The sequence below is a fragment of the Dendropsophus ebraccatus genome, chromosome 5 (genome assembly GCF_027789765.1).
Source record: "Dendropsophus ebraccatus isolate aDenEbr1 chromosome 5, aDenEbr1.pat, whole genome shotgun sequence".
Taxonomy (NCBI): Eukaryota; Metazoa; Chordata; class Amphibia; order Anura; family Hylidae; genus Dendropsophus; species Dendropsophus ebraccatus.
Window position 1 is genome coordinate 135,546,725 of NC_091458.1, and position 121,530 is coordinate 135,668,254.

The 121,530-nt window shown below is 43.6% G+C and overlaps 5 protein-coding genes across 8 annotated transcripts; 3 read left to right on the forward strand and 2 right to left on the reverse strand.

Moving 5' to 3' along the window:
* Nucleotides 1–8,713: 8,713 nt before the first annotated feature.
* TMEM234 (transmembrane protein 234) lies at nucleotides 8,714–18,610 on the reverse strand. Its single transcript, XM_069971348.1, has 4 exons — nucleotides 18,365–18,610; nucleotides 14,732–14,798; nucleotides 14,559–14,651; nucleotides 8,714–10,158 (listed from the first exon to the last, which is right to left on the reverse strand). The coding sequence occupies exons 1-4, from the start codon at nucleotides 18,530–18,532 to the stop codon at nucleotides 10,088–10,090; spliced, it is 399 nt and encodes a 132-aa protein (XP_069827449.1). The 5' UTR covers nucleotides 18,533–18,610; the 3' UTR covers nucleotides 8,714–10,087.
* EIF3I (eukaryotic translation initiation factor 3 subunit I) lies at nucleotides 18,590–32,530 on the forward strand. The gene is made up of 11 exons (XM_069971345.1): nucleotides 18,590–18,688; nucleotides 23,121–23,213; nucleotides 23,325–23,412; nucleotides 25,074–25,139; nucleotides 25,707–25,856; nucleotides 28,391–28,518; nucleotides 29,719–29,829; nucleotides 30,616–30,705; nucleotides 31,367–31,440; nucleotides 31,520–31,612; nucleotides 31,798–32,530. Exons 1-11 carry the CDS (start codon nucleotides 18,686–18,688, stop codon nucleotides 31,877–31,879), a joined length of 978 nt encoding a protein of 325 aa, XP_069827446.1. The 5' UTR covers nucleotides 18,590–18,685; the 3' UTR covers nucleotides 31,880–32,530.
* Nucleotides 30,406–74,551, reverse strand: LOC138793061 (myotubularin-related protein 9-like). 4 transcript variants are annotated; one of them, XM_069971342.1, is made up of 11 exons: nucleotides 74,506–74,551; nucleotides 56,024–56,223; nucleotides 51,148–51,307; nucleotides 49,436–49,561; nucleotides 49,183–49,356; nucleotides 41,393–41,610; nucleotides 41,156–41,317; nucleotides 40,856–40,997; nucleotides 40,543–40,763; nucleotides 33,352–33,506; nucleotides 30,406–33,262 (listed from the first exon to the last, which is right to left on the reverse strand). In XM_069971342.1, the coding sequence occupies exons 2-11, from the start codon at nucleotides 56,218–56,220 to the stop codon at nucleotides 33,174–33,176; spliced, it is 1,644 nt and encodes a 547-aa protein (XP_069827443.1). In that variant the 5' UTR covers nucleotides 56,221–56,223; nucleotides 74,506–74,551; the 3' UTR covers nucleotides 30,406–33,173. The 4 variants fall into 4 exon arrangements, with proteins under 4 accessions (XP_069827443.1, XP_069827444.1, XP_069827441.1 ...); XM_069971343.1 differs by lacking the exon at nucleotides 74,506–74,551 and adding an exon at nucleotides 54,060–54,213 and having other exon boundaries at nucleotides 56,024–56,096; XM_069971340.1 differs by lacking the exon at nucleotides 74,506–74,551 and having other exon boundaries at nucleotides 56,024–56,355.
* Nucleotides 61,840–64,878, forward strand: FAM167B (family with sequence similarity 167 member B). Its single transcript, XM_069971346.1, has 2 exons — nucleotides 61,840–62,157; nucleotides 64,534–64,878. The coding sequence occupies exons 1-2, from the start codon at nucleotides 61,873–61,875 to the stop codon at nucleotides 64,795–64,797; spliced, it is 549 nt and encodes a 182-aa protein (XP_069827447.1). The 5' UTR covers nucleotides 61,840–61,872; the 3' UTR covers nucleotides 64,798–64,878.
* Nucleotides 72,784–103,143, forward strand: LCK (LCK proto-oncogene, Src family tyrosine kinase). Its single transcript, XM_069971344.1, has 13 exons — nucleotides 72,784–72,996; nucleotides 82,572–82,669; nucleotides 85,479–85,554; nucleotides 88,221–88,311; nucleotides 90,081–90,179; nucleotides 93,364–93,467; nucleotides 93,980–94,129; nucleotides 94,649–94,801; nucleotides 97,865–98,044; nucleotides 99,786–99,862; nucleotides 100,573–100,726; nucleotides 101,064–101,195; nucleotides 101,761–103,143. Exons 2-13 carry the CDS (start codon nucleotides 82,577–82,579, stop codon nucleotides 101,961–101,963), a joined length of 1,512 nt encoding a protein of 503 aa, XP_069827445.1. The 5' UTR covers nucleotides 72,784–72,996; nucleotides 82,572–82,576; the 3' UTR covers nucleotides 101,964–103,143.
* Nucleotides 103,144–121,530: the final 18,387 nt, after the last annotated feature.

Here is a 121,530-nt window from a genome sequence, read left to right on the forward strand (position 1 = left end):
TGGAATGGCAGGTAGGTTTTGGTAGTGGGACTTGCCATTCCCTTCCCCCCGATCCAGTGTGGGTTTTGGGATCAGGTGAGCTCTGATCCCAATCAGCCTGAGAAGGCAAAAGGTGTGCTCAGTGTACAGGTCCTTGCTCTCAGACAGGAGTGAACAGCCTGCATGCTGTTTGGTGAGAGCTGGGAAGACAGCCGCTGATGGGGCCTGTTCACACCCCGCAATACTGCCGACTGAAGTGTCAGAGAGGTAACCTGCTGTGTTAGTTAGCGCCCAGACGGGCAAGACCTTTTTGTTTTGTTCTTAAAGCGCAGTGTTGCTATATTTCTGTTATGGACTGTTTATGCTGCAAATAAACGCCAAGCTGTTATTTTACAAGTCCAAGTCTGCTGTGAACTGTGTCCAAACACACCATCCCCCGGGAAGATCCCTACAATTGGTGCTGCGGAGCGGGCAAAACGGTTGCTAGGGGCAACGGTGTGCATCAACTTGGCTACAGCTGCTTATGTCCTGGGTGAAGGCTGCTGCTTCACTCCAAAAACAGTCAAGCAACATGGAGGAGATGATGAAGCAGTTAATGCAAGTGAGTGTGCAACAGCAGCAGGCTAATATGCAGCAACAACAGGCTCTGACAGACGCTAACCTGCGCCATGAACAGGCTCTGACAGACGCTAACCTGCGCCATGAACAGGCTAATAGGCAGCAACAACAGGCTCTGACAGACGCTAACCTGCGCCATGAACAGGCGATGGCTGCACATCAGCAAGTGATGGCTCAACAACAACAGGCAATGGCTCAACAACAGAGACTTATTGAGCACCTGATAGCAAAGCAAGAGGCGTCTGCAGGTGCTAATCCCCAGCTGGTGGCAGCAGCCGCGCCAGAGACTTTGTCTGTAAGAAGAGCTGTGCAGCGTGCGCTGCAAAAGATGACTGCTGATGACGATGTTGAGGCCTACTTAACTGTCTTTGAGCGTGTGGCTGAGCGAGAAAAGTTACCCTCCACTGAGTGGGCAGAGGTCATTGCTCCCTATTTAACAGGCGAACCTCAAAAGGCCTACTATGACCTCAGTGAGCAAGAGGTCAAGGACTACCCTCGGCTAAGAGCAGAGATACTTGCCCGACTAGGAGTTACTGCTGCTGTTCGTGCCCGGAGGGTCCGCAACTGGAGCTACAGTCTGGACAAGTCAGCGAGGTCCCAGATGTATGACCTGATTCATCTGGCAAGAAAGTGGTTGGAGCCAGACACCTCTACTCCTGCACAGATCCTAGAGAGGGTCGTGATGGATCGCTACCTCCGCGCACTTCCTGCTGATCTGCAACGCTTGGTGGGACAAGGCGACCCTAAGAGTGCCGACGAACTTGTCAACCTTGTGGAGAGGTTCCAGGCGACTGAGGACTACCTCCGTGATGTTCCTGCAGCACCGTCACCTCCCCGGAGTGCCAGACCTGTGCCGTCAGCTGGTAAGAGACTTCCATCTATTGGGGGAGTGTGGAGGGGTGCTGATAGAGGGAAGAGCGCTCAGGAGGCGTCTCAGGGGCAAAAGACTGGTGGTGGTCCCCGGTGGCTAAGTGGCCCTAAAAAGGACTCCCTGCCAAGGAGACCAGGCCCTATCCAGTGCTGGAGATGCCATGAGACGGGACATATGTCTGCCCATTGCCCTCTTACCACTGAGCCCATGGAGTGTGACGCTAGCCGGCGTCAGTCGCTATTTGCGGAGCCGTCTTTTGTTGCAGTCACTGGACTAGAGACTGAACCACAAGTCTGCAACATTACTGTCAATGACTTCCCTGTTAAGGCGTTGCTGGACTCAGGAAGCCTTGTCACCCTGGTGCATGCCAGCCTGGTGACTGGGGACTTTGTGCCAAAAAGACATATGAGTGTGGTATGCATACATGGTGATACAAAGGTGTACCCTATAGTACTGGCTAATGTCGGGACTGAACTAGGCACGGTACAATATGAAGTGGGTGTGGTTAAAAACCTTATGCATAATGTGATATTGGGGCGTGATTTTCCTTTGTTCTGGGCTCTATGGGGAAAACAACAATCCCCTGAAAGGAGTGAGGAGACCCCTAAGTCTATTGCATTACCCACGGCCAATGATAAAAATGTACAGGATGAAAATGATGCTTTTCCTTTGCAGGTCCTGGCAGGTGAGGAAGAGGCTCCTCCCACTGCGCAGAATGTTCCAGACTTAGAGGTGTCTAGGGATAATTTTGGTACTGCACAATTACAGGACCCCACTCTCAAAAATGCGAGAGAGCAGGTCACTGTTATGAATGGGGTACCTCAGGAACCAGAAGCTGAGAAAAAATTTCCACATTTTTCTATGACTAATGATCTCTTATATAGAGTCACTAAGATTAGTGACGAGGTGGTGGAACAGCTTCTGGTGCCTAAGTCGTACCGGCGTCAGGTACTCGACATGGCCCATAATCATGTCCTTGGGGGCCACTTGGGGACAGATAAAACGCAGGAGAGAGTCCTCCAGAGGTTTTATTGGCCTGCGATTTATGCTGACATAAAAAAATACTGTGAGTCGTGCCCCACCTGTCAGCTTAGCGCTCCAGTGTCGCATTTTCGCAGTCCTTTGGTCCCACTCCCCATCATAGAGGTACCTTTTGACCGGATCGCAATGGACTTGGTGGGTCCCATTGTAAAGTCAGCTAGGGGTCACCAGTACATTCTAGTTGTATTAGACTACGCGACCCGCTATCCTGAGGCTGTACCCCTAAGAAACACTGCATCTAAAACAATTGCACGGGAATTGTTTTATATGTTTTCCAGAGTGGGGATCCCCAAAGAAATCTTGACCGACCAAGGTACACCATTTGTGTCAAAGGTAATGAAAGAGCTATGCAAACTGTTTAAAATCTCACACCTACGTACCTCTGTATATCACCCACAGACAGACGGGTTAGTGGAGAGGTTTAATAAAACCCTGAAACATATGTTAAAGAAAGTAGTGGAAAAAGATGGTCGGGATTGGGATCACTTACTACCTTACCTGATGTTTTCTATTAGGGAAGTGCCCCAATCATCCACAGGGTTCTCTCCCTTCGAATTGGTCTATGGTCGTCACCCTAGGGGTTTATTGGATATAGCGAAAGAGACATGGGAAAGTGAGTCCACCCCATACAAGAGTGTTATAGAGCATGTAGCACAAATGCAGGACCGTATAGCCACTGTAATGCCCCTAGTAAGGGAACACCTCCAGAGGGCGCAAGAGGGCAAAAGCAGAATTTACAATCGTTCTGCAAGAATCAGGACATTTAGCCCAGGTGACCGGGTACTCATTCTTGTTCCCACGGTAGAAAGCAAATTCTTAGCAAAGTGGCAGGGTCCCTATGAAATTGTAGAGAAGATCAGTGAGGTCAACTACAAGGTACACCAACCAGGTAGAAGGAAGCCTTTCCAAGTTTATCACATAAACTTGATCAAGCCCTGGAAAGACAGGGAATCCTTGGTGGCGACAAAGCCTGTTGGTCATCTGTCACCACCAATCCCTCCGGTCAGGATTGGTGACACTCTATCAGTGTCCCAGAAGCAGGAAGCTAAGGAGTTCCTGCAGAGAAATAAAGACAAGTTTTCTGACCTACCAGGGCGTACGCATCTAATTAGTCATCATATTGAAACTGAGCCTAGAAGCAGAGTAAACCTGAAGCCCTACAGGATACCAGAAGCACGGAGGGAGGCGGTATCATCCGAGGTAAAACGTATGCTTGACCTAGGAGTCATTGAGGTATCCCAGAGCGAGTGGTCCAGCCCGATTGTGTTAATCCCAAAGCCCAATGGAACTTGGAGGTTCTGTAATGACTTTAGAAAGTTAAATGAGATCTCCAAGTTCGATGCCTACCCCATGCCCAGGGTAGATGAATTGATAGAAAGGATGGGTAATGCCAGGTACATAACTACCCTCGATCTCACTAAGGGCTACTGGCAGATCCCACTCACTCCTAAGGCTAGAGAGAAGACTGCATTCTCCACCCCTGATGGGCTCTTCCAATATGTAGTGATGCCATTCGGGTTACATGGAGCCCCTGCCACTTTTCAGAGGTTGATGGACTTGATTCTGCGACCACATCGTGATTACTCCGCTGCCTACCTCGATGATGTGGTCATTTTTAGCCCGGATTGGGAAAGTCACCTCTGTAAGGTCCAGGCGGTGTTAGATGCCATAAGTGATGCGGGGTTAACCATCAATGCAGAGAAGTGTGCACTAGCCTTAGAGGAGGCCAAATACTTGGGCTACATTATTGGGAGGGGGTTAGTGAAACCACAACTAAATAAAATTGAGGCAATACAGAATTGGCCTAAATCCCTCACAAAGAAACAGGTCAGAGCTTTCCTGGGTATTACGGGCTATTACCGAAGGTTTGTGCCGAATTTTGCTTCAGTTGCAGCCCCACTAACTGACCTGACGGTGCGAAGTCCTCAATGGTGACATGGACTCCAGAGGCCGAGAAGGCTTTTCAAAGCCTTAAGTCTGCCTTGTGCCAACAGCCTGTGCTAGTTACCCCTGACTTTAGGCGAGAGTTTCTAGTACAGACAGATGCCTCTAACACAGGGTTAGGTGCCGTCCTCTCACAGGTCGTGAATGGCGAGGAGCACCCGGTGATGTACTTAAGCAGGAAGCTATCCCCGGCCGAGAAAAACTACGCCATAGTTGAGCGAGAATGTCTGGCAGTGAAGTGGGCCCTAGAATCCCTGAAGTGCTACTTACTAGGCAGGAGATTTAAGTTAGTGACAGACCATGCCCCCCTAACATGGATGAAGCTAAACAAGGAGAAAAATGCAAGGGTGACTAGGTGGTTTCTTTCCCTCCAAAACTTTAATTTCATGGTGGAACACCGGCCAGGGAAATTACAGGCAAATGCTGACGCCCTATCTAGGGTACACTGTCTGTGGGGACAAAATGCTCAGCCCTCCGGTCTGAAGAAGAGGGGGGGGGGATATGTGGACATGTCACTGGTAAAGTGCTCGAGGGGATGTACATCTCACCCAGGTTGATACATAGTGTGAGATGGTGAGTCCAGGAGGCATCTGTGCTCAGCAGTGTTATGCTGCTGAGCTATTATTTATTATTGCCGGGCCTGGACTTACATGGAATGGCAGGTAGGTTTTGGTAGTGGGACTTGCCATTCCCTTCCCCCCGATCCAGTGTGGGTTTTGGGATCAGGTGAGCTCTGATCCCAATCAGCCTGAGAAGGCAAAAGGTGTGCTCAGTGTACAGGTCTCTCTCTCTCAGCCAGGAGTGAACAGCCTGTTATTTTACAAGTCCAAGTCTGCTGTGAACTGTGTCCAAACACACCATCCCCCGGGAAGATCCCTACAATAGATAGTAAAATAGAAAATGAGAAATAAAGTATGTTTAAAGCAGAAGTCCCGTGAAAATAAAAAATTTGCTGCTGGCAGGGGGTTGCGGGAACAAAATAAAGTATACTAACCTGTCTGTGTTCGCTCCCCTAGCGCTGCCTCTGTTATCTGCTAGCCTCCTGCTGCTGGAACGTCATGTACCTGGCTGATGAATTGCCTGGTCGGGTGCTGAAATCTCTGTCACCAGATCGGATCGAGAAGCGGGACCCGGTGCCATCAGCAGGGCTGTGGAGGCGGTATGCCGCAGCTCCGACTCCTGAATTTTATCAGGACCAACTCCGACTCCTGCTCCTTCATAAATGGTCAGTCAGATACCAGGGGAGTTATTTATCACAATGGCTCAGCAGCTTCTCCCTAATGTCCTACATGATCCTGGTGCAACTTCTGAGGGAATAAAGGAATACTGTATATAAAGCAGCTTCTCCTGTTTGTGCAGAGGATTCAGCTAGTCTCCAGCCTCCATGTCCTGAACAACTCAGAACTAGACTAGATGGAGCAGGTGGTTTTTCCTGCTGACAATCTTCGATGTTTCTAACTAATATTCACCATACACAAAGAAACACTGCTAACACTGCCAAATCCCTGTGATATAGAGGGGTCAGCCACACTGATAGAGTCACACATAGTGATGTTGAGGGTCACTGTGGGGGCAAGCAATAGCACGCACGCACACACACACACGCACACACACAGCCTGCTGCAGCCATAGCACACACACACACACAGCCTGCTGCAGCCATAGCACACACACACACACACAGCCTGCTGCAGCCATAGCGCACACACACAGCATGCTGCAGCCCTAGCACACATACATATATTCACACACACACAGCCTGCTGCAGCTGTAGCACACATATATACACACAAAGCCTGCTGCAGCCATAGCACACATACACACACACAAACAAACACAGCCTGCTGCAGCCATAGCGCACGCACACGCACACAACCTGCTGCAGCCATAGCACACACACACACAGCTGCTGCCATAGAACACTGAAGAAAAACACAATCTTCTTCCAGAGAGAAAACACCACAGGACAGAGGTTACTGCTACACTAATTATGTCTTCTCCTCCTCCTCTTATATTACACAGGATATCTTCATATTACACTACTGCTGAAATACAATCATCCAGCATCCAGGAAGAGAATAGCACAGATCTCCCCCCACACAATGGACTCTTCCAGCTCAGAAACAAACTGCCAAATAGTGGCCAACAACTTTTCCCTGACCACCCTTATGTAATAGAGCCAGTGATCTATTAGAATGTTGCTCATAAAATATATTGATGAGCAAAACTTATAAAATTCATATCAAAACTCAATTCTAAATTGTTTAAAGATTTTTTTTAAAGCTGGAGTCGGAACATTTTTTTCCCGACTCCAGCCAAAACTAGCTCCGACTCAGACTCCACAGCCCTGGCGATCAGGTAAGTATAGGGGGTTCTAGAGGGGGGTCGGGAGCCTGTCACCCCGGCACCAAACCTTCTCCTATGTCACTAACCTTACCTGCCAAATCTTCTCCTAGGTCACTTACAAGCATATTTAAAAGAACAGGAGCCAGAATAGACCCTTGTGGCCACCACTTGTAAGGGCCGTAATACATAGCCCAATATTCCTATTAAGCCTAGCCTGACAGAATCTATAACATGGCTCAATTATCTTGCAGCAAGGGCTGTATATATGTGTGTGTGTGTGTGTGTGTGTGTGTGTGCAATGTCTGTGCAACCCTTGCTTTGATGTAAAATAATAGAGATATATATCAACCTGATCACCTCCTCCGGTCTTGTCTGTGGGATTCCCCGATTTCCACAGCTGTTACTTCTGGTCCAGTCTCTGAAATGACAGGCCACTCACGCAGTGCTGTCCCATCCTGGCCAGTGACTGACTGAGTGACCTGTCATTTCAGAGACTTGACCAGAATAGCTGCAGTGACTAGGGAATCCCACAGACCAGATTGGAGGACACTGAGGGAGCCTGGACAGGTAAGTAATATTATTTTACACACATAATCGTCGGCCGCGCTACCCATTACACATAGCCATGCGCGGTTGGTGGCCAATGATTTTTAAACTTGCTAAAAGATAATAGGGCCCTAACCTGTCAACTCCCCCCATATCTTCTGACAAAAGATCACTTTGGGATACATTTACTTGTGGTTAAGAAAAAAAACCATATCATTCACAAAGTAAAAAGAAGATTAAAAAGGTCTCCTTTCACATCCATTTCAGTAAATACTTGTTATCTATAAAATAACAATACTGGATTCTATAATTTGCCACTTTTCAGTTATTTCATTTGGAAATGCACTTGCAGCATCTACCAGCTACAACTGTAGCAGTAGCTTTAGTAAGGAGAAAATTTACTTTTATTCTGCCGCACAAGACGGAAAGAGGGGCCGCAACTAGTCATCTGGGCAGCGAGATTAGACACCGCTCTCTGCCTGGCAGCGCGGCGGTGATGATTGACAGGTAGAGAGGCATGTTAGAGGCCCTGATACTGGACAGTATCGGGGTGCTTTTACACACAACAAAGGGCACTTTTAGGCTGCGTTCACACTACGAATATTTCAGTCAGTATTGTGGTCCTCATATTGCAACCAAAACCAGGAGTGGATTAAAAACACAGAAAGGCTCTGTCCACACAATGTTGAAATTGAGTGGATGGCCGCCATATAACGGTAAATAACGGCCATTATTTCAATATAACAGCCGTTGTTTTAAAATAACAGCAAATATTTGCCATTATATGGCGGCCATCCACTCAATTTCACCATTGTGTGAACAGATCCTTTCTGTGTTTTCAATCCACTCCTGGTTTTGGTTGCAATATGAGGACCACAATACTGACTGAAATATACGTAGTGTGAACGCAGCCCTGATCTGCAAGTTGCAGTGGTTTTGCAAAACTGGCCTTGACTGCACATCTTCTACAGGTAGAATAAGTGATTTGACTAGTGCAACCAAAGAACGCATTGCAAAACAATGGCAACTCGTGTTAAAACTAGGTGGTTAGATACTGGGTGCTTTACCTGTGCAGTCTTTGATGGGCCACCCTGAGAGAAAGAAAAATCACTGTCATTTTGAATTCTGCACCGGAACAAGTGCATGTTGTTCCTGACACAGAAGGAGACAAAGCTTTCTATTCTTTCTCTATAGCTCCTATCTCACGCGAGATCCAGTGTAATGTAATTCTATGACGCATAGTGCTGCACATTTTATTTTCACGAAAGTGTCCTACAGCCATAGATATTGTTAAAATGGAAAGTTTAAACAAAAAGGTTGAATAAAGTTTCATTTAAAAAACATTTTTTTATTCTTTCTCAATATACCATCTTTTTATTTTATTTTATTTTAATTTATGTATCAGAACACAAAACCAATATAGACAACCCATCCCACAAACAGCTTCATCAATAGAAAATAAAGTTTTTGGAATGGATCAAGACAAAAATTACTTTCATAAAACATGTTTTACTGTACTTATTTGGTATCACTATATTTATAATGACCCAGAGAATAAAGATGTCAGGGGCTCCAATGCATCTCTATGAGAGTGCTCTCATAGAGATGCATTATAGAGCCTGACTTATGGCCTCTACTTGCTTCTACTTAGGATCCTATTTCACGGGCCGATGGGGGCCCAATCAACGATGTAAACGAGCGGTGATCTGCCAGATCGGCGCTCATTTACTGGGCCTATTCCACGGTCCGATGATCGTTGAGCGAGGGCTGCAGGGACATCGTTACCGATGTCCTTGCAGCCCTTGTACCATAAATTACCTGGTAGGACTTCTCCTCCGCTCCGTCTTCCTCCCCGGCTCTCGCAGCACAGCATCAACAGCTCCGCAGCCGCCTGACTGAGCGGTCAGACAGCTCAGCCAATCACTGGCTGCAGCGGTCCTGGCCTGTGATTGGCTGAGCGGTCTGACTGCTCAGTCAGGCCACTCCGGAGCTGCTGGTAATGAGCCGCGGGACCCGGGGAGGAAGACGGAGCGGAGGAGAAGTCCTGCCAGGTAATGTATTGCGCTGCTTCTCAAATCGTAGGTCGCCCGCCGTGCACCGCTATTCCACCGTAGCGATGCACGGTGGGGGACTAATGATTTTAAGTCTGGCCCTTAATAAACGATCAGCCGATGACACGATCAACAGCTGATCGTTTTCTCTATTCCACCAAGCGATAATCAGCCGAATGGGGCCAATTTGGCCGATTATCGCTCCCGTGAAATAGGCCGCTTAGACCAAATCTTGGTATGTCTAGATTTCTTCTCAACAAAGTATTTCCAGTCTTCAAGAGAGGGATATTTCACCCTAAACCATCTTTTAGCCATTAAGACCTTGGCCAATGAGAGAGGTTTATCTGAAAGGGAGGCATCTGATGTATCTCAACGATATATAAAACGTCCCCACCTATTGCTACAGCCCGGTGAAGTGCATTACGTTTATAGAGTCTCTCTCCAGTAATACGGGACGTGATGGGCACAGCCGCATGCCTCTCTCAGCTCTAACAATCGGTGGGGCTCTGAATGCCCAGACCTTGACCAATCTTGTTTTAAACATATTTCTTTGTTTTCCTTGGTTATTATTGTAGCCCTATCTTCTTCACATACAATAGCTATAAAATTGATGACTTCTTGATGTGCTTTCCATCCAGGCATCGATCCAATGTTCTCATTTCCTCTCAATACCTTCAGTAGGTAATTTGCCTTAGTCACTGACAGAACTTCCCACACAGATTGAAATGCCCAATATTGTAAGAAGCAACCCAGCAACCGCTCCTATAGATCATAACAAAAGGGACAGGAAAAGTAGAGAATGTAGACAGTATAATGAACACATCAAGAATCTAAATAAATATATACATTTCATACTTTTGGAGTTTATTATTAGTTATTTATTTATAAAGCGCCTTTAATTACACAGCGCTATACAAGCGATAGGGGTAACAAGCAGGAACAATACAAGATCAGAACACATTACATTAACCCCTTAAGGACCGGGACAATTTTGATTTTCGCTCTTCCGTTTTTTTCCTCCTTGTGCTTAAAAGGCCATAGCACTTGCACTTTTTAAACTAGAAACCCACATGAGCCCTTATTTTTTGCGCCACTAATTGTACTTTGCAATGACAGGCTGATTTTTTTCATAAAGTACAACGCATAACAAGAAAATAAATGTGTGGTGAAATTGAAAAAAAAAAAAAAAAAACGCATTTGGGGGGTATTTGTTTTTACGCCATTCGCCCTGGGGTAAAACTGTCTTGTTATATATGTTATATATCAAGTTGTTACGATTACAACGATATGTAACATGTAGAACTTTTCTTTTATCTGATGACCTGTAAATAATTCAAACCATTGTTAACAAATATATGTTCCTTAACCCCTTCCCCCAATATAACGTCCAGGGACGTCATGAAAAGCAGTGCCAGAACGCATCATGACGTCCCTGGACGTCATCCTTTCCCTGCCTCCCTTCACTGTCCCTATCCGAGATCGGGAAGCAGGAGGAGGCTGTGTCACACAGCCTCCCCCTGCTGCCACTGCCCGGAGGGGAGCCGTGCTCCCCCCTGGACAGTTAACCTCATAAACGCTGCGGTCATTGCGACCGCAGCGTCTATGGGGAGATTCTGTGCAGCAGGGATCAGGTGGCGGGAGGAGGCTGCAGCATGTTGCCTCCTCCCGCTATCACCGCTGTAATGCTCCCCCAGGCACCCCCTTCCTTCTCCCTGTGTCCGGCCGTGCTCCCCCCGCCCAGATTCAGTCCCTTCCATGCTCTCCCCACTCCGATCCAGCTTCCCCCCGTCCTCCGATCTGTGCTCTCACTTCTTTGTCCCCCGATCTGTGCTCTCACTCCCCTTGTCCCCCGATCTGTGCTCTCACTCCCCTTGTCCCCCGATTTGTGCTCTCACTCCCCTTTGTCCCCCGATCTGTGCTCTCCCTCCCCTTGTCCCCCGTCCTCCGATCCGTTCCCCCCCCCCCCCCCGGATTCAGCACACTCATCCTGTGCTGCTGATCGATCAGGTCCCTGCACTGATCGTTTGAATCAGCTGCAGGGACCTGATCGTTTGAATGAGTCAGTGTGTGACACTGACACTCATTCACTCTATAATGCATTACAGCACTGATTATGTGCTGTAATGCATTATAGATGTACCTGCACAAGTAAAAAAAAAAACAACACACACACACACACAAATAAATAAATAATAATAACAATAATAACAATAAGAAGGAATAACAAATAAATTGAATCATTCAATCAATCAATAAATAAATAAATTAAAATAAATATACACATTCCCCATCCCCCTTTATAAATGATCCCTTAGAAATAAGATGCACATATTTGGTATCGCCACGTCCGTAATGACCCCGTCTATTAATCCGTTACATTAATTATACCGCCCGATTAACGCCATTAAAAAAATAAATAAAAAAACAAAATGAGAATTTTTTTTAATCCCGTCCCCTAAAAAATATAGAAAAAAGCTATCAATACAACACATGTACCCAAAAGGTGTACCACTAAAAACGTCAGCTAATGCCGCAAAAAAAAAAGCCCTCACATAACTCCATTGGCGAAAAAATTAAAATATTACAGCTGTTACAATTTGCAAGACACAGTGTTTATAGTATAAACGCCATAAACTATAACAAAAGTTATATAAAATGGATACCACTGTAATCGTACCGACCTGACGGATAACGATAACATGTCATACATAATGTATGGTAAACGGTGTACAATAAAATGGTGAAAAACAGCTGCTAAATTGTGTTTTTTATTCGTACCACCTCATAAAAAATTAAATAAATATTGATCAGGGTGTCACATGTCCCTCAGAATGGTACCGATGGAAACGTCAACTTGTCTTACACAAATATTTTGGCACCACAAGGCCTCTGTGACATGGTATTATGGCTATAAAAAAGCTGAAATAAAAAAAGACCCCAAAATTTCTCAGGTCTCTGTCATGTCTGCGGCCTGTGGTTGAGTCAGGTGACGCACTGCGGCCACATATGGGGGATTTCTAGAAACATTGAAACATGGGGAATAAATAGTGAGTTCCATTTCTCAGTTAGTATTTGCTGTGTTAGAGGAAAAAAATGGATTAAAATGGAATATCTGCCAAAAAAATGTAAATTTAAAATTTCCCCTCCAACTTGCTTACATTTCTGCAAAACACCTAAAGGGTTAATACACTTATGAAATGTTACTTTGAATACTTTGAGGGGTTCAGTTTTTACAATAGAGAGATTTATGGGGGTAACTAACATACAGGCCCCACAAATCCACTTCAGAACTGAACTGGTCCCTAAATAAATCTGAATTTGAAATTTTCCAGAAAATTTTAAAAATCGCTGCAAAATTTTGAAGCCCTCTAACATCCTAACAAGTAAAAGGACGTTCACCAAATGACGTCACCATAAAGTAGACATGTTGTAGATGTTGCATTAATGATTAGTTCATGTGGCATGACTATTTTTCTCAGTAAATGAGAATTTTGAATATAAAGGATTGTAAATTTTTCTAATTTTTGCGCAAATGTTGTGTTTTTTACAAAAAACCATTGAGTGTATCAACCAAAGTATACCACTAACAAAGAGGAATATGTCACGAAAAAACAATCTCAGAATAACCACGATAGTTAAAAGCATCGCAGAGTTATTACTACATAAAGAGAGACAGGTCAGATTTGCAAAATAGGCCCTGGGCATTAAGGCCAAAACAGGCTGCGGAGGCAAGGGGTTAAACATAATATATGTTCCTTTTTGATCGATTTTTATTACAATTTTTGGGGATTTGATGCGACCAAAAATGCGCAATTTTCCACTTTGGTATTTTTTTGTGCTTGCGCCGTTTACCGTGCGAAATCAGGAATGTGATAAATTAATTGTTCGAGCGATTACGCACGCGGCGATAGCAAACATGTTTATTTATTTATTTTTATTTATTTATAACATGGGAAAAGGGGGGTGATTCAAACTTTTATTAGGGGAGGGGGCTTTTTATTAACAATAACACTTTTTTTCTTCTTTTACACTTATACTAGAAGACCCCCTGGGGGACTTCTAGCATAAGTACACTGATCTCTCATTGAGATCTATGCTATATAGTTATACAGCGTAGATCAATGAAATCTGCTGCAGCCGGAAGCAATCGAGGGCCAAGCCTGGATCAACGCTATTACGGCGCTGAACCCGGCCGGTAAAGCATGTGTGGATCGCTCCTCCGGGACAACGTCCCGGGGGGGTGGGGCTGGGGGGCCATCCACCCCACAAGACACCAGGGAATCGGCTGCATAAAGGATTCAGATGCAGCTGTCAACTGAATCGTTAATTAGCGGGCATGGCGATCGGACCGTGCTCGCTAATTGCCGCGGTCACTAACTACATGCCGCACCCGGGACCGCGACGGTTCAGAGCAAGGTCGCCGTGCGGACCCGCTCTGAACCCCCCGAGGCGGGCGCAGGGCGTAAATATACGCCTGCGGTCGTTAAGGGGTTAAGGCAAATGGCAGACTGGTACATGAGGGAAGAGGACCCTGCCCGCGAGGTTTTACAATCTATAAGGTAAGGGGAGAGAAACAGGGGGTAAAGTGCAGCCAGTCAAGTGAGATGCAGAATTATAGGTTGTAGCCTAGTTTGAAGAGATGAGTTTTCAGGTTACTTTTGAAGGTCTTGATGGTGGATGAAAGCCGGATGTGTCGGTATAGCAAGTTCCTGAATATGGGGGAGGCTCGGGCAAAGTCTTGGAGGCGGTTGTGCGAGGTGCGAGTTACGAACAAGGGGGGAGTGCAGACGGAGGTCACTGGAGGATCGAAGGTTGCGTGAGGGACGGTAGCGGGATATCAGGTCACAGATGTACGGAGGGGACAGGTTGTGGATGGCCTTATGCTTCATGCTCAACAGTTTAAAGTGACTACGTTGGGCAATGGGGAGCCAGTGAAGGGATTTGCAGAGGGGAGAGGCAGAGGCAAAGTGAGGGGAAAGGTGGATTAGTTGGGCCAAGAAGACTACTGTTTAGGTTTGTATGCACTCAAAAATCTATGTTTCTTTTATATATAACATAAATGCAAAAAAATAAATAGGACATAAGGGTGTGATGGAATGGCTTTGCCTTTCTGAAAAGGTGAACAAGCCAGGCCTGCAACAGAGAGGACTCCAGTTACTTACCTTTTCCTCCTATGTCCTCCCCAAGCATTTTTCCAGTTCCCATTGTAAAAACCAGTGCAAGAGAATTACAGACAGGTACAGCCAGAGACAAATCTACAAAGCAGAAAGCAGATAGGAGTAAGCCTGTGGTAATACAGTGCTGACCATGGTGCAGAACATGTTCTATAACCTACCTGTTGAAGCCAATGTAAGGTAGAAAACCACAGACCCACTCTGGTTCAGCAAAAATGGAACCACATACTAAAATAAAAGAAAACATGCTTACATAACTATCTAATAGGTCAACTGCTACCATTTCCATATATATGGATGTCAAATTAACACACTGCATAGGTTTTTTTGTTGTTGTTGAAAACAGATGCCTGGTTTTGCGATTGCAACCACAATTCAGTCATGTGAAGGAGTCCTAATGCTGCCTGAAGTCCCGGGCAGCTTCTTCCCATCTCACCAGCCTGTTTGGATATAGGGAGAGGTCTATCAAGCACACCCGGCAGGACAGTGAATCCAGCAGGGACTGCCCTTTTTTGGAACCGCAGCCCAGTTCCAGTTTACCGTTAGATTCCCGGGCACCAGCCGGGGGTGAAGCACTGGAGGCGGGCCGGCCCACCCCCAGTGGGAGAAAAACCCCGCCCCTCTATAATGTTGCTCCATTGATTGTAATGGAGCCACGTCATAGAGGGGCAGGGGTTTCCTCCCACTGGGGGAAGGCCAGCATAACAAGTGTGCAGAGAAGGTTTCCTACTGTGTCTCTGTAGCGGTAGTTGAAATGATTAAAGGGGTTATCCAGCGAAAATCTTTTTTTTTTTTTCTTTTTTTTCATATCAACAGGTGTCAGAAAGTTATATAGATTTGTAATTTACTTCTATTTAAAAATCTCAAGTCTTCCCATACTTATAAGCTGCTGTAAGTCCTGCAGGAAGTGTTATTTTTTTTTCAGTCTGACACAGTGATCTCTGCTGACATCTTTGGCCGAGACAGGAACTGTCCAGAACAATAGAGGTGGTCTATGGGGATCATAGAAAATGGAGACAGAGTTCCTGTCTCGGCCAGAGATGTCAGCAGAGAGCAGTGTGTCAGAGTGAAAATAAATCACCACTTCCTGCAGGACATACAGCAGCTAATAATTATGCCATAGCCATAGTCTTTAACCATGTTTTCCAGGACTCCCTAGTTCTACTTTCAGCTTCAGCAGCCACCGCTTATCAAATGCCGCAAATGCTGGTTCAGACAAGCCCGAGTGTGCTGGATGTTTGCTCAGCTACACGTTCTGCATGAAAATGATCTAGACATGAGAGCAGAGACTCTGTGTAAACTACTAATGGCCCTTTGGTACTAATCACACCTGTCACGGTGTAACTGGCAGCCATAGTGTCTGCAATGTCACTATTAGTTTTGAGCGAATTTCAGGTTGGGCCAAGTGGTCAAACCCAAACACTCGGCTTTCAGCTCCCAGCATCTGGAGAAATTACATGCCACCCTATGGCTGCCACTTGAAGATGGATACAGTCTATGGCTGACACGTTTCTGAAGTTTGCCCAACACTAGTCACAATCCATAGCCGTAGCTCACCCCGGCCCACACATGTGCATTATATTGTCGTCTCTTCTCTGCGCACTCATAGATACACAGGAGCTCTTTGACTGTCAATCACAACTAGGAAGATGTGATTGATACTTACTTATGGTGTGTTTACACAGACAGATTTATCGGACAGATTTTGGAAGCCAAAGCCAGGAACAGACTATAAACAGGGAACATATAAAGAAAGACCTGAGATTTTTCCTTTTTTTCAAATCCATTCCTGGCTTTGGCTTCCAAAATCTGCCAGCTAAATCTGTCTGTGTAAACGCACCATTAGTCTGGGTTCACATTTGCGTTTGACTCTTCTCCTCAACTCCATTTGGGTAACAGACAAAAAATAAAATAAACTGATCAGTCCCTATTTACTTCAATGGGTTTTTTATTCAGATCAGTTGTGCCCAGTCCATTTACAGTGTCATTTTGAATGGACAAAAACACTTTCAGTCCGTTCAAACTCACAAACCACAAATGGAGAGTACACATCTGTTTTTTTCCCCACTGAAGTCAATGAAGATGTCATAATAGACACAGAGAGGCAAAGGCAGATGTGAGCCAAGTCTTAGTTTTAAATACAGATGAGCGAACCAGGTTCGGGTTCGAGTCCATCCGAACCCGAACGTTCGGCATTTGATTAGCGGTGGCTGCTGAACTTGGATAAAGCTCTAAGGTTGTCTGGAAAACATGGATATAGCCAATGACTATATCCATGATTTCCACATAGCCTTAGGGCTTTATCCAACTTCAGCAGCCACCACTAATCCAATGCTGAAAGTTCGGGTTCGGATCGACTCGAGCATGCTGGAGGTTCGCTCATCTCTAGTTTTAAACCTTTATTTTTGAGCATTTTATAGTTTCAAGGGTAGGAGGCCTTGGCTTAAATTTTAGACAAATGCCAAAAACAAAACACCATGGGGGAAATTTATCAGACATGGTGTAAAGTGAAACTGGCTCAGTTGCCCCTAGCAACCAATCAGATTCCACCTTTCATTTTCCAAAGAGTCTGTGAGGAATGAAAAGTGGAATCTGATTGGTTGCTAGGGGCAACTGAGCCAGTTTCACTTTACACCATGTTTGCTAAATCTCCCTCCATGTTTATTTGTGCAAAAACTCCAACGGCCAGATGTTAGCTGGAAGTAAATGGCATTTTATGACACGCCATATTTACTCAGCTTTTTTGGGGGCATTTTACTCTCCTTTCTGGTGTTTTTTTGGTCTCCGTTTCTAAAATGCAGCAAGCTGAGGGTGTAGCGTTACTCTCCCATAGGGTTCTATGGAATTCCTTCTGCCACAAAAAAAAAAAAAAGAAAAAAAAAAAGACAATTACACCTAAAGTCAAAAACGGCAAAAAAAAAAAATGCATCTTTGGGAATTTTTTCAGGCATTTTTTTTTTAAGGCCACAAAAAAAGCCACCCTTATTCACTGAAAGTGTTAATAGTGGCGTCTGGTTCCTTTTAATGGGGTACTCCAGCAACAACAACAAAAATCTTTCCAATCAACTTTCCAGAGATTTGTAATTTACTTCCCTTAAAAAGTCTCTCTGCTGCCTCCTCTGTCCATGTCAGAACTGCCCCGGGCAGAAAAAGACTGGAGATTTTTTAATAGAAATTACAAATCTCTGCCACATTCTGACATCAGTTGATTCTGGGGGGGTGGGGGAACTTTCGGTGGAGTACCCCTTTAATAAAGGTGACTGGTTACAAGACCACTTAAAGGGGTTTTCCAGCAAAAAATCTTTTTCTTTCAAACCAACTGGTTTCAGGAAGTTATATAGATTTGTAATTCATTTCTATTTAAAAAGTCTTCCCATACTTATCAGCTGCTGTATGTCCTGCAGGAAATGTAGTTTTCTTCCCAGTCTGACACAGTGATCTCTGCTGCCACCTCCGTCCATGTCAGGAACTGACCAGAGCAGTGGCAAATCCCCACTTGCTTTGGACAGTTCCTGTCTGGGACAGTGGTGGCAGCAGAGAGCAATGTGTCAAACTGGAAATAAAACTCCACTTCCTGCAGGACATACAGCAGCTGATAAGTATGGGAAGACTTGAGATTTTTAAATAGAAGCAAATTACAAATCTATATCACTTTCTGAAACCAGTTGATTTCAAAGAAAAATATTTTGGCTGAATAAACCCTTTAAGTGGTCTCGCTTCTGTGGTCAGTCCCTGGAGACGCCTGATCCTTCCTCCCGGCTATAAGGACTCTTCCAGCAGCCCCAGTGTCTCACCCTGTAGTTAGAGATGAGGAATTTGGCCTCACACAGCAGCCTCCGTACTCTCCCTTCCACTCTCACACGTTCTACCCCCTCTGCTCCTCTTCTCAGGAAGGGGTTAGTGACTCCCCAGAGTATGGCCACCAGCAGGAGGGACAGCACGTCGCCTGCACACACTGACATTGGGGCCTAGGCAAGGCGGGCAGTCTCTATTCATATTTCGGAGACAGCACTTCCGGCGCAAGTACCATAGAGAGCCGGAAGTAGATTCTCTATCGTTCCCACTTCCGGGTCCTTTCTACACGCGCATCAGGGCAGCCGGCAGCCGCATCCAGAATGGTGAGTGAGCGGGACCTATATATTCGCCTTATAGACGGCTGGAGATTGTTCCCTCATGTATCCCGTATACTCGGGATGGAGGGAGCGGTATAATAATCCGCTACATTTCTTATCCCGCTGACGCTTCGTGTAGATCAGGGATGGGGAAGCTTCGGCCCTCCAGCTGTTGCAAAACTACAATTCCCATCATGCCTGGACAGCCGAAGCTTTAGCTTCGGCTGTCCAGGCATGATGGGAATTGTAGTTTTGCAACAGCTGGAGGGCTGAAGGTTCCCCATCCCTGCTGTAGATAAAGGGCAGCGCACAGGCCTCTGGGCCCCTGTGTAGTGTGGGCCCCTGTGCTGGCTCCATGTATCTGCGCATAAACCAGTTCTGTACAGTTTTGGAGCTCCCCATCTCCTAATGATACATAAAGCCAAGAGGTCCATGAGCCCGCTCTATAGCACACAGGAGGTATGAATGCTCTGAGGGTATGTCCTCACCTCCCCCCTGCTTGCGGACCCATAGGCTTCATTGTATGGCTTGCCAGATTGCGCTTCCCGTCTGAAGAATGAGCAGGTTCATTCTTCGAGCGGACAGCGGAATCTGGCAAACCGTAGAATGAAACCTATGGGACCAGCGGAGATACGCGCTGGATGATCTGCAGGGATTCTGTAGTGGACATACCCTTATAATACTTCTGCAGTAGTTGGGCATAACGTGATTTAGGTTGCATTCACACGTTCTGTGATCCGCACGGACGTGGAATGCATGTAACGGACTCACGCCCATCCCCCGCCATCATCTGTGATAAGCTGCTGGGAGCGGGGGAATTGTATGCATATGCGCCATACTAATGAAGCAGCCGTGCGGCGCATATGCATACGGTTCCTCTGCTCCCAGTATCTTATCACAGATGCTGCCCGGAGAGGGGGGAGTCTGTCACAGGCATTCTATGTCCATGTTAAATGCAGCCTATGGGTCCTATTAGACTTAGGGCCCTATTCCACCGGACGATTATCGTTTGCATAATCATTAACGATTAACGATCTCAAACGACCGCTATTGCGAAAGACCTGAAAAAGTTCACTCATTTCCATGGAACGATAATCGTTACTTATGATCGTAATTGCGATCGTTTTTCTTTTCTATTTATTCGCTATTGCGTTTGTATCTATTGCGAACGACCGAACGATGTCTTATTCAATGCGAACGTTTTGTGAACGAGCAACGATAAAAATAGGTCCAGGTTTTAGGGCCCTTTTCCACAGTAACGATAATCGTCCGGATCGGCCCCATTTGGCCCGATTCGGCCGATTATCGTTTGGTGAAATAGAGAGAATGATCAGCCGACGATCGTGTCATCAGCTGATCGTTCATTTAGGGCCAGACCTAAAATCATCGTTCCCCCACCACGCATCGCTACGGTTGAATAGCGGTGTGCGGCGGGCGACCAACAATTTGACAGGCTGTAGCATCATACATTACCTGTCAGGTCTTCTCGGCGCTGTCTTCCTCCCCGAGTCTCGCGCGCTCTATCTTCAGAATGGCCGGTCAGCTGACAGAGCGCTCAGCCAATCACAGGCCGGGACCACCGCGGCCTGTGATTGGCTGAGTTTGGCCGGTCAGCTGACCGGCCATTCTGAAGATAAAGCACGCGAGACCCGGGGAGGAAGACAGCGCCGAGAAGACCTGACAGGTAATGTATGATGCTGCAAGGACATCGGTAATGATGTCCTTGCAGCCCTCGCTCAACGATCATCGGGCCGTGGATGAGCGAACCGGGTTCGAGTCGATCCGAACCCGAACGTTCGGTATTTGATTAGCTGGGGCTGCTGAACTTGGATAAAGCTCTAAGGTTGTCTGGAAAACATGGATACAGCCAATGACTATATCCATGTTTTCCACATAGCCTTAGGGCTTTATCCAAGTTCAGCAGCCACCGCTAATCGAATGCCGAAAGTTCGGGTTCGTATGGACTCGAGCATGCTCCAGGTTCGCTCATCTCTAAAGGGAACCATTCACCCCGTGGCCCCCGTTATAAACAGACAAACAGTCACATAAAGGTCAATATACTTACCATATCGCTCCCGGTCCCGTCCCGGATCTCGTTGTTGACACGGAGAAATCGCCGAATCTTCTTCTCCCGCCCATTATGGTAATGAGCTGAGATGAGTCCAACGTCCATAGGAAACGACGGACGAGTCCAACTTATTCATGAGGTCCTCTTCTCGTCGCCGCCCATCCACGCCTCCTGGAACTTGATTGACGTCTTCAGTCTTCAGTTTCCTCACGAATTCCCGCGCAGGCGCCGTTGCGAAGGTCTCGTCATCTCTTCTGCGCCTGCGCGGTAAACAGGATACGTGCTCTTGACGTTCCTGTGTACCGCGCATGCGCGAAGTCCAACACGTCACCAGCTCTGACAATCGGCGCACGCGCAGTAAACATTGAAGCTGTGGAGCGGCTTCAATTGTGAACTGCGCATGCGCCGAAAACGACCGTCACGGCGCCTGCGCGGGATCCGGCGAGAAGAGAGAAGACGAAGACGAAGAAGACCCGGCGTCAATCAAGTGTCGGAGGCGGGGAGAAGGCTGGACTTCGGGCCGGCGGCGCTCATTACCATAATGGGCGCGAGAAGAAGATTCGGCGATTTCTCCGTGTCAACAACGAGATCCGGGACGGGACCGGGAGCGATATGGTAAGTATATTGACCTTTATGTGACTGTTTGTCTGTTTATAACGGGGGCCACGGGGTGAATGGTTCCCTCTAATTATTAACGATAAACAATCGCAAACTATATTGTTTATCGTTAGCCTGAAATTGTTCACTGTATAACACAGAAAGATAGTTGTTAGTTATCATTGCTACAACAATCATTTTTACGATCAGTTACTCCATCTGATCCCAATAAAAGGAACGATTTGGAATTATGCTGCGTTTACACGTAGCGATAATTGGCCCGATCGTACGATTAACGATGTCGGAGTAACGTTTTTTTTCATAACGAGCAGCGTTTAGACGGTATGATATATCGTACGGAAAATTCATTGTGCGATCGTTTTGCCAACGCTTAAGCCTATCTCACACATTGGTTAAATCGGCGAACGACTGTTCACAGGGAACGATTTGCGAATTTCTTGCGAACGACGATTTGATAACATGTTGAAAGATCAAAATGCGCGATGTATCGTTCGTCGTATGATCGTTCGCTGCCTTTACACGTACGATTATCGTTCGAATTCGATCGTTATCGCGCAAATTTGTACGATAATCGTTTCGTGTAAACGCACCATTACACTGAATGATTAGTGAACCAATTCGGAATTGCAGCGAACGATTAGTAATGATTTTAGGGTCAGATCTAAATCAACAATAAACGGCACACAAACGATTTTTCGATGGTCGCTTTCAATTACACAGAATGATTATCGTTTAGATTCAAACGATATAACAATTTTCCGCCTGATAATCGTCCCGTGTAATAGGGTCCTACCACACATCAGTTTAAAGGAGACCTGTCACCCCCCGTGCCGGGGTGACAGGCTCCCGAACCCCCGTTACAGCCCCCTATACTCACCTGATCCCGCCGGGTCCCGCTTCCTGATCCGGTCGGGTCACAGAGATATGAGCTCCCGAAGCCCGGCGCGCGCGCTCACAGGAGAGTCCGACGCTCATAGAGAATGAATGGGGAGTCCGATGCTCCGTCATTCTCTATGGGCATCGGACTCTCCTGTGAGCGCGTGTGCCGGGCTTCTGGGGCTCATATGTCCGTGACCCGGCGGGATCAGGTGAGTATAGGGGGGTCGGGAGCCTGTCAACCCGACACGGGGGGTGACAGGTCCTCTTTAATGTGGATCTGTAAACATACCTTGATTTGAGGGACATGTTTGCAGCACGGATCTACCCATTTTAATGGGTCAGTGCAAATGCGGGCGGTTACCGTACACGTCTGCAATATTGTCTGTAGTATGGATGGAGAGGTAAAGTGATATATGAATAGGGCCTCAGTGTAGTTATAACATTGTAGGTATGATGGCTTTCTCATAAAGGCGAGTGCTAAAAGGATTTGTCAAAATGTTCAGGTTCGGCAACATTATCTGAACCTGACCACTCGGCATCTGATAACCGGTGGCTACGGAAGCTGGATGCAGCACTAGGGAGTCCTGGGAAACATGGATACATTGCTTATAGCCTATGGCTTTACCTATGTTTTTTATGTAGTCTTAGGGCTGCATCAAACTTTCAGCCAGTCATCATGTGCCACAAGCTCAGGTTCTGACGGACCCCAGCAACAGTAATCTGAGGAGAGCTGCCCCTGTGCTATAGAGCTGACTACTGCATACAGATAATAGAGGCGTCCTGACCGGGAAGCTGGTGTTTGTTATCTCCTCTTTGCTGTAAATGAAGCTTGTCTCTAAACTAATAAAATAAAACTGTGATTTCTGTTTGCAGAGACCTATCCTGCTCCAGGGCCATGAGCGGTCCATTACCCAGATCAAGTACAACAGAGATGGGGACCTGCTATTCACAGTGGCTAAAGATCCAGTAAGTCAATTTCCCTTCACTAAAAGTCCTATTCTGTTGGATAAGTTAAATATTCATGGTATACTTTAATCTTCCTAAAAAAAGTAATCTTCCATGTGCCTTTGCTCCTAGGTGGTTAACGTTTGGTACTCTGTGAATGGAGAACGCCTGGGAACCTACAATGGTCACACAGGAGCAGTGTGGTGTGTGGACGTGGACTGTATCCTTTCCATTACAACGTTCAGGGATTTGCAGGTTAAATATCTAATGGTTAAAGGGGCTATGGGGGCTGGGCAGTGCTCCTAACGGTCTCACTGGACTCTGGAGCACGCAACTAACTGCACCGCAACAGCGCTGAGGAGAAAGGTAAGAGACATACCTCCTGCACAATAGGGACATATTAGATCCGTCTAACCTGCTGATAGTTCCCCCTTAAAGGGGTTATCCAGCACTACAAAAACATGGCCACTTTTCCCCCTCTCTTGTCTCCAGTTCAGGTGTGGTTTGCAATTAAGCTCTATTTACTTCAATGGAACTGAGTTTGAAACCCCACCCAATCTGGAGACAAGAGAGGAGGAAAAGTGGTCATGTTTTTGTAGCAATGGATAACCCCTTTAATGAAAGATTCTAGTTTTGATTTTTGAATGTCTTTTACTGTGTGACTTGGACCTTCATGTTTCAGCTGGTAAAACCTCACTTATCACGGTTTTATCTGCCGAATGAGCGCAGTATGATGATGGAGGATTAAGTGCATGGCAGTTACACTTTAAACTTATTTTTAAAGAATTTTTGATTGTCCCCCCCCTCCCCAAATTGTTACATTTTACAATTATCCTGAAATCTTGTAGTTTTCATTCTCACCATTTAACCTAAAACTAAGTGGAGGCTTCCTGTTCTGTAGAAAACACTTACCAGCAATGTCGTCCTTATCACAGATAGGAGTGGTGACAGCAGTGTATAGTCAACAGAGGTCCATACAATGGCTGACACTCACAACTCATCCACCCCGCTCCCTGTAGAATGTCCTCAGTACTTGTCACAGAGCATGCCTAGAAACCTCTCCCATATAATTAATAGGGTCTGGCACAGGCTATCATCTATGTCCATCAGACGTGCTGTTGAAAGTAGCTTAGGTAAGATGGTCTCCCTCCTAATAAATCTACATGGGTGTACCCATCTGGGTCCCTTTATGGTATATCTTCAAAATTTGCCAAAAATGTTGCCTCTATGTGGGTCCCATCTCTGGGACCCGCACCTAGCTTTAGATTTAGTTCTGGCAGCTTACACAATTTACATTAGTCTCATTAACTTCAGTGGGAGTAAACTGCATAGCCTGCGATTTATGCTGCTGTTCTGTGTGGAACAAAAGCCCCAATTCGATTGTCTGAAAGGAGCTGCTCTGTCTGCCAGTATGACTGTGAGGTGGTTTGACTAGTTAAATAGGCACTGTTGTCTTAAAACTTTGCATAGATCAGTAGTCTGAGCAAAATAAATAAATATTGTACTATATCTTATCAAACAAAAATGCTTCCTTCGCTCCCCTTCCTGCTAAACTGTCAGCCACTTCAAGCTTGGCAACGACTTACTGGTGAAGTCTTGTAGCTAGCTCAGGGATCATATTACAAGTCTATGTATGGGGGAGGGAAAGCCTGAGAACACACACATTGCAGACAGATTAACGACAATTTACAGAGCAGAAATCTGCTGAAAAATGCCATATACAAGATTAATAATGGCCAGATATGGTAATACTCCTCATGTACACACACAGGATGGTGTATCCTAAAAAGTCACTTGAAAAGACAGGTCCGCTTTTTAGGGTTTTGCATTAGTAGCAGTTAAGCATCTTTGAAAGAGAACATCCTTAACACAAGTGTGAAGGGGACACGCGTCATGTGCTTTCTGGATCCGCAGATAACTCCTGCAGGTTATGGGACTGTGAAACAGGTAATTCCATCTTCTGATTTTTTATTTTTTTTTCTGAATCATTTACAATCATATGAAACTGGTTTCTAGTTGAGTTCCCTGACACTAGTGCAAAGACTAAATGAACCAGCGGCCCGTGTTTTGCCCTCCTCACTGTTAGCATTGTATCAAGGGTGATCAAATATTAGGAGCCAAGATACCAACGCTGTGGGACATTTCTGTTGGTCTATGAAAGTTCCTATTGTACATTTTGAGGCAAATAACATTGACTATCACAAAAATACACATTTGGGTATATGTTACAGATTCCTTTAAGTTGAGTCTATTACAGGCTTTAGTTTTTAGTCAGAATTCTTAAAGGGGACCTGTCACCCCAGGACCTGGGGTAAAGCCCCCGATACTTACCCACCCCTGCCGATCCTGCTCTCCAAGCCGGTCCCGATGGTCTACACGCTCAATATGTAAATGAGAAAAGTCTGACGTCCATAGGAAATCACATCATGGCGGGGATTCCACTTGAAGTTCCTCGCCTATTCCGTAGTGTGAACATACCCTTACCATCTATTTGTTTTCTTTTATGATCTGTAGGAAAACAGCTAGCTCTGCTGGAGACAAACTCAGCTGTCAGAACCTGCGGGTTTGACTTTGGGGGAAATATCATCATGTTTTCAACAGACAAGCAGATGGGTTACCAGTGCTTTGTCAACTTCTTTGACCTAAGAGACCCATCTCAGATTGGTGAGTATAAAAATTTTTTATATTTTTGCAGTTTCATTTTTTCCTCCTCATCTTATAAAGGCAATAATGCTATTATTTTCCAGATACAGGGCCATATGAGGGCTTGTTTTTTGAAGGACCAATAGTACTTTATTTTGTCAATTTACATTTTACCATAAAATGAATGGGGGGGGGGGAATATTTGTGGGGTAAAATTGAGGGAAAAAAAGTATTTTTTTTTTTTTTTTTTTTTGTGGCGGGGGGTTTACACCATGCAATTACATTAAGGGAGCATTCACATGTACAGTATCCACAGCAGATCTGATGCTGTGTTAAAGGGGTTGTCCGGCGCTAAAAAATTATTCACAGAATAACACACATTACAAAGTTATACAACTTTGTAATGTATGTTATGTCTGTGAATGGCCCCCTTCCCCGTGTCCCACCACCCCCACCCGTGTACCCTTAAGTGTGGTGCGCTATACTCACCTGTCACGTGCCGACCACGGTCTCCGATCATCAGCAGTGACGTCTTCTTCGGGCGGCCGGCGGATCTTCCCGAGTGCCGGCCGCCTTCTGCAGCGTCATCCGAAGCTCAGCCGCGATTGGCTGAGCATAACTGTGCTCAGCCAATCGCAGCTGATGACCAGGCCGCGTCATCAGCCGCGATTGGCTGAGCACAGTTATGCTCAGCCAATCGCGGCTGAGCTTCGGATGACGCTGCAGAGGGCGGCCGGCACTCGGGAAGATCCGCCGGCCTCCCGAAGAAGACGTCACTGCTGATGATCGGAGACCGTGGTCGGCACGTGACAGGTATGTATAGCGCACCACACTTCCGGGTACACGGGTGGGGGTGGTGGGACACGGGGAAGGGGGCCATTCACAGACATAACATACATTACAAAGTTGTATAACTTTGTAATGTGTGTTATTCTGTGAATAATTTTTTAGCGCCGGACAACCCCTTTAAGTCATTTAGCTAAAACCCACTGCGATACGGTACATATGAAGCTACCCTTAAGGTGACATTATCTTTACTCTGTGGGTCAGAACAATTACAACAATATCCAATTTATATGGCTTTATATTTATATAAGCAATTTTTAATTCCCTCAGGAGACTATTATAAGCAAGCATTCGACTACTTATTCAAATACAGTGTGTTGCTATTTTAGTGCATTGATTTGATATGTGTTCTGCCTATGACAGACTGTAGAAGCCGATCTAGCATAGAAGCCACAGAGGTTTTCAGAAAGATCTCATCGTGGGGAGCCGATCCAACTCCTATACCATCATATAATAGTTATGAGACATACATCGCTGTGATCGCTTGTGTTGGTCATTAGCAGCGGGAGTCGGCAGGGATGAACAGCTGTAGTGCCCCATATAGCCACCCATATCTGCGCTATAGGCCCCTCCCCTCCGTGACATCATCCCCATCTAGGCCCTGCCCCTCCACAGCCATTGGAATGGGCTGACCTAGAGACCTAGGGTCTGCCCCCTTTTATCCGGCTGTCACAGAGTGGGCCTATGCCTCTAGATTGGCCTACTCTGATGATGGTGTGGAGGGAGCGGGGCATTGACTGAAATTACGGCACAGAGGTGGCGGGGCCTGCGGCGCCGATGTGGGCAGAGGTATAGGCCACTATAGCTGTTAAGCTTCAGATAAGCTTAAGAATGGTGCTAAGAACTCCTTATGTGGAAAGGGGGTTACAATATCACTTTAAGGCTGGGTTCACACTACGTATATTTCAGTCAGTATTGTGGTCCTCATATTGCAACCAAAACCAGAAGTGGATTAAAAACACAGAAAGGATCTGTTCACACAATGTTCAAATTGAGTGGATGGCCGCCATTTAATGGCAAATATTTGCTGGTATTTTACAACAACGGCTGTTATATTAAAATAATGGCCGTTATTTACTGTCATATGGCGGCCATCCACTCAATTTCAACATTGTGTGAACAGAGCCTTTCTGTGTTTTTAATCCACTCCTGGTTTTGGTTGCTATGAGGACCACAATACTGACTGAAATATACGTAGTGTGAACCCAGCCTAAAAGACTATGCAGCGATGTGAAAGGGTAACCTCTTAAAAACAGTTTTGTTTTTCTTCCTTACCATAACTTAGTTATTCCAGTAGTTTCTATCTCTGTCAAATAGCTGCCTAGACGCTGTGGCTGCTACTAAACACGGTATCTAGGGGTTAAATGACCAGCAACAGAATGATCATTGATGCTGGTCACTGATGGTGGGAATCGGCTGTAAATGGCAACTGGCACCTGCCATGTATTGAGTGGTCTTGGCTCCTGAGCACGCTTCATACTCTCTGTGTGCACACCTGCAATACATTTATGGGAGATGTCACCAAAGGAGTTAAAGGGATTATTCAGGATTAGAAAGAAGGGCATGGAGCCAAGTTATATCACAACACAACCAGATGTACAGATGAGTACCTGAGTACAGGTGTTAAATATTCATACACCTAACTTATTATATGATATATGAACGTTTAATTCTCACTAAGTAAATTATTTTCTGTAAAAAAATTTTAGAGGACAACGAACCTTACATGAAGATTAACTGCAGCGAGTCAAAGATAACCAGTGCTGTTTGGGGACCTCTAGGAGAGAATATCATTGCTGGACATGAAAATGGAGAGCTGAACCAATATAGTGCCAAGGTGAGTGACTGGTCATTGTCACTAGATAACTTAAAGAGGTACTCCAGCAAAAAAAATTTTCTTTAAAATCAGCTGGTGTAAGAAAGTTATATAGATTTGTAATTTACTTCTATTAAAAAATCTCAAGTCTTCCCATACTTATTAGCTGCTGTATGTCCTGCAGGAAATGTTTTATTTTCAGTCTGACACAGTGCTCTCTGCTGACATCTCTGGTCGAGACAGGAACTGTGCAGAGCAGGGGAGGTTTTCTATGGGGATTCATATAAAACTGAGACTCGTCCAGAGATGTCAGTATAGAACACTGTGTCAGACTGAAAATAAAACATTTCCTGCAGAACATACAGCAGCTAATAAGTAAGGGAAGACTAGATTTTTTTTTATAAAAGTATGAGTTTATCTGAAAGAAAAATATTTTCGCTGGACAACCCCTTTAAACTTTTATCTTTTTGTTGTTCTGCCTAAGAGCGTGCACACTTTTAAAATTTTTTGACTAGACATTGTACAGATACGCCTGATGTATTAATCAGTCTACCACTATGATAAATCGGAGGCATTTAAAGGCTGTCTGTTTAGGTTTGCACTTAAAAAAAAAATAATTAGGTTCCCTATACACTTAAGACGATTGTCGTCCGAACCCGATGCTCGCAGCAGATTCGGCAGTCAGTCTAGTGTGCTTAGGGCCACCCTGAACCACCAACAGATGATGTTGGTGGTGATAAGGGTCTACCATGGTAAAAAATCATGGCCGACCCCTTTGTTCGGAAAGAGTAAGCCACAGCGAGAGCGCTCTCACTGCGACTTACCCCTCCCCATAGAGAACACAGGAGTGCTCGGCCATGCAGTTATTGAAGGTGCATGAAGATTTTTAGTCTGTTTTAGTAAATCTGGACGATTGTGTATTTTTCCATTATATTGTGTGGTCTGGCTATAACATAAGGGGGCATATTACTACACAACTAGGCAAATCTGGATTTTTACAGTCTGGACATGCTGGATAGCAACCTCTGCCAGTGATGTCATGCAGGTACACCCTCCTAGTACCAGTTTGTCTGAATTGGTTATTTTTATATATGTGTTATGTTTTGTGAGATTTAGCATTCATTTAATAATATAAAAGAAAACTTTGTCAGATGAGGATTCTTGGTAAGCTTTTTTATTCTTACTGTACTAATAATATTTTATTTTTATTTTTTTATATAGTCTGGAGAAGTTGTCAACAATATCAAGGAGCATACCAAGCAGATCAATGATATTCAGACCTCCAGAGATATGTCTATGTTTATCACAGCCTCCAAAGACTGCAGCGCCAAGGTACCAGGTTCCAAGTCTTTTATTAAACAGTATATAAGGAATGTATAGGTAAAGCTGCGGTCACACACAGTGTACTTGTTGCTTTTCTTAACTGATGGAAACCTCCTTAACCAACATAAATCTGTGCCTGTGTGTATTGCTGCGACTGTAGCAAACAAAAAACAGTTACTGAATCAGCTGTAGTTTTTAGTCCTTGCCCACTAAGTGACATACATGTACATTGTAAAATTCCTTTACTTCAGGCAAAGTGGCACAGTGATTGTGTGGAAACCAGTTCCAAGAGCCTCCTACAACACCATCTAGGTCAGGGATGGGGAACCTTCAGCTGTCCAGCCATGATGGGAATTGTAGTTTTGCAACAGCTGGAGGGCTGAAGGTTCCCCATCCCTGATTTAGATGGCACCTTTAATAGAGAACATGGCATCTACCGGTATATGCTTAATATGTAATGCTTTGGTATACACTGTATACCTGATGCCTGAGTGATCAAAAGATTCCATTGTAAATTTCCCTAGAACAGTATTATTATTATTATTAATATATATATATATATATATATATTTTTTTTTTTCCCCCAGCACATTCACAGATATTTGTGCAGTCAGAAGAATAGTACAATAGAGCATTAAACTTATGTTTTTTTTTTCTTTGTGGTGTGTGGCTGCATAATACCTACAATAGAGCGTATATTTGAAAAGGGTTTTAGAGATTTTGTTTCTCCTTGATACACATGTCTAGGTGTGGAATTATTTAGTGTATATAATATAATCAGTGTTTTCTCTGCAGCTGTTTGACACCACAACGCTAGAACATCAAAAATCCTTCCGTACCGAGAGACCAGTAAACTCTGCAGCGCTGTCTCCAATCTATGATCATGTGAGTAAAAAAAAAAAAAGTGAGGAAAAGATAAAACAGAATTAAACTATGGGGGAATTAATGTATTTTCTAAAGAAAACCCCGACAGGACCACGAACAGGGGCTTTAAATAAAAAATAAAAAAATAGTTATGGTTAGATAACCCCTTTTAATTATTGGGACTCTGAAATGACAAATTAGAATTGGGCACAAGAAAGGAAATACGTTGGCAAATGACACATATATTTTTCTCACTTGGCACATTTAGTCTCTTGGCAGTTTTGATTGAACAATAAAACCTAGTTCACAGGTGTCTAGCTGTTGCGAAACAATCCCCATCATTCCTCGATAGTCAAAAACATGGCCACTTTCTTCCAGAAACAGCACCTCTCCTCTCCTCAGTTTGGGTATATGTTTTGCATTGAAGTAATTAGAGCTGGATTGTAATACCACACACAACCTGGGGACAGGTGTGGCGCTGTTTTTGCAAGCAAGTAGTTGTGTTTTTTCTAATTTTAGAGAACCCCTTTAAGGAGCTTCACCTGTCCTGTAATTTATGGTATATATTGTGCGTTTTTCCTGTGCGGTTTCCTGCCCCATGACTGGAGCAAGAGAATAATTGCTATATGTGATTTGCTGCAAAAAAAACTAAGTTGGTCTTTTTACATTGACTGTTGTGCAGGTTGTTTTGGGAGGAGGACAGGAAGCCATGGATGTAACAACCACCTCCACTAGGATTGGTAAATTTGAGGCAAGGTAAGCAACAAAGTTAACAGTGTCACTCAGAAAATAGTTATTTCATGGAGCCGTCCGGTAATAACTCTGTTACTTCCAGATTTTTCCATGTTGCTGTTGAGGAGGAATTTGGCAGAGTGAAGGGCCATTTTGGACCCATCAACAGTTTAGCTTTCCACCCAGATGGCAAAAGGTAAGTGCAGTCTCCATCAAATCTTCCAGTAAATCAATTTGTATCAATCTTTTGTGTGTTTGCAATTTCAGCCATAGCAACGCGCTCCTGCCTAGTGTGAATGATGTTTTATGACCAAATTTGTCTTTTTGCCTGTAAATCCATTTGTACATGATAATGACAGGTACTCTTCCATCTCTCTACAGTTACAGCAGTGGCGGAGAAGACGGATACGTCAGAATACATTACTTTGACCAGCAATATTTTGACTTTGAATTTGAATCTTGAGCTTATGACTCCTTGTTGACCAGAATGCGCTAAGAATCCTATTACAACAAAATGTCATTTAAAGACAGTACATTCTTTCAATTTGAATGTATAAATGGGCTTTACACTTCTGTAAAATGGGGTTACGTAGTGTCAGGACATTCATTGGTCACACTATGTAACATCATTTCCACCCTGGAGAGTGAAAGCAAACTTAAGCAATGTGCATACTGCCTTTTATCTATTAGTTGGTGGTATACATCCAACATATAACCCTGATATTTGTCATTGAAAAAAAAAAGAGTATACCATGTGGTGTATTTTTTTTTTTTTTTTGCAGTGGTCACCTGTATAGGAAAACACAAATCTGTGCTTTCCTATACAGTAAAAAAAAAAAAAATTATTGAAATTTACCAGCTCATTCCTATTCCCTAGTTATAAGATGGACTGAAATGACTTTCAAACTCCCATGCAGTTGTGTTGCTGGCAATGGCCTGAATGAGACCACCTACAGAGAATGGCTTTTTAGGAGCATTTTATGTGTAACCCATATTTACATTAATGTTGAATTGTGTAGAAAATTAATAAAATATATTTGCCCGGTGACCTTAAACAGTAGCCATTGTTTCTACAAAGTCGTAATAAAAATAAAAAAAAATCAACTGCTGTATAGTCTGTGTGACATGTTGTCAAAAGTTTATTTTTAGTTTATGATGGGGATGCTTTAAAAGATTCCTATTTAACTGCTAACGCTAAGGGCCCTATTCCACAGAGTGATAATCTGCCGAATGAAGACAACGGCTGATCGTATCCTTTGGTCCTGACTTGGGGTGGGGTAGCTGAATTTTGTGTCTACAGCACAGAAAGGGCCCGGTTATTTTTACCATGTATTGTCTACATATACTGCGCCCCCTGCTGGACACTTAAGGTATATAGACCCAGGTGTTGACATCACGTTTTTTTTTAAGTTTAGAGTAATTATTACCTGCCTGATCTACTGAATTGAGGGAAATAGCACTATATATGTATTTTCCATAACTAGTGCACATTAGGAATTTGTCTAACTTTGCTTATGAAAAAACCTAGATACTTATTCGCAGTATCTGAGGTGTCTGTCAGGGTAAGAATGCTTTTGAAATGGAAAATAAAAGTAGAATATAAAGTGTGTGTTTTGTCCGTAGGAATGTTCGTAAATGTATATAGAATGGAACTTTTATGCCAATGATGCCCGACATTCAGACATGTTCAGGTTAATTTTCAATGTAGGAACAGCTGCCATTTGCTTCCAGGTTTTGGATGGGACCAACAAAGCAGTTTAGTAGGGATCGTCACCTGAAAGTTCCCATGTTCGCTGCCATGACATCTCTTTATGTTCTGCGGGTAGTAAATATCTGAGAAAATAACCTGTCAAATCAAGCAGAATGTGAACAAAGATATATTTTTTGGCACACTGGTATGCCCACACGTATATACTACATTGTGTTTGTGCTCACCTTCCCATAGTTGTATACTTTGTGGTGCCACTGATGGCCAAATGGCTAATGGGTTTCTCTCATACATCGGATTTACATAGTGCTTTCTCTGCCTGAAGTTGTTCAGAGTACCCCAAAGAGAGTGAGTTTTTTCTTGTACCTTGTAGATATACCTGCTGGAAAATGTTTAATTTAATATTTGGGAATATCACAGTTCAGCAGAAGTAGCACAGCTTTATACTAAGTGCTGGGTGTGATGCTTTTGAGGTTTGGGTCCTTTCATTTGATTATGGGTAACCTGCCATTTATACATACAGCTCAGAAAAAAATTAAAGTGTTTTTTCTTTCCAAAGGGAGAATGCAGGTGGGTAGCTAAGCAGTCATCTTTTCTCTTGCAGAAACGTTTGACTCTTCAAACACTATGTTGGTAAAATTACATTGTAGACACAGAAGTGATTCCTAATAGGAAAATAGCTGGATCTGATGTGCTTTCAGGGATAAGTTAGGAACCACAAATGTCAGTTTTGGATGAATGGGTTTAAGGCCTCATAAACACATTATTTTTTTATTTTTTATTAAACAACAGCTGTTGTTTAATCACATTAACTGCTATGGAATCCCGGCTGGAATTTATACACTGTATACACTTCGGCTGGGATTTCATGTGGCCACACAGAAAACCGCCATGTCTATTATGTGCGGACGCTATTCATTGAACAATGAAATGTACTGTGCAGACAATGTAAAGTGTTAACCGGGACGGTACTGCAGTATCCGCCGGGTTGAACGTGTCAGACAGTGGCCATTCTGTGTCTCAGAACAGCCACTGTCTTGCCATGTATAAAGATGGCCTTAATGTACGGTATGTTTGTTTTGTTGGAGAACTCCCTTAACCCCTTAAGGACAGAGCCTGAAATGGCCTTAATGACAGACAAATTTTATGAATATGACCAGTGTCACTTTATTCATTAATAACTTCGGGATGCTTTTACCTATCCGTCTGATTCTGAGATTGTTTTCTCGTGACATATTGTACTTTACATTTCTGGTAAATTGGAGTCGATACTCATAACAAATCTTTATGAAAAAAACCCAAATAATGTGAAAAAATGCATTTTTCCAACTTTGAAACTTTTTTGCGTATACAGAAAGTGGTTATACCACATAAATTATATATTAAATAGCATTAGCAACATGTCTACTTTATGTTGGCGGCATTTATTAAACTATCTTTCATTTTTTTTAGACGATAGGAAGCTTAAAACATTAGCAGCAAATTTCCAAATTTTCAGTAAAATTTCAAAATCAGATATTTTTAGGGACCTGTTCAGGTTTAAAGTGTATTTGAGGGGCCTGTATGTTAGAAAGCCCCACAAAGCACCCCATTTCAGAAACTGCACCCCCCAAACTCTGCAAAAGCATATCCAGAAAGTGTTTTAACCCTTTAGGGGAGTTACAGAAAGAAAAGCTAAGTGTGTAAGGAATTAGAAAATTTTAATTTTCTGTGCAGAGATTTTATTGTAATCCAATATTTTTCATAATGATAAACCTATTACCAGAGAAATGCACCCCAATATTTATTGCCCCGTTTCTGCAGTTTATAGAAATACCCCATATGTGACCCTATTGCGCTATTTGACGCAACCACAAGCCTCAGATATAAAGGAGCGCCTAGTGAATTTCAACGCCTCCTTTATATTTGGTCATTTTTGACTGTACCACTTCAGGTTGGCAGAGGCTCTGGGTGCCAAAACCTAAAAAACACCCCTAAAGGGACACCATATAGAAAACTACACCCCTCAAGGAATGTAACAAGGGGTGCGGTGAGCATCTGGACCCCATAGGTGCTTCACAGATTTTCCGAACAATATGGCGTGAAAAAAGAAAAATTAATTTTTTACACTAAAACGTTCTAGCCTTCAATTTTTCATTTTCTTAAAGGGATAAGAGGCAAAAAAAGACACAAAATGTGTAGCGCAGTTTCTCCCGAGTACGGAAATACCCCACATGTGGCGATAAAGTGCCAAGAGGGCGCAGGACGAGCCTCCAAAGGGAAGGAGCGCCAATTGGCTTTAGGAAGCTGAATTTCACTGAAAAGGATTTCAAGGGCCATGTCGCATTTACAGAGCCCTCGTGCTGCCAAGACACTGGAAACCCCCCCACAAGTGACCCCATTCTGGAAACTACACCCCTCAAGGAATCTAACAAGGGGGGCAGTGAGCATATGGACCCCACTGGTGACGGGCACAAATGTGGAACAATGTAACGTAAAAGTAAAAAATTTCATTTTTTCACTTTCATGGCATAAATGTGCCCGTCATCAAGGGGTCCATATCCTCACTGCATCCCTTGTTAGATTCCCTGAGGGGTGCAGTTTCCAGAATGGGGTCACTTGTGGGGGGTTTCCAGTGTTTTGGCAGCACGAGGGCTCTGTAAATGCGACATGGCGTTCATCATCCATTCTAGCCAAATCCAACCTCCAAAATCCAAATGGCGCTCCTTCCCTTGGGAGGCTTGCCCTGCACCCACATGGCGCTTTATGTCCACATGTGGGGTATTTACGGACTTGGGGGAAATTGCTCTACACATTTTGTTTTTTTTTCCTCTTTTAACCCCTTGTGAAAATGATAAATTCAAGGCTAAACCAACATTATAGTGTAAAAAATGTAATATTTCATTTTCACGCCACATTGTTCCACATTTGTGCCCGTCACCAGTGGGGTCCATATGCTCACTACACCCCTTGTTACATTCCCTGAGGGGTGCAGTTTCCATAATGGGGGTCACTTGTGGGAGGTTTCAACTGTCTTGGCAACACAGGGGCCTTTTGAATGCAACATGGCCCCTCGAAATCCATTCCATCCAAATCCAGCCTTCAAAAACCAAATGGCGCTCCTTCCCTTCGGAGGCTTACCCTGCACCCGAATGGCGCTTTATGTACACATGTGGGGTATTTCCGTACTCAGGGGAAATTGCGCTACACATTAAATTTTTTTTTTTTATCTTTTAACCCCTTGTGAAAATGAAAAAATCATGACAAAATTAATGATTTAGAGTAAAAATTTTACAAAAACTACACTAAATGTTGGTCTAGCCTTGATTTTTTTTCCATTTCCACAAGGGGTTAAAAAAGAAAATGAACACAAAACGTTTAGGGTAGTTTCCCCTGAGTACGAAAATACCCCACATGTGGGCATAATGTGCCATATGGGCACAGGGCAAGTCACCAAAGGGACAGAGTGCCATTTAGAGGCTGGAATGGAGGATGGAGGCCATGTCGCAATTACAAAGCTCCTGTGCTGCCAGGACAGTAGAAACCCCCGACAAGTGACCCCATTCTGGAAACTGCACCCCATAAGGAATCTAACAAGGGGTGCAGTGAGGATGTGGACCCCACTGGTGACGGGCACTTACGTAGAACATGTGCCGAGAAAATAAAAAATACTATTTTTTTCATTTTCACGTCCCAAATGTGGCCGTCACCAGGGGGCCATATCCCCGCTGCCCCCCTTGTTAGATTCCTTTATCGGGTGTAGTTTCCAGAATGGGGTCACTTGTGGGGGTTTTCTACTGTCCTGGCCGCACAGAGGCTTTGTAATTGCATCATGGTATCCTCTAATGGGAATAGCGGCCATACCTACTTAGCTGGGGAAAAGGGACAATTCTAATTTATTTGGGGGTATTAGGTCAATTATTAGTTTATAAAGTTGAAAATGACAGGTGTCCATCAAACTCAACCTGTGTTGATCCAGAGGAAGGCAAAAACCCCTCGTGAGGCAGACGACAGTAGCCTCATCACAGGGGAAAAATTCCTTCCCGACTCCATAATGACGATCAGAATAATCCCTGGATCAACGTGACCCCTGAAATAGGAATAAGGGACAGAATTTAGATAATGTGGAACCCCAATGACGTGTAGTACGCCTTGGAGCGATCCAGTATGCAGAGGCCGGGGTGATCAGGACAGGTGTCACACGGGAAAATGGTGTCCTTCCTGATCCCCCTGTTACGCCACACTCTGCACTTCTTCTGGGGTCTCCCGTTCTCCAGTGTGGGGGACGTCACCTGGAAAATGTTGCCCTAGTGCGATACGGGGTCCTTCATATCCAGAAGCACTGGGTCCGCTCCATGGCTGCTAAATATTAGGGCTCTATTACTGCTTCTGATATGTTCGGATCGTGCCGCAAGCTACAGGGCAGCGAGGGACCGGAAGAGGGGGTGCTGGTATAAAAGTTATCCCCGTACAGGTGGTGACCTTTATCCAGCAGTGGGAAGATCAGTTCCCGGACGATCTTCCCACTTGTTCCGAGGATGGGGGGGGAGGGGGCATCTGGGGGCTGGATTCGGGTGTCCCTTACTACATACACTCTAAGGGTACGTGCACACTGCGGAATCGCGACAGATAACCCTTTGTGCATCCCGCAGCTGGAACCCACAGGTGGACTGATGCGGGCGTGCGTCTCCGCCCGTGTCATAGACTCCATTCTATGCACGGGCGGATTCAGCTCTCCGTCCAACGTGTTCATTCTTTGGACGGACGATGGAATCCGCCCATGCATAACATGGAGTCTATGACACGGGCGGAGACGCACGCCTGCATCAGTCCGCCGGTGGGTGCCAGCTGCGGAATGCACAAAGGGTTATCCTTCGCCATTCCGCAGTGTGCATGTACCCTAAATCTGTAAGTGTACCCTGAGGTACTCTCACAGAGTTCGTAGAATTTCACTCCATACCGTCATCTCTTATTGGGACGGTACTGGCAGAAAAGACGTGTCTGGGGGGCAGCGTACGCTATGCTACCCCCAGACACGTCACTGGATGATGAGGATGATGAGGATGAATGGAGGAAAGAAGGATCCCCCCCATTCATCCTCACTGGCTGTTTCGGTGTCGGAGGCAATAATAACGTATCCCTCTGACGCCGAAAACACCCTGGGGGCCATCTTTATATGGGGACTAGTATATGGTAGTGGTGTAGTGTCAAACTTTATTCAATGTAGTGTGGTGTAATGTAGTGTTTTTTACGTGTTTTTTTACAGTAAGTATAAAAAAAAAACCTACGCCAACAAAGGAGTTGCTGATAAATGCCGCACTTATGTGCGGCACTTATAAGCAGACCGTGGCAGTAGGATATAGAAAAAAAACACCCTACGCCAAAAAGGAGGACTTGCTGATTAGCAGCACACTTTCGTGCGATGCTGATCAACACTCAGCGGCGATAGGGTGCGGAAAATAGAAAAAAAAAATTTGAAAAAAAAAAAAAAAACTTTTTCTACATTCTGAACATCCATGTAGCTGCTGATAAGTGTATTACACATATCAGCCGCTAGAGGGCAGCAGAGCGCAAAATACGGAAAAAGCCGACGCTGGAGCCGAAAATAGCCGAGAGAAGCCGAACGTGACGTCACGGAGGAAGCCGAAGACCCGAACGAACACGAGGACGCCGCGAACCCGGAAGACGCCGATCAGGAGCCCGGGACAGGTGAGTAATGTACAAATACCTGCTCTGGACCCCTCGGCTACCTAGCTGAGGGGTCCAGGGCAGGTATTTACTATTTTGTGGGACTCTGATAGCCGTGCCACCGGCCCGATCGCCGTTAACGGCCGGCCGGTACCGGACAGCCGTTCACGGCGATCGGGCCGGTGGCACGGTGACCACCATTACTTTTTACAGTAATAGCGGTCGGTTCCGATCGCCGCTATTGGCTGATCTGAATTGATCAGCCTAAAGCGGCGATCGTAAGCACGGGGGGTGTTAACCACCCCCCGTGCCGTGAAGCTAAGATGGCCTGCTATGATTTATAGCAGGCCATCTTCCCCGATCGCTGTGTGCGAACACGCAGCGATCGGGGAAACATCGGGCGTACGTATACGCCCGTTTGCGTTAAAGCCCACCCTGCGGGGGCGTATACGTACGCCCGATGTCGTTAAGGGGTTAAACCAAGATTAGTGTTAAATAAGAACTACGTTTTAATAGCATTTTGTAGCCCTTTTGCAGTCACCCAGTAAAACCCATATATTCCAGAAATATAAGTGTTTTATTGGGTGACTGCACTTTTCCCTGTTTAATCAAATGTGAAGAAACTTTATTTAAAAAAAGGGCAATGAATGAGGCTCAGGGAGAATTGAATACGAGGCTGAAGGGGAATGATTCAGACTTGCACTTCCGGAGCCTAGCAACCCTCTGACTTGTACCGCTCCCCGATATCTTTCTGGCTTCTGTCCGATCCCCAGTACCTTTCTGGCTCCCGTCTGCTCCCCGATATCATTCTGGCTCCTACCCACTCCCCGGTATCTTTCTGGCTTCTGCCCGCTCCCCGGTATCTTTCTGGCTTCTGCCCGGTCTCCGGTATCTTTCTGGCTTCTGCCCGCTCCCCAGTATCTTTCTGGCTTCTGCCCGCTCCCCGGTATCTTCCTGGCTTCTGCCCGCTCCACGGTATCTTCCTGGCTTCTGCCCGCTCCCCGGTATCTTTCTGGCTTCTGCCCGCTCTCCGGTATCTTTTTGGTTTGTGCCCGCTACCCGGTATCTTTCTGGCTTCTGCCCGCTCCCCGATATCTTTCTGGCTTCTGCCCGTTCCCCGGTATCTTTCTGGCTTCTGCCCGCTCCCCGGTATCTTCCTGGCTTCTGCCCGCTCCCCGGTATCTTTCTGGCTTCTGCCCGCTCTCCGGTATCTTTTTAGTTTGTGCCCGCTCCCCGGTATCTTTCTGGCTTCTGCCTGCTCCCCGGTATCTTCCTGGCTTCTGCCCGCTCCCCGGTATCTCTCTGGCTTCTGCCCTCTCCCCGGTATCTTTCTGGCTTCTGCCCGCTCCCTGGTATCTTCCTGGCTTCTGTCCGCTCCCCGGTATCTTCCTGGCTTCTGCCCGCTCCCCGGTATCTTCCTGGCTTCTGCCCGCTCCCCGGTATCTTTCCGGCTTCTGTCCGCTCCCCGGTATCTTTCCGGCTTCTGCCCGCTCCCTGGTATCTTTCTGGCTTCTGCCCGCTCCCTGGTATCTTTCTGGCTTCTGCCCTCAGCTGCCTGTGGAACTTCAGCAGAAGCGAGGAAGACAACGGAGAGCGCAGACATTGTCATATTCTACTTGTTGATTTCTTACAAGGTTTTTCTGTTTTCCTCTTGGTGACAGGTAGTGGCATGGATGCAACATTTTACTTTTTTTTTTTAAATGCATAGTGAATACCTGAATATAGTTTTCTTTATTGTGTATCGTACTTGCCTTTCTTTTTCATTGTTGCATACGAAGGTGCCATACTCTGAGCTGTAGGCGTGGGTTGCAAGTGTGCATAAAAGTTTCTCATTGAACTCCATTGCCATAGGAAACTGTCGGGCAAGTTGCCAACAACAGTCCAAGAAAAGGAGAAAGTTAGGTGATTCCTGTTGAAAACGGCCCTGTGCCCACCCAGATCGTGCACAGCATAGCTGAAAGGGATGACCTGCCTGTGAAAACAATAACATTTCATATACCAAAATGCCATACTCCATAAGCACTACCTGTCTAGAATGCGTATAAACAAGTCTATGAGTTCTACCTGTAGCCATTCACGTTCAATAAGGTCCTGGAAGCCAAGCACTGTACGACAATCAGGAGACAAGATAAGTTGTGCCAACGAAGTCACCAGCAATGTATTGTTAGCCCCCTCCTGCCCGTGTACAAGAACGCAAGTACCTTCCCTGTGCATAAAGATAATATACATATTGTAAATGTCATTTCTTACTTCTCCTATGAAATAGTGAATTTTGGCCACCGTCTAGTTATACAGCCTGCCATATTTATTTATTTTTATCAAGACCAACATTCCCAATTTATCTTTTCCATCTTTTCCCTTTACCTCTCAATGCATTCAGCAGCTAGACCTGAGGTGCTCAGAGCTTCCTTGATATGGGATAGCCAATGCGAAGCTTGTAATTTACTGAGCCAATGGTTTCTTCCCAGGTAGGTCTCATAGCAGGCACCAACCAAGCGTGCCAAGCTGCTTTGTAGGGCCTGTCCCCTAAAAAAAGAAGCCATAATATTAGACTCCCTAAAAAAAAAACAAAAAAGAAAAAAACACTTTTGTTCTACACACCTCTCTAATGGACGATGGAGCACACACCACTTGGTATATCTGTTCTTACTTTCGGTGCCTCCCCCTGCACTTCTTGCTTGCTTAGCTTCCTGTTCGGCACGAGTATCGATAATAAATCCACGCCATTGGCCCATGAGGGCAGCATTGAGCAACATCTCATCTTCTTCACAACAGTGGTGGTTAGGACCAACCAAAGGCTGTGAGGATCGCAACAAGACCTGGGACACAGCGAGAGTACACATGCTAAGAAAAGGTCTAACAAACATTTATAATGAACCTTGTGATTACTACCTTTTTTTTTTTTGCTTGGGAAATCAATATTTTTAACTAGGTTAAAGGGAACCCTTCACCATAAAAATGCTACCTAAGCTATTGGCATTATGTTATAGAGCAAAAGGAGATGAGCGCATTGATATATAGCTTTATGGGAAAATATGTATAACTTGTAATTTATTGTTTGAAATCTAATTTTTCCATGCTAAAGAGTCCAGACCATTGAGTGACTCCGCCCACTGGACTCATTAACACAGAATGATCAGGGATTTCAATCAAAAAGTTACAAGTTCTATTAAATCTTTTCCCACAAAAATACATATCTGCTCAGCTCTTCCTGCTCTATAACATGATGCAGATAGATTAGATAGCATTGTCTTGGTGACCAGACGATTGTCATTTAGACCAGGTCTAAGAAAGACTAGATCTAATAAAAGGACATCATCTCACCACACAAGAAGGTGCAATAAAATGCTTATATGGTTTTATAAAGCAGCATTAAGTTCAGATAGCTAAAACTGCTTGTATAGTGCCTGGTGTAGGCACAGAATGCTGGAAGATTTCCGCTCTGAAGCCTGCAGAATTGCAACACAGCTCTGAATTACAAAGAAGGTCATACACTAAAATTGATGAAAATTGACAGTTTTAATCAAAGTTGTAATTTACCGACACGATTGTTTTAGCCATCATTGTCTAGAAAAGTAGTTGACTATGGTTAAAAATTTTTATCCAACAGTCGAGTGTACATGCTGAAGTCAGCTGCTGCACAGGCTGAATGACTGCTTTTCCCTTGCCTAGGCTGAACGAATGCAACGAACAATGTGGACTAACCTGTATTGTCTTTTCTGTGAAACAATAGGTGACTAGACAGTTATTCATGCAGCCATCAAGCTAGTGCGGGGCCATCTTCTTTTGTTAAAGGAGAAGTCCGGCCAATTTTAATAAATTTTAGGCTATGACAGGTTATACATGAATTTCAGCCATAAAAATTTAATTGATAAGGTTACATTCATTTTACTTCGCTACTCAGAATACCTTTCACTATACTGTCCACCAAGTGCCAGACATTCTTCATGACTAACATAATTACTAAAAACCATAACACGACTGGTTATTCATAGCGTTAGTATTACTACAATTAAAAAAAAAAAGTAAGTTACTGGTGGTGCCACCTTATTTCTCTACATAGTATAATCACTAGCTATGTATATGCTTATTGTATGGGTAGATATTAGAGATGAGCAAACCTGGAGCATGCTCGAGTCAATTCGAACCCGAACTTTCGGCATTTGATTAGCGGTGGCTGCTGAACTTGGATAAAGCCCTAAAGCCCGTATTCCACGGGTCGTTAAGAGGAGCAAACGAGCACTGTCAGCGCTCGTTTGCTCCTCGTTCCCCGCTCGCTGCCGCCGCTATTCAACACGGCTGCAGCGAGCGGGTGAGTGCGGGAGGGGCTGCGGGGGGGGGGGGCTGCTCGGAAGATCGCTGATCGTCCGGGCAGCCCATAGGATATAGCAGCGTCTGCTGCCGATGCTCCTATTCAACGGAGCGACGGCAGCAGATCGTTGCTATATCAGTCGCTTGTTTTTCAACATGTTGAAAAACATCACGACTGAACGATGTCGGCTGATCGTTGCACTCTATTCCACGGAACGATTATCGTCCGTAGCGGTCGATATCGTCCGAAAACGAAAGATAATCGTTCCGTGGAATAGGGCCTTAAGGCTATGTGGAAATCATGGATATAGTCATTGGCTGTATCCATGTTTTCCAGACAACCTTAGAGCTTTATCCAAGTTCAGCAGCCCCAGCTAATCAAATACCGAACGTTCAGGTTCGGATCGACTCGAACCTAAACCCGGTTCGCTCATCTCTAGTAGGTATCCATGCACCCTTGATGCTCCCTGGAGCCGAGATCAGGAGATTTAGGAGGGGGCTGTAGGAGGGCAACAACTCAGCATATGATACTGTCAGTTCTGGAATAGTTAAAGGAGAAGTTCCACAAAATGCAAAAATTACAGGCAGACTTGGGTGTAGGAAAATAATAAAGTAAAAACTTACCTATCCTTGTACACTGTAGTGCCACTCCTGGGTCCAGCTAACAGCTATCAGTGTCCTGCAGCTTCACCAGCTGCAACATCACATGCCCAGCTGAGTGATTGCCCGCTCAACCTATCAGTGACTGGCCAGGTGGGAATTGCTCAGCCAGGCTGTGACGTTCCAGCAGAAAATGACATTCGGCGTCCGTCAGTGGGACCTCGGAGTGGTGCAACTGAGGCATGAGGACAAGTTCGTTTACATTGTTTATTGTTTTCCTGCATTTTCCTGCCTTCCTCCAGTGTTTGAATTTGATGGGACTTCTCCTTTAAATAGTATGCTAATAAACTGACACAGCTGTAATGAATTATGATGCAGAGAGTTCCATAAGAGGTGAAGCACACAGACTGTCTAATGACCAAGCCAATTCTTTAGAAATTGACATGTCTCTTTTGGGCTGTATTAACCCCTTAAGGACTGGAGCAAATTTTATGAATATGACCTGTGTCACTTTATTCATTAATAACTTCGGGATGCTTTTACCTATCCGGCTGATTCTGAGATTGTTTTCTCGTGACATATTGTACTTCACATTTCTTGTAAATTGGAGTCGATACTTATAACGAATCTTTATGAAAAAAACCCAAAATAATGTGAAAAATTGTAAAAAAAATGCATTTTTTCAACTTTAAACCTTTTCTGCTTGTACAGAAAATGGTTATGCCACATAAATTATATATTAAATAGCATTAGCAACATGTCTACTTTATGTTGGCACCATTTATTAAACTATATTTCATTTTTTTAGACAATAGAAAGCGTAAAACATTAGCAGCAAATTTCCAAATTTTCAGTAAAATTTCAAAATCAGATATTTTTAGGGACCTGTTCAGGTTTAAAGTGTATTTGAGGGGCCTGTATGTTAGAAAGCCACACAAAGCGGGGCTGCACCCCCCAAACTCTGCAAAAGCACATCCAGAAAGTTTTTTAACCCTTTAGGGGAGTCACAGAAATAAAAGCTAAGTGAGTAAGAAATTTTAAAATTTTAATTTTCTGTGCAGAGATTTTATTGTAATCCAATATTTTTCATAATTATAAACTTATTACCAGAGAAATGCACCCCAATATTTATTGCCCCGTTTCTGCAGTTTATAGAAATACCCCATATGTGGCCCTATTGCGCTATTTGACGCAACCACAAGCCTCAGATATAAGGGAGCGCCTAGTGCATTTCAATGGCTCCGTTATATTTGGTCATTTCTGACTGTACCACTTCAGCTTGGCAGAGGCTCTGGGGTGCCAAAACCTAAAAATCACCACTAAAGGGACACCATTTAGAAAACTACACCCCTCAAGGAATGTAACAAGGGGTGCGGTGAGCATCTGAACCCCACAGGTGCTTCACAGATTTTCCCAACAATGTGGCATGAAAAAAGACAAAAGTATTTTTTACACTAAAACGTTGTTCTAGACTTCAATTTTTCATTTGTGGTGTCCACAGCAGGTATTTAACCCTTTCATGGGGTACTTATATCGCCGTGATCGGCCAGCCGGTCACGGCGATCGGGACATGGCACCGTGGCCACCATTACTTTTAACAGTAATGGCGGTCGGTGCCGTCCTCGGACAGCACCGACCGCCATTGCTTTCCGAGCCATCGGGTCAAAAAGCTGCAGATCGCCGCCATATGCTGATCTGAATTGATCAGCCAATAGCGGCGATCGTCAGCACGGGAGGGGTTAATCACCCCCCGTGCCGACAAGCAGGGATGGCCTGCTATACATTATAGCAGGCCATCTTCCCCGATCACTGCGTGTGTACACGCAGCGATCGTGGAAACCGCGAGCGTAAATGTACGCCCGTTTGCGTTAAGGCACGGGTTTTGGGGGCGTACACTTACGCCCGCGGTCGTTAAGGGGTTAAAGGGGTTATCCAGCGCTACAAAAACATGGCGTTTTGAAACTCAGTTCCATTGAAGTAAATGGAGCTTAATTGCAAACCGCACCTGAACTGGAGACAACAGTAGGGGGAAGAGTGGCCATGTTTTTGTAGCGCTGGATAACCCCTTTAACCTTGGTGTGTTTTTTCCTAGATGTAGCCCTAAGGCTGCTGGAAAAAACATAGATACAGTTATAGGCCATAGGCTGTATCCATATTTTCTAGGACTTCCTAGAGAAACAAGCAGCAAGTCTCTTCTCAGTGACACTGTCATCCCAGTGGCACCAGCGTTTAAAACCATTTTAAACAAAAGGAAGAACCAGACCTTCCTAACACAGGTATCTATGCAATGTACAGCAGCTGTTGTTGCTGTGAACATCACTCATGTAATCAGGGGTGACAGTATCACTTTAAGGGTAAATTCACACGGGCGAATCTGCCAGGAGTCTCACGCACAAAATCCGCGGCTAATCCGCAATACACGTATTATTCTTATTATTATTAATACGTGTATTGCGGATTAGCTGCAGATTAGCTGCGGATTTCGTGCGTGAGACTCCCGGCGGATCCGCCCGTGTGAATTTACCCTGAAGACACATAAAAGTGTAATCAATAGTAACTAGAGATGAGCCAACCGGGTTTGGGTTCGAGTCAATCCGAACCCGAGCGCTCGGCATTTGATTAGCTGGGGCTGCTGAACTTGGATAAAGCCCTAAGGTTGTCTGGAAATCATGGATACAGCCAATGACTATATCCATGATTTCCACATAGCCTTACAGCAGGCATGTCCAAACTTTTTTCGAAGAGTGCCAAATTTGATGAAGTGAACATGTGCAAAGGCCGACCATTTTACATGCTACATGCTATATGCTTTATAACACAGGCAGATAATAGCAAGCTGGATACCTGGGGGGCCGTAAAAGTTCGGAACGCGGGCCGCAAATGGCCCTCCGGCCGGACTTTGGGCATGCCTGCCTTAGAGCTTTATCCAACTTCAGCAGCCACTGCTAATCAAATGCCGAAAGTTCGGGTTCGGATCGACTCAAGCATGCTCGAGGCTCGCTCATCTCTAATAGTAACCCTTAGAGGACCCGGCCAATTTAAATTTTTGCATTTTTGTTTTTTCCTCCTTGTTGCATTTTGCCACCTAGAAACTTACATGAGCCCTTATTTTTTGTGCCACTAATTGTACTTTGCAATGACAGGCTGATTTTTTGCATAAAGTACACTGCAAAACCCCCCAAAAATTGTGGTTAAATTGAAAAAAAAATATGCATTTCTTTTATTTGTGGGGTTTTTGCTTTTACGCCGTTTGACCTGGGATAAAACTGACTTGTTATGCATGTTCCTCAAGTCATTACGATTACAACGATATGTAACATGTATAACTTTCATTGTATCTGATGTAAAAAATTCAAACCATTGTTAACAAATATATATTCCTTAAAATTGCTCTATTCCCAGGCTTATAGCGCTTTTATCCTTTGGTCTATGGGGCTGTGGGAGGTGTCATTTTTTGCGCCATGATGTGTACTTTCTATTGGTAGCTTGATTGCGGATATGCAACTTTTTGATCGCTTTTTATTTTTATTATTATTTTCTGGATTTAATGTGGCAAAAATGCGCAATTTTGCAGTTTGGGATTTTTTTTTGCGCTTGCCCCGTTTACCATACGAGATCAAGAATGAAATAAATTAATAGTTCGGGCGATTACACACGCGGCGATAGCAAACATGTCTATTATTTTTTTTTTCATTTAGAACATTTGGAAAGGGGATGATTCAAACTTTTTTTTTTTACACTTATACTAGAAGCCCCCCAGGGGTTAGGGTTATTCCCCCTGGGATTAGGGTTATTCCTTATGGGGGACTTCTAGTATAGGCACACTGATCTCATTGAGAACTGTGCAGTAAAGTTATACTGCATAGATTGATGAGATGCCGAGCTGGGATCAGCACCTTTACGGCGCAGACCCCGGCCGGTGCCGGATGTGTGGATCGTTCCTCCGGGACAACGTCTGGGGGGGGGGGGGCGATCCACCCCACTAGACACCAGGAATGGCTTACAACTTTGACAGCTGCATCTGATTACTTACTTAGCGGGCACGGCAATCAGACTGTGCCCACTAATAACCGCGGTCCCGGGCTACATGTGGCACCCAGGACTGCGGCGGTTAAGAGCGGGGCCACTGTGCGGCTCCTCTCTGAACACCCGTAGACGATCCTGGACGTACCTGTACGCCCAGGGTCTTCTAGGGTTTAAAGTGTCACTGTTGTTTATTTTTTTTTTTTCCAGAAATCAATAGTACAGGCGATTTTAAGAAACTTTGTAATCGTGTTAGTCGAAAAATGCATTTTTATCTTGAAAAAGCAGTTTAAAGCTTTCCCCCCTGTCTTAATAGTTGTCTATGGGGAGGGTTGGAGGGAGATGAGGCACCAAAACAGGACAACAAAGAGTTAATTTACAGCTAAATCACAGGGCTATCTGCTCTGACAGTCAGCACTGACCTCTCTGACCTCTGTTAACAGCTTTCACACAGGTCCCGCTGTGTAATCCTTTGTTCTCTGCTATCTCCTGCTGACTAAACTCCCTCCTCCCCTCTTCATAGAACAGACAGGGGCATGTCTAATACAACAAGACACGATTTCCTGATAATTTGTAGTGAATGGAAAAGAGGGGGGGGGGACCTGGGAAAAGGCTTTTTGAATGCAGATAATGGCATATTTGGCTAATAAACCCAATTACAAAAACGACAGTGACTCTTTAAATATGAGAGGTTTTGATTGGCTGTTGTATTGGCAGAACACTGCGTACAGACTCAGAAAGTCTTTGGCTGTAACCACTATCCAAACCTCTTTACATCTCATATTCATTGTTACCACTAGGTGGCAAACTATAAGAAGTAGTCATTAAAGGGATTATCCAGTGCTCCAAAAACATGGCCACTTTCTTCCAGAGACAGCATCACTCTTGTCTCAACTTTGGGTGCAGGTTTTGCAACTCATTTCCATTGAAGTGAATGGAACTTAATTTCAAACCGCACCTGATCTGGAGACAAGAGTGTGGTGCCGTCTCTGGAAGAAAGTGGCCATGTTTTTGTAGCACTGGATAACCCCTTTAATTAAAGGGGTTATCCAGCACTACAAAAACATGGCCACTTTCCCCCTACTGTTGTCTCCAGTTTGGGTGGGGTTTTGAAACTCAGTTCCATTGAAATAAATGGAGCTTAATTGCAAACCACACCTGAACTGGAGACAACAGTAGGGGGAAAAGTGGCCATGTTTTTGTAGCACTGGATAACCCCTTTTATTGTTTTCAATGCACCTAATCCCCAAGAATGGCTCATGGAACCTGCTCATATTATAGACTAGTTCGACCAATCCAATAATATATTTTTTTTAGTTAAATCTTATTCAATAAGGACTAGATTCCAGTATGAGCAAGAGAAACAACATGATGAACCTTATAAAAGACAAGAAAGGGTTCAAAGTCGGCAAAGCCTTGATAATGTAGAAAGTCTATACCATGGCCCCATAGCTTACCATTTTGTTCCTTGAATGGTAGTAACTCAGTACAGGGAACCTGCGGCCTTGCCTGAAAGCTGCGGCTCTCTTCAAAGTGTCATCAGAACAGGATACAGGTACAATAACCTTCTCTGGATAACTGGGGCAAACTTTAAAGTTATTATTCACATCACTCAGTCTCCAGGCATCTGTCTAGGAAGACACATACAAAATATTGTTACAATCCTCACATACAGAATATATAGCAGACATTACTGTATGATGGCGTCACCTCAGCTTTCAACTTATGATAAAAGTTTTCCATGGTATCTCTCGGCCATCCTTTTCCTAATTTGCATCCTGCTGGTCTGAAGAAGAACGGGTAGCGGAGAGAAGTGTTATCCAGCGAGGAGAGGGCCTGTAGACATATAATCGGAGCAGCTTCTTTATTATTACTTTCCAGCTGACAAGGTCACCCTGCCCATTTTATGCCACTGAATTTATGGTTATGAACACAGATTTCTAACTATTTCCATCTGCCTGTCATCAGTCTGCTATGATCAAACCATCAGTTTTAGCCAGTTAGCCAGAATCCCGCTCCACACTGATGAGGGGCAAATACCCCGAAACAGCTGTCTGTGGATGGATGCCTGGCTTTAGTAATCCCTTGTCATGTCGCAATTTTCACAAATGAGTTAGACTGTGACACAAAAGGGACCATCTTGATATTTCCCTACCGTGTTTCCCCAAAAATAAGACATCCCTACTACCCTACCCTCTAGAGTAAAGTAAGGCATCCCCCAAAATAAGGTACCCCCTACCCTAAATTAGGTCATCTCCCTCCCTGAAAGTACCACTCTGTGTAGTAAAGGAGTCCAGGTGATGCTATATGGGAGTCACATGCTGGATATGCACCCGATAAGGTAAATATTGCCAAGGACTTTCCTTCTTTATTGATTTTGTTTAATTTTTCCTATGCTGCTGCCCATGGTGAGACTAACAATTCATTCCATACTTGTTGTTACCTATTCAGTCACCTTCCCCCAGATCTGTGCTGCTGCTTTCTGCTGAAGACACAAAAAACTTAGTGTGAGCTTTTCTCTTCATCTCATCCTCCATCAATTCCGAGGCAGCTGATGTAAAGTCCTGGTAGGCTTTATCTGAAACTTTGTAGCTTCTTTGTAAAGCTGGGAAGGGTAATCTAAGTTATGTTTGAGTGGCATACCCCACTTAAGCCCCACCCACTTTCTAAAGAGTGGCAAGCAGAGCATTACATGTTAAATAGTTGCAAAATAGGGCCTGTGTAACAACATGCTGCTTCTTTTACAACAGAAAATGTTCACACACTTTTGATAATGCCCTCCCGTCCGTGTACTGCTTCATGAAAAAAAATGCAAGATACCCCACTGGATCTGACTCAGTGACAATTTTTCCAGTGAAATCAATAGGGACTGAAAAAGTTAATCCATGTACACACATTTTCAGAAGGGGCACTGTATATTGACCATTGTTCTCCACCTATAGAACTGACAAGAAAGATTAAGATGTGAACTGAAATACAACAGTACCCGCAGGGAGCACCATTTTGAAACATACAGTCAAAAAATAGCAATTCACACTGGTGCCGACTGATAGCACTTTTTCTATGGTTGTGTGTATGAAGGGAAGGAGTTGGCTTCGGAGTTAGGGTCCTAATACATAGAGCGATTTTTAACGATTAACGATAAACAATCGCAAACATTGTTAATCTGAAATCGTTCATCATATTACACAGAACGATAGTCGTTAGTTACGATCGTTACTACGATCGTTATTGCGATTGTTACTACGATTGTTTGCTCCTTCTGATCCCAGGAAAACATTAGTGAACGATTACCGATAATTTTAGGTTCAGCTCTAAATCATCGATCAACGACATACAAACGATTTTTCGATTGTTGCCTGCATCGGTGAACAATATAACGATTTTTTGCACGATAAATAATCGCCCTTACTGTTACTGACCTGGACAGAGCGGGCAACATTAAATGTTTCTTCCATATCCGGTATTTCCAGCTGAATAACCCGTAAATCCTTACACTTTAAAGTGACTGTTCCCGAGCTTGATCTTCCTTCTCCATCTTTGCTGCTTTCTTTGCTCTTCAACATGCCAATGTTTTGAACACTATAGAAAATGTAAATGTAGTGTACTATAATAACAAAGCTTTATTAAAACCATACATATCTGTAGACAAAGAGCTGAATGAGGAGGTGGAGGGGAGTGGAGCCGAAAGCTACTAGTAAGGCCACCACTTTATCTAGATGGCTCATTGTTTTACTTTGAAAACCCAATAATTTAAATATTTAACGGTATGCTGCTTCATTTCTCCCTGTGGTGGTGTATTTTATAATTTACAGCATATTCTATATGGGGGAAGGGGGGGATTTATCAAGACCGGCTTATGAGTACGCCAGTCTAATATAAATCCCCACGCCTCTTTGTCAATGAAGTGAATCTGGTCGAACAAGGTCTGAAAATAATTTTTTTCTCCACAAACCACTTGTGATATTTTTTGCACAGTTAGACCAGATGTAGGCTTGATAAATTCTCCCCCCCCCCCCCCAACGTTGTATTTTTTTTCTAGATATTTGACCCCTTTTGGCGCAGAACCTTAAACCTGCTGCAAAATCTGCATGTACATCATCCACACATCTTTTTTTCTGTCCGGATATCAGGATCCTTATTTATGGTCACAAAAAAGAGCCATTGATTTTAATATGGTCATCCACACATCAGTTTTGAAAACAGATCTGTATTTGGCCACTGATCCGTTCTGCAAAAAAGTAGCACTTGTGCTTATACGGTCCGTTTTTTGCAGAACAGAGGCTCCAATAAAAGTTAAAGGGTCCATATTAAGTGATCGACAAATGAGTACACCATCAGTATCCCGTTTGTTTTTTACTGAAGCATTACTTGGTAACCACTAAGCAGGCTCCACCCTGTGACCATTTATTACACTCCTATCGTTTTTTGAGTATCCGCAAAAATGTATGCAAAACTGACGGTTTCTCCTGGACATCAATGATCTTGATTCCTGAGGTCCCAGAAGAAAAACTGATATGTGGATGAGGCCTAAAACTTGCTGATGTATTTAGTACACAAGAGCAGTTAGGGCAGTTTTGGGTGGTGAAGAGGTTGGTGTCCACACTTCTGGTTGTGAAGTTCTAGTGAAGAGCAGTAAGAAAATGGAGGGGTCTGGACTGGAGTCTAAATGTATTTTTATAATTGATCCAGATTTAGATGTGTAGTGTGTGGAGTGGATTAATTGTGGGGTCTGGATAGATTTGGTGGTCCAGTCTGAGAAGGTTGAGAAGTTTCAGCGGTGACTGCAATGGGGAAAAGTCAGGAGGATCGTGGACAGGTAAGTAATAATTTTATTATTTTCTATATACGCGACAAGGTTGCATGGACATCACTATACTGTATACTGATATACTGTATAAACAGCCCTTGCTGCATGATCACCTGGCTGAGTAATAGGCTCAGTAAGCCAGTGTTGATCTAGCAGGCCATTAAATACTTCCCTTAGCAGTGGCGTCGCTAGGCAGTTTTATTCGAGGCTCACGCGTTGATTGGATACACGCACCATGGCCTGGCGCAGAGGCTCCACGCTCCGCCTCTGCGCTGATTGGATTGGAGGAGCACATATAGGCGATACGTCAGGCGGGCAGTAGGTGAGGCTGCCGCTACTACCGCTGCGGCACTCATCTCACAGGTGGAGGTGAGGAGGCAGGGGGGATGCGAATGGACACACTTGGCCTGCTGGTTCCTTGATGCATAAGATGAGAGAGATGGTGTGTGTGTGTGTAGAGGGAGGTCAGGGGGGATAGTGTGTATGTGTGGGGGGTCAGGTGGTGTAGTGTGTATGTGTGTGGAGGGGGAGAGTCAGGTGGTGTAGTATGTTTGGGGGGGTGTCAAATGGCGCAGTGTGTATGTGGGGGGGTGGTCAGGTGGGGTAGTGTGTGTGTGACGGGGTCAGGTGGGGTATGGTGTGAGGGGGGATGAGGGTCAGGTGGGGTAGTATGTGTGTTTGTGGAGGGCGTCAAGGAGGGTAGTGTGTGTGGGAGGGGTCAGGTAAGGTAGTGTGTGGGGATGGCGGTCAGGTTAATTGCAGGCAGGAGGGGAACTTTATTACTATGGTTGGTACAGCAGGCGCATTAATACTATATAGGAGGCACAGCAGAGGGGGCATTATTACTATATGGAGGGTACAGTGGGCGCATTATTACTATATAGGGGGCACAGCATAGGGAGCATTATTACTATATGGGGGCACAGCATGGGGGCATTATTACTATATTGGGGCACAGCAGGGGACATTATTACTATATGGAGGCACAGCAGGAGGCATTATTACTATATGGAGGGCACATTGGGGGCATTATTACTATATCAAGGGCACAGCAGGGGACATTATTACTATATGGGGCACAGCAGGAAGCATTATTACTATGTGAAGGGCACAGCAGGGGGCATTATTACTATATGAGGGCACAGCAATAGACATTATTACTATATGGGTGCACATCAGGGAGCATTATTACTATATGGAAGGCACAATGGGGGCATTATTACTATATGAGGGCACAGCATGGGGCATTATTACTACATGGGGGTACAGCAGGAGGCATTATTACTACAGTATATGGGGGCACAGCAGGAGACATTATTACTATATGGGAGCACAGCAGGAGACATTATTACTATGGGGGCTCAGCAGGGGGCATTATTACTGTATGAGGGTGCACAGTAGGGGACATTTTACAATGTGGGGTAACACAGCAGGAGGCATTATTACTATGGGGCACAACACTGGACATTATTACTATATGTGGGCACAGCAGGGGATCCTCCATACAGGGGGCAACACACTTACCTATCTACTCACTGACACCAAGCAGTGGAATTAGTACAGTTTGGGAGCCTATAGAAGGGGAAAAGGGAAGGAAGTTGAAGGAAAAGTGTGGAGCCTAAGATGTGTGTCTGGCAGGTTCTGAAGAGATGAATTGCAATCATCATGGTGGTCTGGGCTGGATGGAGAGGAAAAGAGAAAGAGAACATCTCAGGTCAAAAAAGACGTCACCTGTGAGTCACTGTAATAATGGTTTTTGCATTCTGTAGAATGTTATCTGGTAGGAGTTCCCTGAGGTCGAAAAGTTGGGACACATTGGCCTAGAGGATAGGAGCTAGGACAGACCTCCCAGAGGCTGTGTGTACAGGGGGAGCTGTGAAGGAGCTGCCTGGGCAGTGGTGTGCACCACTACCGATGACAGTGACCCTGACAGGAGCCCAGGGCGGGTGGCTGCCTGTGTCTGCTTAGCCGCAATTATTATGAGTGGCGGCAATAGAGCTGGGCTAATAAAGCGGTCATTGGGGTTACTGTTAGGACTCGGGCCGTACGTTCGGCTCGGCGTCCATAGCAACCAGGATATTTATGTTTTTGCTATACTCTACTCTGCTGCTCCTGGTTGTAGCAGTAACCAGTGTTGCACTCCACCTGCTGATCAGCACTAGCTGTTTGCAATCACAGTCATTTGACTGACAGCTGACCCGCCCAGTTAGCTGTCAGTATCTGGGTTGGGCTGGGACTTCTAGTCCTATAAGTCTTTCACTCTGTCTCATGTTCTCTGCCTGTGATAGCCTGTGATAGTTTCTAGTGCCTTGACCTAGCATCTCCTGACGTGTTTATCTAGTTATTCTGACCTCTGAATTTCGTGACCTCAACCTCGCTTTTGGATTCCGATTTTCGTACCTCGCTGCCCGTTTGTTGCCGACCCTGACCTCTGACTTTTCTAATGTTGTGTAAGTCCGTCTTGTCTTGTTCTGTGTAGCACTTGTTACAGTATAGGGAACGTCGACCAGTTGTCCGCAGTTACCTAGAGCTGTTGTGGCAAGTAGGTAGGGCCAGCTAAGGGCGGGTGCCAGTTGCAGGGCTGCACTTGTCTGTTGTTTTTCCCAGACCCCTACCTGACAGTTACTAGCTTCTGCACTGGGTTCCTTCGCTAACCGCTTATGACGGCACTCAGAGGGCCAGTGACCCGGATGTTTTAGGACCCTAGCAACGCCCCTGGCCCTTAGTGATCCTATAACTTCCTGCTCCTAGTTTCAAGACAAAGAACAGATAAGAACTCAAATACATTTTAAAGTAGCGAAATTAAGGGTCCATTCATACCTACAGGATCTGCTATAGATTTAGTGTTGTAACATATAACACAGCATCAAAACTTCTGCAGATCCTGTACATGTGAATAGACCCTTAAGGGGTAGTCCCATCTCCACTAACATAGTTATACTTGTAGGTTTCTTCAAGTTAAACATTTTTGTAATTGCATTCACTAAGAAAACTTAATTTTCTCCTTCTCCTGCTTCTCTTTCCCTCCTTGTTGACAGCTCTTTGTTTATCTTACCGACTACCACTGGTCTGGCTGGTGTATATATAAATGTAATGTGTATATATACTGCACTATATATATATATACCAGCCAGACCAATGTTTTAAGAGCAGAGTGGTTATCGGTAACCTAGACAACGAGCCATCAACACTAGTAGGAAAAGAGCAGAATATCAGCAAAAGGGGGGGAAATGAATGTATTTCTAAAAATATATATCTTGATGAGACCTAAAAGATTAACTTTTAGTTGAGATGGAAATACCCTTTTGAAAAAAATTTATCAGACCCCAGACCAGACCCCATTGCGGTACCTTTTTTCCCCCTTACGTCCTACATGCAAGAAAACAATAAATAATAATAAAATAATGGTGCCGTTCCCCTGAACCATTACATTAACAGTTTAAGTTCCCAGATTTTCCACCCATACAGCAGCCATTTGGTATTTTTACCTCTTCTCCACTGAGTCCACAGCACAATGCAATAGCCACAGTGCGCACTTTTCTGGTTGCGTGCCCTCCACAGGATTGGCTGAGAGAATCAAGTGATGGCTGCTCACACACAGGGTCCCAGTCACAGGAGGCATTAGGGGGCAGCAGACGCGTACATTCTCCACTCGTGAACTCTGTATAAGATGCGAGAGCTCCATATCCTGTATCAGGAAGAGGCGCATGTAAATGTAGAGCTCTGCCTGTAGACTAATTTCCAATGATCTAGCAGATCTTCTCTTCAGAGAAGCAAAGGGTCACAAGGGAATGCTTAGTATGCATAGCGAAACAGGACTGATACCAATACTAAGTGACACAATATCCCTTGCCAACCCTTAATGACATATTTCCCTCAGACTATGCAACTGCCTGTTACCACTGCAGCTAAAGAGGATGGAAAGTTACTCATTGTAAGAAGGAAGTTGAGGTTTTCTTGACATAAATGTTAAAAGGTTTAACCCTCTCCTATTCCTATAGACGTTGTCATGTCATAACCTTTTATATACGCTGCATTGTATGTAAAGTGGCCCATATCAACTGATGCAAAATATCTGATAATGTACAGCTAGAGCTACAGTATATGGAGAGGCTAATAATTAGGGATGAGCCAGTTTATAGTACTAGCGAAGTAAAGCGCTTCGCTAGGCTCAGTGGTTGGCTTGTCAGCCTGCTGCCTTTAAACTTTGTGCAGCTTTGGGTGCTGAGAAAAGCTGTATCCAGTCCTGGGAGACTGGAAGAAGTTTCCCAGGACTGGATTCAGCTTTTCCAGGCACCTGGAGCGGCATAGAGTTCAAGGGCAGATGGCTGACAAGCCGACAGATGAGCCTAGCTGTAAATTTGCTCATCCCTACTAATAATATATCTGTGGGATATTTGCACTTTTACACTCTAGTTAAACCCATGTGCACTCTTAAAGAGGATGTACCACCAGGTACATACTCTTGAATTTAACACACCGATAGAACGCCGCCGTCATGAGGAAGCCGGTGCCGCGGTTCGTTTTTCGAACCCTGGCCCAGTTCCTGTGTATGGCGCCGTTCTATCCAGTGGTACCGGGCCGAGCTGAAGCACTGGAGGTCGGCCAGCCCGCCCCCAGTGGGAGGGAATTCCCTCCCCTTTATGACGCAGCTCCATTGATTCTGCTGGATAGAACGGCGCCGTACGTGATAACCGGGCACATCCTCTTTAAACATATTATTGTAGTGTAATGATACAATTTGTTTTTATAGCACCAACATATTCCGCAGCACTTTACAACTCCGTCCAAAACTTAAAAAAATTGTGCTGGCAGGGCAGGGTAGGGTGGAAACATAATAAAGAAGTCATACTTACCCACCCCCATGCCCCCACAGCACAGTGACACCACTTATGACCTGCGTCGGCCTCCTGTAGCTCTTTATACAGTGATGTCACATCTTGGCTGAAAAATTCTCACTCCACCACCACCACAGCCACTAACACAGTCCTTCACAGGACTTGAGGAAACAGGAGATTGGAGCCTGTCAGTACGCTGGTGGCGCTGTGACTGCAGAGGCACAGGGATGGGTAAGTATGATTTCCTTATTATTTTCCCACCCTGCCAGGCTTGGATTTTTGCGTTTTATGCAGAGTTCTCCTTTAATAGGTTTTTTTTTCTGTCCATAAATCAGACAGAAAAAATTGATCTGTGGACTTGGCCCTATATATAATATGTATGGCCACCTATCTTTTGTCTATGATTAGTTGTATTTTATATTAGGGCATCTGGTTTATTAAAGGGGTTTTCCATACAAATATGATTGATTGCCTATCCTAAGAATAGGCCATCAGTAGCTGATCCAGGGGATACCCTATGCTGGGCCTATGCTGTGAATAGGCCCAGATGCAGTTTGCTTCTGTCACTGGCCATGCCCGGTTACTGCATATTATTAATGGCATGTGGAGATCACAGTTTGACCTTTCATATACTGGGAGGGTTGCAAAATATTTGTGCAAACATAACCCTGTTTTTCTATTGTATCAAATACTTATTTCATGCAATAAAATGCAAAATAATTAAAAATGAAACAATGTGATTTTTGGGACTTTTTTTTTTTTTTTATAGATTCTGTCTCTCTCAGTTGAAGCATGCTTACAAAAGAAATTACAGACCTCTCCATTCTGTGTAGGTGGGAAAACTTGCAAGATCGGAAGTTTATCAAATACCTGTTTTCCCCAATTAACCTACCAAAGAGCGCCGGGTCACGGATCGGCCGGTCTCTAAAAAGATCATCCCGGCTGGTACTGCAGTACCGGCCGGATGATCTTTGCAGCCGCAGAGTTCTGAAATTATCAGCAAGTTAAAAGTCTCTAACCTGCAGATATATCCCTATAACACACAGGGCGTGCATTTCTTACCGTCATCCTCAGCGCCGGTTCTGTGATATTAGCAGTTTAATACACAGGCTATATAGGTGTTCTGTGCTCTGGAGACAGAACTACCTCCCCCAGTGCACCGATCTGACCCCCGGCCGACCCTCCCCTTCTAATGGATATCAGCAGATCGGGCCAGCTGGGGGCAGATTAGTGCAGTAACCCCACCATCAGTGCACCAAAACACCTTATCAGTATATGGATTTAACTGCTTATATCACAACTTACCTATATCCTCAGCACTTCGTGCATTATAGGGATATATTGGCAGGTAAGATACTTACACTTAAAGTGACATTGACCAAATAGTCTTATCAAACAAAGCTGTATCTTCCTTGTGCAATAAAAGACTGTATGATTGTTGGATTTCAGTAAATTTACAGGTTATTTACAGAATACTAGTGGCAGAAGTCATTCGTTTGCACTTTGTATTACTGAAACAGCTATTGACACTATGATAGCATCGCCACCTCGCCTGCACATGGTGGTTAAGTCATGGTGGTTCAGTGCACTGGGGGCACCTCAGTGCACCAACCCGCCCTGCCAGCTTTCTTCTTATGAATATTGAGGCAGATCTCTGCAGTGACGTTACTCCTGTCACTCATTACTGCAGAGCGCTGGATGGATATTTATAAAGAGGAGTGAACCAGTGGGGCTGATTGGTGCACAGAGGGCTGCCCTCCCCCAGAGCACCAAAACACTTAATGTATATATTAATAAAACAGAAGATTCAACAACAGCTGCACTGAGGATGAAGGTAAGAAGATTAAATTTAAAGAAATTAAGAAAAAAAACTTTCCCAGTCCTATGGAAACTTAAAGGGGTTATCCAGCGCTACAAAAACATGGCCACTTTCCCCCTACTGTTGTCTCCAGTTTGGGTGGGGTTTTGAAACTCAGTTCCATTGAAGTAAATGGAGCTTAATTGCAAACCACACCTGAACTGGAGACAACAGTAGGGGGAAAAGTGGCCATGTTTTTGTAGCGCTGGATAACCCTTTAACAGCAGGTTACAGTCTTTTAACTTGCTGTTAGTTTGCCTTTAAGAAGCTGGATGATATAAAAGCATGTGGTAGGCTGAAAACAAATACTTGATTCCCTTGTTAACATTCCTATTCAAAAACCAAATACTCATCATAAGGTTGAGTGGACCATAAAGTACACACAAGTGGTTAAATGGCTGGAACATTCTGCTGTGTATTAACATTTACTCTTTGGCCACAAACTGGACCCAGGAGCGGCTTTACGGGGCATGAGGATAGTTAAGTTTACTTTGTTTATTGTTTTCCCGCGCCCCAGAAATACGGTACCAGCAATGGAGGCTGAAGTGGATCCCTATCCTTTTCAATGATAAGTCCCCCTTTTGTCTCATTAGCTTACACCCTAAAGTGTCTCCAGTTTTATCTCCTATTGAGGACATCTGGGACGTCATTGGTTTGGTTGGCAATTTCAGGGAGCTGCAAGCAGAATATTTTGCTTCCATTTTTTCATTATTTGCATATCATTAACATGCATGGCCCAAGGATTCATAGAACACCGGAGAGAGTTTCCTTGTTCCGAGCACGGCTCCTTCTAGGCATCATACAGGGTATATAAATCCCGTCTGGGGTGTTTCTTGCATTAGCATACACAAGTCACCAGACTTTTGTCAAGCAGGATGAGATTGTTCTTATGTTACTTACATTTTGTTTTTATCTAACGGTAACAGTGAGCATTGTCTCTTGTAACGTTTTTGATCTTTTGTGGCAGGATGTTGTAAAGGTGGTTTTGTAGGTTTTTATAGGTAGACTAGAAGCTTAGAGCAAGTACCCAGCCTCTCCAGAATTAATTTTTTGAAGTATTTCCTCTCAGGTTAAAAATTAAGCTCCATTACAATTTCTAATCTCTTCCTAATTTTTAAATTCATTATTATTATATAGTAATAGATTACTTCAGTCCAGGGGCTACTACTACTACTCCTACTGCTGTAGCAGCCATAGTGGCTGCTATGGGGCCCGCCACATCAGAAGGCCCGGTGACCCGCTCCTGCAATGCTCTAGGCCCCTGAGCTGTCATCATTTTCAGCACCAAGTGGCCGAGCGGGCCTCCCAGGATCTGCAAATATCCCTTTAACTGCAAGCGCTCCTGACAATTACTTGCAGTTATGTAGTTATGATTACACTTGATGGCTTGATCGTCAGTCAAGAAGGGTGGGGGGCAATCAAAAATTTATATGGGGCCCAGTCATTGCTAGCTACGTCCCTGGCTAGTCACTAAATAGTATTTTATGGGCAGATACAGCAATGGTCACATAAACAGATGTTTTAGTGGCCATGTGATACGGTCCTATTACATGGACAGACTATGGCACGATCATTTTAGTAAACAAGCACCGATCTGCTAGATTGGGGCTCGTTTACTGGACCTATTAGACAGCCCAATAATCGGGCAGCAAGGGCTGCATGGACATTGTAGCCCTTGCCCAAACACCTGATGCCTTACCTCTGCCTGCTCCTGGTCTTCTCTCCTGTGCTCCACAGCTTCCCGGTGACCCCTGACCTTCCTCCTTACAGGCTGCTCAGCCAATCACAGGCCAGGACCGCTGCGGCCTGTCAGCTGACCGGGAGCGGAGAGAGGTATGGTATCATGTATTTTGGCAATTGTCAACTGTCGGCCGTGCATCGCTATTACACGTAGAAATGCGCGGTCGGCGCCCAGCGATTTTAGGTCAAAACCTAAACCAATGACCAGCCCATGATCATTTCATCGGCTGATCGTTGTTTCTATTACATGGAGCGATTATCCCATTCGCCCGATTATCACTCTGTGTAAGAGGGCCCATTGGTGGTGAGCTACCTGGAGAACAGCTAGTTTGACGCATACCTACAGTATGTGCAAAAAAGAAAAACAAAGAAACAATTGGTCCCGGCAGTTGTACAGGAGGTTAGTTATGTTAGGAATATGTAGAGTATGTAATGTTCTTAGCATTTCACCCAGCCGCTTCCCTTCCTTTTCCTGTTTTATTGACTTCTTCCCAGTACGTACCCCAGCCCAGGGTCATCTTTAAATAGATGATGAACGTGTTAATGACTTTTCCTCTGCATGCTGATCATCAGGAGATACTTTTATTGTTCTCCTGCACATTGGATAAACTTAGATACAGGGTGCAGTTTCCTGAAGAAGTGGGAGGATCTTACAGGCGTAATAATAAATCATAAAGACTCATAAAACACAGTGTACAAACCTGGAGCTGAAAGGCATTAGGAAGTAACAGCCCACAGCTTTCACGGGAATACATGGGTCTTGTTTATGCTCATACTTCACAAGTGTGGATGAGTTTTAACTACATTTTGGAACCATACTTCATATATTTTATTCCAGGTTTGCTCATAAACTCCTTTACATCTTTGTGACTTTTTAAAACTGATATAACTGTACACAGCCATGTCTTTTAGCCCAGTTATATTCAATGAGCTGTGTGAAGATGAGGAGAGTGATACAGCTCCTGATTTAGAGTCCGTTAAAGCCCTGGCAGCCAGACTGAAGCTTCAGACCCGTCGACCTTCATACCAGGAATGGACACAACGAGTACAAGCCCGACCTTGGACAAAAAATCGAGGTGTTGTCCAAGAGAAAGTATCTTCCAATCAAGACCAAAGCACCACGAAAAACAGTATATGTGGGTTCAGCTCCATAGATGAAGCTTTACAATGGATTAGAAAAGAACTGGTAAGATTTTTTTATTTAAGATATTGTCATGCAGTAATTATAATATAATGTATAGAGTGCAATATAGGAAGATTTCTAAATTACTTTATTGCAGATGTTTACAGCAAAAATGGTTGTGTGCATGATGCCTCACACGTATTCCACTAGTGGTCCACAGCATATAGCAGCAAAATTAAAGTCCACTAAGTGTCTCAGGTACCAAGTTTCTGTGGGTTGAACCATCAACTTTACTATACATGATTATTGAAGTTAAAGCAGCACTCAAAATTACAATACAAAACTACAATAAAGTCAAGCAAGTGATAGAACCATGCTAGTGTACAGTGGCGTAGCTACCATAGGGGCAGGGTAGGCAGTTGCTATGGGGCCCATGGGGGAGGGGGCCCGGGGATGCACAGGGAAAATAAGAGTCTCCTGTGTCCTTCTGCTTAACCCCTTTCTGTGTTGCAGCATGTAAGAGCATGCAATTTTGGGTCACTTACTCACAGCAGCACATAAGGGGTTAAGCAGAAGGTAGTCTGCTCCTGCACCTATGTATTAAACCATAAGGGTTCCAATGGGCCCCTTGAAGTTAAATACAGAGGACTGACAGAGCAAGCAGCCATTGGCTCTCTGCTCTGCCAGTCACTTTGTAGCTGCAGGCAGGATTCTGCCTCTGGTCACAAGAGATTTTATTTTTTGGCCACATCACCGAGCCTATATAAATATATATATATATATATATATATATATATATATATATATATATGCAGCACTTTGTGTTGGTGTACAGTTATTTGCTATGGGGCCCCATGAATCCTAGCTACGCCCCTGCTACTGTAAATATTTATCAATGCTAATTAATGTTTTCAGGGAGATTATAATAGCATCAATTCATTTAGGAGTCACCATCATTAAAAATAACTTTTGACATGTCATCAGGCATGTAAGTAAGTTATTGATTGTAACGGGTTTCACTGCTCAGACGACTGCGATCAAGAGATATAGCCAGGAAGAGAGTGTGGCATCAGCATCATCCACCCCCCCCCCCCCCCCCCCCCCCCCCGGCTTTATCTCCGCTACAGATAATTCCAACAAAGTCTAAAAGGCAACATTGTCAGAATTAGCCATTGGCTGAGTAGTGAAAGACATGGCTGCTGTCAAAAGTTATTTTTAATGACACATACTCTTTAGTTTAAAAAGTATATTTTGCAATGAGCAGTTATATCATACTTTGTATAGCAGTACACCAGATTATTAGGCAAGTGTATGTGTATGTAGTGTACAATCCATATGAATACATGGAATGGATCCATATTAGAGATGAGCGAATATCGAGTATGCTAGAGTTCGTCTGAACCAGAGCGTTCGGCATTTGATTAGCATTGGCTGCTGAAGTTGGATAAAGCCCTAAGGTTGTCTGTAAAACATGGATACAGCCGATGACTATATCCATGTTTTTCAGATAGCCTTAAAGCCACCACTAATCAAATGCCGAATAGAGATGAGCGAACCTGCCGAGGTTCGGGTTCGTATGAACCTGAACTCTCGGCGTCTGATTCCCGCTGTCTGCAGGCTCTGTGGAGAGGGTGGATACCGCCGGAGTACCGCCTGGAAAACTGGGATACAGCCTATGGCTATGGCTGTATCCCAGTTTTCCAGGCGGTCGTCCGGCTGTATCCACCCTCTTCACGGAGCAGCCAGACAGCGGGATTCAGACGCCGAGAGTTCAGGTTCATACGTACCTGAACCTCGGCAGGTTTGCTCATCTCTAATGCTGAACGATCGGGTTCGGACTAACTCAAGCATGCTTGATATTCGATATTTGTCACCTACAAGCCAATGCGATTCATCATTTGGAGTCATGTGTTGGAAAGGGAGTCAGTTCTGTTTACAACTGCACTTTCTAGGGAGATTAAAAAAACAATCCCCAAACCCATAAAACTGCTGCCAGTGAGACACATACATTATTTTAAAGGGGTTATCCAGCGCTACAAAAACATGGCCACTTTCCCCCCTACTGTTGTCTCCAGTTCAAGTGTGGTTAGCAATTAAGCTCCATTTACTTCAATGGAACTGAGTTTCAAAACCCCACCCAAACTGGAGACAACAGTAGGGGGAAAGTGGCCATGTTTTTGTAGCGCTGGATAGCCCCTTTAATTGAATGGTGGAGCAGTGAAGGGTGAATAACACTAGCGGACAGTTTCCCTGCAGATAACACCTAATTCCTGGGGGATGGAGTAGTGGTATATGTTGTGACTGGTAAAAATGCAGGTGGCTACTAATTTTGTTTGATTATGTTTGTTAAAGCCTACAAAATCCCTTTAAATTTCTCTCTACACTGTTCTGACTTGGTATTGTGATCATACTAAAAGTGTATCTTGATGTTTTATACAGCAGGAGATGCAGGCATCAGACCATCTGCTGGCCCGACAACTTATGCTATTACGATCCCGAATTTCACAGTTTAAAATAGAGCAGACCTGCGAGAGGCATAAGGAGATGCTAGACGATGCTACTTTCGACCTTGAGGATTGTGATGAAGACTCTGATCTGCTCTGCAACATCCCACCACGAGCCGCCTTCTCTCTTTCGACTCCACTAAAACACATTGGTGTCACACGCATGAATATAAACTCTCGAAGATTTTCACTCTGCTAAAATATACTCATTATATGTAAATGGAAAGAAATATTACTACCATAGATTAGATAAAATGCTGATGCTAAATACATTTCAAAATAGCTTTCTAGGAATTCAGTGTACTGTGTAATGTGTTATGTCATGATTGTAGCTTGGGGAGGATAATGGGCATCTGCCAGGGAGTGCGCCAACAAGCCACTTGTTTTTTGGCCCCTGAACTTAGAAACAGGCCAGGGGTGTACATATGTGGAATTATGGCTACTTGCAGGGCCAGATTAAAGGGAGGGCACCTGGGGCATGTGCCTAGGGGCCTCCACCAGCCCAAACCCCGAAGCAAGATTCTTGGTGATAGAGGAGACAGAAGGGAAACATGCACATGGTAAATCCTGACCTAAAGAAGAATTACATAAACAGTAGAGGATGCACAAGGTCACTTAAAGGGGTTATCCAGCGCTACAAAAACATGGCCCCTTGCTTCCAGAGACAACATGACTCTTGTCTCCAGGTCAGGTGCGGTTTGCAATTAAACTCCATTCGCTTCAATGGAACTAAGTGGCAAACTTCACCCAAACTGGAGACAAGAGCGGTGCTGTCTCTGGAAGAAAATGGTTATGTTTTTGTAGCGCTGGATAACCTCTTTAAGGCCCTATTACACAAAGCGATTATTGGCCATTACGGACAAAAATCGCTTTGTACAATAAAAGGCAATTATCCGATCGTTGTGTGTCGTTGTCTTTCAACATGTTGAAAAACAAAGGACTAGGGGCTGCAATGATCTGCTCTCTTCCCACCATGCAATAGTATCGGCAGCAGCAGACTGTCGCTATCTCCTATGATCATCTAAAGATCGTCCAGGGAGCCCCCCCCAGCTCCGCCCCACCCCCGCCCCTCCACTTATCCACTCGCTGGTGGCGAATGTAATAACACCGGCAGCGAGTGGGGAAGGAGGAGCAAGCGAGTGCTAATCTGACAGGTCGGCGCTCGCTTGTTCTCAGAGACCTCCCTGTGTAACAGGGGTTTTACTCTGAGTGCTCCTGAGTGCCTTTTCCACTGTCTGTTACTGTCAATGGGTCTGAGGAATAGGAGAAGGGAGGACCCTGCAGCCACAGCGCGGATTAGGTGAGTATTATGTTTTTTTTTTTTTAAGGGGCACAGCAGGGGGCATTATTAGTTCATTGGGGGCACCTCTGGGGGCATTATTAGTATATGGAGGCCACCCCAGGGCATTATTAGTTCATGGGGGCACCTCTGGGGGCATTATTAGTATATGGGGGCACCTCTGGGGGCAATATTAGCTCATGGGGCCACCTCTGGGGGCATTATTAGTATATGGGGGCACCTCTGGGTGCATTATTAGTTCATAGGGGCACCTCTGGGGGCATTATTAGTTCATGGGGGCACCTCTGGGGGCATTATTAGTTCATGGGGGGCACCTCTGGGGGCATTATTAGTTCATGGGGTCACCTCTGGGGGCATTATTAGTATATGGGGGCACCTCTGGGGGCATTATTAGTAAATGGGGGCACCTCTGGAGGCATTATTAGTTCATAGGGGCACCTCTGGGGGCATTATTAGTATATGGGGGAACCTCTGGGGGCATTATTAGTTCATGGGGGCACCTCTGGGGGCATTATTAGTTCATGGGGGCACCTCTGGGGGCATTATTAGTTCATGGGGGCACCTCTTGGGGCATTATTAGTATATGGGGGAACCTCTGGGGGCATTATTAGTTCATAGGGGCACCTCTGGGGGCATTATTAGTTCATGGGGTCACCTCTGGGGGCATTATTAGTATATGGGGGCACCTCTGGGGGCATTATTAGTATATGGGGGCACCTCTGGAGGCATTATTAGTTCATAGGGGCACCTCTGGGGGCATTATTAGTATATGGGGGAACCTCTGGGGGCATTATTAGTTCATGGGGCACCTCTGGGGGCATTATTAGTTCATGGGGGCACCTCTGGGGGCATTATTAGTTCATGGGGGCACCTCTGGGGGCATTATTAGTATATGGGGGAACCTCTGGGGGCATTATTAGTTCATGGGGGCACCTCTGGGGGCATTATTAGTATATGGGGGCACCTCTGGGGGCATTATTAGTTCATAGGGGGCACCTCTGGGGGCATTATTAGTTCATAGGGGGCACCTCTGGGGGCATTATTAGTTCATAGGGGGCACCTCTGGGGGCATTATTAGTTCATAGGGGGCACCTCTGGGGGCATTATTAGTTCATAGGGGGCACCTCTGGGGCATTATTAGTTCATGGGGGCACAGCGGTGGATCCTACATACAGGGGGCACAGCAGGGGACCCTACATACAGGGGGCATCACACATTCCTACTCGCTTTACTGCACATAACACCAAACAGCGCAGTTGCTTTGGGAGCCGACAGGAAGGAGAAAGGAAAGGAAGTTGCTAGAAATGTGCGGAGCCTAAATTGTTTGTCTCGCAGGTTCTGAAAAGATGAAACATATCTGGAAGGAATCATCATGGAGGAATGGACTGGATGGAGAGGAAAAGGAAAAGTGACTCCTCAGATCAAAGAAGACGTCACCTGTGAGTCACTGTATGACAGTTTTCTTATTTTGTAGAACATTATTTAGTAGGGGTGCCACGAGGAAAAAATTTTCCAAGTTGTGCCCCGAGGTGGAAAAGGTTGGGAAGCACTGCCCTAAGACATATTCTTTTTGATTTTCTAATTGTAGAATTGTTATTTTTTTATTAGAAGTAAATGTATATGGTGGCAGGTATACCTAAGCTGTTAGCATGCTCTGTTAGCACCATTTAAAGGAGAACTCAAGCGAAAATTTTTATTAACGTATTGTATTGCCCCCCAAAAGTTATACAAATCACCAATATACACTTATTATGGGAAATGCTTATAAAGTGCTTTTTTCCCTGCACTTACTACTGCATCAAGGCTTCACTTCCTGGATAACATGGTGATGTCACTTCCTAGATAAAATGGTGATGTCACAACCCGACTCCCAGAGCTGTGCGGGCTTTGGCTGCTAGAGAGGATGATGGCAGAGGGATGCTCAGTGGCCCTCCAGTGCCCTGTGTCCCTCAGTGTCCCCCTGCCATCATCCTCTCCAGCAGCCACAGCCCCCACAGCTCTGGGAGTTGGGTCGTGACATCACCATTTTATCCAGGAAGTGATGCCTTGATGCAGAAGTAAGTGCAGGGAAAAAGGAACTTTATAAGCATTTCCCGTAATAAGTGTACATAACTTTTGGGGGGCAATACAATACTTTAATAAAAAATTTCGCCGGACTTCTCCTTTAAGGATACACTTTGCAGTTGCCACACTGACATTGGAAACTATTGACTGGAGATGACATATTAAAAGTCTTTGAAGTGATCTCTTCGGAAAAGTAAAAAAGTAAATGTCAGTCTATTTTGAAGCTCAATGGATAGGTTGAAAAACGAAAGATTTCAGTAAATGTTTTTATATAGTGACATGAAATAAAAAAAAGAACAAAACAAATCAAAATAGACATAAAAACTTGATTTAAACAATAATTTTTTGATGACCCCCCCCCCTTCCCTTCTTAAGTTTCAAATGACATTAAAATCATGACATATAGTATAGCAGGATTTTTTTTAAAATTTTACTTCATTTACATATACTTATATTTCTTTCATCTTGCCTGACCTGTTTTTTTTTTAACAGCAACATGCTTTACAGCAAACACCATGGACATAGGCAACAATGATATGATATTGACACAAATGAGTAAGATGATTGGGCGTGCTCTTAAATTTTGCATAGGTTATCAACAGGGAGGCTCAGCTGTGAGCTTTATATTTTCCTTTCTCTATCCACTAGCATTGCCGAGACAAGATCTAGGAAGGATAGGCACCCATCTGGCACCACCACCTTCCCCGCCTGGAGTAGGGCAATTGCCGATGACTGCTAGGACCAGGAATCCAGCACACCTCCTAGAGACTAACAATTCATTCCATACTTCTTATTATCTCTTCAGTCTCCTTCCCCCTAGTTCTGAGCTACTGCTTTCTGCTAAAGACACAGAAAACTGTGTGTGAGCAGTTCACTCCATCTCCACTCAAATCTCCCTCTTCCCCCCTCCCTTCTGAGATGGCTCTGTCTCTGCACTCTGTAATGCTGGGAAAAGTAATAACAGTGAGGTCATTAGGAACTTGAAATCATATTAATGTGGTATCCCACTGTGGGTGTTGCTATTCCTTTCACCCCTCGTAAAAGTCTGTACGTGTTTGTGGTCTTGTTGTGGTCTCTCTTTCTTTCCCCCTTCTCTATTGCACCCTTTCCACTCAACCACAGCGCAGTTTACACGCACGTTGGATGGGAAGGGGAGGAGTTCACAAGTAGTGTTAGTTCTTAGTCATTACTCCGCAGGGGTAGGACGCAGAACAGTTAGCTCTGACAACCTTCTTTCTTGAAGCACCACACAAGCTGTGTGATGCACTGTTAAACCCTTCAAGAGAGGACTAGCCTACAGATAACCTCAACCCATGCTGAGGACTAGGAGTCACTACAGTGCAGGACAGTATCCGCGAAAGAGACGGGAACTGATCCGGGTGGAGCAAAGTTACATAAAGTCGATTAACTCCATCTCGCAGCGCGGGTGTACTTAGGAAATCCTAACCATTCCACTCAACTCACGTAACAGGGTCTGGGGCCTGTGTCACCCATCAGTATGGTTCAGCCAAAGCTAGTGGGCATCAGGTGGTGTGAAGACTATAGGAAAGGTCAAAACACAGGCACAGGTTGTTTCTTCTTCTTCTACAAGTATTCTTCTATGCACTCTAACCTTTCCGGCAGAGCACATTACTTATTGGGTTGAGACTCTCACGGCACCCTCCTCTCTACTACTACCTCAGCACAACCTTATCCACTCTACCACATCCTACTCAAGATTTGTTGCATTACCTGCTGCACATTTACAAGTAGTAAACCAAGTCAACGTTACCACCTGAGTCCGTGATTACTCGCGTCGACCTGCACAGCACTTACACCGCAACCTTGGGACATTTCCCCTTTCTGTGGGTGGTGGGTCCTACCACTATTCGGGAGGGTTATTACACCGCTCTGGACACCTGTGATATAATCCCAAGGGATCCTGCAGCAACCCGACAGGACACCGACCACAGGGGAGAAGGGTACAACCGGTCTTATACTCAAAAACCAAGCGTACCATCACACATGTGTGCCCACCAGGCACTGGCGTCACGTGACAAAACCCTTAAGGTCCGGCTGTATCACGGCCATCCACCACCAGTAGTGGCGTCACACTTCCACCTAGCAAGTGACCAGCCGGCCCACCGCTACAACATCTGGGGGCTCACCACATTAACCCTCCCAGCATCACAGAGTGCAGATACAGACGGCCAGGGGCGTTGTTTCCAGGGGGAAGGAGACTAAAAAGAGGGGATGATTTAACATGTATTTTATCTAACCGGATAACTTCTTTAAAACTCCTTAGTCCATTTCATGTCATTGTTACCCTATGTTTTCCCATTTAGCATGTAATCCCAGCCTGGATTTTTCCAGCCCGAGCCTCTAAAAATTGCAAATCCATTTGAAACAGTGCACTGTCCTCTATAATATTAAACATTGTAATCTGTAAAAATGGATACCTTGTTGTGCAATCCCTGTACAAGGTCACTAATAAATATATTTTATAAGATTGTGCCCAAAATTGACCACTGTTGTACCCCACTAGTAACAGTTACTAACTCAGTACAGAAATAATTATCACTCTATGTTTCTTCTATTTTCTCCCAGCCAAAGCTGCCAGCGAGACATTCTGGTCCAGTCTTGAACTCACCTCCTCATTGAATCAATGGAGCCATGTGAAAAGGGTGGGGGTTCCTCCCACTGGGGACGGGCCAGCCCGCCTTCAGTGCTTCAGCCCGGGCCGGTGCTTGGTAATAGAGCAGCACCGTGCGTGGGAACCGGGACGGAGTTCAAAAGAAGGACCGGGGCACCGGCTTCCTTGCAGTGGCGCCTTTCTATTCATGTGCAACACTTAAAGCGAATGTACCTGATTGTACTTTCACTTTAATTTGACAGTACCGATCCCTCATAAACCCATGCTGATATAGAATGATATATTTATTTTCATTGACATACTCCATTATAGCATCCCTTAGAACCCTCAAACAACTTACGAACAATAGAGGTTAAGCTAGCAGGCTCGTAATTCCCATGGTCACTTTTTGACCCATTTTTGAATACTGGCCCAACATTCGCTATGTGCCAATCCTGGTGAACAGACCCTGTCACAATAGTCCTTAAATATATTTAGGGTCTTTCTGTTCACATGGCTCAGAAAGGAACTCTATTAAGATGCTGCTTTCTGTGAAACTCTACCCCAAAAGTAAAGAACACTAGTTGTAGTTCTTGTGTGGTTGTAAGTATAAAGCTAATTCTATATATGCATGTGTAATAAGATTGTCTGTGGTAATGCCTATCCTTAGTGTGAAAATAACTCATGAATGTGGGAGGAAATAGGCGATCAAAGGTCTTAATATAACAGAGGCAAAAAGAAGTACAGAGTTTCATGTAGAAAAGATTTTTTTTTAAAAAATGAGTAATGCTTTAAAAGGGGTATTCCTATGATATCTTATTACCAGTCGGCAGAACCCTTACTGATAGACACTTATTAGGTGAATATCATTATATCATACCCAGAAATCATCTCAAAATTTAGTCTAAAGAAAAGACTTTGAGGCAATTCATATCTAGGCCTATCTACATTTAATAACGGGCATCAACTATAACTCTAATATTTTCTACTTGGTCCTCAACAGACATAAAATGGTGAAACTTAAGCCTCACCAGTTCTTCATCAAATTTCGTAGCACCCACAGCCAGTTGGCGCACCACATAAATGGCGAGTGTGTGTGTCCACTGCTTGTTTTTTTTTAATTTTTGTTCTTTTTTTTTAATTTAAGTTGCTTACATTCCAGTTTGTAAATAACTGTTTATGGGATAACCCCTTTAATCTAAGTATTTTTTTTTCTCCAGAACCCAAAATGACAATAAAATAAGCACAAAAAATTATTTGTTGTTCTGGTCTGTGCTGGTCTAGAGGAAGTCTAGACTAGACAAGAAAAGAAACTATGGGAAAACTATGCAACTCCCTACCCTTTCAGGACCAGACCAAAATGGCCTTAACGGAACAGAGTCCATTTTTCAAAGCATTTTTCTAACTTTCAATCAGGGCAGAGTCTGATTGGCTTCTGTAGCCAGGACATCAGATGCCTCAGGGAGGCCTCAAGTTCTCATAGCTACCATCAGGACTCTGCAATCATTTTGCAAAGCCCTGATGGTTAACAGAGGGAGATTGCTCCCTCTGTTCTCAATATAGATGCTGCAGTGGCACTGACTGCAGCATCTATAGGGTTAACTGCCGGAATCAGAGTGTAGCTCAAGTCCTGGCAGTTGCGACGGTTATGCGGCTATCACTGACCGACTCCCCCCTTCCCCAGTTCTGTGCCCGTTTTAATCCACGGACTTAACTGTACGACCATGAATGCACTGCAAAAATGCTCGTACAGTTGCATCCATAGTCCTTAATGGGTTAATGTTAGAAAAACTCTAGCTTGCATTGCTGAACATATAAAATTTAAGTTAAATCACATAAATCTTTCAGTGAACTAGTCCATATGGTTTAAATGTAGTTTGAGTATGTAGAGGTAGGTGAATATAATTTGGAAACCAACACTTATTAGCAGTAATCAAATAGGGAACTGAGAATTTGGTGGCTGCGTTTTTGCTTTGATTTTTCTTGAACCAATGTGGATGCTACTGGTCAGAAATATCTAAGCAATGACCAAACAGGGTTTATATGAACATTAGCATTGGTTTTGTGCTACAGAAATTATTTCAGCTACACAATATTAGCATATGTTTGTGGTTGTCGCATGGGTGTTCAGAGCTATGCTTCGGCAGGAAGTCAGGTAACAATGAGAAGGAGAGGAACAGATGCAAAGTAAAACAAGAGAAAGGGAGGAAGAGAAGACAAGAGTATGCAGTAGAGAGAAGAAAAAAAGCAAGCGACTGAAAAATTCTAAAGGACATTTAGTACTAGCGACGGGCAAAATATTGAAGAGTGAGCACAGGAGGCCAGAGAAAAATTAGAAGATACATAGATGGCCTAAATGGACCACGTATTATAAATGCAATGGTGATCATACCTTAACTGGAACTACAGTGCTCTTCTCGCAGGTAAAACTCTTAATGCCTACTAATGCCGCCTATATGTGAGTGGATATACATCATGTCCTCTGCTGACAAAGTGTCCACTAACCATTTCTATGTAGATGTCTACTGTGTCTACATGATTATGCCCTTCAGAATTGTCATTATATAATAATACCACATATAATAATACAATTGTCACCTAAATTGTCATTTGTTGGAGGAGAATTTTGTGACTGTGATAAAGCTGTGCTTTATCCAAACTTTTTGGACTCTATAACACTTTACATTGATTGTGAACCCCTTATGTAAAATGGCAGCTATGACCTACTTCACAAGATGGCTGAGCCAGGGAGGATGTTGCTAGATAGGCAGACCTACTTCTTAAGGCAGACAAATATCAAACATGGTAATACTTGCATTCATCATTTCTACTGTTGTTGCTTTAATGTTTTTTGTTTTTTTTTTAAGTATCAACTACAGATTAGTTGTGTATTGTCCCTAAAGTTGGCCATAGACTCTAGACATGGGTCAGCTAAACAATTTTCTAAAACTTAAAGAAGCCATGTACCTTTAATAGTAATTAACCGATCTCTTGCGATGGTCCGTACATAAACATTAGGCTCGGCTAACGTTCTTGTCTTCTGAATAGGGAGAGGGGAGGTGTGACTTATCCACCTGAACATGAAAGGACTGATCCTCTTCTCCCCCAACATAATCTGTTAGGGGAGAGTCAGGAGGCCACCATACACATTAGAAGGTCGCCCAGTCCACCCAAAGTGGTAGGTCTGGCAGACTTTCACTAATGTATATAGAGGTCTCTACACCCCACTGGATTGGGTCTTTCTTTTTTTTTAAGAAAGGAGGCAAATGACCAACAGAGACATCTAACATTACCGATCTCTAAAGTAAATAACGGAGTTGACATAATAATTTATCTTGTATTCTGAATTATTTTAATTGCTGACATCAGGTACTGTTTATACACACATTGTCACTAGAAATCAACAGAAATCTACTGCCTATGGCCAACTTTTAAGTTATAAGGTGCTTATAGAATTACCAAATATATCTATAAAAGGTGGAAGAAACTTGGATGGTGGAGAATTTCCCAACACTTTAAACAAGATAAAATCATGCAGTTCAATTCACCGGGAAAGCAAGAGAGCAGATATTACATTCGCCTTGCTTGGACCAACTGGACAAAATTTGGAAATTCAGAATTTATTTTCCAGAAAACAGCCAGACACTGGCCACTAAGGTTTGGGCTCATCATCTGGCCATATGCCTTATCCTGCCCAATAAACATGAGATTGCCATTCTGTTGAAGGTTATGTAACATAAAGGCTTGTAATACTGGCTGCAATTCGCATAGACATACTGTACGTAGCCTCAAAGTCTCAGAACAGATAAAATGTAAAATTCAATTTAGAAATGATTTCATTTACTTTATAATAAACCAACATTTCTGATGCATAAGGAATTTCACAAGTCCAAAAAAAGACTAAGTAGAGAAAAACAATAGTAGTAGCTTACCTAATGTCAGCCTGTTATTTTCTACTAGTTTCATGGATGTCCTCTGCCCTTGGATGGAAACTTTATATAAAAAAAATTATAATAAGCAATAATCATAAAAGAAGAACTGCCAACTAAATTACAAGGAGCAGTCCACATTCTAGTATATCAGGGAAAACAGCTAATACAGTATAAAGCATGATCACAGCAAAGTACGAGGTCTAGAATCCGTAAAAATCTATATTTCTTTTTCAGGAGATACAAAGAATGTACATGTATATCTATAGATAGAGAGGGTAGGCTTTATCCTTCATGTCACCGTGTTCCTAGTTGACCTGTATCTTGTTTGTGTTAGGCTGGGTTCACACTACGTTTTCGAAATCAGTTTTTTATATCTGTTGTTGCAAAAAACGGATGGAAAAACGGATGCATTTGAGTGCGGCTGTTTTGATCAGTTAAACGGATCAAACGGATCAAAATCGATGTGCACAAATGCATCCGTTGTTTCATCCTTTTTTTGCAAAAACGGATGATTAAAAAAAAAACGGATTGCAAAAACGTAGTGTGTGAACCCAGCCTTAGCAGTTAAAACCATCAGGATTAAAAATAAAATTTTCAAGTATGTATATGTGTTGGGGTGTGTAAAAGATGGGAGTTTAGACCTTAATCTAGAAATTCTAAGCTATTCAGCTTTGGAAAAATAAGGTATACTTTTTTATTTGTGCTATTTTTGCTTTCTGCTTACTTAAGGTTTCACTTAAATTGTAAATATTTCCAAGAATGTTATTGGCACTGTAATTTTTTTTTTTAAATTTGTGCAACAAACTGGCATAAATGCTAACTAAAGCGAGCCTTCAAAGTCTAGCGCACAGGCAACGATAGATGTGCCACATTTGTCAAGAGGTTTGCATGTCATATTATATTTGGTGCATTGTAAAGTACTGCAGTTTTCATCAAGACCGATGCAACAAATAGTGTTGAAAAAATCCCCCCTTAATTTTTTTAAAGTTTTTTTTTTGTAAATTTTCAATATAACCACTTGTTGATAATAAGAAATATGGGATAAGAGGATGCTCAAATCAAACGCCATTAGTAATCAATAGTGTTGAGCAAACTTGACCAACTGTTTGGGTTCAGCAACGTTCTTCAAACCCAAATGTTTGGAATTTGACTTTCGAAGACTGGAAAAGTTGGATGGCACCCTAGGGCTGCCCAGAAAACATGGATACAGCCATAGGTCATAGACTGTATCCATGTTTTCAAGGACTCCCTAGGGCTGCATCCAACTTTTCCAGTCCCAGGAGTCAAATGCCGAGTCCAAACAGTTGGGCAAGTTTGCTCAATACTAGTGATCAAAAATGTTGGGCATAAAAAAAAGGTTCACTCAGGAAGTCAAATGGGACTGAGCATGTTTTTATATAAGAAAAGCTGATACACTGTATCTTGAGTGTAACAAGAACTGAACATTTTGTGTACAGCCAAGCCTTTTCATAGATGTGTCCTGAGAAAAGAACATTTCTAAGAGATTAATAAAAGCCGAGAAACAAGGTTTCAAGTGTCACAATAAGTTCTTAATTGTTGTTCAACTAAACATATTAAGGCTGGGTTCACACTATGTATATTTGAGGCTGTATTTGGTCCTCATGTCAGGTCCTCATAGCAACCAAAACCAGGAGTGGATTGAAAACACAGAAAGGATCTGTTCACACAATGTTGAAATTGAGTGGATGGCCGCCATATAACAGTAAATAACGGCCATTATTTCAATACCACAGCCGTTGTTTTAAAATAACAGCAAATATTTGCCATTAAATGATGGCCATCCACTCAATTACAACATTATGTGAACAGAGCCTTTCTGTGTTTTCAATCCACTCCTGGTTTTGGTTGCTATACAGCCTCACAAATACAGCCTCAAATATACATAGTGTGAACCCAGCCTAAGGGTGCCTTCACACATACCGACTCACTCATGCCGCCCAGCCAATCAGTGTGTTGCCCAGCCGCAGCCACTGATTGGCTGGGCGGGAGAGCAGGACCCCGGGACCCCGTGCAGCCAGAGCCAGGTAATGTATGGAGACAGCAGTGCGGGACCGGTGCGGGAGCCGAAGGCGTTAAGGGGGCGGCTGCATTACATACACGCAGCGGTCTTTCAGACCACTGCTTGTATGTAGTGATAGGGGCCTTCCAGGACCTCGGCTCGTAGCAGAAACTCGCAGCGAGTTTCTTGCTGCGAGTCGGTATGTGTGAAGGCACCCTAACAAGGAATAATTAGAGGCTCCAGAAGTCTTTAAGGGGTCAACAACAGACATGGTAACAGTCTAAAAGGCAGGAACAAAGGATTTCATAACAAATGGTACCAAACTCAAGGGTAACACACACATAACTGTTTTTTTTTTACATAGCTGTTTAATGGCCTTTGTTTTCTCCATGTGCTTATGTCTGGTCATAATCTTAAAGGGGTTGGCCACTTTATAGTAAAATTGTACAGTATTAGTAAGTGTACTCACTGTATATACTGACAGCAGCTCCCTGTATACCTCATAGAGCTACAATCAGACTCCCCTCCTCCAGGCTGGGCTGCCCTGCTCTGTAGTGAGTCTGTCCATAAGATGGCTGTCATGGAGAAGCTTGTGACCATGCCTCGGCCCCAAGTGTCCACCAATGAGCCTATATATGCCAAAGGAGAACACTGGGGGTGGAGCATGGTCACATGCTCCTCCATGTTGGCCATCTGATGGACAGAAACACCACAGAGCAGGACAGCACAGCCTGGAGGAGGGGAGCCTGATTTTAGCTTTATGAGGTACATGGAGAGCTGCTGTCAGTATACACAGTAAAGTTACTAATCCTATACACTGATCATACCTCAGGATATACCGCAGGATCATTTCCTCTGGTGGGTCCTGGATACCACAGTCCGACACTGAATGTGAGTTGGGGGAGTGTGGGAGTATAAAAGCCAATATCAGGCCCTCCAGGCAGTGGCTCATCTTTGAGAACAAAAGAGTCATACAGGTGAAATTCCACATGCCCAATCCGTCTCTCTTCATACACAGTAGATGGTTGGCCAGTCCTGTCTGGTTGTCTGAGACATGTTTAGGCTATGTTCACACTACGTAAGAGAACGGCCGTTCCGTGACCCTGGCCACGGAACGGCCGGTCTCTGGCCGAATCACCCCGGACGGTACTTAAGTGATCATTCGGCCGCAGAGCTCTGATGCGGGCGCATCAGCGCGCGCCCGCATCAGAGCTTCCCATAGCGCACAGTGAACTCACTGTGTGAACTGACAGGGCTTTCTGCTGCCGGAATTCACTGAATTCCGGCCGCAGAAAACTGACATGTCAGTTGTTTGCGGCGGCATATGGGATCCCGGCCGGAGCGTGTACGGCAACAACGGCGGCCGTACTTTTACGTAGTGTGAACATAGCCTTAATGTGTATCAGGACCCTTATACCATACCTCAAAACTTTTGCAAAGAGGGACATGTGCGCCACGGTCCCCATAGCCACACACCCATAGCGACCCTCCATAGCCACGCCCCCATAGGGTGCCTCCATAGCCACGCCCCCATAGCGACCCTCCATAGCCACTCCCCTACAGTCACCACATGCTGCTGACTGAATAGTGCCCTATACAGTATCCAATCCCTCCAAAAATACCCTATATAGTATCCAATCCCCCATTATAGTGCCCCACATAGTATCCAATGCCCCCATATAGTGCCCCACATAATAGCCAATGCCCCATATAGTGCCCCACATAGTAGCCAATGCCCCCATATAGTGCCCCACATAGTAGCCAATCCCCATATAGTGCCCCACATAGTAGCCAATCCCCCCATATAGTGCCCCACATAGTAGCCAATCCCCATATAGTGCCCCACATAGTAGTTAATCCCCCCATATAGTGCCCCACATAGTAGCCAATCCCCATATAGTGCCCCACATAGTAGCCAATCCCCATATAGTGCCCAACATAATAGCCAATGCCCCCATATATGCCCCACATAGTAGCCGTTCCCCCATATAGTGCCCCACATAGTAGCCAATCCCCCATATAGTGCCCCACATAGTAGCCAATGCCCCATATAGTGCCCACATAGTAGCCAATGCCCCCATATATGCCCCACATAGTAGCCAATGCCCCCATATAGTGCCCCACATAGTAGCCAATGCCCCAATATAGTGCCCCACATATAATCCAATCCCCCATATAGTGCCCACATAGTAGCCAATCCCCCCATATAGTAGCTAATCCCCCCATATAGTAGCTAGTCACCCCATATAGTAGCTAATCCCCCCCATATAGTAGCCAAGCCCCCATATAGCGCCCCACATAGTAGCCAATCCTCACATTTGTGTGGCCCGACCAGAAAAACAATAAACCAGTAACTTACCTTTCCGCCGGTCCCAGCAGCTCCTCTCCCGGCAGAGCGTGCCCTCCCGTCATCCTCCGGGGCGGGCAGCGGGTATACAGACACTGACTGTGCCGGAAGTAATTCATGATTGAGGCTGCAGGTCACTTCCGGTACAGTCAGTGTCTGTATACCCCGCTGCCCGCCCTGGAGGATGACAGGAGTGCGTGCTCTGCCGGGAGAGGAGCTGCTGGGACCGGCGGACAGGTGAGTTACTGGTTTATTGTTTTTTTCGGTGGGGCCACATATAATGCGGGACACTGGGTGCCGTTCCGGGACTGCGGGACAGCACCCCGAAAACGGGACTGTCCCGCGGAATCTGGGACAGTTGGGAGCTATGCTTATACATAAGAGCAAAATCTGTTGTTGTGATTGGAAAGCCAGAACAAAAGTGATTGTCTAGGAATAGAAAAGCATAATTACTTTCTTTCAAAAACATCCCCACTCCTGTCCTCAGGTTGTATGTGGTATTACAAATTGGCTCCATTCATTTCAATAGAACTGAGCTGCAAAACCCACACCCCACAGAGTGGTGTTTCTAAAAGCCATGTTTTTTTCTAATATTGAATAACCTCTTTAAATGACCCATTAACACTTGTAGAGGACATATCATGTCAGACCTCAGAAAGTGATAGGAAGGAAACCACAAACTCTAAAATATTTGTTAGATGTATGTAATCAGTAAAAGTGAACATCTACCTCTCTAACAAATGGTCTGTGTTGGCCAGCTATGAAGAGCATTTGTATTTTACTGTTAGTTATCCATTTTTTTATATAGTGTGACATCTTACAACATTGTTTTTATATACGTCTTATATATTGTGTCATGACAATGCTATAAAGGAGCTGCTGAGCTGTATATGAAGACAGGAGATATGACATATGACAGTGGTACTGCAGCGCTGTTACAGAAATAATGCAGTACTGCAATGAAACTGCAAGGTGTGAACGCAGCCTCAGTTTCTAATTATTGTTACACAGAGAAAAACTGCAAAAACACAGCCTATTCCCACATCTGCATTTTTCTAACATTTCTTTGTCTACATAATTACATAGAAAGTAACTGATTATGTGGGTTCTGCAATTGTGTATAAATTGACTGTGTCAACTTTGCCATGTGATAAACATTACCAGGTTTAAAGGGAACCTGTCACCAAGACAATGCTATCTAATCTATCACCATCATGTTATAGAACAGGAGGAACTGAGCAGATCTTTATGGGAAAAGATTCAGTATAACTTGTAACTTGTTGATTGAAATCTCTGATCATTCTGTGTTAAAGGGATTGGCCACTTTATAGTAAAATTGATCAGTGTCCAGTATTAGTAACTGTACTCACTGTATATACTGACAGCTGCTCCCTGTGTACCTCATAGAGCTAACATCAGACTCCCCTCCTCCAGGCTGGGCTGCCCTGCTCTGTAGTGAGTCTGTCCATAAGATGGCTGACATGGAGGAGCTTGTGACCATGCCCCCCCCCCAGTGTCCTTCATAGGCATATTTAGGTTCAATGGTGGACACTGGGGGGGGGGGGGGGGGCTGAGCATGGTCACATGCTTCTCCATGTTGGCCATCCTATGGACAGACTCACCACAGAGCAGGACAGTACAGCCTGGAGGAGCGGAGTCTGATTTTAGCTCTATGAGGTACTCAGGGAGCTGATGTCCGTATATACAGTGAGTAAACTTACTAATACTGTACACTGCACAATTTTACTATAAAGTGGACATCCCACTATATACACTCCGGCCAGTATTCCATGCGGCTGCACAGAAAACTGACATGTCAATTTTGTGCAGCTGCTACTCACTGAATAGCGGCCGCACGAAATTGACTGTGCAGACAATGTAAAGTACAGCTCCAGCCGTACTTAATATTGTCTGCTATGGTTAATTGGGAATTCAAAAGAAATTACGTTCATCTGGTCGGGTGAACTTCAAAGATAATGGCCGTTATTTGCCATTAAATGGCAGCCATCCACTCAACTTCAACAGTGTGTGAACATAGGCTTTCTGTGTTTTCAATCCACTCCTGGTTTTGGTTGCAAACTACTGAGCAAAAATACTGTGTAGGAACATAGACAAAGACTATGTTCACACATGCATGAACAAAGACTATTGTTTGGCACTCAAAAAACAATGGCCATTGTTTTTAGTGTCAAACATCAGCTGTTGTTGCAGTGAAAATTGCATTGCTTTTGATGCACAACGGCTGGAAATAAAATAAAAAAATACAGTGTGTGAACATAGCCTAAGGGTGCCTTCACACCTACCGACTCGCAGCGTTAATAACGCTGCAAGTCGGCTAGGTCCTGGCAGATCGCTGTCATTACATACACGCAGTGGTCTGAACGACCGCTGCGTGTATGTATATCTGCTGCCCGCTTAACCCCTTCTGATGCCGCCTGCCTCCCGCTCCAGCTCTGTATATATTCCCGGCGTACTGCTCTCTCCCGGCATACTGCTCTCCCGCTCTGTATACAGAGCGGAGCGGGAGGCGGCCGGCATCAGAAGGGGTTAAGCGGCCGGCAGATTTACATACGTTATTAACGCTGCAAGTCGGTAGGTGTGAAGGCACCCTAAAAGACAAAACCAGGTACAGATGAAAACTCCAGGAGTGCCTTCTAAGTTTCTCTTGGCCTTGTATAGTTTCAGTTGAACTGTGTTTTGGCAATAACTGTATGTATGCATGTATCACATCACCTGTTAGCTGAAAACTGTACAACTGCACTGTGTAAGAGCACCCTGAAGTCAAGAGAACGGTCCATAAAGTTAGGAGAAGAGATCATTGACTTGCTCAAAAAGATAGCAAAAAAAGGAAAAGTCAGCTCCAGTACACTCTAACCCATATAAATAAACCACAGAAGTTTTCTGATTATCGTTTTTAAAGTGATGAACAAAACTGCAATGACGTGAAGCATAGGTGATCGCTGGGTGATGTTCTTGGGCTGATTTCCTTCCTCTGGCACTGGAAGGTCAAGATAAACTAAATCTGGTATCAGGAAATCCTAGGAGTAGCTTTCTCTAAAGAAGCTGAAGAATGTCATTGGACATTGACCAGACAATGATCTCAAGCATACCTTAGAAGAAGTCCTGGAAGATTCTGGAGTAGCCATCACCATCACCTAAAAGTTTTCGGTGGGCTCTGAAGAAGGCAGCACACAAACCCAAGAATATTAGTGAAATGGAGGCTATGAAACATAGAAACCAGGGGAGCAGCTAGGATTCATGGTGCCCCATAGCATAAAAACTTGTACAGGGCCCCATGAATCCTGTGCTCTTGTGGCTGGAGGTGCAATGCTGCTTCCAGTCACAAGAGAGACGGGCAAGGCAGGAAGCCAATGACTTTTTGCTCTGTCATTCAGAACATTGCAGTATTTAACTGTGAACATTAAAGGGCCAGGGGCCCCCTAAGAGCACGGGCCCCAAAGCTGTGGCATGGTCTATGCCACTGGTGATAAGAACAAACCCACTTGGGTTGAAGTTTGAGAAAACACATTACATTAGTTGTGTTCAGCAATACCAATCTTTTTTTTCTTTTTTTTTTTGCAATGAGCTAAAAGTTTGTGAGGTTGGAAATAAATGAATAATTTTGACAGCAACTATGTTAAATATACAAATGATCCATCTTAGATGTTATATTTACTTGAAATGTCTTCATGTCTGCAGGTACAATGGGGTGTGCATGCAGCTCTGAGTATGATGAGGAATGGATGGAAAACTTTGATGTGTGTGAAAACTGCCATCTTCCTCGAGAAAAAAAACAGGTTAGTATATAAACTCACAAATAATAGTTGTATAACACTTGTCTGCATCTTCTTTCTGCTCTAAAATCACTTCATCAGTTGACAGTGTCACCTAGGCGGGGCTTCATGGCAGTTGGGGCCCATCACCCAAGAGAGACATGGCCTAAGGGTGTGGACCTTATCCCCCACAGCCCGCAGCATCCCCCGCCTGCCCTCTGCCCCACCTCCTGCAGCATCCTCATCCTGTCCTCTCTCCCCCCCCCGACCCTCATCCCCCGCCGCGCGCAGCATCCCCCGCCTGCCCTCTTTTCCACCTCTCGCAGCATCCCCATCCTGTCCTCTCCTCGCCAGACCTCATCCCCCGCCGCACGCAACATCTCCCGCCTGCCCTCTCCCCCGGACCGCATCCCCCGCAGCATCCTGTCCTCTCCCCCCACCCCCAGATTTTTTTGTTTTTTTTTCTCCCCTATCTTATAATTATTTTGGTCCCTTTACATATCATCCAAGAAGGCAGCGGCACTGTGGTTGGGGCAAGCCCTTGTCAGGGTTGGGTGCCCCAAAGGGCAGGGAGAGAGGAGGGGTTTGTTGTGGATAGTGGGCACTTCTCTTACCGTAATGATATTAACCCCATCCCAACCTGTATGAAATTCACGGAATTTGGATAAGAGTACCAGGCTTCATTTGTATGTATTTTTTATTTCAGAGTGTTTTTGAGCTTTTGACTGATATCAATAACCGCTAAGTTTTAGATATTGTATTCTAACACAGGTAGTTTTGGCTTTAGTGATTTGCAAAGCCAGGAGTGGATTGAGAAGGAACGTGGATTATAACAGGACTTATACTTCTGCTCCCTGTTGGATCCATTTCTGGCTTTGGTTAAAAAAAACTTGCAGTGGCAGCTTTCCAAAAAAGACTGCTGAATGTGAAACCTTACTTCACTTTCTATCCAAGGGTTCCCCTTTGACTAGTCTTAATATCTGTGCTTGGCTCACTTACATGCAGGTTGGCAACTCAATCGGGTCACTATACAGGAGCGACGTCCCTCATGCACTGGAGCGCTGGGGGAGGGAGCAGCCTCTTGTAGCTGGAGAAAGAATGCTGCCTGTAGCCACAGGAGTTATTTGCAGAGCGGGGAGCCAATAGCTCCTTGCTCTGTCAATGATGGGCTGCATCATTTAACTGTAATTGCTCACAGTTAAAGAACCAGACACCTGATGGCCAAGTGGGCCCGATTCACTGGGTGTTGCTGCCGGTCCTGCCAACCCCCTTTGTATAGCAAGGGAGGGGCTGAGTCTATGACTTTAAGCGGCCTCATGGCAGAGGTGCTCCTGGTGTCACAACACTCACACCTTCCTCAGCATCAGGATCTTAGGCCTACTATGACACTAGCATTTCTGTAAACTTGCAGCCAGGGAAACTACCATCCCCGTTGCCCAGTACTAAATTACACAACATTACAGCATTACAGCATACACAGATTTTAATTTAATGCTAAGATTTAAAAAATTTTTAACACTTTTCTTAAAAAGGACATAACAACTATTTATATGAACACTTGCCCCATTACAAGCTGCCAGATTTCTCAGTTAAGTTTAGTGTGGTTCAGTTTTGTCAAAATGTTGTTAGTGGTAAACATATAATCACACTGTGTGACCAAGGTGTAAACTGGGCCTGAGAACCTACAAACTGATATGCAGTAGTTGTTCCTTTAAAGAATGTATACTTACCTGTCCCGCTCTCCACCCCTATAAGCATTTTGAAAACGTTCGCTTACATGGTTCCAACAGGAAATGGTCGTTCAGCATAATCTCTATGCTGAGTGTTTATTTTCAGCAGCACGTCATATGTTTTCAAAATGCTGACAGCGAAGCGGGCAGCCCGAGAACTGGCAGCTGCATGACAGGTAAGTATATATTGGGTCCCTTGCAGCCCCAGAAGCATAGCTCAATATTAGAGATGCGGGCAGCCCGAGAACTGGCAGCTGCATGACAGGTAAGTATATATTGGGTCCCTTGCAGCCCCAGAAGCATAGCTCATTATTAGGGATGGTCCGAACTGAGTTCGGTTCGGGTTCATACGAACCCGAACCCTCGGTAATGATTCCCGCTGTCTGCCCGCTCCGTGGAGCGGGCGGATCCAGCGGGAGGACCGCCTGGAAAACTGGGATACAGCCACAGTCATAGGCTGTATCCCAGTTTTCCAGGCGTTACTCCCGCTGTATCCGCCCGCTCCACGGAGCAGGCAGACAGCGGGAATCTGCTGCCGAGCGTTCGGGTTCATACGAACCCGAACCTCGGCAGGTTCGGACCATCCCTACTCATTATCCATTCTTCCCGGACAACCCCTTTAAGAATAACTTTTTGTTGTGGCATAACCCCTTTACACTTGAGTGCTTGAGAAAAGCTTGTTTGCATTTATAGGCCGAAACGCGTTGCCACAGTAGATTACATGTTGTTTGTATATGGCCAATCAACTGCAGGTTGATTACCACCATCACTTTCAAGCGGTTTCCATTCGCTTTTGGAGCAAATCCTGTCATACACCTGCGGATGCTACATGTTCCCTTTTAACCTTACCCTGCATATTAAGTATGCATCTCTTCTTTGCTATAAACTGGAGAAAAAAAGTTAACTTACAGGGCAAAAATATCTTTTATTGCCCAGCCACTAACACGTTCATAGAGTACATGCCCCATCCTCTTTGTAAATCAACAGGCTTACTCCTTTTAGGCAGCACCCTAGGTAAATATACTTTTATATGGATAAAACTAGGGCACAAAAACAGATATCCAAGTGTGGTTAGTCATTTCTTCCTTTTGTTGCCCTCTCAGATGATCATGCAATATGATATACAGGACCCACTGGTTTCATATATATGTGACATTCCTCCCACTTCTCCAGTGCACGGTAAGTAAACTAATAGTGTGAACTTGACTTTGCTCTACACACTACAAAGACTATGTATATCTTTGCAGCCATTTTTTTATTGTCCCAATAAATCTAAACGTAACAGCAGGTTAGAGTCTTCTAACCTACTTTTAGTTACCTTTTAATGTTTTATGGCCGTCAACATAAAACATTGTGTAATCAGGTGAAAAAAACTGCACTGATGGCCGTAGACTTCAATAGAGCACATCATTATATGGTAAAAAAAAAAACCCTCAATTTTACAGATGTAGTTTGGTATTATATTACCCTATGATCACACAACATAAAAATAAGGGCAAAATACATCCATATTTGGAGAAATACGGCCTGAAATAATGGTCATGTTCTTTGTTTCAGGCACAAAAAAACTGCTGATTTTAATAGAACACCTTAATATTAGGCTATGTTCACACTACGTATAGAGACAGGCAGTTCCGTGACCCGGCCGGGTCACAGAACGGCCAGTCTCTGCACGGATCATCCCGCATACTGCAGTATCGGCCGGATGATCTTTCGGCCGCAGGGTTCTGATGCGGGCAAACTATAATGAAAAGATTTGTACAGTTCCTGTGATTTCAACCCACTCCTAGTTTTGGTTGAAAAAATTCTTAACAAAATACTATGTTTGAACAAAGCCTAATAGCATAGTAAGGGAAAACTGCAACAAAAATGTCACGCATGAACACAGCCTTAGGCTATGCTGCCACAACCTCTGTTTTTGGCCGTTACATGGACATTTTTGACAGTCATCACTTTGGCGCCAATGGCAGTCATCCAAAAAACAGCTACAAAACAGCCAAAAAGACGTTGTTGGAAAATAGCCTAGGAGTAACCATGGGCTACGACCACATAACGTCTTTTTTTGGCCATTAGACGGCCATTTTTTTGGACGGACATCAGTTTCAAATAATGACCATTCGTCATTATTCATCAGTTTCAAATAATGATCATTTATGACAAAAAAAATCAAGTTTTGCTCATAAATCATTTTTTTTTCAATTTGTTTTGTCTGCTGCCTTCAAATGACTGGAGGAACACAGACATAAGGAAGGACATGATCAAAATGTGTGTGGGCAAACGGGAGTAATGGGGGCCACCACATTTTGTTACATGCTGCTTTTTTTGGTGGTTGTCATTGACCTCCAAAACGTGGCCGGTTTATGCAAAAACAGCTGCTTCCTTAACATAGGAAAATACTTTTATTCTCCTATGCAAAGTGTCAAAAAAAAGCATAACCAAGCCCCTCCCATCCATCTCCCATCCATTCCCTGCTTGTTTGACCGTCAGCTGGTGGAAGCTTAGTCAGGTGTGCAATTCCGGGGCTTGCGAAAGCCTCTTTGACACTTTGCACAGGAGAATAAAGCTTCCTTCAGACACAGATTTTGTGTTTTGTTTTTTTCTTGATGTAAAAAAGCCACACAAAAAAAAACATTGGCTTTTTTTCTGGCATTATTTATATTTTTGATGTTTCATTTAGAATTTAAAGGGGTACTCAGACGAAAATATTTCTTTCAAATCAGCTGATTTCAGAAAGTTATATAGATTGGTTATTTACTTCTATTTAAAAAAAAAAAATCTAGTCTTCCAGTACTTATCAGCTGCTGTATGTCCTGCAAGAAGTTGTGTATTCTCAAATCCCCACAGAAAACATCTCCTGCTCTCGACAGTTCCTGTTTCAGAGGTGGCAGCAGGGAGCACTGTATCAGACTGAAAAGAATACACCACTCCCTGCATGACATAAAGCAGCTGATAAGTACTGGAAGACTTGAGATTTTTTAATAGAAGTAAATTACAAATCTATATAACTTTCTGACACCAGTTGATTTGAAAGGAAAATATTTTTTGCTGGAGGACCCCTTTAATAATGTGCTACAGTAACATTTACATACTGTAAAAAATCTATATTTTTTTCACAATGTGTTCACAGACTTAAAAGTGACTCTGTACCCACAATCTGCCCCCCCCCCCAAACCGCTTGTACCTTTGGATAGCTGCTTTTAATCCAAGCCCTGTGTCAAATTGGTGTAGCCTAGAATACCCGTGCCCTAGGATTGCACCGCCTCTTCGTCCCTCCTCCCCATCCCCTTCACCATTAGGAATGCCCCTGGGCAGCTTTTTTTCTATTCATCACTTGTCAGAACACTGCACAGGTGCCTTAACAATCCAGGAAAGGTGCAGTATTCACAGGTGATGAATAGGAAAAATCCTGCCAGTAGCATTCCTAATGGTGAGGAGGGTGGGGAGGAGGGGTGGTGCAATCCTAGGGCACAGGTACTTTAGGCCACGCCAATTTGACACAGGGCTGCAAGTTTAAAAGTTGTTTTTTAGGACAATAACTGCATCCCCTGCCGAGTGAACCCCAGGACAGATCTTGGACTAAAAGCAGTTATCTGACGGTACAAGCGGTTTGTGGGGGGCAGATTGTGGGTACAGAGTCACTTTAATGCAGTACATTATAAGCTTTTTATGGTTGCATTTTATACAGATTGTACTGTTGTACTTTGCTTTATTTCTAAGCAAGCCAAAGTGGTATAAACCCTAAAATAAAAAAAGATATAATATAAAGGCAAGCTGACAGTCCTCTATCCACTGTTGATTGATCCCTGGTTGTGCTGTATTGATAGATTAATTTCTTTATTGCGCAGATAAACAGGTGATTGCTCTCTATGATTACATACCTGTGCATGACGTTGATCTTGGCTTTCAGGCTGGAGAAAGGCTGTACATCCTGGAATCGTAAGTTTAAACTCTGAACATAGATAACTGATTCATGTTACATTTTTTATTATTCAATGAACCAGTATTCAAAAAGCAGCTGTAATCTTATAATTGACAACTCTGATTATAGCCACATTTTATAGACATCACTGCAGTTAAACGGGTTATCCAGGAAAAAATCTTTTTCTTTCAAATTAACTAGCTTTGGAAAGTTATATAGATTTATAATTTACTTCTATTTAAAAAAAAAAAACTTGTCTCCCCATACTTATCAGCTGCTGTATGTCCTGCAGGAAATTGTGTTTTCTTTCCAGTCTGACACAGTGCTCTCTGCTGCCACCTCTGTTTGAGACAGAAACTATCCAGTGTAGTAGCAAATTCCCATAGAAAACCTCTCCTGCTCTGGACAGTTCCTGTCTCGAACAGAGATGGCAGAAGAGAGCACAGTGTCAGACTGAAAAGAAAACACAATTTCTAACATGTTAAAGCGTAACTGTCATGTTTTTTTTTATTGCAGAAATCAGCAGTATAAGCGATTTTAAGAAACTCTGTAATAGTTATTATCAGCCAAAAAAGCCGCCTTCTGTACTCAAGAAGCAATCTCCCAGCCTCCCCCCCTGACTTCTTATCTGTGCATTATCAGGCAAACACGTCTTCATTACAGAGAAGCCAGTGAAGACGGGCTCTGTTCTCTTCATTGTAAGCCTATGAAGGGGGGAGGGGCTGAGGGAGATGAGGGAGCAGGAAGAGGCGACATGAAGGTCAGCTGTTTGTAGACTCTCTGGGCACCTAAAACGCTAAATTCAGGGGTCAGAAAGGTCAGTGCTTATCTATGAACTTACTGAGAGAAGATTGCAGGGTGTTGTACTTTGCAGAAATCCTCCGTTCTCAGTCACTCCTAACAGCCCCTCCCCTCTCCATAGCCACATAATGGAGACAGAAATCCTGCTTCATCTGATGTGAGGGGGGAGGCTGGGAGATTGCTTTTTCAGTACAGAAGGAAACTCTTTTAGTACATAAAACCTATTACAGAGTTTCTTAAAATCGCTTGTACTGTTGATATTTAATGTTTTCAGAAAAATGGCCCTAAAATGACAGTTACGCTTTAAGTATGGGAAGACTTGAGATGTTTAAATAGAAGTAAATTACAAATCTATATAACATTCTGAAACCAGTTGATTAAAAAAAAAATTCATCTGGAATACACCTTTAATCCCTCCTGCTCTTCCCAAATCATAACCACAAATGTCTAGGAAGATTTGAGATGTTCTTTTGTGGTACATTGCAGCCTCAGCTATCACTGAATTGATAACATAAAAAAAAATAGATGATAACTGATAAACATGTTTTGTGGCTAAAAATACAAATTAGTTTAGGATATAATTATAGGTTTTATTTTCTTTTTTACTCTCTTGCCTTGCAAAACCACAGTCAGTATGACAAACCTGCAGTCAACTTAGAGCCTGCGCCATTTTACTGTATGACAATAGTGGTAGCTTACAAGAATATCATGCGGAAGTCAGTTGAATAAACAACATTCTCCGAACCCAGACACTCAACATTTGACTGCCCGCGGCTGCAGAGTACGGGCTATGGCTATATCTATTTTTTACAGGACGCCCGAGGTCAGCATCCAACTTCTGCAGCGGCGGGGAATCTGGCAGAACGGGAACAGTTTGACAAGTCCATTTAAGATTAATAAACAAGCAATAGTGGGTTTGCTCCAAGTGTGCTGCAAGTTTTAGTCGGCTCTGTAATAATAGCTTTATTTACTTTATCTCATATAGAAATGGAGAGTGGTGGAAAGCTAAGTCCTTGCGTACAGGACAAGAGGGACTTGTGCCTTACAACTTTGTTGCATCTATAACTGGAAATACATGTGAACAGTGAGTATTCATACTGAACAGCCAAGTAAAGCACTCAGATATGAACTTAAATTAGGCTACGTTCACACAATGTAAGTTTTCTATTAATCATGGCTGTTGTTACCTATTTGCAACAATGGCCGTGATTTATTGAAAGTTATGTTGCCCTGCAGTCAGAGGAAATCCCGGCTAAAGTGTATAACTTAGTATACACTCCGGCTGGGATCCCTAGGAAAAACTGACATGTCAGTTTTGTTCGGCTGCTATTGATCGAATAGTAGCCGCACAACACTGACAGCTCACACAATAAAGAGTGCGGCTCCGGATGCACTTCCAACTGTGTGCTATGGTGAATTGGGATGCGGGCGCACACGGATGCGCCTGAATTCCAATTCACACATTAAGTTAATCTGGCAGGTATTGCAGTACCGTCCGGGATAAACTTCAATGACACCGGCCATTCTGTGACATGGCTGGGTCACAGAACGTCCGGTGTCTCACGTAGTGTGAACACGGCCATAAAGTTGAACTATCAGCAGGTTACACAAATCTAACCTGCCGATAGCCCCTTGCAGTTTCTGGGACAATGAGGAGCAAGGTATGTGTGTCACCTTACTCCTTGGCGCCAGTCCTGCATTGTTAGTCAGAGTAATTTTCACTCCGGTGCACTGTTAGGAGCACTGCCACATCATTGGCCTGCTGCTTCTAATGATAATCAATGGAGGGGATGGGCCAGATGACGCGGCAGTGCTCCTAACAGTGCATCGGAGCGAAGATTGCTCTGACTAACAGCGCAGGACAGGTGCCAAGGAAGAAGGTAACACACATACCTTCCTCACCAGCGTCCTGGGCGCAGTAAGGGACTATTAGCAGGTTAGATTAGTCTAAACTGCTGATAGTTTCACTTTAACTTCTTTTAGATATTGTACCCACATTTGAATTTTTGTTTCCAAAACTAGAACAGTATTCTAATTAATCTAATGTGATCAGTATCGAAAAAGAGCACTTCTTAAAATGTCTGCAGAGACAGACATTTTTCATAGACTTTAATGTAGCACGATTAGATACAATAAAATTATATATATATATATATATATATATATATATATATATATATATATATACACATATATATATAATATAAATTGCTTTTATTATACTGTGTGTGAACATAGCCATATCTAAAATCCCACATCAGAGATCCTGAATTCAGCTGAAACCATTCCTTCACCAATGACCCTTATGATATTGTTGGGATTATTGGCAATATTGCACAGCAATTGGTAACCGCATAGGGATGTGGTCTCGGTTGCATGTAGAGACTGCAATGTGGGGACACGGCCTTATGTTTTTAAACTTCCTTATTAGAACAAGGTTCATAATATTTGTCTTTTGTCCATGGAAGAAGAAAAAGAGTTTCTATAAGTCAATAAGGGGCAGTGGAGGCAGAAGTGAATCATATGTTCCATTGTATTCCACAACCACAAGTTATTAAAATAAGTGTTTAACTCTTCTTTATCTAGAGTAGGGATGGGGAACCTCCGGCCCTCCAGCTTTGGCTGTCCAGGCATGATGGGAGTTGTAGTTTTGCAACAGCTTAAAGGGCTGAAGGTTCCCCATCCATGATTTAGAGCTTTATTATTGCAATCAAACATCTGCAACATCTTACAAATAAACATTGGGGCCCATTTGATGCTAAGGACTGTATCACTGTTTTTATAGCATTCATTGCTATCATCTGGTTAACATTGGAGATTTATCAAACATGGTGTAAAGTGACACAGTCTCAGTTGCCCCTAGCAACCAGTCAGATTCCACTTTTCATTCCTCACAGACTCTTTGAAAAATGAAAGGTGGAATCTGATTGGTTGCTAGGGGCAACTGAGCCAATTTCACTTTACACCATGTTTGATAAATCTCCCCCATTATGCCTAAAATACATTAGCCCACTACAGATAGATTATCAGGGCTATTCGATTGTCAATTACCTCTGAAATACATTAGCTCACCAGATATGGTACCTAAAAAACCTTAAAGAGGCACTAACATGACAACAGGGATTGTGATTGCAAGCAGTTTTACAATATGCTTGCTTTTTCAACGTTATACATACGGCCAAACTGTGGTCCTTGCTCCCTCCATGCCGATATTTAGTCTTTTCTTTGGTCAAAAAAAGAGACCAAACACGGGAAGTCCCAGTCCTTTGCCGCTCACGCAAGAAAAGACACCTGTTCATTATGCAGGTTGTTTATCAACTGAGGACAATTGACTAGCTAATTGTCTTATCAACTCCGCATACTTACCAGGTGACAATCCAATTATGCAACAATCCAGTCAAGATAATACAGAGATTTTGTTGCTGTGTGACAGGAGAGCTGACCATACAATGTGGGTGGCCAGGATACTCTGATAATGAATGTGGGTTTGTTTTTTTGAGACAGTGCCTGTTTAAATGTTCAGGGGTATTAGAAGGGGCTTAATTACCACCATAGCAGCCATGGCAGCTGCTACGGGTCGGCGGCATTGGGGGCCTGATGGCTTGCTCCTGCAATACACTGGGCCCCCTGAGCTGTCATCATTTGCAGCACCTGGTGGTCTCCCAGGTTCTGCAAATGTCACTTCTGACGAGTGATTGCAGTTATGACTACACTTGACGGCTTAGTGGTCAGTTGGGGGGGGGGGCAATCAAAAGTTTCCTATGGGGCCCAGCCATTTCTAGTTATGCCCCTGGGTATTAGATCGCTCTAAAAAAAAAAAAAAAACAATAAGAGATTTCAGTTACTGATTGTTTAGACATGTGTTTACTGTACTTACCAATTTTGGTGTGACTGACTGACTATCTAATGTGTATAGGGACCTCTTACCCCTATAGGAGTGCATTATTATCATGGGGCAGAAGAGGGCATAACTCTACTATGTACTAATGAGGGGCAATAATATTTATTTCTGGAGAGATTTCAGGCTTGGTATACATTCTCAGTCATGTTCTGCTTTGTGAATCTCTCCTCAAGTAGAAATACTATCTATTTGGTCCCACAATTTGGTATCAATAGCCAAAAATGTAATTGGGATATTCCAGATTTTTGTAAGCAATGTTCATGTTCATGGAACTGGTAATGTAACATGCAAATTTTAGAAACAGAGACTGAAATGATTTTGTTTAGAAAAAATAGTTTTTATTAAAACCTCAACATATTCTCTTTAGTTGGTTCTTCAAAGACCTGGGTCGGAAAGATGCAGAGCGTCAGCTCTTAGCCCCGGGAAACCAGCAAGGATCTTTCCTTATCCGAGAGAGTGAGACAAATAAAGGTATTAATATAGTTTGACGATAAATCAGACTTTTATTATTTTTTTCTAAAGCCCATATTACACTGGGTGATGGATAGGAGCAAACGAACGCTCGTTCCCTGCTCGCTGACGGCGCTATTGCACGCGTCGGCAGCTAGCGGGTAAGTACAGGGGGGAGGGGGGGCGCGGGGAGCTGCCTGGGTGATCGCTAGATTGTCCAGGCAGCCCATAGCAGATGTCTGCTGCCGCCACTACTTTTTCTCAGAGCGATGGCGGCAGATTGCTGCTATATTAGTCATTTGTCTTTCTATATGTTGAAAGACAAACGACTGCAACGATCAGCCGACATCGTTCATATCAGCTGATCATTGTGTTCTATTACACAAAACGGTTATCGGCTGTTACTACCAATATTGGCCGAATATGGCCGATAATTGTTTTGTGTAATAGGGCCTTAGGGTTCATGGTAACCTATAATCTAGTTACACCCTTTCCTCTCTGTATGATTGAAGCCCACTTATTGTTGATTCCAGGTTCCTACTCGTTATCCGTGCGCGATCTAGATCAGAATCATGGAGAGGTGGTGAAGCATTACAAGATCCGCAACATGGACAATGGAGGATTTTATATATCTCCTCGAATAACTTTCAAGACTCTCCAGGAACTTGTGCAACATCACTCTGGTAAAATACTCTTTCTCTCCCTCTAGCTGCTTATAGTTCTCCTTTCCCTCCCTGTCTGTAATATTTTTGTAAACATTGAAAAATCTTATTAGTCTAGGGGCGCATGCAGGGACGCGGGGCATTATTGTGGGGTTCTGGGGGGATGGGGTTTGTCTGGAAACCTACCCTAAACCTGTGGCATAGTCCGGGAAGTGCAGGGGCTGTCCCAAATATCAAGATGGTGTCCTGACAAGTTACTTTCCAGGGCATTCCCCGGTCAGCCCTGCAACCCTGCAGGTTTTTCACCGACGGGTGTAGAGTGGCTTACCCATGGAGTGGGTAAGCGATACACAGCTACTTACTACATGGAACTTTCAGCTCTGAACAGGGTATCCCCATCAAGACGTGAAGGTCTCTGCCCTGAGTAGGTCTGTGGCCATAATGCCACTTTGGGCTGAGTATTAGACATACTTAACTCTTTTTTTTTTATTTTTTTTATTTCTGGATAACCCCTTTATTAAGTCCTATTTAATATTTTAGGGAACTTGGATGGATTGTGCACCTTACTGAAGCAACCATGTCAGACACAACGGCCACAAAAACCCTGGTGGGGTGATGAATGGGAAATCTCCCGAAGTTCCCTTCAGCTGGTGAAAAAACTAGGTGCAGGGCAGTTTGGAGAAGTGTGGATGGGTAAGTAAACCTATTTATATTCATAATAATCATGACAATTTTTATTGACAATTGCAAATTGTTAATAAATGTCATAGGATAGAATTTGTGTTTATTATTTGGCTTATATTAGATGTAAGAGTGTTGCTCAGTATATCCCTGACTTGGGATTATTGAGAGAACAGCTAAGTGTTGGTGGGGTGAAGGGTGGCTTGAAAACTAAAATCCTGCGATTTCAAGGTAAATGTTGAAAACCATATTGTAAAAAAAAAACAAAACTTAAGGACAGGTCCATTACATATGAACCATTTTCTCAGTTCCTAAATATTAGGTACCACAGCAAATAAAGAGTAATTAAAAATGTATGGTGCAAAAGTAAAGACCTCAGTATAAAGAGGATGTACAAACTGGTACATCCTCTTTAACCTGAACCCACGGATCAATCGGCGCCGGCACGGGGAAGGCGATGCCGCGGTCCGATTTTCGGACCGCCGCCCGGTTCCCGTGCACAGCGCCGTTCGATCCAGCGGTACCGGCCAATGATGAAGCACTGGAGGTTGGCCGGGCCGCACCAAGTGGGAGGGAATTCCCTCCCCTCTATGACGCGGCTCCATTCATTCTAAGGGAGCCGCGTCATACAGGGGAGGGAATTCCCTCCCACTAGGGGCGGGCCAGCCGACCTCCAGTGCCTCAGCACCGGCCGGTACCGCTGGATCGAACGGCGCCGTGCACGGGAACCGGCGGCGGTCCGAAAAACGGACCGTGGAACCGGCTTCCCCGTGCCGGCACCAATCGATCCGTGGGTTCAGGTTAAAGAGGATGTACCGGGTGGTACATCCTCTTTAAATGGCCAGGTGCTAAAAATCAAAGCAAAACTGACTTAGTTGTCCAAGGAAGAAAAGATATGCAAAATAGCTCTCACACCACTTAGGCAACTAAAAATCTCAGAACATAGACTTTCCATTTGCGGACAGCTGGGGGGGGTGTTGTCCCCAGGGGCAGATTAACTTTACCATAGGCCCCGGGCTGTTCATCAAGTCTGGGCTCCCCTCCACCCTACTGTACATATGATAGCACTAGCGTAGTGTTCGTAGTACAGGATATATAATGTCATGCTGCCCTGATCTGTGCAAAATTGCTGTAAAAAGCATCAATTTTTTTGCAAATCATGGCAGAAGTGTAGCCAGGGACAATACTCCACTGAAAGAATAAGTCTGTTTGGGTGGCCATGGGCCCCCAGGAGCTCAGGGCCCTGGACTACCACCCGAAAAGGACCTAATATTATACTATTACTGGTTGTCCCTTTCTAGTGCAGAGCAGGGTGTTGGCTGCCTAGTGATGTGGGTCAAAGGGATACTAGTTCTCCTTAAGGAGGGTCTATCATAAAGTTGTCCAAAGCAACCAATCACAGCGTAACTTTCATTTTCAAGAGCTAAATTTAACATGTGCTTACATTAAAAAAAATGTTGTTTGTTGAAATTTACAAGATGGGGTCTTTTGTAACAATACAGCAAAATTTTCAGAATAAATTTGTGAAATGTGCATAGAAACTACATTCCACATTGGGTGAAGCATTTCAAAACCACTGAGTATTTATGTCATGGGAAAATTCTCGACTACCCAAAGACTTAGGAAGAGTGAGTGAACAGGAGTGGAGCCATGTATGAGTGTAGACAAAAAAAACAGAAGGTGCAACAGCAACCCACAGGTGCAAGGGCTTACCGTATATACTCCTTCCAGTGTACACACGGCAAACACCTGCTCTGTAGATATTAAAAAGTGAGGATCTTAGCAAACTATTTGATCAGAGTGTACCATGTCGCCACATTAAGGCGTCCTCGAGATATGGTCCCTACTCTAGCATTTTCACACTAGCAATGGGCTCTCCTGGGCTGAATAAGCCTACAACTGGGCAGATAGGAGCCAAATGATCTCTTTTTATGGCACCCTTGGGTTTTAGGCTTATTCAGCCCAGCAGAGGCCATTGCTAGTGTGAAAATGCTAGAGTAGGGACCATGTCACGAGGACGCCTTAAGCTGGCGACATGGGACACTCTGTTTGATCAAATAGTTTGCTAAGATCCTCACTTTTTAATATCTACAGAGCAGGTGTTTCCCGTGTGTACACTTGGAGGAGTATATACGGTTAGCCCTTGCACCTGTGGGTTGCTGTTGCACCTTCTGTTTTTTTTTTTTTTGTCTGTACTTAAAGTGACACTGTCACCTCCTTTGTGCATTCTGACATCTCTATACTGGTGTAAAGGGTAAATTTTGCGGTTTTCATACCCTATTTTATATCATACGTCATGGTGCTTGTTCAAGTAAAAAGTCATCTTTTATGAACTGCAGATTGTGTTAAGTGGGCGGGGCCTTGCGGCATTAGCGCCAATTAGTCCCGCCCACAACACCACAGTTGGCCCCACCCCCTAGCCAGCCATGGAACAGGCTGGGCGAAAGATCTAGACCCCACCCCCTTTACGTCGGCCAACCAATGGGTGTCAAGGGGGCCAACGGTGCAGTTGTGGGCGGGTTAAGTGGCGCTGATGCCGCGAGGCCACGCCCACTTAATACAATCTGCAGTTGATAAAAGATGACTTTTTACTTTAACAAACACCATGATGTATGATATGAAATAAGGTATGAAAAACGCTAAATTTACCCTTTACACCTGTGTAGAGACGTCAGAATGCACAAAGGGGGTGACAGTGTCATTTTAAGCCACAAGCAGCATGAAACCTGCAGTGAGAACAGAGTCATAGATGTGCTGCCAATTGTTCCTTTTTTTATGTATAGTTGACTAGGCTGAATAGGATGGAACTACAGGTGCCACAAGATTAATTTAACCTGATGATAGTTCCCCTTTATCTTGATGAGTCCTACAAGTGAGCCCAGCGCAGAAGCCATAGAAGTCTTACTATTGGAATTGTTTGCTTTTGAATTAATTATGAATTAGCAGTTCCCCAATGATATATATAGACTTCAAACTGATATAAAGGTTGCAGCTGATTTGTCATTTGCTGAGATTTTCCTCTCTGCTTATAATTACATAACCTGTTTCTATATTGCTCCTTCTCTTACTGGGCAGGTTACTACAATAAGCACACCAAAGTCGCAATAAAGAGCCTTAAGCAGGGCACCATGCCCCCCGCCGCTTTTCTGGCAGAAGCCAACCTAATGAAACAGCTGCAACATCCACGCCTGGTTCGTCTACATGCTGTGGTAACGGAAGAACCTATATTTATTGTTACAGAATTCATGGAAAACGGTAAGGTTTAGGTACATTTTTGTGCTAAATTAACTGCTGAAACAGTTCAGATGATAAAAATTGACAAGCCTTTTGAATTCTCCAGATAGTTTACTAAAACTATAAGGTCTAGCCTAAACCTTAAATGTCCACAATTGCTGTTGCGCAAAATCTGTCAAACTGTTCAGGTTCGGCAACAATCTCCGAACCAGAATGCTTTGCATTTGATACCTGGTAGCTGCAGAAGCTGGATGCAGCCCTAGGGCAATTGTTATGTTGTAATCGATAATGTCATCAGTGATATTATCGATGATGTCATATGTGATTTATCAATAATGTCACCAGTGATGTAATCAATGTTATCAGTGATGTCAGATTATTTCATCTGTGATGTCATCAGTGACCATCTATCATGACCTCAGGAATTACATCACTGATGACAACTGAAACAACATCAGTGATGACATCATCAATATCATCACTGACATCACTGATGACGCAATCATCAATCACATCGCTCATGACATCACTGATGACGTTATAACATAGAATTTTAATATCTGCAGATGACACTATACTGGGTAAAGTAATCACCACAGAGGGTACAAATATAGAAATGGACAGTACTGAGATTCTTCTAGTGATCTTTTTACACCAAGGCCTGTAACCACAACAGAGGTCAGCCTCTAGATCTAGAGAAAAAAAGGTTTCACCCTCATTCCAGATGAAGTTTCTTTAGTGTAAAAGCAGTGCGACTATGGAACTCTCTTCCATATGATGTTGTGATAGCTGACTTATTAAGACCTGCATCTCTGTACTGCCCATTCATATATTTGCATCTTTTGTGATGAATACTTTACCCACTATAGTGTCATTTGTAGATATGAAAATTCTACGGTATAACAAACAGTGATGTCGTCAATGAAATAATTGGTGAGGTTGTCGATGACGTCTTCAGTGATAAAATTAATGATGTAATCGGTGATGTCACAGGTCACGGGCCATACCACTATTCAGTAGAGGATTATAACAGGTCTGTTTCAGGCGGTAGCCCGGGGCCCTGAGCTCCTGGGGGGCCCATGGCCCCCCCAAACAGACTTATACTTTCAGTGGTGTATTATCTCCAGGCTGCAGTTTTGCCATAATTTGCATAAAAATTGCTGCTTTTTACAGCAATTTTGCATAAACCAGGGCAAAACTGCAGCCAGGAGACAATGCAGTAACATTAAAGAACATACTGAAGGACCTTATGTGACAATGATGTCACCACAGGTCCTTTACAGGCTGCATAATGGAAGAAAAAGACTAAAGCTAGTGCAAAGCTTGGTAAACAGCCCGGGGCCCATGGTAAAGTTAATCCGCCCCTGGTACTATTGTGTGCACAGTCCATGACTGCAGGGACTGTATAGATGACACTGTGGATCTGCTGCGCCAAAGGATCAGTAGTTTTTTGATCAGCAAAACCAGTGTGACTGTTGGGACTGCACTCTTTGTAGCTAAACTTCACTCTGGCTAATAGCTTGGGTTCCTGAATTTCCTAATAGCATATTTAAAAATTCTTATCTAAGCAATCTCTTAAAGGGAGCAATCCCACATTGTGGCTGCCACGTTCTATCTACACGCAAGATCATAAAATCATTGGACACTGCATATCAGCATGTTTTCATACACATGTGGCAACCATAACGTGGGAACTCATCCTAATAGAAATTCGCTTGTTATCTGTTGACAATTTTCACTGACTTGTATCTCCATACAACAGGAAGCCTGGTAGATTATTTGAAGACACCAGAAGGACTCAGACTAAATGTCTATAAACTTATAGATATGTCAGCTCAGGTAAGGATTCAAGTAACAAAATGCTGAAGCTGGTAGAAGCTATCCAATAACTAAAGGGATATTCCAGAAAGTGCAGCCTTATACACACGTCCCGCAAACTTGTCCATGTTTCCGGATCCGCAATCACTGATCAAATTATTGCCCATTGATTTCTATTGGGCTATTTACACAGTCCGTTCTATAGCAGATGCACAATCCGTACTGGAAAAAAAAAGGACACGTCCTACTGCGGAATGTGATTGCGGTATGGGTTGCCAATAGAAGTCTATGGGATCTGTGTTTCACCTTCGTAAAAAACATGGATCAAATCTAAGCAAGCTAGTTTTTTATCACTTTAACATTTTTGTGGATGCAGATACGGATGCGATTACAGACCATTTTTCATGGAGTACAAAAAGCGGACCTAAAAAATCACTGAACGTGTGAATGAGGCCTTAAAGTGATTTTACACTTAAACGGGCTCAGCTAAGCAATTCAGCCTGCTCATGTCAAAAAATTGTGATTCCTACCATTCTAAACTTATTAAACTTTTTTATAACATTTCAGAAGTTTCTTATAGCTACCCTTTACCACTTCAGCTGGGGTTTAATAGTTTTATTCAGTCTTTAGTGTTACAAAAAGTCTCAGCATTGCCCTAGGGATAGAATATTTATTCTGTGTAATTTCTTTCCAATTTATTATCCTCTTCACTGTACTTTTCTAATCACTAGGTAGCAGAAGGAATGGCTTTCCTTGAGCGTAAAAACTATATCCATCGGGATCTTCGAGCTGCCAACATCTTGGTATCAGAAAGAGTGATCTGTAAGATTGCAGATTTTGGTCTGGCTCGTATGATAGAGGACAATGAGTACACAGCACGGGAAGGTACCTAAGTATACAAACCAGTCCACTATGCTGTGTTCAATAAAAAATAACATCTTTTAAAGCTTTTGCACATTATTTTTAGAGATGAGCGAACCTGCCGAGGTTCGGGTTCGGGTTCGTATGAACCTGAACCCTCGGCTACTGACTGCCCGCTCCGTGGAGAGGACCGCCTGGAAAACTGGGATACAACCATAGCCATAGGCTGTATCCCAGTTTTCCAGGCGGTCCTCCGGCAGTCAGAAGCCAAGAGTTCATATGAACCCGAACCTCGACAGGTTCGCTCATCTCTAGTTATTTTATTGGTATTAAATATTACATAATCTTTACTTAATTGCAGGCGCTAAATTTCCAATTAAATGGACAGCTCCCGAAGCTATAAATTATGGAACGTTTACCATCAAATCAGATGTATGGTCCTTTGGTATTCTCTTAACAGAAATAATCACACATGGGCGAATTCCTTATCCGGGTAAGTCAACGGAAAAGAAAGTAAGAAACTTTCTAAACACATACGCCACAAGTGCCATATGGCGTAATTATTTCAACTTCTAGCTGGCACCGGTTTGGGCATTTTAACCCCCTTGATGTGATTAATGTTTACTGTGACCCTGACTGATCGTGAAAATGGAGGTCCTGAGTGCCCCATTGTCAATGCAGCATCAACGTGCATACTGGACTGAGGCTTCATTCACACACTATGGGACTGCTCTAGATAGCTAAGCGCTGCATTCTGATATCTTACCCGCTACCCTTGTCAGGCCCCTAGAGCTTGAATGGGGTGACAGTGTGCATACAGGACCACCGCTTCACTCATATAAGGGCACTCAGGACCCCTGTACTCGTACTTGGGTTCCAGCATTGGACCACTACCGATCACTTATCACCAAAGATAGGTGATAAGTTGTAGACTTGGGATATTCAATTTAAGCGTTTTTATCATGCAAAAGTAGTAATATAATTTTACCGCCCCCAGAGCACCGACTCTTTATTAACATGGTTAAATATATAAAGTAAATGAGTTCTCTATTCTACAGGCATGACTAATCCTGAAGTGATAGATCATCTGGAGCGTGGCTACCGCATGCCAAAACCAGAAGATTGTCCGATAGAACTTTACGATTTGATGCTTCGATGTTGGAAGGATCACCCAGAAGAAAGACCTACATTTGAATTCCTTCGTTCTTATTTGGAAGACTTCTTCACAGCTACAGAAGGCCAATATCAGGTTCAGCCTTAAGCTGGGTACACAAGTTGGATTTTTATCAGTGGATAGACATTATTTGTCCTCTGATCTTACTAAAAGATAGCGCAGCCAACAGACACCTTCTATTTATGGTTTGCTTTTATCTAACAATTTAATATTAAAACAAACAATGCTGTAGTCAACTCATATTAAACAAAGATAAAAAGTGAACAAACTGATGGTAATTGCTATAATGACAACACTTTTTTCAGGAATGAGAATCTATAAATTTGGGCAAAATAAACTCTGCAATATACCGATATTACCCATTCATCTCTGGTCCACTGCCATCTCTGTTGTCTCTCCATGGCTGCTGTAGCCAATGATTTTAAAGGGAACCAATAAGCCCAGGAGTGCTGTATAAAGCTCCTGCAGCAGCCGTGGCATGTACTGGTCGTGGCTGTTGCAGAAGCTTTATACCGTAAAAAAAAAAACGAGTTTTATTCCCCGGGTGTGGAGGTATTCTTCTGGGCGGCTCTCTACCCGTGTCTAGTCACCACTCTCTGCCTGTCAGCGCGCTCGGAGTGATGATTGACAGGCAGAGAGGCCAGTAACGGACCTCAACTAACCATCTAAACCAATCACTATCCACAGTGTGTCATATGCAGTACACGCTAACATCAATGCTTAGGGCAGCGATTGGCTGTAGCTGTCATATAGATGTATGGCAAGTTATGGCTGCAAGTAAATAAACAAGGACCATCAGGCCCACTGGAGCATGGCAACATGTGTGTATATATATTTAAATATTTTTCTTTTTTAAATTCTTAAATAACCACTGCAAATTGATTTATCCCAAAAATATCTGTTTTTTATTTTAACAACATTCATGTTTAGTTATCCTATGTATAATATACTTGTGCATTTTAAAGATGAAATAAAGATACATATAAAGTTTGAATTTTTTTGGATGGTAAAGTGTAACTGTCATTGCAAATGACTTTTCGGTTGACCTGTTTGTCAACATGAGAAATAGCACTATATTTGGCCATTACATAAACTGTACATGATAATTATCACCAGTTTTCTCTATGCTTGCTCCACCTCTACCTGCCAGATTTTCTTGAAATCAGTAACAGAGTAGGTGGTGAGTATCTGCTAGGATATCGACTAGAGATGAGCGAACCTTGAGCATGCTCAAGTCAATCCGAACCCGAACTTTCGGTATTTGATTAGCGGTGGCTGCTGAAGTTGGATAAAGCCCTAAGGCTATGTGGAAAACATGGATATAGTCATTGGCTGTATCCATGTTTTCCAGACAACCTTAGAGCTTTATCCAAGTTCAGCAGCCCCAGCTAATCAAATACCGAACGTTCGGGTTCGGATCGACTCGAACTCGAACCCGGTTCGCTCATCTCTAATATCGACCTTACAAAGTACACCGAGAAAAGAGGCTCCGCTTCCCTATCTCTTTGCACCACATCCTCAGAAACAGCAGCAGCATGACATTATACTTCATCAATGACTTGCGTAGCTGTGAACCTTGTACTGAGGTTAGAGACTAAAATATTTGCTAGGGCCAGCAGCATCTCTGTGACTCTCTCTCTCACTGTACAGTCCTCCAAATAATCTTCTATAAAGCAGCATGTAACTTGATCCCTTAGTGAGCTTATAACCTCTATAATAGTGTCTTCTCTTAAAATGGATCTTAGCAGAGATTTGAGAGTGAATGATAAGAGCAGGAAGCAGAAATGGGAGAGGAAGTAGCTTATAAAGAAAAAATATTTTTTCTCCTCTACAATATATATTACATAGTTTATTCTATTTACATGTACAGTGAGAAATAAGTATTTGATATGCTACTGATTTTGCATGTTTTCCCACCTAAAAAAAAAAAGAGGTGTGTTATTTATATTGTGGGTATACATCACCTGTGAGAGACAGAATCTATAAATAAAACAAAATTCCAGAGAAACACATTGTTTGATTTATTTTTTAATTATTGTAAAAAATAATAGCATTTTATTGCATGAAATAAGTGTTTGATACAATAGAAAAACAGAACTTACTATATGGTACAGAAACCTTTGTTTGCTATTACAGAGGTGAGACGTTTCCTGGAGTTCTTGTCCATGTTTGCAGACACTGCAGCAGGGTTTCTGATACAGCTCCTTACTAACTGTGCTAGAACGACACCTAGTGGCCTTGCTGTGCATTTGCTCTCTTTTCTATCTATATTTTACACAACCGCTTCACCATGTAGGGGGTGTCACCCGCTCACACCTGTGATCGCCTTTCATAGATCTTTTTAACTCACACATTTCTTTTGCCTCCCAAATATTGACTACTATAAATAATAATTAATATTTACTTCCTCATTTAGAGTCAGGTGGCTTATGCTATGTTATTTTTTTTTCAGACTCAGCATAAGCTAGATACAATGCAGGTACTGTATGTGAAGTTGATTTAAATGCTGCTGTCAGTTTTGACAGCATCATCTAAATGGTTACATACCCGGCACGGAGAGATTGGTGTCGCCCACGGCTACTGAGATTAGGGACAATAGAACCAAAACGCTATAACTGATTGCTAAGCAATTAACACCCATGATTGACACAAAAAAATAGGAGAGCAAACAATTATTCTGATTGCAGCAAGTAACAGTGTATTGGTAATCCTTGTTTTACTCACTCCCCTCCTGGCTTGGAAAGTGTGACTACAAGACTCCCAGTGATGCAGCACCTCCTATGTCCAATCTGGACATAGCCATTTATTGTGAAACTACTGTTTTGTTTTTGTTTTTTTTTAAATCACAATGGCAGCCACAAGCATCCAAATGACCCTGACCAAAGGTTCACCTACTCCAGTTCTTAATGCCATTTACTGCCCCCTCTAACATCAATGACAGCTTGAAGTCTTTTGTGGTAGCTGTGGATAGTTCTTCTGTAAATTCTGTAAGTTCTTGTAAATTCATGGGCATGAGCTGCATGCTTGCGTTCTCCCCAAAGTGGCTCAATGATATTGAGGTCAGGAGACTGACATGGACACTCCAGAACCTTCACTTTGTTCTGCTGTAGCCAATGACAGGACGACTTGGCCTTGTGTTTTGGATCGTTGTCATGCTGGAGTGTCCAAGTACGTCCCACACGCAGCTTCCGGGCCGCTGAGTGCAGATTTGCCGCCAGTATTTGCTGATAACCTGCTGCATTCATATTTCCTTCAGCTTTGACCCAATTTCCTGTGCCTTTGTAGCTCACACATCCCCAAAACATTAGCGATCCACCTCCATACTTTACAGTAGGAATGGTGTTCCTTTCATCATAAGCCTTGTTGACACCTCCTCAAATGTAACGTGTATGATTGTGGCCAAAAAGTTTGATTTTGGTCTCATCACTCCAAATTACCTAGTTCTAGAAGTTGTGAGGCTTGTCTCTGTGCTGCGCTGTGGTGTATTGTAGGCAAGATACTTTATGGCATTTGTGCAGTAATGGCTTTCTTCTGGTGACTCGACCATGCAGCTCATTTTTCTTTAGGTGCCTCCTTATTGTGCATCCTGAAACAGCCACACTGTTAGTTCAAGGCTGCATTCACACGTTCCGAAAAGATGTCCTTGCACACGGATCCGTGCACAGGGACAAATTTATAGCCCATTGCTTTGTATTGGGCTATTCACATATTCAGCGTTTTCACAGATCTCCAATCCGTTCCGTTTAAAAATAGGACATGTCATAACTCGGAACGGAAACACGGTTCTGATTGTACATAGAAATCAATGAGATCAGTATTCGTCCGCGAAAAACACGCATTTGATGTAATTAATGTAATTTAAAATGCTTTAAAACAGATCTGTGACAAAAACAGACACGGATGCAAAACGGATGACAACATGGACGGTTTTGCACGGACCACGGAGGTAGGTAGCAGAACACAAAAAAAACGTGTGAATGCAGCCTTAAGAATCCTGTATTTCAGCTGATGTTATTTGTGCGTTTTTCTTTGCATCACGACCAATTTTCCTGGTAGTTGAGGCAGAAATTTTTGTCAATTTGTGTCAACTTCTGTGCATGTTATCAGGATATATAAACTTTTAATCGGGGCCATTTAGATGCTTTTGGTTGTCATTATGATTTAAAAAGAGATAAGACAGTAGTTTGACAATAAATGGCTTTGCCCAACCACTAACTATGAGTGGAAAAAAAGTTTTTAAGTTATCATTTTGTATATACCTTTTGTCATATTTTCTTTTTTTCTATTTACCACAATTTTTCTTTTTAAAGGAGAAGTCCGGACAAAATTAATTTTTGATATGTTGTTACTTATGAAAAGTTATACAAATTTCTAATGTACATTAATTATGGGAAATGCACATATACTGCTATTTCCCTTAATTTAGTAGATCAGGAAGTGTTAGAAATATCTCTGAAGAAGTGACGTCACGACCCAGGGTGTAATTCCCATGGAGTGTCCAGCAGGGGGCGCTCTCTATATAGAAGTCTATGGGACTTTATTGTTTCTATGGGTTTCTATGTAATGTAATGTAATGTAGTGTACAGTGCTTTATTGAATGAATACATCTATGGAATACTTTGGGGAGCAAGTGTCCTTGCTCCCCAAAGTATTGCATAAATGTATTCATTCAATACATTCAATACACAGTAAGCCCGCCGATCCGCCGCATTTCCGCCGAATTTCCGCCGCATTCCCGCCGATCCGCCACACGCTGATCCGCCGCATTCCTGCCGATCCAGACCATATACATTGAACTACAGCTCCCATCATCTGCTTCTAGTATGAACAGGTGATGGGAGTTGTAGCTGGGTAATGGATATGACATGCCGCCGGGCGCAGGAGGGAGCCGCTCAGTACACAGGAGCGCTCCCCCCTCCTCCTCCTCCTCCTTCCGGGATAACTTCCGCCTATAGCACTGCTGAGTCCCTGCCTGGCCGCCGCTCTCCGCTCTCCCCCCCATACATACCGGCTCCCGATGCATCCTGGTGTCCGCGCTGATGCCGGGAGCCGGTATATGTGAGCGGAGAGCGGCGGCCAGGCAGGGAGTCAGCATTGGTATAGCATACCTCCCAACTTTGGCTGAGAGGAAAGAGGGACATGGACACGCCCCTAACCCCACCCAAAGACACACCCTATCCCCCAAGACACGCCCCTAACCCCAAGACACGCCCCCAATCCCCAAGACACGCCCCTACCGTCCCATATCACGTCTTCCACTGTAGTGCCACATTGGTTTTCTTGCAGAAATAAATGGTTTGACCAGGATGGTAAGTATAGCACTTTAACTTATATCTCTTTTCCTTCTGAGCTAACTCTTGGCTTTGGCTCATTTCCTCTGCAAAAAAAATCTTTTTAATTTCTGAAGACTTTAGCTGGCAATAAGTGATAAAACTTAGAATATAACATATTGTGGATTACATCCCTACACTTAATGGAGAGATATATACACACTCAGGAGGAAGATAAGTATATAATACACTGCTGTATATCTACACAGAATGGAGAGATATATACACACTCATACAGAAGGATAATAAGTATATAATACACTGCTGCCTACATAGCATGGAGAGATATATACTCACTCAGGAGGAAGATAAGTATATAATACACTGCTGATCACCAGGGCTGTATTTACAGCTTGGGCTGCCCTAGATCTCAATACACCCATTGTGAAGGCCCATTTGAACACGCCAATTATCGCTATTAGCAAAAGATCTAAATATCACCAACATATATGACTAAATAATGCCACCATACAATGACTTAAAGTGACTGTACCACCAGGCCCAGGCTGAAGCGCTGGAGGCGGGCCGACCCACCCTTAGGGTACTATTACACCAACAGATCTGATGACAGATTATCTGCCAAAGATTTGAAGCCAAACCCATGAGTGGATTTGAAAAGAGGAGAAATCCAGTCTTTCTTTTATGACCTGATCTCTGTTTATTGTCTGTTTCTGGCTTTGGCTTCAAATCTTTGGCAGATAATCTGTCATCAGATCTGTTGGTGTAATAGTACCCTAGTGGGAAGAAACTCCAGCCCCTCCATGACGTGACTGCATTAGAATCAATGGAACCCTATCATAGAGGGGCTAGGGTTTCCTCCCACTGGGGTTGGGTTGGCCGCCTCCAGTGCTTCAGCCTGGGCCTGGTGGTACAGTCGCTTTAATGCCGCTACTGTAGACTAACTGCATAGCATGATAACTAAAGTACCTCTAGTAATTGCCAAGTTGCATTATATAAGCAAGAAAAAAAATTCCTGTAGTGCTTCTCTAACTGTTAACTCCCCACTTTTGGCCATAAGTACCAAGGCCTATTTTTCAAATCTTTGTGAAACTTAAAGTGTACTGATCGTCTTTCTCTGGTGGCAGGATATCCTGTATATGCGCGCAGCGGAGATGGAATACTTCCGGTAGTGTCGTTGCATACAGTGCAATTGATGGTATTGTTGGACCTTCACAGGTACTGTAGCATGGTGGCAGCATTTTGACAGCGTATCCTGCCACCAGTGAAAGATGATCGTTACACTTTAAGGCTATGTTCATATGCTGTACAAACAACAACCGTTCAGCTTGAATGGCTGTTGTTTAACACAACCTACGGCTGGAGTTATTGAACACGTTCATTACTTCTGACCATAGTTAGCTGTTAGTTAGTTAACTGTTAAACAACAGTTGTTCACATGGAACGGCCGTTGTTTGTACAGCGTATGGACATATATGTGGTCACCAGTAGCTGCGCAATCATGGCAACATTGTACATCTATTGGTGACCACATAGGGACATGGATTAAACTACATACATGGACCAGAATTGTGGGGAAACAGTATTAAAGGTGATATCCTCTCTTTTAGGAGTGATTCTCTATTATCAGGAGGGATTCTCTATTATCAGGAGGGATTCTCTATTATCAGGAGGGATTCTCTATTATCAGGAGGGATTCTCTATTATCAGGAGGGATTCTCTATCATCTCTCTGTACCCTCTGGACTGCCATGATGAGTTTTAGCTACTTTGTAAAGTTATGTTCTGGCTCTGCCTCCTCAGCCTAATGCAGCAGCCTGCTGGGAGTAGTAGTGTTAGAAGTCATCTGATTACTCCCCCTAGAGAAGGGTTTTTCTTTATAGTGACTTTAGGGGACATCAGACAATACACAGATAATTAGCACTTCTTCCACAGTCCCTCCAGGTCACTGTCTGTGGTCCAGGCTGGTCAGGCAGAGAAGCCTCATTCATCACACTTAACTCCTTCCCTCCTGGCAGTGACTGGTAGCGTCAGCAGCTGGCTGACAGACATGATAGCAGCTAACCTCAGTGCACAGCAGGGAAGGGGTTAAGTCACTTCCATCCTCCCCTCCCCCCTTCTCTGCTGAGCCAGGTACAGTGCTCTGGGTGCTCAGCATGGAAGGTGGGGGATGTTCTGACTTCAAAGGTAACTTAACCCCTTCCCTGTAAACTGCCTCCTGCTCGGCCTCATTAACACCCCCCATCCCCTGATACCGGGCCGTGCAGCAGCAGTGCTCCTCTTCTCCCTCCTTCACGGTCTTCTGGTGGGCGGGAGCAGGGAGTAGTTCCCCAGCCGGCTGATACACTCCTGAGGCCGGGAACAGACTCATCAGAGGGAGTTTGCATCTCCCGCACTCTTGTGGCCGGAGGCAGAATGCAGCTTCCGGTCACAGGAGCCAGCCAATCACCGCTCCGCATCTGCCAGCGCTCACCAGGAGCACTCATAGTTAAAGGGCCAGCTGTGTTTTGGGAAGCGGGACACTTGGGGCCCGTTCCGGGACGGCGGGACATGACCCCGAAATCGGGACTGTCCCGCCGAAAACGGGACGGTTGGGAGGTATGGGTATAGGCGGAAGTTATCACGGAAGGAGGAGGAGGAGGAGGGGGGAGAGCTGCTGTGTACTGAGCGGCTCCCCCCTGCGCCCGGCGGCATGTCATATCCATTACCCAGCTCCCATCACCTGTTCATACTAGAAGCAGATGATGGGAGCTGTAGTTCAATGTATATGGTCTGGATCGGCGGGAATGCGGCGGATCAGCGTGTGGCGGATCGGCGGGAATGCGGCGGATCGGCGGGCTTACTGTGTATTGAATGTATTGAATGAATACATTTATGCAATACTTTGGGGAGCAAGGACACTTGCTCCCCAAAGTATTCCATAGATGTATTCATTCAATAAAGCACTGTACACTACATTACATTACATTACATTACATAGAAACAATAAAGTCCCATAGACTTCTATATAGAGAGCGCCCCCTGCTGGACACTCCATAGGAATTACACCCTGGGTCGTGACGTCACTTCTTCAGAGATATTTCTAACACTTCCTGATCTACTAAATTAAGGGAAATAGCTCTATATGTGCATTTCCCATAATTAATGTACATTAGAAATTTGTATAACTTTTCATAAGTAACAACATATCAAAAATTAATTTTGGCCGGACTTCTCCTTTAAATAAGGATAGGAGGGGGCAATCATTTGTCCAAGCATCAGGGACCTTCTGAAAATCACCTCAGGCCCTTTTCTAATGCTGTCTTCAGGAAGGGATCCCAGGTCAGGATGTTTTCCTTTAAGATATTTCTGATAGCGCTATGGTTCAAGCTTCCTGCTCTTTTTTATTGTCTCCTTCTGTTTTCTTTTTCCTACTTTCTTTCATTTGCCCTGATGCTACCAGCAGTATTTTCCTATTTAATCCTTCATCTTTTTTTTTTGCTCCCTCTATAATTTTTCTCGGCAAAAATTTCTCTAACAATCTATGCTCTATTATCTTAGTCTGAGCTAAAAACACATCCTTTTTAGAACAATTTCTATTTTTTTGTACAATCTGGCCAAACAGGGTATTCGTCTTCAAGCTTTTTTGATGTTTGCTCCTTAAGGGTATGTGCACACTGAGGAAAAGGCGAGGAATTAGGTGAGAAATTGAAGAGGAATTTCAATATGTACAGAGCAAATTCCCATTGTGTTCAATGGGTTTTCTGCTCTGTTGTTCACACTGCAGAATTTCCGAGCAGAATTTTCTGCTGTAGATCTTCTAGAGGAATCCTATAGAAGTCAATGGGGGGGCTTAAATTCTGCTTGAATTCTGCCTGAAAACTTTCTGCTTCAATTCCTTGAGAATTGCTCAGTGTGCACATACCCTAAGTGCAGATAGCCGTTTGCGCCAATGGATTAAAAAAAAAAAATGTTAGGCTGTGTCAGTACACCAGTGAAAACTTTCAAAGATTGGAGCTCCCAACATCATAATTAATTATGATGCTGGGATCCCCAGGGTCCAGTCGCAGAACAGAACAGTTGCAGAAATTTTAGCTTGCAGCTAGGAACCCACCCTAAATCAAATTTACTTTCAGATTATTTGAAGACATCGGCTGTGCTTGCAATTTCCTTGTATGTAGTTGTTGTTTTTTTATGCTCCTGAATACCATTGGTTTGGTTTTAGGGACGGTTGCTGTATTTTACTTCAATTTTGCTTGATAGCTAGTTGTATACAATTTTTATATAGAATGTCTATGGCTACAGGTCCATGCTATTGAATTCCACTTGTCTATGATATCACCATAGGTATGACATCATAATAGCACCCTGCAGGGCTATATAAGCAGCCTTACAGCCACCTGTCTTCACTCCTTTCCCAGACACACAAGTTTGTACTGGGGAGGCTGAGGGTAGAGGGGGGATACAGTCCTCTCAAAACATACTTGACTCGTTGTACCAGAAAATAAAAGCATTTCTCTACATCCCAGAAACACCACTGGATTGATGAACAGTACCATTTGTCTCTCTGTCCTTACAGCATCTTACAGTGTTAGCAGTTTGGAACATGAATTACAGCTGACAGATTCCCTTTAAGTGTAAACCTATAAGAGATATAAAGAGACTGGAAGATTAGCTGACATTTATAAAATTAGACAGAAAGAGGCAAAGCAGAATAATACTTCTACAGCCTCAAAAGAGGAAGAATTGACAAAATCTGTTAAGGAGGGGAATAAAACCTTCTTTAGATATATTAGTGACAGGAAGAAGATAAGGCGGTCGCTGACGATTTAAATAGCTACTTCTCAGTGTTTTCAGAAGGAGGCTTTCACAATCACAATATGGTGTGATACAGCATTGTCTCCAGTGTTTCCAGAGGCCAATGTTTCAAAGGAACCTGCTCCTTTGAAGTTAAATAGGGGGGGATTTACAAAGTGTACGTCAGCGAGAAGGAGCAGATTCGTCCCTTCTCCCTGGGGACGCCCCGCTTGCCCGATGGGGACGCCCCGCTTGCGGCCTTCTCCCGCGCCTAATTTTTCATGATTTACGCCTGCTCACAGGCGTAAATCATGATCAAAATCTGCACCTGCTGGAAGCAGGTGTAGATTTTGTACGCCGGGCGCAGATTCGGGCACCCAGCCGGCCGGATTCACTAAGAGGTGTGTGCCTCTTAGTAAGTCCTGCCGAGGAAAAAGGGGTAAATCCCCCACAATGGGTCCAGATGGTGTCCATCCAAGTTCTTAACTAGAGATGAGCGAACCTGGAGCATGCTTGAGTTCATCCAAACCCGAGCGTTCTGCATTTGATTAGCGGGGACTGCTGAAGTTGGATAAAGGCCCTATTCCACGAAACGGTCCCATGGAATAGAAGGCAAAGATCAGTTGCAGTTGTTTGTTTTTCAACATGTTGAAAAACAAGAGACTGATATAGCAGCAATCTGCTGTCGTTGCTCCGTGGAATAGGAGCGGCGGCAGCAGGCCGCCGCTATCCTCTATGGGCTGCCCGGACGATCAGCAATCACCTGGGCAACCCCCACCGCCCTCACCCGCTTACTGCTGCTGCATGGAATAGCAGCAAGCGCCAGCGGGAAACGAGGAGCAAACAAGCACTTATAGCGTGGAATAGGGGCTTAAAGCTCTAAGGTTGTCTGGAAAACATGGATACAGCAAATAACTATATCCATGTTTTCCACATAGCCTTAGGGCTTTATCCAACTTCAGCAGCCACCGGTAATCAAATGCCAAACGCTCGGGTTCGGGTGAACTCAAGCATGCTCGAGGTTCGCTCATCTTTATTCTTAACCCCTTCATGACAGAGACAATTTTGTTTTAGCTATTTTGATTTTTTCCTCCTCATGTTTAAAAGGCCATACTGCTTTCATTTCTGTCACATACACAACCATAATTTAAAAAAAAAACAACAACAATTTTTGAAGTTGTGGTGGGGTGGGTTTTCATTACACAGTTCCAATGTGGTAAAACTGACATACTATCTATATTCCTGAATATAGTCAGTGCCCTCTGTGGTTTGATTGACAGGCACGGAGGCCAGTTAGCGTTAAAGTGAATGTACCATCAGGCCCGGGCTGAAGCACTGGGGGCAGGCTGACCCACCCTCATGGGGAGAAAACCCTCGCCCCTCTATGATGCGGCTCCATTGATTCCAACAGCATCTTAGAGGGGCAGGGGGTTCCTCCCACTGGGGGTGGGTCGGCCTGCCTCCAGTACTTCAGCCCGGGCCTGATAGTACATTCACTTTCAGACCCTCAAAACAAATGTTTGTTTCTGAACTAGGATAGACAGGTAAGCAATGTTATGTGTGGCGTGTGCCTGACTGGTCACTTGTCAGATGGTGCTGTGTGACGCCACTACTGTTGAGGTTGGTCGGAGTATAGCTCAGCCGGGTGGTAGGTTGTTGTGACGCTAGTGCCGTTTGGGCACACAGGTATAGGGCTATAAGGGGGTCCCTTAGGTACTTATCACTGTGGTCCGGAGTGAAGTTGTGACCCACCTGGACTATCGGTACTTCCACCCACAGAAAGAGGAGATGACCAAAGAATGGTGTAACGATGGTGTAGGTGCCTGAACAATAATCACTGAGTCCTGTTACCATAAATGAAATCTTCTTTACTGCACAAATACTCAATAAAATCTTTACTGCAGGAATACTCAATACAATGGCTGACAATAGGCTTGACCAGACACAATCAGTGCTAAGAGCTTTAGAGGTACAATAGTAGAGCTGAACTAGTTGCATGCTGAAAAGTAGAATAGGTTCAGAATAGCAGAGTGCAGTAGGTCATGAGAGTTCAAAATAGCAGAGAGGAGTTTTGTCTTGAGAGTCCCAAACCAGGGTATAAGTGTGCTGTGCCGAAACTTTTAGAAGAAGTAAAATACTTAATACTTGAAAGTAGAAGACTACTTGTGCCCGTGTTTCGACCTCTGTCGTGATACCACCTGTTGCCCTACAGTGTCGAGTGACCCGTCCTCCTAGGGTGACACAAGCCCTAGACCTTGTTACCTGAGCTAAGCAAGGTGGCCAAGATTACCTAGTTACACCTAAGCTGCGAGATAGAGTACGTAGGTTTGTAGCAATTTGCTCTATCCGGATCAGTTCCTCTTGTTTCAGGATACTATCCTGCACCTTTAGAGATGTTCACGGCATTGGTTGGGGTGATCTCTGACTTGTCCTCTCTTGAGCGGTTTAGCACTGCAAAACTAGAACAAGATTTGCTTTAGGAAGAAAGTCTCTGTGTCTCCCATGTGTTTCCGTCTACTACCACTACCACACCCCAGACTAGACTACACTGGACTTGTTCTTCTGTCCCTGACAGGGCCCAGCTGAACTACAGCAGGGACCGTCTTGTGTTGTCCTCTCTCTACCAAAACATGGATAAGACTCCCTAAGTGTGGGTGTGTACTTCCTCTCCCCATGTGACAACTTCCTACAGGGTATGTAATACCTCCTGTGAGTGGTGGGGAAGAGAGTGAATAGAAGATCGTTTAATGGAAAAAATGGATGCAAAAAACAGATGCAATTGTGTGTCCTCTGTTTAGATCTGTTTTTTTTCCATTGACTTCCATTATAAAAAAAAAAAACAGATCGAAGCGGATTTTTTTTTTAACAGACACAAAAGTAGTGTTGACGTTTTTCTGTATGTTAAAAGTAACCAATTAAAAACAGATACGTTGTCGAGGTGCCTTCCCAAAGAAGGCCTACTGTTGTTGGCTGTCTCCTAATTAAGTTGGAGAATGGGTCCGGATCCCCTCTCCCACACCATGCACTTAGAATGAAGACACAGACAACGTATCTTGCAAACAAGTCTGGTGTAAATGGGCCCAGTTTTATTATGGTAATCACATTTTATAGACAGATAAAATATAGGGTGGTAACAAATGCTAATAAGACATAGATGAGGCGGTGCTAGTGATTTAGATATTCAGTCATGCGCAATAGCATCTATATTAGTATTCATTATTATTATTCAAAAAGGTTAGAATAACACATTCTGTGCAATGATACTTTCACATTATTCCCACTGTAACAGACAGGCAACTTTCCTCTGAGAATGGCCTTGAACACTGATAAACATGTCTCTGAGGGAAATAGTTCTTGAGACAAAACATTCTTAGGTAAGCAATGTTCCAACTATCTCTGAGAACCCACCTTTGTTTATACAGAAAAAACCAATGGATATGAATGTAAAATGCAAAGTCATACACTATATACGTCATCAACTTCAAAAAACTAATAACTACGGATATATTTTGACAGATAAATTGTTTACATAAGGATGTTGATACATACATAAGGATGCTAAAAAACATTTGTTATCTGCTTATGAGAATTATAGAATAACATTTATTATCTGCTGGGAACAGGTTCATTATCTGCTGGGAACAGGTTCAGTCACATAGGAGAGTTCCATAATCTCGAGACCAGCTGTATATCCTTGAACAAGTTCAGTGAAAGTTCCATGAGAAAAAGTCTTATTGTTTCTTTCAAACTTTGGATGGAAAAGGATTTATTTTTCTTTCAAACTTTGGATGGATTAACTCATTCCTCTCAGTGTCCCCCCTTTTTGGCGATGATGAAGAAATCTGGGTCCTGGACAGGATTAAATCCCAGTATGCACCCTAAACACTCTCTGACCGGCGAGGGTTGTCAGGGTGCGGATGCTTCTGGGTCCAACACCATCACCTAGAGCCACATGGGCATATCCTCCTCCAAGAGATTTCCTCATCATAACGCCAATCTAGAAGGAAAAGAAACAAACATCATTACTTATAGAGTATAAGATTTAGTCTTTGTAACTTGCTGACAACAACAGCATAATCCTTTGATTATACAATAGACCAATAAAAGAAACAACATGATCTGAAAAACTGTTTGTAGTATTCCCATGAACCATCCTCCTATACCATTGAACCAATTTGCAGGATTTAAGCTAGCTAATGCCCCTGACCACCATTTATCCTGGTCTGACAGAATCATCTCATCATGTTTTTTCCTTAGTTGTGCAATTTTATCCAGTCCTGCTGTGATTTGCACTATTCCCTGATCATTTACATAATGACAACATGTAGGGCCAACTACCTGACACATCCCCCCTTGAGCAGCAGTCAGAAAATCAAGCACCACAGTGTGCTGGTTAGTAACTACCATAAGTTGCCTCTGTACTGCTACTGAGGTGTTAAGTATATCCAGTATGTCAAATATCTGATCATCTAAATAGTCTGTGGCTCCAACTAATTTGTCCCAAGTTTGCATCACCATAAGATACAGAAATAAAGTACTAAAAAATTTGTTGAGAGTTATAGATGGCGGAACAAACTTACAGCAGATGAGATAGGTAGGTCTGCAATAACCGAAAGAAAATACTAAACAATGGGTGAGTCTGTACAGTATACATAAATATACAGCTTAGTTACAACAAAACAAATAAAAGCTTATTATCAATACCCAAAATAACATATATATATGACAAATACCTCTCCGGATTTTATCAAAATAACCAAACCTTATTGTCTTATCACTGTATATAACAGACGTGACTCTATAACAAGGACTTTAAAAAGTTTCTGAAAAAGGAAAGTTTAGATGTGAGCAAATCTTATCTCATGGCAAAATTAAAATAAAAAGTTGATTGACACATAAATTAAAAACAGCACAACAGGTAAATGCAATAAAATCTCCACAATGTGACCTACTATGTAACCACTAGATTCACTTATAATAACCACCATAGAAATAAAAGCAAAGTGTAAATGATACATCACCTAAGGTTTCAAAGCCTTTTTAGAATAATATATCATATGATCCTTTTTGTAATAGTAGCATTGGTATGGATCCTTTATCCTTAAACCCATCTTTTGACTGACAGGCCTCTTTACAGACACTTGGACTCTTGGCCTCAGTTATATCGCTTCTTTTAAGGCCACTAGTATCACCTCAGACATTGGCTTTGTTGTCTCCCATAGCTTTGGCTGACCTGTAAAGAAGACACCAATACAAACAAGGACATACCTATATAGGCCACCTGTGGCAGGTGAATGACGTCCACTTACAGTCCCTGAAACAGGCAGGAAGATGACAGACTATGCAGACAGGCACTTTACCGTGTTACTTACAGTAGGTTATGGCAGGTGTAGACAATACAGCCGTACACAACCCTCTCTGCTATATTTGTTGTCCCCTGGGCCGCCCAATGTGAGGATACTACACCACATTACACATGGCTTCCTTCTGCTGGTTTTGTCAGATAACTTACAGTGGGATACAAGGCAGGCGGCAAACACAGTTACTTACTTACTGTCTGACGCCATCTTTACCCTGTACCTCCTCTCCATCCGCTGGTCTCACAGCTTGTTGCTGATTGTTTCTGGAAAAGACTTAAAAACAAACAGATCCACATCTCCTCCTCCACCTGTACACTATGTACGGTTACCTCAGGAAGAGACTGGAAACATCTCCCCATTCCCTTGTACGCTTTGTACGCTGTTACCTTGGGAAGAGCACAGAAACCACAGCATCACCAGCTTCATCCATCACCCTTTTTGGCATCAGGGTTTGTCTGCGTGAACGTTGCGTCAGCCGCTCTATGGCAGCTTTTCTTCACATTACACAGTTTTTGGTTTTTTTCTTTTTTTTTTCAAGTGTTTTTGGTAAGCCCAGGGACCAAACAAATCTCTAATTTGCCAATTAACCCATAATGGTGGGCTTCATATAGACATCTGCACAGTTACCTTCAACCATCCTACATGTCTCAGTGATTGTCCTCACCTCCAGCTTATGGCAGGAGCGGTTTCTGCAGTGGAACGTCACTCTGCATGGCGGTAACATATATCCTTGCGTCTTGTGTCATCCATCTTGAAAAGTCTGAGATAATCTACAATGAAAACTTTTAAACTTTCATTAATATTTGAGCTTTCAATTACATTTTCATCTTTCACAATTTAAAATATCAAAATTGGCTACTCCATCAAAATGGGCTGCTTCCATTTCCATACACAAAATATATATATATTGGGGGCATAAGGAGTGCAGACTGGAGCTATGGATATGGGTTTGGCTTTACTAGGGATAAAACAATACATATATATTCATGAGCTAGTCTGCCATAATCATCACAAAACTGTTAACCCTAAAAATAAAAACATTAAAAAAAAATAATCAAACTCTGTACACTCGTCCCATATTAAACTTCTTTTGATAAAAAAATTAAATAAATCAGCTGAAATGAATATTCCTTCAATCCGCTGCTCTTATCAGTAAACAGAACGCTCTGTACCTCACTTCTAACCTTTTTTTTTTTTTCTTAACATCCTTGAAGTTACAGAAGATATCAGCGCTGTGCTCTTATGCACCAGACTGTAACCTTGGACAGTGGCACACATACTTATTAGGATAGATGTGTACACATATATATATATATATATATATATATATATATATATATATATATAAAAACACTTGTTAAATAAAGTTACATAGAAATATATATTACAGTAGTAAGTTACTACTCCTTAGAAATATCATACGTTGGGGACACACACTTAAAGAAAATCTGCTTACAATATACCTTTGTCTAACTTTCTTCTCCATCAGGTAATAATATTCATTAATAAATGTGCAAAACAGTTGTTAGACTCTATCGGAGAATCCTGTGCCCGCCCCCTCAGTGACACTAAGCAGTATGGGCGGAGGACAGAAATGCCAGGAGTTAAAATGGCCACCGGACTAGATAACCGGATATAGGGGTGTTGGCTTAGGGCATGGTTTTGAGACGTCACAATTATAATACAGACGTGGATGATATGTGGAGTGGTTGGCTTTCAGTCGCCATCTTTGAGGGCTGATTACAAAAAAGTGGCGTAGCTAAATAAGCAAATGTTCCACGGTCGGGACAACAGAAAATGATCAACATTTTGTAACACGTAACATACTTCCAAAGCGGAACACCAGCTTAGTAAGACTGGCTGAAATACGACAGTATATAATGTAGGAGCGTACATTACATTACACTAACAGCTCTGATTCTTTTTTTTTCCCTAATGCTGCTTGCATGTGATCTGCAGCCCTCAGAGCTGGTTGATGGCCTTGTACAAAACATAACAAATAACACACATTATGTACTTTGTATGCTGCTTCACTACGCAGCATTAATTAACCTATTCAGCTCTCTCAGTACTGTATCTAGCAATGAGCTGGACTGTTCTCCTTGTCTGAGTACGTGGCTTTGTACTTAGACACTTACATGGCAATGTACACTATTTGAGGTTAGGCTGCCACCTCCACAAAAGGCATTGGTCTTACTATCAGGTAAGGGGCACTTTAAATCAAAGTAACTACTTCAACAGCCGACCAAAGGGAAGATTCCTGCAGAACAAAGGGTCTATACGCCACCATTGGAGGTAGGTTGGCTTTTCGCAGGATCTGGAGTTTGTATACAGATATAAACTGGGTACAATGGTGTAACATAATGATGTGGCTTGGGTCTGCCACACACACTACAATATTCTGTCTTATCTAGATATTGCTGGTCACCGGCACATGACATGTCCACCCATTATCAATTATTAATCCTCCCCTTGTTTCTTGGACTTTAGTCCAAGTATTGGGGTTAAAAAACAGCATCGTGTTGGATGTTAAAATATTTCAACATTGCTTTTGCCCTTTTTGCTTGTTCTTTGCCATATCGGCAGGTCACTATGTGGGTTGCAGAAACCCCTTTTGATTCTGTGTGTCCCATTTTATATTACTTCGTGATCGTATAACAGGAGGCACCCAGAATAATCAACTGATGATTTTCTTTCTTGTGTCCTGTACGTATAACAGGAGGCACCCAGAATGATCAACTGATGATTTTCTTTCTTGTGTCCTGTACGTATAACAGGAGGCACCCAGAATGATCAACTGATGATTCCCTTTCTTGTGTCCTGTACACTTATGACCACGGATCACTACCAAAAGCTGGGACTTAGAATATTCCACGGTTCAGGGCTTCCTTCTCTTATGTTGAAATACACTCTTGCTGCTATGTAGATTGCAAAACAAGTTACCCCAAGTATACAGAGGACAGTAATAGGCATATCACAGATCTTTCCCTTGGAAACAACCAGACCACTGTCCAGCGTCCTTGTATAGTTAGGCTACTAGGCTCATTCCAAAGTGGTTTTAGCACTGGCACTGTTCCCACCGCACAACGCTCCGTGTTTATGAGGACCTGTGTGACAACCACGGCCGGGCTCTGGGTAACAGTTTTAGCCTGAATGAGCAATTCTTCGCCTACTATATACTATCCCTCACAGGTTAGGACAAACAAACATAGAACAGCCAACAAGAGGAGAACAAAGTTCAAATTAACACGCCTATCGTGAGTTCACTTTGATAACTTACTCTGCAGAGGTAGGTAAGAAAGATGTGAAGGAGGAGAGCACAGAAAAGAGTAAACAAATTTTTTACTCTTACCTGGCCAGGTTTTGTGGTCTCCTTGTTCACCTTTCTCTCCCCTGGTACAGCAGTGCAGGTCATCCGATCTCCCGATGTAATGGGCGTGTCCCTGTTCAAAGGGCGCCAATAATGTCGAGGTGCCTTCCCAAAGAAGGCCTACTGTTGTTGGCTGTCTCCTAATTAAGTTGGAGAATGGGTCCGGATCCCCTCTCCCACACCATGCACTTAGAATGAAGACACAGACAACGTATCTTGCAAACAAGTCTGGTGTAAATGGGCCCAGTTTTATTATGGTAATCACATTTTATAGACAGATAAAATATAGGGTGGTAACAAATGCTAATAAGACATAGATGAGGCGGTGCTAGTGATTTAGATATTCAGTCATGCGCAATAGCATCTATATTAGTATTCATTATTATTATTCAAAAAGGTTAGAATAACACATTCTGTGCAATGATACTTTCACATTATTCCCACTGTAACAGACAGGCAACTTTCCTCTGAGAATGGCCTTGAACACTGATAAACATGTCTCTGAGGGAAATAGTTCTTGAGACAAAACATTCTTAGGTAAGCAATGTTCCAACTATCTCTGAGAACCCACCTTTGTTTATACAGAAAAAACCAATGGATATGAATGTAAAATGCAAAGTCATACACTATATACGTCATCAACTTCAAAAAACTAATAACTACGGATATATTTTGACAGATAAATTGTTTACATAAGGATGTTGATACATACATAAGGATGCTAAAAAACATTTGTTATCTGCTTATGAGAATTATAGAATAACATTTATTATCTGCTGGGAACAGGTTCATTATCTGCTGGGAACAGGTTCAGTCACATAGGAGAGTTCCATAATCTCGAGACCAGCTGTATATCCTTGA

Bases quoted from the DNA above. Each gene is read 5' to 3' on its own strand.
- TMEM234 (XM_069971348.1), bottom strand. From the start codon at position 18,532: ATGTCAGTGTGTGCAGGCGACGTGCTGTCCCTCCTGCTGGTGGCCATA. The intron at 14,652-14,731 runs GTAGGTTATAGA...TCTGCTTTGTAG, and splicing joins CCTTACATTGGCTTCAACAG to ATTTGTCTCTGGCTGTACCT. The intron at 10,159-14,558 runs GTAAGTAACTGG...TATGATCTATAG, and splicing joins GGAGGACATAGGAGGAAAAG to GAGCGGTTGCTGGGTTGCTT.
- EIF3I (XM_069971345.1), top strand. The intron at 23,413-25,073 runs GTATCCTTTCCA...ACAAGTGTGAAG, and splicing joins GTGGTGTGTGGACGTGGACT to GGGACACGCGTCATGTGCTT. The intron at 31,441-31,519 runs GTAAGCAACAAA...TGTTACTTCCAG, and splicing joins ATTGGTAAATTTGAGGCAAG to ATTTTTCCATGTTGCTGTTG.
- LOC138793061 (XM_069971340.1), bottom strand. From the start codon at position 56,244: ATGCGCCTCTTCCTGATACAGGATATGGAGCTCTCGCATCTTATACAG. The intron at 41,611-49,182 runs GTAAGCTATGGG...GCTGTGTCCCAG, and splicing joins ACCATTCAAGGAACAAAATG to GTCTTGTTGCGATCCTCACA. The intron at 40,998-41,155 runs GTAAAGGGAAAA...CTTTATGCACAG, and splicing joins GCTGCTGAATGCATTGAGAG to GGAAGGTACTTGCGTTCTTG.
- FAM167B (XM_069971346.1), top strand. From the start codon at position 61,873: ATGTCTTTTAGCCCAGTTATATTCAATGAGCTGTGTGAAGATGAGGAG. The intron at 62,158-64,533 runs GTAAGATTTTTT...TGTTTTATACAG, and splicing joins AATGGATTAGAAAAGAACTG to CAGGAGATGCAGGCATCAGA.
- LCK (XM_069971344.1), top strand. From the start codon at position 82,577: ATGGGGTGTGCATGCAGCTCTGAGTATGATGAGGAATGGATGGAAAAC. The intron at 82,670-85,478 runs GTTAGTATATAA...TTGCCCTCTCAG, and splicing joins TTCCTCGAGAAAAAAAACAG to ATGATCATGCAATATGATAT. The intron at 88,312-90,080 runs GTAAGTTTAAAC...TATCTCATATAG, and splicing joins AGGCTGTACATCCTGGAATC to AAATGGAGAGTGGTGGAAAG.